The sequence below is a fragment of the Oncorhynchus keta genome, chromosome 1 (genome assembly GCF_023373465.1).
Source record: "Oncorhynchus keta strain PuntledgeMale-10-30-2019 chromosome 1, Oket_V2, whole genome shotgun sequence".
Classification (NCBI taxonomy): domain Eukaryota; kingdom Metazoa; phylum Chordata; class Actinopteri; order Salmoniformes; family Salmonidae; genus Oncorhynchus; species Oncorhynchus keta.
The window spans coordinates 20,695,658-20,839,836 of record NC_068421.1 but is presented as its reverse complement, the minus strand read 5'-3'; the positions used below and the strand labels follow the sequence as shown (position 1 = coordinate 20,839,836).

The following is a 144,179-nucleotide window of genomic DNA, read 5'->3' as shown; positions in this document are numbered from 1 at the left end:
GCGGAGCCAGGCCCCCACCCACTGCAGAGCCAGACCCCCACCCACTGAGGAGCCACGCCCCAACCCACTGCGGAACCAGGCCCCAACCCACTGCGGAGCCAGGCCCCAACCCACTGCGGAGTCAGGCCCCAACCCACTGCAGAGCCATGCCCCAACCCACTGCGGAGCCAGGCCCCCACCCACTGCGGAGCCAGGCCCCAACCCACTGAGGAGCCAGACCCCAACCCACTGCGGAGCCAGGCCCCAACCCACAGCAGAGCCAGGCCCCCACCCACTGCAGAGCCAGGCCCCCACCCACTGCAGAGCCAGGCCCAGGAAATCCGAATGAGTTTTTCCCCACAAAAAGGCTTTATTACAGACAGAAATATCCCCCCCCGGTTAGACATACTGACAAATTCTCTGAAACGACATTGTAGGTGGTTTATGGTAGAGAAATTAACATTGAATTATCTGTCAACAGCTCTGGTGGACATTCTGCAGTCAGCATGCAAATTGCACACTCCCTCAAAACTTGAGACATCTGTGGCATTTTGTTGTGTGACAAAACTGCACATTTTATTGGCCTTGTATTGTTCCCAGGTGCACCTGTGTAAAGATCATGCTATTTAATCCGCTTCTTGATATGCCACACCTGTCACGTGGATGGATTATCTTGGTGAAGGAGAAATGCTCACTAACGGGGATGTAAACACATTTATGCACAAAATTTGAGAGAAATATGGAACCAACAATTTACATGTTGCGTTTATATTTTTGTTCAGTATAGATTGGCTGTTCAGACTTTTGCCCGTCACACATTAATGCACAAACTCTTCTGTCTCTTTCTTCTCTGTCTCTGGGTGAGCTCTGAGATGCAGAGGGCGGGTAGTGGGCCCCATCTCTTTAATGTGTGCTCTGTCTCTCTCTCTCTCTGTGTGTGTGTGTGTGTGTGTGTGTGTGTGTGTGTGTGTGTGTGTGTGTGTGTGTGTGTGTGTGTGTGTGTGTGTGTGTGTGTGTGTGTGTGTGTGTGTGTGTGTGTGTGTGTGTGTGTGTGTGTGTGTGTGTGTGTGTGTGTGTGTGTGTGTGTGTGTGTGTGTGTGTGTGTGTGTGACTCGTGACTCGTGACTCGATGATGCAGTCTTTTAGCAGGCATTACCCAGGACACCCTGTGTAATTTCCTGGCTGTCAGGCACCAGCTAGGCCTGATACCCCTGACACCAAGGGAAAGATAATCACCATCATATATTTAAAGGAGTAGAGAGAGAGGGCCTCTCCTAGTGACAGGTGTTGATTAGATAGGGGGTGTTGTGCCCAAATCCCCAGAGCAATTTACTGTATGAGAGGGATTCATAAACTGGCAGTCATATTGCTGGCGGACGCAAGACGCAGCGCGAGGGGGAGAGATGTAAAAAAGTGATAAGGGGAGGGACCCGCAAAGAGGCAGCTCACTTTTCCTCTGCCATGTTTTTACATCCTATAGGATCTTGAGATGAGTTCCTTCAGCTGCTGTATAGAGAAATAGCCTTCATATCTTCCCTTCTGCGCTCTTTTATAGTTTGCATGGAATATGAATGCTTAGAGTATGTAAAAGTAGAAAACTTGTCATGCATGAGCATCCTAATGTACATCTTCTTTTAGAACCATGTTCAGTTGGAGCTGGTCAGATAGCTTGTAGAATATGTATCCATTTTCCTTATGTATATGTTTATACAAGGCTCCTCAAACAAACGGCACATTTAAAAAAGGTTCATCAATTTCTGCTTGCGTTACATTCTATTTCAACTGGGAACAAAGCATTGAGCCTAATAAGTGTATACATAAACAATGTACACTCTTCCTTCTTCCTCTCTAATGTTGTCATTTCCTGTTTGACTGTAGTGTATTGAGTTTTGTGCTTTGTGTTTTCCAGCCCAGTATTACTGTGCATGGAAAAGGCTATATGGACACTTCTGACTTGCAAACCAATATTTAATTTCAGAATTGATTAAAATTAGGTTAAAGGGAAAATCCACCCAAAACTATATTTTGGTATTTTGTGTCATCATGATAATGTGTCCGGTGACACTTTGCTTCTTGAATGTCCAACATCTTGAAATCTTGACTCCTGACATGCAAAACATTTTGGGTTTGTATCAAAAGTAGACTAATGAAAAAAATACCAAAATATAGTTTTTGAGTGGATTTTCCCTTTAAGGTAATGGTTTGGTTAAGGTAAGGGTCAAGTTAGTCGTTTTGCAGTTCACCAGTGTCCTTACAGTCTCTCGCACTGTGCATGCCAGGTCTCAGCCTCGTACACAGCTTTTATCCATCTCTGCACACCACCAGTCCTAAATATCTGCGTTGCTCATCCCAATTTTGGCTCCCCCGCTTACCTCCCTTCGTTAGGCACCAACCAGGCCCGGCCCGGAGCCTTCCCTGGCACCAACAGTCCCGGGCCCGTGGCTGACCTCTATGGCACTACAAGCCAGGACTCCGGCGTGGGCAACTACATTAGTGCTGCTAGCCCCCAGCCTGGCTCTGGCTTCGGCCACAGCATTGCTGTAAGTATGGCCTACTCCAGCAACTCGTCCACCTCCTCTAATACTGCCTTCATCTTCTCTGTGCTGTCAACCGTCATCCTTATGCTCAGAACAGGAGAATTCCAGATCTAGCCTTTGAAAGGGTCCTTGTTCAAAGTGCATTATGTAAATCAATTGTAACCCCTTGTGCGTTCAACCACTGTCGTCAGAATATTTTCTCAATGTCCTTTGAAGCCACTGACATTCATTATCCCAGTTGGCTCCTTCAGTCTGGGACCTTTGACGAGGGTATTGATGGATTTTAGCTGACCGTAGAAAAACCACAGAGGCAAACCTGCTCCAACTAAGATGGATGATTAACTTAAGGCCACACAGATAATTAATACAGTTCTCCCTGTTTGAACTCCTGTCCAAAACATGAAGGTGTTCTGAAAACAAAATCAGGCTTTTTGTATGTTTGGCCCATTGAACACCTTGTCTTCCAGTGCGTTCCTACCATGTTAGAGGAATTGCAATGGAACCATGTTGGCACATAAAGCACCACTCTGGAAACAGAGAGGACTTGCATTAGATTAGCTAACTGCTGAACCACCATTTGGAATTTCGAATCGGAATGGAATGTCAACTTCCACTTGACTTTGACAGTTTCAACCTCAAAAAGTGAAATGTAGGTTGACAAATAAGAGCTTGTCTATATTTCAGAAATGACCGGCACGTTGGCACTCAAAATCCCTAGTCCCAAATATTTCATGCTGTTGCTATATATGTCTATCCCAACCTACATAGAATGAAATGGCTCATATTTTTCTCTTCGAGCTCAGTTTTTATCATTTGTCTTATATAGCAAATATGTATTTGTTGGACATTTGTTGTTGAAGTTCAGTTCCACCTACATGTTGTGTTGGGTGACACATTCGCTTTGGAGAACTACTTACATTTACATTTCTTCCACCCTTGATATCATTGCTGAAGTTGTTTTGTGATTCTGCTGGTGATTTCATTAAAACATGTTAGCATGAATATGATTACAATATAGTTCTACTGATCCATGCAGTCTTAACAAAACCTTGTTCACACAATACATACACAGTACAGTTAGACATCTGAAGCTAACAACATTAGTCTCCTGCTTTAGCAAGCATTAGCCCCTTATCATCAAGCAAATGATCCCAATGGCTATAATGGATCCTTATTGGTGGTGAATGCAGAAAACCTTCAAAAATATTTACATGCACCATGTAGAGAACTGCTGTAGGAAGAACTGATGCCAATTACTACTGCTGTCCACTGCTGCAGAATTCAGTTGGTTTTAATCACTGCTTCTTATCAAAGAAAAAATCTATTCTTAGTATGTACCACAGCAGTACCCCAGCGGTAATATGCTCTTCGGTGTCCATGTCCACGACTCGTGGAACTCGTTTAGAAATAGGTTGATTTCATTTATGCTGCCTATAAAGAGAGCTCTGCTCTAGGACACAGACAGGTTGCCAGCACCACAATGTGACTGCCTGAGACCCACCTCTGTGGCCATTTTTCATATTCAAAATGAAAGAACCAAATTGGGACCTAAATGCAGTTCCGATGGCCAAAACGAACCTGACTTGAGGAAATTAATGAGATACATTTACATTTATGCTGGCAGCACATCCTATGACTAAAATATACTCACCATTAATAGGTTTATTTTTTGCCTTTTTCCCTGAAATGCATACTGACACAGGTACTAACTGTACACTTTTAGGGCCCCTTGATTGCAACCGCTTTTACAAATGGATACCATTGAAACCTAACAGGTGGTTGGTTGCCATCTCATTCGAGGTATTATGTCATTTATATAATATTTTATTATTTTTTTCCTATTTTATTTTCATGTTATTTCTGTCTGATTTAGTTCCTCTCCCTCAAAAAACAAGACAACACTTTTTACAGGGTTTCTACACATTGCTTACATTTCTACATTCTTATTTTGTATATTTGTATATGCATATTGAAAACCCTTTAAAAAGTGAATGTCATTTTCCATTGTGACATCATCCTGGGAGTTGCAATGTACATTTCTAACTTGTAACGCCCCGACATTATTTCCCCCAATATTGTCACTTTGTTACTCTGTTTCCAGACGGCTAAGCATGCATTCCGTTAAAATAAATTGTGAAAGTAGTCTGCAAAAGAAAAGTGTACTGGGTTTATGCAAACCTTGCTGCTGCTTTCCTCACTGTTGCTTTCTCTTATGTTGTCAATTTATATAATGTAGCTAGCTGTACACTGGAATTCAGCAATCAACCAAGAGTCATAACCAAGTCAGTCATATCTAGTGCTGTGGGTTGGCATTAGCTATTTAAGCAATAAGGCCGGAGGGGGTGTGCTATATGGCCAATATACCACGGCTGTTCTTAAGCACGATGCAACGCAGAGTACCTGGATACAGCCCTTAGCCTTGGTATATTGGCAATATATCACAAACGTGGCTATTATGAACTGGTTACCAATGTAATTAGAGCAGTAAAAATACATGTTTTGTCATACCTGTGGTATACGGTCTGATATACCACAGCTTTCAGCCAATCAGCATTCAGGGCTCGAACCACCCTGTTTATAATCTGGGAACAGACTCTGGTTTCTTTGCTGTGCTACTGTTCAGTATATGGACACTGGTCTGAGTCTGGAGCGAGGTGAGTGAGGTGGAGCTGGATCTGTGCACTCGTTCAGCTTTGGGTCATTTCCTCCGCTCGAGAACACAGCATCTCTACCCTCACAGCCGCTGTTTATCGAGTAGCTTTATGAAAACAAACTTTCAAACATACTGTAATTGTCTGACTGTGTAGAAGCCATTTAGAAGCCACATCAGCAAGAACGTGTGTGTATAAAGTGTATTTGTGAGCAGTTTGAGTACAGTATGAGAGGGACAAGTGGAGTGTGTGCGTGCTTGCGTGTGTGTACTCTGAGTGTGTCTCTCTACAGGGAGAATCTTTGCCTTAGGGCAGTGTTAGTCACTGCAGCAACCCAGCTGCAACAGTCCTCTACACCACTTCAAGTTTCAGTCTTAGGCACTCTGATTTGTGTGGAGTTAGATCAACCCAGACAGAGACACCCCAGTCCAGCTCTCCTCTGGAGTCTTATTCATAAAACCCTCTGTTGGACAGATGTTTCAGACTGGTGGAAGTGATTGCATGGTGTCACCACTGATCTAGTGACCACTATGAAGCACCCTATGTAGGACCCTATGTACCCCTGTGTAGCCCCCTGTGTAGCCTCCTATGTAGCACCCTGTGTAGCCCCTTGTGTAGCACCCTGTGTAGCCTCCTGTGTAGCCTCCTATGTAGCCCCCTGTGTAGCCTCCTGTGTATCCCCCTGTGTAGCACCCTGTGTAGCACCCTGTGTAGCACCCTGTGTAGCCTCCTGTGTAGCCTCCTGTGTAGCCCCCTGTGTAGCCTCCTGTGTATCCCCCTGTGTAGCCTCCTGTGTAGCCTCCTATGTAACACCATATGTCCTTTCGTGTATTGCTGTGAAATGGAATGATGCGACAGATGTAGTCATCAGTTTCTCTAGTTTTCACCGTATGTATTTTTGTCTGATCACCATGGGTCTGGGAGGCAGTGGGTGTACATTTGTTGTTGAAATGCACTGCTAGTGTATATAAAAGCACAGCACCACACAGCACAGTGGAAGCCATCAGAGAAAGCAACATAGTGAAGTGCAGTTTTCTGTAAAGCTGCTTTTAAAAAAACAAACCCCTCATCTAACTGGTAGCTGGGCGGTACTGCTTGTCTCTGTGCATGCTAGGAGTGATGTCCTGTCCATGCCTGCTGCACCTCTTCCATAAAGCTCTGTGTCGTGTGGTAGCAGGGATACTGCTGGTACCGTATGTTGTGTCTGGGCTGGTGTCTCGCTGCCGTGACCATCCTAGCCTGGAATCCTTTCTTGAAGTGAAGCAGAATAATTGAGTTTGGATTCCAGGCTAGTGCCATCCATCTTTCTGGCAGTGAAAAAGCTCCCATGGGATGTAGCAATCGTTCTGCTCTCTCCACAGCAGAGGCTGGGTTTGAGATGATTCAGTTTGGACCATCTGCTGCTTCAACCAATTCGAACCTCTGTAAAATTGGTTCTACCATCAATCAAATGTTTTAGAATCAAGAGAAATGTAAAATGAGGAGATACAATGGCACAGAATAAATTATTGGCAGTTGAGGGGAAAAGCTGTCAGACATGACATACTGTATCAGTGTTACAGAGAAGGGGGAGCGTTTGGTTTTAACTACTGGCTTTGAATGTCTCCGTTTCCCATTCCAGCAGAGTATTTCAGGAGGCCCGGGGAAGACCGGGCGGAGTTTTTAACTGGCTATGTGAACAGGTGATGCCATCCAAAGCACTACAGCATCAACCCACAGGAGGAGAGTGGAGGCGGCACCACGTGAAGAAGAACTGAAGAAAATGTCAAAATCATCTCAGAAAAAGAAACTACAATCTGCTGTACTATAATCCAAACCTGGTGTTCACATCCATAATATCCAACTGTAACCCAGTAACTTTGTGTAGGATTTTAGTTGTTTTTACCTTTGAATGAATGTTCCTTATTTTAAATCGATTTAGTTTATTTTCTTTCTTTTCGACGTAGTCTTCAAATTAATAAGGAAGATTCATTATATTTTTTACTTAGGATCAAAAATACACAAATATTGGATACTATCTTAAATGAGTAACTATTTATGTAAACCATTTATTTAAAAAAAATAGATTGCTATGTTGCTATGGTTGTTTGTTTTCATCCTTGGTAATGGAAATAATTTCAGGTGTCAGTTTGCACATACAGAGCATTCGGAAAGTATTCAGTCCACTTCACTTTTTGTTACATTACAGCCTTACTCTAAAATGTATTACATTGTTTTTTCCCCTCATCAATCTAAACACGTTACCCCATAATGACAAAGCAAAAACAGGTTTTTAGAAATTTTTGCAAATGTATTACAAATAAAAAACATCTATCACATTTACATAAGTATTCAGAACCTTTACTCAGTACTTTGGTGAAACACCTTTGGTAGCGATTACAACCTCGAGTCTTCTTGGGTATGGCGCAACAAACTTGGGAGTTTCTCCCAATGACACTACAAAATGGGAGTTTCTCCCATGATTCTCTGCAGATCCTCTCAAGCTCTGTCAGGTTGAATGGGGAGTGTTGCTGAACAGCTATTTTCACGTCTGGGCTCTAGCTGGGTGACTCAAGGACATTCAGCGACTTGTCCCGAAGGCTCTACTGCGTTGTCTTGGCTCTGTGCTTAGGGTCGTTGTCTGGTTGGAAGGTGAACCTTCGCCCCAGTCTGAGGTCCTGAGTGTTCTGGAGCAGGTTTTCATGATCACTCTGTACTTTGCTCCATTAATCTTTCCCTCGATTCTGACTAGTCTGTCAGAGCGACCATCAGGTTCCTCTTCACCTCCCTGACCAAGGCCCTTCTCCCCAGATTGCTCAGTTTGGCCAGGCAGCCAGCTCTAGGAAGGGTCTTGTTGGTTCCAAACTTTTTCCATTTAAGAATGATGGAGGCCACTAACCCTTGGAGACCTTCAATCTGTGCCTCGACACAATCCTGTCTCGGTGCTCTATGGACAATTCCTTCAACCTCATGACTTGGTTTTTGCTCTGACATGCACTGTCAACTGTGGTATTTTGGCCCATTCCTCCATGCAGATCTCGTCTAGAGCAGTGATGTTTTGGGGCTGTTGCTGGGCAACACGGACTTTCAACTCCCTCCAAAGATTTTCTATGGGGTTGAGATTTAGAGACTGGCTAGGCCACTCCAGGACCTTGAAATAAATGCTTCTTACGAAGCCACTCCTTCGTTGCCCGGGCGGTGTGTTTGGGATCATTGTCATGCTGAAAGACCTAGCCACGTTTCATCTTCAATGCCCTTGCTGATGGAAGGAGGTTTTCACTCAAAATCTCACGATACATGGCCCCATTCATTATTTCCTTTACACGGATCAGTCGTCCTGGTCCCTTTGCAGAAAAACAGCCCCAAAGCATGATGGTTCCACCCCCATGCTTCACAGTAGGTATGGTGTTCTTTGGATGCAACTCAGCATTCTTTGTCCTCCAAACACGACGAGTTCTATTTTGGTTTCATCTGACCATATGACATTCTCCCAATCTTCTTCTGGATCATCCAAATTCTCTCTAGCAAACTTCAGACGGGCCTGGACATGTACTGACTTAAGCAGGGGGACACATCTGGCACTGCAGGATTTGAGTCCCTGGCGGCATAGTGTGTTACTGATGGTAAGCTTTGTTACTTTGGTCCCAGCTCTCTGCAGGTCATTCACTAGGTCCCCCCCGTGTGGTTCTGGGATTTTTGCTCACCGTTCTTGTGATAATTTTGACTCCACGGGGTGAGATCTTGCATGGAGCCCCAGATCGAGGGAGATCATCAGTGGTCTTGTATGTCTTCCATTTCCTAATAATTGCTCCCACAGTTGATTTCTTCAAACCAAGCTGCTTACCTATTGCAGATTCAGTCTTCCCAGCCTGGTGCAGGTTTACAATTTTGTTTCTGGTGTCCTTTGACAGCTCTTTGCTCTTGGTCATAGTGGGTTTGGAGTGTGACTGTTTGAGGTTGTGGACAGGTGTCTTTTATACTGATAACAAGTTCAAACAGGTGCCATTAATACAGGTAACGAGTGGAGGACAGAGGAGCCTCTTAAAGAAGAAGTTACAGGTCTGTGAGAGCCAGAAGTCTTGCTTGTTTGTAGGTGACCAAATACTTATTTTCCACCATAATTTGCAAATAAATTCATTAAAAATCATACATTGTGATTTTCTGGAGAAAAAAAATTCTAATTTTGTCTGTCATAGTTGAAGTGATGATGAAATTTACAGGCCTCTCTCATCTTTTTAAGTGGGAGAACTTGCACAATTGGTGGCTGACTAAATACTTTTTTGCCCCACTGTATATAGGCAGGTGTGCCTTTCCAAATCATGTCCAATCAATTGAATTCACCACAGGTGGACTCCAATCAAGTTGTAGAAACATCTCAAGGATGATCAATGGAAACAAGATGCACTTGAGTCTCATAGCAAAGTGTCTGAATACTATTGTAAATAAGGTATTTTATTTTTTATACATTTGCAAAAATGTCTAAAAACCTGTTTTTGCTTGGTCATTATGGGGTATTTAATACATTTTAGAATAAGGCTGTTACGTAGCAGCATTTGTAAAAAAAAAAGTCAATGGGTCTGAATACTTTCTGAATGCACTGTACAAGAAAACTGACATGGACTGATGAGGCTTGAAGAAAGGTGGTGTTAATTAAATAAAAAAATAGAGTGTAACTAATAAATCTTCTAGATTTTTTTGTTTCTTTTAATGTTGTTAATTACCTATTTTGGGCAATAAGAGGACTACAATATTTTTACAGTCCTTTTTTACCATTTTTTTTGTTGTCAGGAAAAAATAACCTTTCCTTTTAATACTTAGTGAATTCAGATTTTAAGAAAAAAATATATAGCTGTAAATATTATTCAAGTCACTGCATATAATCGTTTCAGAGAGAACCATATTTTTGTGATGGTTCATCATAAAAGGCTGTACTGTGTAAGAGCGCAACTGTCAAAGACGAGGACATTTAATGCTCTTAAATCGTATCATAATCCATTTGTAGCACAAAATTCCATGATAACCCCATTGAGGACTCGATCCTACAAGAACACTGTTGGCTTGCTCTGTAAATACTGTTGTCTTTCTTACTGTGCTCATGTCATACCAGCATACTGTTGTGTCTTCTACATGGTGAGCTCAAAAGTGCACAGCTTCTAAAAGATGACACAAGGTTAACACTGGACATTGCTACACAATGTCTCTCAAAGAGGACACCGGCTCAACTTCTTCTAGACACTTGCAAGTGAAAGGCTACTTACTGTGTCTGTCACTGAGATTTTTGAAGTCAATACTATATAAAAAAAAGGACTTATTACAAACCCAAAGCACACTTTTACTTTGTATTAGTTTGAAAATACCAGATGTATATCCAGAGACAATTCATACCAATCTGCATGTGTTGATGTTACATTTTGTTGTTATGATTATCTTAATGTTTTGTTTTTCTTATTAATGCTATTTATCCATTTTGAACAGAGCACCTACTTTCAATTTGACAGGCAATATTTCAAGTCAGATACATTTTAAGTCAATTTATTGGATGTTTTCTTGAACTGATTAGGAAGGCAAATATCTATGATTACCTCAGCCCTGTGAGTTTTGTCTTAGAAGAGATTACAAAGTAATTTATTTGAGGCTTAAACAGATTGAAATTATGAATGGATTATGAGAACAAGTTGTTGCACCGTGACAAGGAAGGAAAGTGACCATATTCTATTTGCACATTTCAAGTGTTGGATATTTAAAATGGTCTTGATAAGATGATACATGAAGGATTGTTTTTTAAGAATAACTTTTTATCCCCATTAGAGATTAGACATCTTGGCTGTTGCAATTGGAAAACGTTTTTTCTGCCCAACGGGCATTTATTTTCCTAAAAATGCGAAAGAATCCATACATAATCCATAGATTGGAGCATTTCGACCTAGCCAAGTCACCCTAGTCACCACAGTAATGTCCTGTAGGGACTGGTTTGCTGAGATGGAGAAATGGTTCCTCTATAAAAGTTTCAAATTATATTTGAAGAAAGGATTGGATTAATGTATATGCTGTGCAGATTTTGTTTGTCTCACTTCACTCAACAACCAGGTGAAGCAGAATGCTGGATTCTTTTAAAATAAAATGGGGATTTGTTTAAGTAATAATAAATAAATAAAATAATAAAAAATAAAAAACATGTATATTACCAATTCAAAAAAGATAAAAAAGTATGTTCCCTTGAATGATTTACATTTTTAATCAGAAGGATTTGTATCAATATTTTTGTGGTTGTTAATGATTATATTAATAATAATTATTATACTAACAATATTAGAATGTACTGTACATCCATCCGGTTCTTTCTCCATCCCCTGTCACCTTATACAGTAATCTTATGTTGATCATCAATGTATTTCAGTAATATGTGAAAAAAGTCAACTGCAAATGACCTTGTAAGAGTGCCGTCTTTGATGCCAGTGTAGTGGTTTATACACTTATTTGTTGATCTCTCTTTCCTCCTCTCCGTCTCTCCCAATGTCTCACTCTCTCTGTCTCCCTCTTCTAGTATTAGTGGTAGGTGTTATGTAGTTAAGATGTAGATGTAGCTATTAGGAGATGTAGGACCAGTAAGGATAGAGCTTTCTCTTCTTAATTACCATATTTTTAAAAAGAAAAGCTGACATTAGTTTCAACATCATTTGTCTATTTATTTTCAGTTGTACTGATCTCACATGGTTTCAACTAACCAAAGCAATCATTGAAGACATTTAAATCAAAAATTGCTGTAAGACCGAATCGTAAACAAGGCATTGATTGGATCCCCACCCTTGAATGTTTAAAAAAAATGGGTGTGCCATACTACCTTAAAAGCTAATACTAGATATGCAAAACCGTTTTATTTGTCATTATTTCACAAGAGGGACACAAGCTATAATTATGATTGAGCATAATGGATTTTATCACATAACAGATTAATGATAATAATGGGCATAATAACAATAACTATTATAGATATAATTAATCTAAACTCATTTTGATGTTTGTACTCTTAATCTCTTATATCCCAGTGGCCCCTGGCACTACTATTTTTGGATACAGTTTATTTTATTTTCGGTGTCTACTTAATTAATTATTAATTCATATGAATTCATACTTTAGTTTGAGTTCATTATCAACGTTTGAGAATGTAGTGAATTATTTTTGTACTCTTGAACCATTGGAAGCAGATTTTTACTTTAATCAAAGCCTGGGTATCATTTACATTGTAGATTCATTCATACTCCTGCTCTCACGTGCTTAGTCTTCATTTAAAGTATTCTCATTCAAATGGCAGCCTGCTTGTTAGTATAGACATTTGCACTGTGCAATAACTTAATCTTTAAGACCCTCCTGCTAAAGGAAAACAAGACAGTGCAAAAGCTATTGATGAGTTGTTATATGAAGGGCTTATTGAAATGATACCTATAGGACATATTTAATTTAAGCTATTCATAGAACCACAGAGAGTTGAGGTAGGATAGGATGTATGCATTGTTCTCATGAAGACTGAGCCAAAATTTCGAAACCTGTTGGTAAACGTGACATTTATGCAGCAGAATGTACCCACCGAGAGCAAGTGTAAAGCTCTGTGATACATTGCAAGAAGCTATCTCTGTTTTAAATGTCCCTCTACCAATATCACTATACCTGATTTACCATTTGATTAGAGTAAAAGTTGGCTGGCTGTCCATTCAAAATAGTTGATACCATCTCTATTAGTTAATAAAAGATTTCAAATAGATTTCACAGCTTGGACTTTAAGGTAGCATGGCTCTGTAGATGCTATACTTTCCCTTCACATGGACAGCAGTTTACAGCTGATGAATGTTGCACATCTTGCTAGACTACTTAATCATTGGATAATTGTTGGTAAAAAAAAAACTAAACTAAAAATATACATATATAAAAAAGACCTGGAAGGTGTTGGATGATATATTGGGAGCGTACTACCGTAACCATTTAAAGTTGAATCTTGAGGCAAGTGCTAGGCAATGGCCAAACAAACATCCCATCACTGAATTAACAGACACACAACGCACACGTACCTACTGTAATAACAGGCATATAATGTTAGTTAAGGATATATTATTGTGTATGTCTATTTGTTGAGGCTGAACCCTAATTTCAGATGAAATTAACTCCCCGCTGTCTGAAATGTAGGCAACACTGTTTGTATTATGTTTGTGTCACACTTAACATTATTATTATGTTTTCCCATGATGCAACACGGTTGGACTGTAAAACGTGGGCTTTAGAAGCTGTGACTGATACTTTCGGGTAAAGCATAAAATACAATTATTTCAAATGGGGAATTGTCGGTTAGTGAGTAGCATGGCATGGGCCACTGCTAGAGCAGTGTGTGTGTGTGTGTGTGTGTGTGTGTGTGTGTGTGTGTGTGTGTGTGTGTGTGTGTGTGTGTGTGTGTGTGTGTGTGTGTGTGTGTGTGTGTGTGTGTGTGTGTGTGTGTGTGTGTGTGTGTGTGTAAAGGGGTTGAGGGAAGCGGTACAGTCATTAAAAGTCCTGTGCATCTCTGTGGACATTTGTCTTACTGTACATTTGACCTGACCTTAGCTTTTCTTCTCTCATGCTCCCTCTTGGGTTCAACCTCTGATTGCCTTGCCCTTTCCTAACACTTGCCCATGTTTTAATGTTAACAGACTTTTTACCGCGAGAGCTGACTGATAGGACTGACGTCTGAAAGCATCTTTCAGGTCTTCTTGTATGGCTTGCTCAAGCCCTGTTGTAAAATATAATAAAGTGGATGGGGGTCTCTCACATCTCAGATGTGGAAAGTATAATTTTATATTTGTATTTTCAAATAATTATAATAATAAAACATGTTTGTGAAAGGTTTCCATGCTCTACTGTGGTGCAGAAATCGATGTGTTTGTCTGGAAAAAATGTAAATAAACTGTTTTGAACCATTTCACTCATTGTTTTTATTTTAAATGGAATATTGTTTAAAGTTGAATTGGTGTGGGATTAAACCTTTTGAGTTATTTGAAAAAGAATGTATGCCAGAAGATGCAACAAAATAAAAATGCACAAAGTTGAATATAATGGCCTATAGTGTGTGTATTTTTATTCTGTGGTACACTTCCATTCCCATCCCGAAAAGTCAGAGATGTTCACGGAAGAAATTATAAAATAAAATAATTCATTTTTTAAAATGTTTTTTTTATCACATACTATTTTAATCATCATGTATTCTCTATACATATATTACCATTCTAAGGAAATTATGAAGTTACCATTACCAGATAGTGATAATATAATAATAATAATAATATATGCCATTTAGCAGACGCTTTTATCCAAAGCGACTTACAGTCATGTGTGCATACATTCTACGTATGGGTGGTCCCGGGAATCGAACCCACTACCCTGGCGTTACAAGCGCCATGCTCTACCAACTGAGCTACAGAAGGACCACATGATCATACTGTATGTTAAAATATGCAACAAAATGACTAAAAGTATGCTCGTCGAACATCTCATTCCAAAATCAGGGGCATTAATATGGAGTTGGTCCCACCTTTGCTGCTATAACAACTTCCACTCTTCTGGGAAGGCTTTCCACTAGATGTTGGAACATTGATGCGGGGACTTGCATTCATTTAGCCACAAGAGCATTAGTGAGGTCCGGCACTGATGTTGGGCGATAAGGCCTGGCTCGCAGTCGGCGTTCCAATTCATCCCAAAGGTGTTTCGATGGGGTTAAAGTCAGGGCTCCGTGCAGGCCAGTCAAGTTCTTCTACACCAATCTCGACAAACCATTTCTGTATGGACCTCACTTTGTTCACGGGGGCATTGCCATGCTGAAACAGGAAAGGGCTTTCGCCAAACTGTTGCCACAAAGTTGGAATCGTCTAGAATGTCGTTGTATGCTGTGGTGTTAAGATTTCCCTTCCCTTGAACTAAGGGGCCTTGCCTGAACCATGAAAAACAGCCCCAGACCATTATTCCTCCTCCACCAAACTTTACAGTTGGCACTATGCTTTGGGGCAGGTAGTGTTCTCCTGGCATCCGCCAAACCCACATTCATCTGTCAGACTGCCAGATGGTGAAGCGTGATTCATCACTACAGAGAACACGTTTCCACAGCTCCAGAGTTCAGTGGCAGCGAGCTTTACACCACTCCAGCCAACACGCGGCTGTTCGGCCATGGAAACCCATTTCATGAAGCTCCCGACGAACAATTGCTGACGTTGCTTCCAGAGGCAGTTTGGAACCGAAGACAGACGATTTTTACGCACTTCCGCACTTGCCAGTCTCGTTCTGTGTGCTTGTGTGGCCTACCACTTCGCGGCTGAGCTGTTGTTGCTCCTTGACGTTTCCACTTCACTATAATAGCACTTACAGTGGACAGCGGGAGCTCTAGCAGGGCAGCTCTAGCAGGGCAGAAATTTGACGAACTGACTTGTTGGAAAGGTGGCATCCTATGACGGTGCCACGTTGAAAGTCACTGAGCTCTTCAGTAAGGCCATTCTACCTCCAATGTTTGTCTGTGGACATCGCATGGCTGTGTGCTCGATTCTATACACCTGTTAGCAACGGGTATGGGTGAAATAACCAAATCCACTCATTTGAAGTCGTGTCCTACTTTTGTATATATAGTGTCCATAAATGGACATATGTCTGAAACCGATAGAGTTGTTATGAAACAACTGTTTGCAGTAAAGGTGTAAAATAACATACTGTACGTACTTGTACACACCTGACTCTATAGACTGTGGAGTCGAATTCCATGTAATGACACAAATCTTGAGGCACTATCAGGTAAGGGAATTAAGTCAGGCGACACTTCAAATGTTTTTTCCTCAAGTTTTATTTCAAGATATGAGCTTGAGACTTCTGTTATGGATACAATCATGAAGAGGAGAGGGATGGGCTACAGAAATAAATCAATAAATACCTCAAGTCATTGGAACCTATCTGCGGTTTGTTGGCCCTCTCATTTATCAAAACATTTCACATCATCTGTTATTGTCATTTTCTCAGGGAAACACATTTGTCTGTATGTGGATTGAGCTCAAAATGTCTGTCACTACCTTGCCTGACTGTCTGTCTGTGAAACACACAGCTAAGTCCACCAATGTCCTACCACAAGACTCAAACTCACAACTTCAAAGGTGAGTTCACAAAATGTCTGGGGAGTGGGTGCAACACATCCAGAATGGATCTCTGAGTGATACCCATCACACACAAGGAGAGTGTTTCTGTCCTCACAGGGCTTAATCAGGAACTGTTTTACCTGAAAATATAAAAAGCAATGTGTGCTGCCAGCGGAAATGTGTCATTTTTAATTTGAGCCGCTGTCCCATTTTCAAATGTGAAATTGCTTCAGAGGTGTGACAGCTATTATAAATGTCTGGAAATTCATCTTCCTCCCTCTCTTCATAGCTCAGACACTCACTCGCCCTCGTCTCTTGGCCAGGGGGAGCACTTCACGCACACACAATCGCTCTTTCTCTTTTACACACACACTCCACCGTCACGCCACCTGTCCTCCCACGCTGAACTGCAGAACTCTTACACAGACTCATGACTCACAGGGCAGGCTGGCTACCAGAAGAACAATATTCTGAGGTACAGGAGTTGGAGTTCCAGCCCTGCAGGAAAGAAGACCACTTACATTGGTGGTCACTCATGTTGGCAGGGATAATGGGCTGTGGTTTACACTTTAATCATCCAGACAAATAAAAACTATAAAGTATGATTTGAGTCTGTCCTATCATTTTTGTCCTTTCCAGCTTTTTGTCCATTCCAGCACTGTTCCAGCAACTATGGTGGATTTCTAACCAAGTCAATCAAGTACGGCTCAGTTTGCATTAGTAGTGTGGAAAGTATAGGTAATGTTCGTTTGATTACCTCCCCCCTAAAAAATGACTGTGTGCCAAAATGAGGTTCACTGTAGACCTGGACCTTTGATTCAGAGCGTTGAGCATCCAAACTCTGACACGGGGCATCAACTGACGGAGGAGAGCCAATTAAAATGTTTGAAAAATGACTGCAGGTGTCGAGGGTTGTCTCCTGAGGACTCATTTGGTGAGCCCAGAGCTCTCTGGTGTACACTTAAGACTCAACTTTTCCAGGTCTAGAGGTCTGCAGTTGTGTTTGTGTATGTGTATGAAAGCTGAAATCACTCCAGTCCTCTGGTTCTTTCTTCCTAAGGCTAAGCTGCCTCTATGATGAACAGTTGGCCTGCTTCGTCTGACACACCTTGGCTCTCATAATTGGTGAGTTTCAACACTGATATCCTCCTAAATACTACTCTTTAAAGGGATTGTTTACCCAAATTACAAAATTACATTGGTTTCCTTACCTTATAAACAGTCTATGGACAAGGTATGCCAGCAATCCATGCTTTGGTTTAATTTCCCTGGCACTTGCTCATGTGGCACAAATCCCATTTATGTCTTGTTACCTACAGTGCATTCGGAAAGTATTCAGACCCTTTGACTTTTTGCAAATGTATAAAATAAAAAAAAATGTCTCTAATCAATCTACACACAGGTGTAAAAACAGGTTTTTAGTAATGTTTGCTAATTTTTCTTCTCTACAGATCCTCTCAAGCTCTGTCAGGTTGGATGGTGAGCTTCGCTGCACAACTATTTTCAGGTCTCTCCAGAGATGATCTATCGGGTTCATTCAGAGACTTGTCCTGAAGCCATTTCTGCATTGTCTTGGCTCTGCGCTCAGGGTCGTTGTCCTGTTGGAAGGTGAACCTTTGCCCAAGTCTGAGGTCCTGAGTGCTGCGGAGCAGGTTTTCATGAAGGATCTCTCTGTACTTTGCTCCGTTTATCATTGTTTTGATCCTGACTAGTCTCTAAGTCCCTGCCCGCTCAAAACCATCCCCACAGCATGAATCTACCACCATGCTTCACCATAGGGATAGTGCCAGGTTTCCTCCAGATGTGACGCTTGGCATTCAGGCCAAAGAGATCAATCTTGGTTTCATCAGACAAGAGAATCTTGTTTCTCAAGGTCTGAGAGTCTTTTAGGTGCCTTTTGGCAAACTCCTAGCGGGCTGTCATGTGCCTTTTACTGATGGGTGGCTTCTGTCTGGCCACTCTACCATAAAGGCCTGATTGGTGGAGTGCTGCAGAGATGGTTGTCCTTCTGGAAAGTTCTCCCATCTCCACAGAGGGACTCTGGAGCTCTGTCAGTGACCACCGGGTTCTTGGTCACCTCCATGACCAAGGCCCTTCTCCTCCGATTGCTCAGTTTGTCCGGGCGGCCAGCTTTAGGAAGAGTCTTGGTGGTTCCAAACTTCTTCCAATTAAGAATGATAGAGGTCACTGTGTTCTTTGGGACCTTCAATGCTGCAGACATTTTTTGGTACCCTTCTCCAGATCTGTGCCTCGACACAATCCTGTCTTGGAGCTCTATGGACAATTCCTTCAACCTCATAGCTTGGTTTTTGCTCTGACATGCACTGTCAACTGTGGAACCTTAGACAGGTGTGTGCCTTTCCAAATCATGTCCAATCAATTTAATTTACCACGGGCAGACTCCAATCAAGTTGTAGAAACATCTCAAAGATGATCAATGGAAACAGGATTCACCTGAGCTCAATTTCGAGTGTCATAGCAAAGAGTCTGAATAATTATGTAAATACGTTTATTTTTATACATTTGCAAACATTTCTAAAAACCTGTTTTTGCTTCGTTGTTATGGGGTATTGTGTGTAGATTAATGAGGAATCAATTTTATTGAATCAATTTTAGAATAAGGCTGTAACGTAACAAAATGCACTGTATATTATCATGTTTTGCGCATGATGTTCAAACCATTTATGTGACTTGAGCTTCACAATCAATTTGAGACTTTCGGATGATTTGGACATGATGTGCGAAAAATGCTAATATCGGTGCCATGACTTGAATGGAATTTGTGCCACAAATGCCAAAATGTTAGCATTTGTAAACAGTGGCAGTGAAATAAAACCAAGGCACGGATTTCTGTTACACCTTGTCCATAGACTACTTACAGTGTAAGGAACCCAAATTGTTACTTTGTATTTTGGGTGAACTCTCTCTTTGAGTACGCATTTTACCTAGCTTAAACCTTTGTTGTCTCTGCTTCTTGACAGGTCTGCATTGGAAGGAGCGGCTCTGAAGTGATTTTGTAGTGCACTTTGCCATAAAGTATTAGGACTCGATTCAATCTGTATCGCCAAAGTTTAGCGCTATAGCGCACCTGAAAGGTAATTTCAGATTGAGCCGATTTATGCAGCGTTTACCATGAATGCATTCTCTGCGAACGTGGGAACATTGCCTTTAAATTAGCCAAAATTTTGGTGATACTTATTGAATCGAGCGCTTAGAGAATCACCCCAACCTTAAATCTATGAAATCCTTATAAATAATTTCATCAACCCCTCCTCGTAGCATAGCACCCCTCTGCTAAACCTTCATCACTTGATTGGAGGTTTTCTGCGACCGAGGCAGACCTTTCCCTGAGGCCACTCATGTTGCTCCTCACCAATTACATTTCATTTGTCACTGAAGCAACTTCACTGTCAGATGTCGCTCTGCACTGAGCAGCATTTAACTTTGAGCTGCAAGGCAGGTATTCCAATCATCTCTCCCGGGCTCGAACACTCCAATCAACTCCTCGTTAGCACCTGACACTACCTGGCATTAACAAAGCACTCTAATTAGGCCCCAATCAGCCAGCGCCGGAGCACTCCAAAACACTGAGCCTTTAACCACAAGTGGGTTGTATCATTTCAAATGACATAGCTTACACACTTTTCAATGATGAGCCTACTATTTTATGGTACCCACAGCTCAGTCATGCTGGGATACAAGGTGGTGAATTAAACCACTTGTCCTTCTATTTCGGGGTCCAACTGAGCCATTTTACCTGCTGCTGACAAATCTGTGGTTATTGAAACATTTCGAGCTAAGTGATCTTTAAATATTCATTATCTGTCTATTAGTTCTAACGGTTTGAATTTGGTTTTCAGTCCCAACTTGTATGAAGCCATTTCTGTGGGCAGATGTGAGTTTTGTAATCAAGAGCAATTTTGACTTATGATATTCTGCAAAATATAGCTAGGCTAATAAATGTCATATTGCAAGACAAGCATACCTTATAGTGGTAATCAGCAATTGAAACAATAACAAAGTGTTCTCCCCACACTTGTTTTGGTAAAAAAGCTGAGGAATCGGGCTGGGGAAATGTGATCACTCTCAAATGCACAGACAGAATGCAGGACTGACCATCGATAATATCAAAATATTTTATATTATACACTGCTCAAAAAAATAAAGGGAACACTTAAACAACACAATGTAACTCCAAGTCAATCACACTTCTGTGAAATCAAACTGTCCACTTAGGAAGCAACACTGATTGGCAATACATTTCACATGCTGTTGTGCAAATGGAATAGACAACAGGTGGAAATTATAGGCAATTAGCAAGACACCCCCAATAAAAGAGTGGTTCTGCAGGTGGTGACAGACCACTTCTCAGTTCCTATGCTTCCTGGCTGATGTTTTGGTCACTTTTGAATGCTGGCGGTGCTTTCACTCTAGTGGTAGCATGAGACGGAGTCTACAACCCACACAAGTGGCTCAGGTAGTGCAGCTCATCCAGGATGGCACATCAATGCGAGCTGTGGCAAGAAGGTTTGCTGTGTCTGTCAGCGTAGTGTCCAGAGCATGGAGGCGGTACCAGGAGACAGGCCAGTACATCAGGAGACGTGGAGGAGGCCGTAGGAGGGCAACAACCCAGCAGCAGGACCGCTATCTCCGCCTTTGTGCAAGGAGGAGCAGGAGGAGCGCTGCCAGAGCCCTGCAAAATTACCTCCAGCAGGCCACAAATGTGCATGTGTCTGCTCAAACGGTCAGAAACAGACTCCATGAGGGTGGTATGAGGGGCCCGACGTCCACATGTGGGGGTTGTGCTTACAGCTCAACACCGTGCAGGACGTTTGGCATTTGCCAGAGAACACCAAGATTGGCAAATTCGCCACTGGCTATGGACTGGCCCGCCCGTTCCCCAGACCTGAATCCAATTGAGCACATCTGGGACATCATGTCTTGCTCCATCCACCACAGACTGTCCAGGAGTTGGTGGATGCTTTAGTCCAGGTCTGGGAGGAGATCCCTCAGGAGACCATCCGCCACCTCATCATGAGCATGCCCAGGCGTTGTAGGGAGGTCATACAGGCACGTGGAGGCCACACACACTACTGAGCCTCATTTTGGCTTGTTTTAAGGACATTACATCAAAGTTGGATCAGCCTGTAGTGTGGTTTTCCACTTTAGTTTCGAGTGTGACTCCAAATCCAGACCTCCATGGGTTGATACATTTGATTTCCATTGATCATTTTTGTGTGATTTTGTTGTCAGCACATTCAACTCTGTAAAGAAAAAAGTATTTAATAAGAATATTTCATTCATTCAGATCTAGGATGTGTTATTTTAGTGTTCCCTTTGTTTTTTTGAGCAGTGTATTTTGGGTTCTGATTGGGTACGACAGTTGAACTACGCTCATGAGGCCTTAATAAGTTCTTCAAGACTCAATGGGTACATATCATTCTTTAAATTAAATAAATAAAAAATAGCAACTGCAGATTGCCCCTTTAAGGATAGCATGTATAAAGAGTTAATAATTGATTAACAAACAAAAAAAATAATTTTACCTTTACTTAACTAGGGAAGTTAGTTAAGAACAAATTATTATTTTCAATGACGGCCTAGGAACAGTGGGTTAACTGCCTGTTCAGAAGCAGAACGACAGATTTGTACCTTGTCAGCTCGGGGGTTTGAACTTGTAACCTTCCAGTTACTAGTCCAACGCTCTAACCACTAGGCTACCTGCCGCCCCAAAAATATATATAAAATATATATATATATAAAATATAAAATAATATTATCATGCAGTTAAATTACCCCACCTGAGGCATTTATTCCCCTTGGTGCCTATAGTAGGCATACTCTACCGTCCTGTATTATGGAATGAAGGTAAAATCCTTGGCTGCCTAGGGCACATTGATTTTACATTTGTCAAAATCATATCTCCCCCACTTTGTCATAATGATAGATGTAGAGATGTACACTGAAGGTAACTTATTCAACTCCAACACTGAGACCCTTCACATTTTCTTTCCTTTCAAATAATACATTCCGTCAGAAAACAGGCGTACGTCATGAGAACAGTTTAGACTTTCAAGGAGGATGAGGACAAGGTCAATAACCCTTAAACATCACGTTTAAGTAAACAGAGATGGAAGTGAGGGTGATGCTGGGAGGAGGATTTTGCTCAGAGGTAATTTCTTAATATGTGTGGTTTCATTACGCACCAAAAAGCAATCTCTCCCCTGTGACTGTGCCAAATTGACTATGTTCAGCAAAATGCACTCGTCTGCATAGCTGTCACAACGCTTCATAAGATCTGGCACCCAATAACTTTACAAATGCACAGAATTACCAGTGTCAATTTTAAGGTGACATAGCAATTTACATCACACACAGTGGGGACAAGCGCACGTTTCGAGCGGCTGCATGGTTAATAGGTGGAACGCTATTTGCATTATAATTTGGGGAGTGTGAAGAGTAATCAAGCTGCATTTGACTCAATGGGAGAGTGGTGGCACAGCGGTGGGCAACATATCAGTAACTTGGGAGCCATGCCGACTGGGTTTGCATGTGAATTGGCCCAGGCAGAGCTTCCTACCTAGTTAGCACTTTCAACCAAGGTTCGTTTGCATATTCTGGAGGATGCCATCATGCAAACTTTAGTCGCCATGGCTCCCAAGTCTTCTAGACACTCATTAACAGCAATTAAATGGCAAGGTGATGTTTTTGGCATGCTCAATTGTATAACGTTTTTCAAGTGATTCCGGCACCAGAATCAATCTCTCTTCCTTCCGAGGCATCACTCCTCATCTACAATCAGATGAGTTAATTGAACTGACATGGTAGTTAAATGGGTAAAGAAAAGTGGAAGGTGAGTTTTTTTGTTTGCATTAATTGTTTGTTTCTGGCAGCCACACAGACTTGACCTTGACAGGCTAATTGAGTTCCTTGATGGTTCTTACATGTAGAGATAAATAGACGAGTTGTGTTTATGGCCTCACTGTGTGACAGAGGTTTGACATCTAGACAGACATGCAGGAATGCTGTTTACCCACAATGCACCTGCAGCTCGGCATTCTGTTCAGATTTGGTCATTCGTGGAAAGACAATTAAAAGCCAATCTAATAAGAGGGCAAACTGGTCACCAGCCTGTCACTCACAGAGAATGCAGACAGACAACACACTGAGGGGAGGAGGCTGAATAAACCCGTTGGTTATTTATCACATCTCTTGTACATTCACACCCAGTGAATGAATGTTTTTAGGATATCGTTTTAGGATACATTTCCCTTTTGGGGAAATGCACTAACCTGTCCTCCCCCATGCAGCTCTAACCTGAACCTCTGCCTTGCTTTCGTCCACACTTGTTGCCTCCCACCTGTTGTGTTGTTTTCATGTGCATCACTGTCGTTAACCTTATTGACGTGTCTGTCGTCCCGCGCTAATGACATCATAAATGGCGCCTTGTGATAAGATTGGCTCAAGATTTTGCTTCAGGTATCAAAACAAATTAACCTTCAGATATTTCTTTGATCTCACGGTCGCCGCCACCCACTGTAATGCTTTCCACTCCTCACTAGCCCTTGTTCTCCCTTCATATGTCCAAATAAAATCTTTCACATTTCATTTACACATGCATTATTATTTATACAGGGCAGATTAAGGTGTAGGCGATGGAGGCTCAGATTGGATATTTTGTCAGAGGCCTGGGTAGGTAGAGGGCAAGCACTCAGGTGATTATACTGGAGATGAATGAGACAGGGCTGGAGACCGGATGCTGCTGCTGCTGGCAAGGATTTATTATTAAATACGGAGGCTGATGATCAGATCCAAGCTCTGGGGTTATTGACCGCTTCTGGGAAAGATCAAGGTAAGGTGGGCAGTCTGGCAGACGGATTAATTGTGTACATGTCTGATCAACGTGACATCAAGGTAGGCAGATTCACTTGAGTACACAGCATCCCACAGCATTAAAGTTTGATTAGTGTCCACTTTGCATTCTAATGGGAGATGCAGGCCAATACAAAGGCATGGGAGGGATGATGACACTCGTATGCATGGTCATATCTGCAGATCCCCAATCAGGGGAGAGGCATGACAGCTCAGCTTACAGATCCATAGCTGTATCCAGTGGCGTTAACTCGATTTCCTCTGGTGGTTAATCTTTTATCAATTCATCAACGCGGGCAAGTGAGAAAATCAATTACTCTTCCATTCACGGGAAGGACAGAGGGAATCTGGGCAGAGAGGTGCCTGCCTTCCACCGTTCATCAACGCGAGCAAGTGAGAAAATCAATTACTCTTCCATTCACGGGACTGACAGAGGGAATCTAGGCAGAGAGGTGCCTGCCTTCCACCGTTCCATGTTTGGCATGTGCAAACTGCACTGTTGACCAATATGAATCAAGGACAATCCCATGCATATTTTACTGTTAGAACCACACCTCACTCAATATGCTAACACATCTACTGATATGCATTACATATTGAACAAATTGCAAACCAAAACAGTTTTTTTTTGTTCAATTGAAATTCCATACATTTTAAAGGATGCAAGTACAGCTCCAATTTATTAAATACGTCTACATATCCTTCCATCGACAGAGCCAGAGAGGTGGTCACAATCCACTTGTATTTGACTCCTCTCTGTACACAAGAACACCTGTACAAATCTGATTGCTCTCCAAACAAACCCTTCCATAGTCTGCAAGCCAGGGGTCTGCAGTATAACTGCAGTCAGAGTGGAGTATAGCTGCAGTACACTGTAGTATAACTGTAGTTAGAATGCAGTATGCTGCAAATACTGCATCCAAAATACAACTTGTTTTATAAGGGGTGTCAAGCACTTTCATATAAACTCAGGAAAAAAATAAAGTCCTCTCACTGTCAACAGCGTTTATTTTCACCAAACTTAACATGTGTAAATATTTGTATGAACATAAGATTCAACAACTGAGACAAACTAAATAAATTCCACAGACATGTGACTAACAGAAATGGAACAATGTGTCCCTGAACAACGTGGGGGTCAAATCAAAAGTAAGAGTCAGTATCTGGTGTGGCCACCAGCTGCATTAAGTACTGCAGTGCATCTCCTCCTCATGGACTGCACCAGATGTGCCAGTTCTTGCTGTGAGATGTTACCCCACTCTTCCACCAAGGCACCTGCAAGTTCCCGGACATTTCTGGGGGGAATGTCCCTAGCCCTCACCCTCCCATCCAACAGGTGCTCAATGGGATTTGAGATCCTGGGCTCTTCGCTGGCCATGGCAGAACACTGACATTCCTGTCTTGCAGGAAATCACGCACAGAACGAGCAGTATGGCTGGTGGCATTGTCATGCTGGAGGGTCATGTCTTGATGAACCTGCAGGAAGGGTACCACATGAGTGAGGAGAATGTCTTCCCTGTAACGCACAACGTTGAGATTGCCTGCAATGACAACAAGCTCAGTCCAATGATGCTGTGACACCCCGCACCAGACCATGATGGACCCTCCACCTCCAAATTGATCCCGCTCCAGAATACAGGCCTCGGTGTAACGCTCATTCCATCGAAGATAAACGCGAATTCGACCATCACCTCTGGTGAGACAAAACCGCGTTAGTGAAGAGCAAGATATCTGGTGAGAACCTGCCTTACAACAGGTCTTACAACAGGCCTACAAGCCCTCAATCCAGCCTCTCTCAGTCTATTGCGGACAGTCTGAGCACTGATGAAGGGATTGTACGTTCCTGGTAGGGATTGCATATTCCAACTCGGGCAGTTGTTGTTGCCATCCTGTACCTGTACCGCAGGTGTGATGTTCGGATGTAGCGATCCTGTGCAGGTGTTGTTACACGTGGTCTGCCACTGCGACGACAATCAGCTGTCCGTCCTGTCTTGGGCGTCTCACAGTACGGACATTGCCATTTATTGCCCTGGCCACATCTGTAGTCCTCATGCCTCCTTGCAGCATACCTAGTGCACATTCACGCAAATGAGCAGCAACCCTGGGCATCTTTCTTTTGGTGTTTTTCAGAGTCAGTAGAAAGGCCTCTTTAGTGTCCTAAGTTATCATAACTGTAACCTTAATTGCCTACCGTCTGTAAGCTGTTAGTGTCTTAATGACCGTTCCACAGGTGCATGTTCATTAATTGTTTATGGTTCATTGAACAAGCATGGTAAATAGTGTTTAAACCCTTTACAATGACGATCTGTGAAGTTATTTGGATTTTTACAAATTATCTTTGAAAGACAGGGTCCTGAAAAGGGGACGTTTCCTTTTTTGCGGAGTTTATAACTCCCCTAAAATCTGAATCTCTTAGAGAGAGATAGGACCTCTGTTTTAAACCTGATCTTGTTAAAAGACAGCATTAAAAGTCTGGAAGATAACCAATAAGCTGTGATTCAGCCTCAGAGTCAGTGCACAGCTCCTGGGATCCAATGTCAACCAGCACATGAATTATGACAGACGGGTGGAGAGTGGACGTTCAGGTGCAGGCATGGCTCGCTGAGACAAAAGACTGAATGAGATGCGGGCTACAGCCTTACACAGTGTAGGTGGAAAGACAAGGTCAGAGGTAACACAGCTGACAGGCCTGTGGGGAGAAGAGCCTCTGATATTGTTAATGCACAGCTTCTTTCCATTGTTCTGACAACATAAAGGAAGTATGCAACACTGTATGTTGTGTCACTTGTAAACGTAACTGTGTGTGTATTGTAACTACTTGACTGTGAAAACTAGTGTAACTATTCAACAACCTCCCAACTGCTTGTTTCTCCATTTTGCACCCTCCCGGGTGGCGTAGTGGTTAAGGGCACTGTACTGCAGCGCCAGCTGTGCCATCAGAGACTCTGGGTTCGTGCCCAGGCTCTGTCGTAACTGGCTGCGACTGGGAGGTCCGTGGGGCGACGCACAATTGGCCTAGTGTCGTCCGGGTTAGGGAGGGTTTGGCCGGTAGGGATGTCCTTGTCTCATCGCGCACCAGCAACTCCTGTGGCGGGCCGGCGCAGTGAGCGCTAACCAAGGTTGCCAGGTGCACGGTGTTTCCTCCGACACATTGGTGCGGCTGGCTTCCGGGTTGGATGCGTGCTGTGTTAAGAAGCAGGTTGGGTTGTGTATCGGAGGACGCATGACTTTCAACCTTCTTCTCTCCCGAGCCCGTAAGGGAGTTGTAGCGATGAGACAAGATAGTAGCTACTAAAAACAATTGTATACCACGAAATTGGGGTGAAAAAGGGGTAAAATAACATTTTAAAACATGTAAAAAAGGGCCATGCTCAAGGGCACATCGGCAGATGATTCACCTAATTGGCTAGGGGATTAAAACCAGCGACCTTTCAGTTACTGGCCCAACGTTCTTAACCGCTAGGCCACGAAACAAATGAACAACTCTTAAACAGCTTTACTGAGCTTGTTTGACTACTAATGCCACCTCTCCACCCACCACAATGAAACCACCTCTCCACCCACCACAATGAAACCACCTCTCCACCCACCACAATGAAACCACCTCTCCACCCACCACAATGAAACCACCTCTCCACCCACCACAATGAAACCACCTCTCCACCCACCATAATGAAACCACCTCTCCATCCACCACAATGAAACCACCTCTCCACCCACCACAATGAAACCACCTCTCCACCCACCATAATGAAACCACCTCTCCACCCACCATAATGAAACCACCTCTCCACCCACCATAATGAAACCACCTCTCCACCACCATAATGAAACCACCTCTCCACCACCATAATGAAACCACCTCTCCACCCACCACAATGAAACCACCTCTCCACCCACCACAATGAAACAATTTCAAATTTCATATGACCTCTCCACCCACCACAATGAAACCACCTCTCCACCCACCATAATGAAATGAAACCACCTCTCCACCCCACCACAATGAAACCACCTCTCCACCCCACCTCTCCACAATGAAACCACCTCTCCACCCACCACAATGAAACCACCTCTCCACCCACCATAATGAAACCACCTCTCCACCCACCATAATGAAACCACCTCTCCACCACCATAATGAAACCACCTCTCCACCCACCATAATGAAACCACCTCTCCACCCACCATAATGAAACCACCTCTCCACCCACCATAATGAAACCACCTCTCCACCCACCATAATGAAACCACCTCTCCACCCACCACAATGAAACCACCTCTCCACCCACCACAATGAAACTACCTTTGTAATGTGGAGCTCAGCCCCTGAAGCGTTCAGAAGATCGCAATCAAAGAGAAATAAACACTACACTTTTTTTTCTCCCAGTAATGAGAGTTCTTCTAATTTCCTCATATACAGCTTGTAAAGGAGAAAATAAACTGACCTCCCAGTTAAGTAAATCAAAACAAGTTAATTGAGTATAAAGTCAGCAGGAAGAATAGCCTTTTCTAAAAAAAAAAAATTAAAATAGCTGATTTCTCAGGCCCTGTGCTGCAGCTGTAACAGGGTTTTCTGCAGGGCTGCACATCTCTTCTGGATCATCTATCATAGTCAGACACTAGTGACACATTAGGCACCCTATTGTGTGTTGTGTGCCAGTCAGCACAGCCGTGGTAGGCTACATACAGTATCACTGGTCAGGAGGGTGAACCTGGGAATGGGACTGGGTATGAGTAGGGCTACATACAGTATCACTGGCTTGTCTGCCTCTCTCTACTGGCCAGGAGGGTGAACCTGGGAATGGGACTTAGGGTGGGGTATGAAGTATGGGGTATTAAGCTTTGCGTCACATACGTGTGTTATTTAAAATTGTTCTCTAGCTATCGCACTCTTATCGGAAAAGCTGACCACGACTCCATTTTGTTGATCCCTGCCTACAGACAGAAACTTAAACAAGAGGCCCCCACGCTGAGGTCTGTCCAACGCTGGTCCGACCAAGCTGACTCCACACTCCAAGACTGCTTCCATCACGTGGACTGGGACATGTTTCGTATTGCGTCAGATAAAAAATATTGACGAATACGCTGATTCGGTGTGCGAGTTCATTAGAACGTGCGTTGAAGATGTCGTTCCCATAGCAACGATAAAAACATTCCCTAACCAGAAACCGTGGATTGATGGCAGCATTCGCGTGAAACTGAAAGCGCGAACCACTGCTTTTAATCAGGGCAAGGTGTCTGGTAACTTGACCGAATATAAACAATGCAGCTATTCCCTCCGCAACGCTATTAAACAAGCTAAGCGTCAGTACAGAGACAAAGTAGAATCTCAATTCAACAGCTCAGACACAAGAGGCATGTGGCAGGGTCTACAGTCAATCACGGACTACAAGAAGAAACCCAGCCCAGTCATGGACCAGGATGTCTTGCTCCCAGGCAGACTAAATAACTTTTTTGCCCGCTTTGAGGACAATACAGTGCCACTGACACGGCCTGCAACGAAAACATGCGGTCTCTCCTTCACTGCAGCCGAGGTGAGTAAGACATTTAAACGTGTTAACCCTCGCAAGGCTGCAGGCCCAGACGGCATCCCCAGCCGCGCCCCCTCAGAGCATGCGCAGACCAGCTGGCCGGTGTGTTTACGGACATATTCAATCAATTCCTATACCAGTCTGCTGTTCCCACATGCTTCAAGAGGGCCACCATTGTTCCTGTTCCCAAGAAAGCTAAGGTAACTGAGCTAAACGACCACCGCCCCGTAGCACTCACTTCCGTCATCATGAAGTGCTTTGAGAGACTAGTCAAGGACCATATCACCTCCACCCTACCTGACACCCTAGACCCACTCCAATTTGCTTACCGCCCAAATAGGTCCACAGACGACGCAATCTCAACCACACTGCACACTGCCCTAACCCACCTGGACAAGAGGAATACCTATGTGAGAATGCTGTTCATCGACTACAGCTCGGCATTCAACACCATAGTACCCTCCAAGCTCGTCATCAAGCTCGAGACCCTGGGTCTCGACCCCGCCCTGTGCAACTGGGTACTGGACTTCCTGACGGGCTGCCCCAGGTGGTGAGGGTAGGCAACAACATCTCCTCCCCGCTGATCCTCAACACGGGGCCCCACAAGGGTGTGTTCTGAGCCCTCTCCTGTACTCCCTGTTCACCCACGACTGCGTGGCCACGCACGCCTCCAACTCAATCATCAAGTTTGCGGACGACACAACATTGGTAGGCTTGATTACCAACAACGACGAGACGGCCTACAGAGAGGAGGTGAGGGCCCTCGGAGTGTGGTGTCAGGAAAATAACCTCACACTCAACGTCAACAAAACTAAGGAGATGATTGTGGACTTCAGGAAACAGCAGAGGGAACACCCCCCTATCCACATCGATGGAACAGTAGTGGAGAGGGTAGCAAGTTTTAAGTTCCTCGGCATACACTCACAGACAAACTGAATTGGTCCACTCACACTGACAGCGTCGTGAAGAAGGCGCAGCAGCGCCTCTTCAACCTCAGGAGGCTGAAGAAATTCGGCTTGTCACCAAAAGCACTCACAAACTTCTAAAGATGCACAATCGAGAGCATCCTGGCGGGCTGTATCACCGCCTGGTACGGCAACTGCTCCGCCCTCAACCGTAAGGCTCTCCAGAGGGTAGTGAGGTCTGCACAACACATCACCGGGGGCAAACTACCTGCCCTCCAGGACACCTACACCACCCGATGTTACAGGAAGGCCATAAAGATCATCAAAGACATCAACCACCCGAGCCACTGCCTGTTCACCCCGCTATCATCCAAAAGGCGAGGTCAGTACAGGTGCATCAAAGCTGGGACCGAGAGACTGAAAAACAGCTTCTATCTCAAGGCCATCAGACTGTTAAACAGCCACCACTAACATTGAGTGGCTGCTGCCAACACACTGTCATTGACACTGACCCAACTCCAGCCACTTTAATAATGGGAATTGATGGGAAATTATGTAAATATATCACTAGCCACTTTAAACAATGCTAACTTATATAATGTTACTTACCCTACATTATTCATCTCATATGCATACGTATATACTGTACTCTATATCATCGACTGCATCCTTATGTAATACATGTATCACTAGCCACTTTAACTATGCCACTTTGTTTACTTTGTCTACATACTCATCTCATATGTATATACTGTACTCGATACCATCTACTGTATGCTGCCCTGTACCATCACTCATTCATATATCCTTATGTACATATTCTTTATCCCCTTACACTGTGTATAAGACAGTAGTTTTGGAATTGTTAGTTAGATTACTTGTTGGTTGGTTATCACTGCATTGTCGGAACTAGAAGCACAAGCATTTCGCTACACTCGCATTAACATCTGCTAACCATGTGTATGTGACAAATAACATTTTATTTGATTTTGATTTGATTTGATTTGATTTAGAAAATTGAATATGCCCGTCTTGTAAAATAAAAAAGGGACATTTCTCCAAATGACACAAATACTTGCAGCCTTCCAAAATGTATTTTATATATACAGTATCTACATTAATTTCTATCTATTGTGGTCTTTATTCAGTGTTTCACTTCATTTTTATAACTCACCCTGTGTACTCATCTGGCTTTAATCCTTTAAAGTCACCTCTTAAACATTTTCTAAACCAAACCATATTCGCAGAAGGAGAGTGAATACAGTAGGAGGTTAACATTTAAATCTGGGGCCTGTCTGTCATCTGTCTCACTGAGACGTGACTATTCATCAGGCTCCTGATGGGTCTGCCTATCGCCCAGGACACATGTCATTCATCATCTTCATGGAAACCTCCTTTCTACTGGACAGCTCTGCAATCAGCAGCCCATCAGACCTCCAGCATGCCTTGGCCTCTTTTGTCCCTCTCTGCTACCCATCACAGCCAGATAAGATTATCACTGACAACCTCGACTCCGCACCCATCAGAAGGAGAAAGGACAGGGGAATAAAATAGAAGAAGGGCTGCTGCTTTTTTAGGTTTTATTCTCTGTGCCTGTGATGGGTCTTTTTCTCTCTGCTCTGGCCCTCCCCGATTTAAAGGAACCACTTTTCAAAGCTCTGTAGGATATGTCAAGTTAGGGCCCCAGCTCTGGGAGAAGGCTGTGATGAACACACACACAGGCCTGGCAACTTTATCTCACAACAAATCGGAAGATTTAAATCTCAACAGAAACACCAATGCCTGAAGGAGCATGGCACGGTTAGGAGGAAGGTGAAAGGTGAACACATGGCAAAACAGGAAGATGCATGTTAAGCAGTTTGCATCCATAAGCATTTAGGGGGAAATAGTCAATCTGGAACATGACCATTAAAGGAAATTGATCAGAGAGGCAGGAAGATGGACATACTGCCCTTACACTCTGATTGAACAACGGGTGTACAACACATTTCACACAACGGTTACGTGTCAACAGGTATTTTTTCTGAGTGTGCGTTATGTACAAAAACGTTTGTGTCCTATAGCGGAGAGCCTTTCCATCTCCACATGGAGTCCTTATTATGTTCAGAAAGCTGCATTGTTTACGTGTATGCTTTGTTATGGCTCATTACAGTTGGATATCAATGTTGAATTTATCTGTCCTGTCCAGGGCTAAGTTTGGAAGCTGCAATAATCTAATCCGAACAGTCAGACTGCCATTCATTTCCATTCTATCTTGACGTCCAACAGGCTCAAGCAAAATAAATGAAATACTTGCTAGTAATATTGTCCCAATGCTGTTCATCGAGGACAAAAGAGGAAAAAGTGATTGGGAAGAGAACTCTCTCCCACCCAGGAAACAATGCCATCAGAAAATCTCCTTGAGGAATTGATCAGTAGTCGAGGAAAGGTTGGAGCGTGGGAATGAGCGAGAGGAGGACAGGAGAGAGAAAAAGACAGGAATAACGGATCCAGGCGAGGCGGCATTATTAATTTAACACTAGAATTATTATGGGCTGCTTTATCACCGTCTTCCTTCTCTGGTGGTTTAAATGTTTCATGTTATTTATGGGGGGGGGGGGATTCTAAAAATCTTCTTCCCCTTATTACTGAGGTACGATACTGTCACATTACTTATGAGATGATTGCTGTCCCCCAACTGTACACCAACCAACACTGTATTTGGAAACACTCAGGAGAGGACCTGAAAGTGCTGGTTACCTCTCAGGAATAGACAAGCAGGCGATGGAAGACTCCTGTATCATCCCTCCAAGGTTATTATTACCAAATCCAATGAGGCAGAGGCTTCTCAACAAGGGCATAAATAACTTGTCCTTCCTCTGCCGGCCAGCCAGCATGGATGTTAAAAAATAAATAGTATTTTAGCTCATACTGGGAGTTTAGCAGGAACAATCTCATCAGCAGCCAGGTGAGACAGGCCGTATTAAAGATTCTCATTACTGGGCCCCTCAGAGTGGCCAATCCCCACCAGAGACGGCCAGCCGGATCACTCTTTACAAACATTAATATGGAATGAAAGTTGAAGGATGAAGGATGTATTCTCTGCTGTCACGTGGAGGGGGACGGTGGGCTTTACTGGGAGACCCAAGCTCATTATTGACAGCTCCTCAAGGGCGAAAAATGTTCTGGCCAGCCCAAGCTGTGAAGATGTTATCATATTAATCGGTTGGCCTCGGTTGCATCACAGAAATAGGCCACATGGCTCTTGAAAGGGAAAAGGCCATCCTAGAGATTGGTCCCTTTCTCAAATCGCACTGGCCACCCACTACATTCACTACTGCTCCCTCTCTGTACCCACTGGCCATCGACTACAGCTCCATCCCTGTACTCACTGGCCATCCACTACTGCTCCATCCCTGTACCCACTGGCCATACACTACTGCTCCATCCCTGTACCCACTGGCCATCCACTACTGCTCCATCCCTGTACCCACTGGCCATCCACTACTGCTCCATCCCTGTACCCACTGGCCATCCACTACTGCTCCATCCCTGTACCCACTGGCCATCCACTACTGCTCCATCCCTGTACCCACTGGCCATCCACTACTGCTCCATCCCTGTACCCACTGGCCATCCACTACTGCTCCATCCTTGTACCCACTGGCCACCCACTACTGCTCCATACCTGTACCCACTGGCCACCCACTACTGATCCATCCTTGTACCCACTGGCCATCCACTACTGCTCCATCCTTGTAGCCACTGGCCATCCACTACAGCTCCATCCCTGTACCCACTGGCCATCCACTACTGCTCCATCCCTGTACCCACTGGCCATCCACTACTGCTCCATCCCTGTACCCACTGGCCATCCACTACTGCTCCATCCCTGTACCCACTGGCCATCCACTACTGCTCCATCGCTGTACCCACTGACCATCCACTGCTGCTCCATCCCTGTACCCACTGGCCATCCACTACTGCTCCATCCCTGTACTCACTGGCCATCCACTACTGCTCCATCCCTGTACCCACTGGCCATCCACGACATCCCTCTACCCACTGGCCATCCACTACAGCTCCATCCCTGTACCCACTGGCCATCCACTACTGCTCCATCCCTGTAGCCACTGGCCATCCACGACATCCCTCTACCCACTGGCCATCCACTACAGCTCCATCCCTGTACCCACTGGCCATCCACTACTGCTCCATCCCTGTACCCACTGGCCATCCACGACATCCCTCTACCCACTGGCCATCCACTACTGCTCCATCCCTGTACCCACTGGCCATCCACTACTGCTCCATCCCTGTAACCACTGGCCATCCACGACATCCCTCTACCCACTGGCCATCCACATCATCCCTCTACCCACTGGCCATCCACGACATCCCTCTACCCACTGGCCATCCACTACAGCTCCATCCCTGTACCCACTGGCCATCCACTACTGCTCCATCCTTGTACCCACTGGCCATCCACTACTGCTCCATCCTTGTACCCACTGGCCATCCACGACATCCCTGTACCCACTGGCCATCCACTACAGCTCCATCCCTGTACCCACTGGCCATCCACTACAGCTCCATCCCTGTACCCACTGGCTATCCACTACAGCTCCATCCCTGTACCCACTGGCCATCCACTACAGCTCCATCCCTGTACCCACTGGCCATCCACTACAGCTCCATCCCTGTACCCACTGGCCATCCACTACAGCTCCATCCCTGTACCCACTGACCATCCACGACATCCCTGTACCCACTGGCCATCCACGACATCCCTGTACCCACTGGCCATCCACTACAGCTCCATCCCTCTACCCACTGACCATCCACGACATCCCTGTACCCACTGGCCATCCACTACAGCTCCATCCCTCTGCCCACTGACCATCCACGACATCCCTGTACCCACTGGCCATCCACGACGTCCTCTACCCACTGGCCATCCATGACATCCCTCTACCCACTGGCCATCCACGACATCCTGTACCCACTGGCCATCCACTACAGCTCCATCCCTGTACCCACTGGCCATCACAACATCCCTCTACCCACTGGCCATCCACGACATCCCTGTACCCACTGGCCATCCACTACAGCTCCATCCCTGTACCCACTGGACATCCACTACAGCTCCATCCCTCTACCCACTGACCATCCACGACATCCCTGTACCCACTGGCCATCCACGACATCCCTCTACCCATTGACCATCCACGACATCCCTCTACCCACTGGCCATCCACGACATCCCTCTACCCACTGGCCATCCACGACATCCCTGTACCCACTGGCCATCCACTACAGCTCCATCCCTGTACCCACTGGCCATCCACGACATCCCTCTACCCACTGGCCATCCACGACATCCCTGTACCCACTGGCCATTCACTACAGCTCCATCCCTGTACCCACTGGCCATCCACTACAGCTCCATCCCTGTACCCACTGGCCATCCACTACAGCTCCATCCCTGTACCCACTGGCCATCCACTACAGCTCCATCCCTGTACCCACTGGCCATCCACTACAGCTCCATCCCTGTACCCACTGGCCATCCACGACATCCCTGTACCCACTGGCCATCCACTACAGCTCCATCCCTGTACCCACTGGCCATCCACTACAGCTCCATCCCTGTACCCACTGGCCATCCACTACAGCTCCATCCCTGTACCCACTGGCCATCCACTACAGCTCCATCCCTCTACCCACTGGCCATCCACGACATCCCTGTACCCACTGGCCATCCACTACAGCTCCATCCCTGTACCCACTGACCATCCACTACTGCTCCATCCTTGTACCCACTGGCCATCCACTACTGCTCCATCCCTGTACCCACTGGCCATCCACGACATCCCTGTACCCACTGGCCATCCACTACAGCTCCATCCCTGTACCCACTGGCCATCCACTACTGCTCCATCCCTGTACCCACTGGCCATCCACTACTGCTCCATCCCTGTACCCACTGGCCATCCACTACTGCTCCATCCCTGTACCCACTGGCCATACACTACTGCTCCATCCCTGTACCCACTGGCCATCCACTACTGCTCCATCCCTGTACCCACTGGCCATCCACTACTGCTCCATCCCTGTACCCACTGGCCATCCACTACTGCTCCATCCCTGTACCCACTGGCCATCCACTACTGCTCCATCCCTGTACCCACTGGCCATCCACTACTGCTCCATCCCTGTACCCACTGGCCATCCACTACTGCTCCATCCTTGTACCCACTGGCCACCCACTACTGCTCCATACCTGTACCCACTGGCCACCCACTACTGATCCATCCTTGTACCCACTGGCCATCCACTACTGCTCCATCCCTGTACCCACTGGCCATCCACTACAGCTCCATCCCTGTGTACCCACTGGCCATCCACTACTGCTCCATCCCTGTACCCACTGACCATCCACTGCTGCTCCATCCCTGTACCCACTGGCCATCCACTACTGCCCCATCCCTGTACTCCCTGGCCATCCACTACTGCTCCATCCCTGTACCCACTGGCCATCCACGACATCCCTCTACCCACTGGCCATCCACTACAGCTCCATCCCTGTACCCACTGGCCATCCACTACTGCTCCATCCCTGTAGCCACTGGCCATCCACGACATCCCTCTACCCACTGGCCATCCACTACAGCTCCATCCCTGTACCCACTGGCCATCCACTACTGCTCCATCCCTGTACCCACTGGCCATCCACGACATCCCTCTACCCACTGGCCATCCACTACTGCTCCATCCCTGTACCCACTGGCCATCCACTACTGCTCCATCCCTGTAACCACTGGCCATCCACGACATCCCTCTACCCACTGGCCATCCACATCATCCCTCTACCCACTGGCCATCCACGACATCCCTCTACCCACTGGCCATCCACTACAGCTCCATCCCTGTACCCACTGGCCATCCACTACTGCTCCATCCTTGTACCCACTGGCCATCCACTACTGCTCCATCCTTGTACCCACTGGCCATCCACGACATCCCTGTACCCACTGGCCATCCACTACAGCTCCATCCCTGTACCCACTGGCCATCCACTACAGCTCCATCCCTGTACCCACTGGCTATCCACTACAGCTCCATCCCTGTACCCACTGGCCATCCACTCCCATCCCTGTACCCACTGGCCATCCACTACAGCTCCATCCCTGTACCCCCTGGCCATCCACTACAGCTCCATCCCCGTACCCACTGACCATCCACGACATCCCTGTTCCCCCTGGCCATCCACGACATCCCTGTACCCACTGGCCATCCACTACAGCTCCATCCCTCTACCCACTGACCATCCACGACATCCCTGTACCCACTGGCCATCCACTACAGCTCCATCCCTCTACCCACTGACCATCCACGACATCCCTGTACCCACTGGCCATCCACGACGTCCCTCTACCCACTGGCCATCCATGACATCCCTCTACCCACTGGCCATCCACGACATCCCTGTACCCACTGGCCATCCACTACAGCTCCATCCCTGTACCCACTGGCCATCCACAACATCCCTCTACCCACTGGCCATCCACGACATCCCTGTACCCACTGGCCATCCACTACAGCTCCATCCCTGTACCCACTGGACATCCACTACAGCTCCATCCCCTCTACCCACTGACCATCCACTACATCCCTGTACCCACTGGCCATCCACGACATCCCTCTACCCATTGACCATCCACGACATCCCTCTACCCACTGGCCATCCACGACATCCCTCTACCCACTGGCCATCCACGACCCCTGTACCCACTGGCCATCCACTACAGCTCCATCCCTCTACCCACTGGCCATCCACGACATCCCTGTACCCACTGGCCATCCACGACATCCCTCTACCCATTGACCATCCACGACATCCCTCTACCCACTGGCCATGGCCATCCCTCTACCCACTGGCCATCCACGACCCTCCCTGTACCCACTGGCTATCCACTACAGCTCCATCCCTGTACCCACTGGCCATCCACTACAGCTCCATCCCTGTACCCACTGGCCATCCACTACAGCTCCATCCCTGTACCCACTGGCCATCCACTACAGCTCCATCCCTGTACCCACTGACCATCCACGACATCCCTGTACCCACTGGCCATCCACGACATCCCTGTACCCACTGGCCATCCACTACAGCTCCATCCCTCTACCCACTGACCATCCACGACATCCCTGTACCCACTGGCCATCCACTACAGCTCCATCCCTCTACCCACTGACCATCCACGACATCCCTGTACCCACTGGCCATCCACGACGTCCCTCTACCCACTGGCCATCCATGACATCCCTCTACCCACTGGCCATCCACGACATCCCTGTACCCACTGGCCATCCACTACAGCTCCATCCCTGTACCCACTGGCCATCCACAACATCCCTCTACCCACTGGCCATCCACGACATCCCTGTACCCACTGGCCATCCACTACAGCTCCATCCCTGTACCCACTGGACATCCACTACAGCTCCATCCCTCTACCCACTGACCATCCACGACATCCCTGTACCCACTGGCCATCCACGACATCCCTCTACCCATTGACCATCCACGACATCCCTCTACCCACTGGCCATCCACGACATCCCTCTACCCACTGGCCATCCACGACATCCCTGTACCCACTGGCCATCCACTACAGCTCCATCCCTGTACCCACTGGCCATCCACGACATCCCTCTACCCACTGGCCATCCACGACATCCCTGTACCCACTGGCCATTCACTACAGCTCCATCCCTGTACCCACTGGCCATCCACTACAGCTCCATCCCTGTACCCACTGGCCATCCACTACAGCTCCATCCCTGTACCCACTGGCCATCCACTACAGCTCCATCCCTGTACCCACTGGCCATCCACGACATCCCTGTACCCACTGGCCATCCACGACATCCCTGTACCCACTGGCCATCCACTACAGCTCCATCCCTGTACCCACTGGCCATCCACTACAGCTCCATCCCTGTACCCACTGGCCATCCACTACAGCTCCATCCCTGTACCCACTGGCCATCCACTACAGCTCCATCCCTCTACCCACTGGCCATCCACGACATCCCTGTACCCACTGGCCATCCACTACAGCTCCATCCCTGTACCCACTGGCCATCCACTACATCCCTGTACCCACTGGCCATCCACTACTGCTCCATCCCTGTACCCACTGGCCATCCACGACATCCCTGTACCCACTGGCCATCCACTACAGCTCCATCCCTGTACCCACTGGCCATCCACTACTGCTCCATCCCTGTACCCACTGGCCATCCACCCTACTGGCCCATCCCTGTACCCACTGGCCATCCACTACTGCTCCATCCCTCTACCCACTGGCCATCCACTCCCGCTGTACCCACTGACCATCCACTGCTGCTCCATCCCTGTACCCACTGGCCATCCACTACTGCTCCATCCCTGTACCCACTGGCCACGATCCACTACTGCTCCATCCCTGTACCCACTGGCCATCCACGACATCCCCACTGGCCATCCACTACAGCTCCACCCACTGGCCATCCACTACAGCTCCATCCCTGTACCCACTGGCCATCCACTACATCCCTGTAGCCACTGGCCATCCACGACATCCTGTACCCACTGGCCATCCACTACAGCTCCATCCCTGTACCCACTGGCCATCCACTACTGCTCCATCCCTGTACCCACTGGCCATCCACTACTGCCCATCCCTGTACCCACTGGCCATCCACTACTGCTCCATCCCTGTACCCACTGGCCATCCATCCACCCACTGGCCATCCACCATCCCTGTACCCACTGGCCATCCACTGGCCACTCCATCCACTGCTCCATCCCTGTACCCACTGGCCATCCACTACTGCTCCATCCCTGTACCCACTGGCCATCCACGAGCTCATCCCTGTACCCACTGGCCATCCACTACAGCTCCATCCCTGTACCCACTGGCCATCCACTACAGCTCCATCCCTGTACCCACTGGCCATCCACTACTGCTCCATCCCTGTACCCACTGGCCATCCACTGGCCCATCCCTGTCCCACTGGCCATCCACTACAGCTCCATCCCTGTACCCACTGGCCATCCACTACTGCTCCATCCCTGTACCCACTGACCATCCCACTGGCACGACATCCATCTGTACCCACTGGCCATCCACTGCTCCATCCTGTACCCACTGGCCATCCACTCCTGTACCCACTGCTCCATCCCTGTACCCACTGGCCATCCACTCATCCATCCCTGTACCCACTGGCCATCCACTACCATCCCTGTACCCACTGACCATCCACTCCCACGACATCCCTCTACCCACTGGCCATCCACTACATCCCTCTACCCACTGGCCATCCACGACATCCCCTACTGTACCCACTGGCCATCCACTACAGCTCCATCCCTGTACCCACTGGCCATCCACGACATCCCTCTACCCACTGGCCATCCACTACAGCTCCATCCCTGTACCCACTGACCATCCACTACTGCTCCATCCCTGTACCCACTGGCCATCCACTACTGCTCCATCCCTGTACCCACTGGCCATCCACTACAGCTCCATCCCTGTACCCACTGGCCATCCACTACATCCATCCCTGTACCCACTGGCCATCCACGACATCCCTCTACCCACTGGCCATCCACGACATCCCTCTACCCACTGGCCATCCACGACTCCATCCCTGTACCCACTGGCCATCCACTACAGCTCCATCCCTGTACCCACTGGCCATCCACGACATCCCTGTACCCACTGGCCATCCACGACATCCCTGTACCCACTGGCCATCCACGACAGCTCCATCCCTGTACCCACTGGCCATCCACTACAGCTCCATCCCTGTACCCACTGGCCATCCACTACATCCCCCTCTACCCACTGGCCACTCCTCTGTACCCACTGGCCATCCACTGGCTCATCCCTGTACCCACTGGCCATCCACGACATCCCTGCCCACTCCCTGTACCACTGGCCATCCATCCACGACATCCCTGTACCCACTCCATCCACTACAGCTCCATCCCTGTACCCACTGACCATCCACGACATCCCTGTACCCACTGCTCCATCCCTGTACCCACTGGCCATCCACTACAGCTCCATCCCTGTACCCACTGGCCATCCACTACAGCTCCATCCCTGTACCCACTGGCCCTGTACCCACTGGCCATCCACTACAGCTCCATCCCTGTACCCACTGGCCATCCACTACAGCTCCATCCCTGTACCCACTGGCCATCCACTACAGCTCCATCCCTGTACCCACTGGCCATCCACGACATCCCTGTACCCACTGGCCATCCACGACATCCCTGTACCCACTGTCCTTCCCTGTATATTCAGCAGGGATGTAGAGGTATAAAAAAAAAATTAGGGAGGTAAACCCTAATACAAAAAATACGTATTAAGTGGGAAACTGCTATTCAATGTGATTAATCTGAGTTAACTTGACTTTACAGTCCACTATACCACTGATTTCCACATGGGAGTATCTTCAAGGACAGGTAGAGCCGACAGAGAGATGGATAGAGCCAGAATATAGACATACCACCTTTCTACCACCACTCAAAAATGAAATTTGCTAAAGTCACTACGACGAGGAGAATAGCAGGCATTTATCAAATCTGCACTAGCAGAAAAAGACATACATAGAATTGATATTCACTGAGCGCTGCTATTGGAGTTAATCTCAGAAATAACGAGAGGCTAGCTGCTTCTCTCCTGCTCCTCTCCCTCTTCTCTCCCTCTCCGCTGTGGCCCAACTGTATATTTGATGAAAAACCTACCAGAGCCAAGAGGTCCTTGTAGCAGTAGACGAAAAGCAGACCTGACCCGGCACTTAAACAATCTATTCCAGCACTTTAGCCTCTTTATCTGCTTGGAAGGAAGGGGTCTCTCACCACAGTATGACCACCCATGGCACAACTAAACTAGGGGCACCGAGGGAAACACACACACACACACACACACACACACACACACACACACACACACACACACACACACACACACACACACACACACACACACACACACACACACACACACACAGCGTCATTCAGCAGGACGAACCATGGCTGGCTACTGCTTTTCACTGCAGCTTTGTGGAGAGAAGTAGGTGCCTGTAGGAGCCCCTCAGTGGTAACATAAATTCCTCTCCTCCTTCCCAATCGGAGGAGACCTGGTGCAGGTTTGGGTGTACTTTTAGCTGCGGTGCCAGAGGCAGCAGGTGCACTCTTTATTTGCACCTATGGCATCAATATAAATGACAGATAATTAATTTTGTGACAATGTGCCAATTAAATCAGTCTCAGTAAAACAACATAATGGCGATTTGTTATGCTCTAGAGAGCAATAACAAACCAATCATAATCAGCAGCTATGGCTGCACAGAAATCTGCATGTTGTTCCAAACACAATTCAATTCCCCATTTAAACTTTCCGCCCACGCAAACTATATCTAACTGGTTAAACATGTTACGTCGTTAGAGAGAGGGGGGGGCTAGTTGGAACTGTGTGAATAAATGATGATGTTGTTGTGTATGAGGGGAGAGCTAGTCATTGAGAAATAAAGCAGTACATGTTAAGATCTGTATAACCTTTACCTCTCTTTATCAAGAATGAGACAGAACAAAAACTGTGCTTTTGGCTTTGAAATGGTTACAGCTCTGAACAATCAGCAATTACCTGACAAGGGAGGATGTGATATTATCCAAACTGAAAACATACACGCATAACTTTCCAAAGCCTTCCATTAAAATGAATGCCTGTGTCTCTGTATAAAGCTTGGCACACCGTACAGTCTGACAAAGAGAACAAAGAGCCCAGTGGTGTATTGTTAAAGAAATGTCAACATTGAGTCTGGCAGCAACATACTGTAACAGTTCCCTTAAAAACAATCCTTCTCTGGTGCTGCTTATTAGCTCATTACTGCATCCAGCTCCCATTCTTCCCACCACGCTGTCTCCTGCTTATAGCCTGCAGTAAGCTGCAGCTACAGTCAAAGGCTCTTGCTGCTACAGTCTGGTTTCTTGCTTATTCTTTTCCCCAAGTTTGCTGTGTGCAAATGTGGTGGCAGTTCGCTAATGGATGAACAGGGAGGGGAGTGGCTCTGGATTCTGTGGTTTTGAGAGATGTGTGTTACATCCTGACCTTAGTTCCTTTTTTATGTCTCTATTTTGGTTTGGTCGGGGCGTGAGTTGGGGTGGGCATTCTATGTTGTTTTTCTATGTTTTCTTTTCTATGTGTTTGGCCTGGTATGGTTCCAAATCAGGGGCACCTGTCTATCGTTGTCTCTGATTGAGAACCATACTTCGGTAGCCTTTTCCCACCTGGTGTTTGTGGGTAGTTGTTTCCTGTTTTGTGTTTTCACCTTTCAGGACTGTTTCGATTTTCATCTCTTGTATTTTTGTGTTCTGGAATAATAAACAATCATGGACACCACGCTGCACTGCTTACCACGCTGCGTTTTGGTCCGATCCTTCCTGCTCCTCCTCCAAAGAAGACGAAGATCATTACTGTGTGTGTGTGTGTGTGTGTGTGTGTGTGTGTGTGTGTGTGTGTGTGTGTGTGTGTGTGTGTGTGTGTGTGTGTGTGTGTGTGTGTGTGTGTGTGTGTGTGTGTGTGTGTGTGTGTGTGTGTGTACCGTGGCACTCCAGCTCTCCAGGATGTGATGATACCCCAGGTTAGAGTGTCTCAGAGCCCCAGGCATGTTGCTACACTACACTCACAGAAAAAAAGGTGCTATCAAGACCCTGAAAGGGTTCTTCGGCTGTCCCCATAGGAGAACCAATTCAATAACCCTTTTTGTATTCCCAGGTAGAACCCTTTTGAGTTGCATGTACAGTAGAACCCTTTAAACAGAGAGTTCTATATGGAATCCAAAAGAGTTCTACCTGGAACCAAAAAGGTTCTCCAATGGGGACAGCCGAATAACCCTTTTTTCCTGAGTGTATACCCAAGCTGCCCTCTCTCCACCACCAGGCATGGTGCTACAGTATATAGTGGGGCGGCCAGTAGCCTAGTGGTTAGAGCGTTGGACTAGTAACCGTTGGACTAGCGAAATAAAGGTAAAAAACAAAACAAAACAAAAAAATATACACCCACGCCGCCCTCTCTCCACCACCAGGCATGGTGCTACAGTATATATCCAAGCTGCCATCTCTCCACCACCAGGCATGGTGCTACAGTATATATCCAAGCTGCCATCTCTCCACCACCAGGCATGGTGCTACAGTATATACCCAAGCTGCCATCTCTCCACCACCAGGCATGGTGCTACAGTATATATCCAAGCTGCCATCTCTCCACCACCAGGCATGGTGCTACAGTATATATCCAAGCTGCCATCTCTCCACCACCAGGCATGGTGCTACAGTATATACCCAAGCTGCCATCTCTCCACCACCAGGCATCGTGCTACAGTATATATCCAAGCTGCCATCTCTCCACCACCAGGCATGGTGCTACAGTATATATCCAAGCTGCCATCTCTCCACCACCAGGCATGGTGCTACAGTATATACCCAAGCTGCCATCTCTCCACCACCAGGCATGGTGCTACAGTATATATCCAAGCTGCCATCTCTCCACCACCAGGCATGGTGCTACAGTATATACCCAAGCTGCCATCTCTCCACCACCAGGCATGGTGCTACAGTATATATCCAAGCTGCCATCTCTCCACCACCAGGCATGGTGCTACAGTATATACCCAAGCTGCCCTCTCTCCACCACCAGGCATGGTGCTACAGTATATACCCAAGCTGCCATCTCTCCACCACCAGGCATGGTGCTACAGTGTATACCCAAGCTGCCCTCTCTCCACCACCAGGCATGGTGCTACAGTATATACCCAAGCTGCCATCTCTCCACCACCAGGCATGGTGCTACAGTATATACCCAAGCCGCCCTCTCTCCACCACCAGGCATGGTGCTACACTGTATACCCAAGCTGCCCTCTCTCCACCACCAGGCATGGTGCTACAGTATATACCCAAGCTGCCATCTCTCCACCACCAGGCATGGTGCTACAGTGTATACCCAAGCTGCCCTCTCTCCACCACCAGGCATGGTGCTACAGTATATACCCAAGCCGCCCTCTCTCCACCACCAGGCATGGTGCTACAGTATATATCCAAGCTGCCATCCCTCCACCACCAGGCATGGTGCTACAGTATATATCCAAGCTGCCATCTCTCCACCACCAGGCATGGTGCTACAGTATATATCCAAGCTACCATCTCTTCACCACCAGTCATGTTACTAGAGTATATACCCAAGCTGCCATCTCTCCACCACCAGGCATGGTGCTACAGTATATACCCAAGCTGCCATCTCTCCACCACCAGGCATGGTGCTACAGTGTATACCCAAGCTGCCATCTCTCCACCACCAGGCATGGTGCTACAGTGTATACCCAAGCTGCCCTCTCTCCACCACCAGGCATGGTGCTACAGTGTATAACCAAGCTGCCATCTCTTCACCACCAGAAATTAACTAAAGTAAATACCCAAGCCGCCCTCTCTTCACCACCAGTCATGTTACTAGAGTATATACCCAAGCTACCATCTCTTCACCACCAGTCATGTTACTAGAGTATATACCCAAGCTACCATCTCTTCACCACCAGTCATGTTACTACAGTATATACCCAAGCTGCCATCTCTCCACCACCAGTCATGTTACTACAGTATATACCCAAGCTGCCCTCTCTTCACCACCAGGCATGCTGCTAGAGTATATACCACAAGCTGCCACCTCTTCACCACCAGGCATGTTGCTAGCGTATATATCCAAGCTGCCATCTCTTCACCACCAGGCATGCTGCTAGAGTATATACCACAAGCTGCCATCTCTTCACCACCAGGCATGTTGCTAGCGTATATATCCAAGCTGCCATCTCTTCACCACCAGGCATGCTGCTAGAGTATATACCACAAGCTGCCACCTCTTCACCACCAGGCATGTTGCTAGCGTATATATCCAAGCTGCCATCTCTTCACCACCAGGCATGCTGCTAGAGTATATACCCAAGCTGCCATCTCTTCACCACCAGGCATGCTGCTAGAGTATATACCACAAGCTGCCATCTCTTCACCACCAGGCATGTTGCTAGAGTATATACCCAAGCTGCCATCTCTTCACCACCAGGCATGCTGCTAGAGTATATACCACAAGCTGCCACCTCTTCACCACCAGGCATGTTGCTAGCGTATATATCCAAGCTGCCATCTCTTCACCACCAGGCATGTGGCTAGAGTATATACCACAAGCTGCCATCTCTTCACCACCAGGCATGTTGCTAGAGTATATACCACAAGCTGCCATCTCTTCACCACCAGGCATGTTGCTAGAGTATATACCACAAGCTGCCATCTCTTCACCACCAGGCATGTGGCTAGAGTATATACCACAAGCTGCCATCTCTTCACCACCAGGCATGTTGCTAGAGTATATACCACAAGCTGCCATCTCTTCACCACCAGGCATGTTGCTAGAGTATATACCACAAGCTGCCATCTCTTCACCACCAGGCATGTTGCTACAGTATATACCCAAGCTACCATCTCTTCACCACCAGTCATGTTACTACAGTATATACCCAAGCTGCCATCTCTCCACCACCAGTCATGTTACTACAGTATATACCCAAGCTGCCCTCTCTTCACCACCAGGCATGTTGCTAGAGTATATACCCAAGCTGCCATCTCTTCACCACCAGGCATGCTGCTAGAGTATATACCACAAGCTGCCACCTCTTCACCACCAGGCATGTTGCTAGAGTATATATCCAAGCTGCCATCTCTTCACCACCAGGCATGCTGCTAGAGTATATACCACAAGCTGCCACCTCTTCACCACCAGGCATGTTGCTAGAGTATATACCCAAGCTGCCATCTCTTCACCACCAGGCATGCTGCTAGAGTATATACCACAAGCTGCCACCTCTTCACCACCAGGCATGTTGCTAGCGTATATATCCAAGCTGCCATCTCTTCACCACCAGGCATGTGGCTAGAGTATATACCACAAGCTGCCATCTCTTCACCACCAGGCATGTTGCTAGAGTATATACCACAAGCTGCCATCTCTTCACCACCAGGCATGTTGCTAGAGTATATACCACAAGCTGCCATCTCTTCACCACCAGGCATGTGGCTAGAGTATATACCACAAGCTGCCATCTCTTCACCACCAGGCATGTTGCTAGAGTATATACCACAAGCTGCCATCTCTTCACCACCAGGCATGTTGCTAGAGTATATACCACAAGCTGCCATCTCTTCACCACCAGGCATGTTGCTACAGTATATACCCAAGCTACCATCTCTTCACCACCAGTCATGTTACTACAGTATATACCCAAGCTGCCATCTCTCCACCACCAGTCATGTTACTACAGTATATACCCAAGCTGCCCTCTCTTCACCACCAGGCATGTTGCTAGAGTATATACCCAAGCTGCCATCTCTTCACCACCAGGCATGCTGCTAGAGTATATACCACAAGCTGCCACCTCTTCACCACCAGGCATGTTGCTAGAGTATATATCCAAGCTGCCATCTCTTCACCACCAGGCATGCTGCTAGAGTATATACCACAAGCTGCCACCTCTTCACCACCAGGCATGTTGCTAGAGTATATATCCAAGCTGCCATCTCTTCACCACCAGTCATGTTACTACAGTATATACCCAAGCTGCCCTCTCTTCACCACCAGGCGTGTTGCTAGAGTATATACCACAAGCTGCCATCTCTTCACCACCAGGCGTGTTGCTAGAGTATATACCACAAGCTGCCATCTCTTCACCACCAGGCATATGGCTAGAGTATATACCACAAGCTGCCATCTCTTCACCACCAGGCATGTTGCTAGAGTATATACCCAAGCTGCCATCTCTTCACCACCAGGCATGCTGCTAGAGTATATACCACAAGCTGCCACCTCTTCACCACCAGGCATGTTGCTAGAGTATATACCACAAGCTGCCATCTCTTCACCACCAGGCATATGGCTAGAGTATATACCACAAGCTGCCATCTCTTCACCACCAGGCATGTTGCTAGAGTATATACCCAAGCTGCCATCTCTCCACCACCAGGCATGGTGCTACAGTATATACCCAAGCTGCCATCTCTCCACCACCAGGCATGGTGCTACAGTGTATACCCAAGCTGCCATCTCTCCACCACCAGGCATGGTGCTACAGTGTATACCCAAGCTGCCCTCTCTCCACCACCAGGCATGGTGCTACAGTGTATAACCAAGCTGCCATCTCTTCACCACCAGAAATTAACTAAAGTAAATACCCAAGCCGCCCTCTCTTCACCACCAGTCATGTTACTAGAGTATATACCCAAGCTACCATCTCTTCACCACCAGTCATGTTACTAGAGTATATACCCAAGCTACCATCTCTTCACCACCAGTCATGTTACTACAGTATATACCCAAGCTGCCATCTCTCCACCACCAGTCATGTTACTACAGTATATACCCAAGCTGCCCTCTCTTCACCACCAGGCATGCTGCTAGAGTATATACCACAAGCTGCCACCTCTTCACCACCAGGCATGTTGCTAGCGTATATATCCAAGCTGCCATCTCTTCACCACCAGGCATGCTGATAGAGTATATACCACAAGCTGCCATCTCTTCACCACCAGGCATGTTGCTAGCGTATATATCCAAGCTGCCATCTCTTCACCACCAGGCATGCTGCTAGAGTATATACCACAAGCTGCCACCTCTTCACCACCAGGCATGTTGCTAGCGTATATATCCAAGCTGCCATCTCTTCACCACCAGGCATGCTGCTAGAGTATATACCCAAGCTGCCATCTCTTCACCACCAGGCATGCTGCTAGAGTATATACCACAAGCTGCCATCTCTTCACCACCAGGCATGTTGCTAGAGTATATACCCAAGCTGCCATCTCTTCACCACCAGGCATGCTGCTAGAGTATATACCACAAGCTGCCACCTCTTCACCACCAGGCATGTTGCTAGCGTATATATCCAAGCTGCCATCTCTTCACCACCAGGCATGTGGCTAGAGTATATACCACAAGCTGCCATCTCTTCACCACCAGGCATGTTGCTAGAGTATATACCACAAGCTGCCATCTCTTCACCACCAGGCATGTGGCTAGAGTATATACCACAAGCTGCCATCTCTTCACCACCAGGCATGTTGCTAGAGTATATACCACAAGCTGCCATCTCTTCACCACCAGGCATGTTGCTAGAGTATATACCACAAGCTGCCATCTCTTCACCACCAGGCATGTTGCTACAGTATATACCCAAGCTACCATCTCTTCACCACCAGTCATGTTACTACAGTATATACCCAAGCTGCCATCTCTCCACCACCAGTCATGTTACTACAGTATATACCCAAGCTGCCCTCTCTTCACCACCAGGCATGTTGCTAGAGTATATACCCAAGCTGCCATCTCTTCACCACCAGGCATGCTGCTAGAGTATATACCACAAGCTGCCACCTCTTCACCACCAGGCATGTTGCTAGAGTATATATCCAAGCTGCCATCTCTTCACCACCAGGCATGCTGCTAGAGTATATACCACAAGCTGCCACCTCTTCACCACCAGGCATGTTGCTAGAGTATATACCCAAGCTGCCATCTCTTCACCACCAGGCATGCTGCTAGAGTATATACCACAAGCTGCCACCTCTTCACCACCAGGCATGTTGCTAGCGTATATATCCAAGCTGCCATCTCTTCACCACCAGGCATGTGGCTAGAGTATATACCACAAGCTGCCATCTCTTCACCACCAGGCATGTTGCTAGAGTATATACCACAAGCTGCCATCTCTTCACCACCAGGCATGTTGCTAGAGTATATACCACAAGCTGCCATCTCTTCACCACCAGGCATGTGGCTAGAGTATATACCACAAGCTGCCATCTCTTCACCACCAGGCATGTTGCTAGAGTATATACCACAAGCTGCCATCTCTTCACCACCAGGCATGTTGCTAGAGTATATACCACAAGCTGCCATCTCTTCACCACCAGGCATGTTGCTACAGTATATACCCAAGCTACCATCTCTTCACCACCAGTCATGTTACTACAGTATATACCCAAGCTGCCATCTCTCCACCACCAGTCATGTTACTACAGTATATACCCAAGCTGCCCTCTCTTCACCACCAGGCATGTTGCTAGAGTATATACCCAAGCTGCCATCTCTTCACCACCAGGCATGCTGCTAGAGTATATACCACAAGCTGCCACCTCTTCACCACCAGGCATGTTGCTAGAGTATATATCCAAGCTGCCATCTCTTCACCACCAGGCATGCTGCTAGAGTATATACCACAAGCTGCCACCTCTTCACCACCAGGCATGTTGCTAGAGTATATATCCAAGCTGCCATCTCTTCACCACCAGTCATGTTACTACAGTATATACCCAAGCTGCCCTCTCTTCACCACCAGGCGTGTTGCTAGAGTATATACCACAAGCTGCCATCTCTTCACCACCAGGCGTGTTGCTAGAGTATATACCACAAGCTGCCATCTCTTCACCACCAGGCATATGGCTAGAGTATATACCACAAGCTGCCATCTCTTCACCACCAGGCATGTTGCTAGAGTATATACCCAAGCTGCCATCTCTTCACCACCAGGCATGCTGCTAGAGTATATACCACAAGCTGCCACCTCTTCACCACCAGGCATGTTGCTAGAGTATATACCACAAGCTGCCATCTCTTCACCACCAGGCATATGGCTAGAGTATATACCACAAGCTGCCATCTCTTCACCACCAGGCATGTTGCTAGAGTATATACCCAAGCTGCCATCTCTCCACCACCAGGCATGGTGCTACAGTATATACCCAAGCTGCCATCTCTCCACCACCAGGCATGGTGCTACAGTGTATACCCAAGCTGCCATCTCTCCACCACCAGGCATGGTGCTACAGTGTATACCCAAGCTGCCCTCTCTCCACCACCAGGCATGGTGCTACAGTGTATAACCAAGCTGCCATCTCTTCACCACCAGAAATTAACTAAAGTAAATACCCAAGCCGCCCTCTCTTCACCACCAGTCATGTTACTAGAGTATATACCCAAGCTACCATCTCTTCACCACCAGTCATGTTACTAGAGTATATACCCAAGCTACCATCTCTTCACCACCAGTCATGTTACTACAGTATATACCCAAGCTGCCATCTCTCCACCACCAGTCATGTTACTACAGTATATACCCAAGCTGCCCTCTCTTCACCACCAGGCATGCTGCTAGAGTATATACCACAAGCTGCCACCTCTTCACCACCAGGCATGTTGCTAGCGTATATATCCAAGCTGCCATCTCTTCACCACCAGGCATGCTGCTAGAGTATATACCACAAGCTGCCATCTCTTCACCACCAGGCATGTTGCTAGCGTATATATCCAAGCTGCCATCTCTTCACCACCAGGCATGCTGCTAGAGTATATACCACAAGCTGCCACCTCTTCACCACCAGGCATGTTGCTAGCGTATATATCCAAGCTGCCATCTCTTCACCACCAGGCATGCTGCTAGAGTATATACCCAAGCTGCCATCTCTTCACCACCAGGCATGCTGCTAGAGTATATACCACAAGCTGCCATCTCTTCACCACCAGGCATGTTGCTAGAGTATATACCCAAGCTGCCATCTCTTCACCACCAGGCATGCTGCTAGAGTATATACCACAAGCTGCCACCTCTTCACCACCAGGCATGTTGCTAGCGTATATATCCAAGCTGCCATCTCTTCACCACCAGGCATGTGGCTAGAGTATATACCACAAGCTGCCATCTCTTCACCACCAGGCATGTTGCTATAGTATATACCACAAGCTGCCATCTCTTCACCACCAGGCATGTTGCTAGAGTATATACCACAAGCTGCCATCTCTTCACCACCAGGCATGTGGCTAGAGTATATACCACAAGCTGCCATCTCTTCACCACCAGGCATGTTGCTAGAGTATATACCACAAGCTGCCATCTCTTCACCACCAGGCATGTTGCTAGAGTATATACCACAAGCTGCCATCTCTTCACCACCAGGCATGTTGCTACAGTATATACCCAAGCTACCATCTCTTCACCACCAGTCATGTTACTACAGTATATACCCAAGCTGCCATCTCTCCACCACCAGTCATGTTACTACAGTATATACCCAAGCTGCCCTCTCTTCACCACCAGGCATGTTGCTAGAGTATATACCCAAGCTGCCATCTCTTCACCACCAGGCATGCTGCTAGAGTATATACCACAAGCTGCCACCTCTTCACCACCAGGCATGTTGCTAGAGTATATATCCAAGCTGCCATCTCTTCACCACCAGGCATGCTGCTAGAGTATATACCACAAGCTGCCACCTCTTCACCACCAGGCATGTTGCTAGAGTATATACCCAAGCTGCCATCTCTTCACCACCAGGCATGCTGCTAGAGTATATACCACAAGCTGCCACCTCTTCACCACCAGGCATGTTGCTAGCGTATATATCCAAGCTGCCATCTCTTCACCACCAGGCATGTGGCTAGAGTATATACCACAAGCTGCCATCTCTTCACCACCAGGCATGTTGCTAGAGTATATACCACAAGCTGCCATCTCTTCACCACCAGGCATGTTGCTAGAGTATATACCACAAGCTGCCATCTCTTCACCACCAGGCATGTGGCTAGAGTATATACCACAAGCTGCCATCTCTTCACCACCAGGCATGTTGCTAGAGTATATACCACAAGCTGCCATCTCTTCACCACCAGGCATGTTGCTAGAGTATATACCACAAGCTGCCATCTCTTCACCACCAGGCATGTTGCTACAGTATATACCCAAGCTACCATCTCTTCACCACCAGTCATGTTACTACAGTATATACCCAAGCTGCCATCTCTCCACCACCAGTCATGTTACTACAGTATATACCCAAGCTGCCCTCTCTTCACCACCAGGCATGTTGCTAGAGTATATACCCAAGCTGCCATCTCTTCACCACCAGGCATGCTGCTAGAGTATATACCACAAGCTGCCACCTCTTCACCACCAGGCATGTTGCTAGAGTATATATCCAAGCTGCCATCTCTTCACCACCAGGCATGCTGCTAGAGTATATACCACAAGCTGCCACCTCTTCACCACCAGGCATGTTGCTAGAGTATATATCAAGCTGCCATCTCTTCACCACCAGTCATGTTACTACAGTATATACCCAAGCTGCCCTCTCTTCACCACCAGGCGTGTTGCTAGAGTATATACCACAAGCTGCCATCTCTTCACCACCAGGCGTGTTGCTAGAGTATATACCACAAGCTGCCATCTCTTCACCACCAGGCATATGGCTAGAGTATATACCACAAGCTGCCATCTCTTCACCACCAGGCATGTTGCTAGAGTATATACCCAAGCTGCCATCTCTTCACCACCAGGCATGCTGCTAGAGTATATACCACAAGCTGCCACCTCTTCACCACCAGGCATGTTGCTAGAGTATATACCACAAGCTGCCACCTCTTCACCACCAGGCATGTTGCTAGAGTATATACCACAAGCTGCCATCTCTTCACCACCAGGCATGTTGCTAGAGTATATACCCAAGCTGCCATCTCTTCACCACCAGGCATGCTGCTAGAGTATATACCACAAGCTGCCACCTCTTCACCACCAGGCATGTTGCTAGAGTATATACCACAAGCTGCCATCTCTTCACCACCAGGCATGTTGCTAGCGTATATATCCAAGCTGCCATCTCTTCACCACCAGGCATGTGGCTAGAGTATATACCACAAGCTGCCATCTCTTCACCACCAGGCATGTTGCTAGAGTATATACCACAAGCTGCCATCTCTTCACCACCAGGCATGTTGCTAGAGTATATACCACAAGCTGCCATCTCTTCACCACCAGGCATGTGGCTAGAGTATATACCACAAGCTGCCATCTCTTCACCACCAGGCATGTTGCTAGAGTATATACCACAAGCTGCCATCTCTTCACCACCAGGCATGTTGCTACAGTATATACCCAAGCTACCATCTCTTCACCACCAGTCATGTTACTACAGTATATACCCAAGCTGCCATCTCTCCACCACCAGTCATGTTACTACAGTATATACCCAAGCTGCCATCTCTTCACCACCAGGCATGCTGCTAGAGTATATACCACAAGCTGCCACCTCTTCACCACCAGGCATGTTGCTAGAGTATATATCCAAGCTGCCATCTCTTCACCACCAGTCATGTTACTACAGTATATACCCAAGCTGCCCTCTCTTCACCACCAGGCGTGTTGCTAGAGTATATACCACAAGCTGCCATCTCTTCACCACCAGGCGTGTTGCTAGAGTATATACCACAAGCTGCCATCTCTTCACCACCAGGCATATGGCTAGAGTATATACCACAAGCTGCCATCTCTTCACCACCAGGCATGTTGCTAGAGTATATACCACAAGCTGCCATCTCTTCACCACCAGGCATGTTGCTAGAGTATATACCACAAGCTGCCATCTCTTCACCACCAGGCGTGTTGCTAGAGTATATACCACAAGCTGCCATCTCTTCACCACCAGGCGTGTTGCTAGAGTATATACCACAAGCTGCCATCTCTTCACCACCAGGCATGTGGCTAGAGTATATACCACAAGCTGCCATCTCTTCACCACCAGGCATGTTGCTAGAGTATATACCACAAGCTGCCATCTCTTCACCACCAGGCATGTTGCTAGAGTATATACCACAAGCTGCCATCTCTTCACCACCAGGCATGTGGCTAGAGTATATACCACAAGCTGCCATCTCTTCACCACCAGGCATGTTGCTAGAGTATATACCACAAGCTGCCATCTCTTCACCACCAGGCATGTTGCTAGAGTATATACCACAAGCTGCCATCTCTTCACCACCAGGCATGTTGCTAGAGTATATACCACAAGCTGCCATCTCTTCACCACCAGGCATGTTGCTAGAGTATATACCACAAGCTGCCATCTCTTCACCACCAGGCATTTTGCTAGAGTATATACCACAAGCTGCCATCTCTTCACCACCAGGCATGTTGCTAGAGTATATACCACAAGCTGCCATCTCTTCACACCAGGCTTGTTGCTAGAGTATATACCACAAGCTGCCATCTCTTCACCACCAGGCATGTTGCTAGAGTATATACCACAAGCTGCCATCTCTTCACCACCAGGCATGTTGCTAGAGTATATACCACAAGCTGCCATCTCTTCACCACCAGGCATGTTGCTAGAGTATATACCACAAGCTGCCATCTCTTCACACCAGGCTTGTTGCTAGAGTATATACCACAAGCTGCCATCTCTTCACCACCAGGCATGTTGCTAGAGTATATACCACAAGCTGCCATCTCTTCACCACCAGGCATGTTGCTAGAGTATATACCACAAGCTGCCATCTCTTCACCACCAGGCATGTTGCTAGAGTATATACCACAAGCTGCCATCTCTTCACCACCAGGCATGTTGCTAGAGTATATACCACAAGCTGCCATCTCTTCACCACCAGGCATGTTGCTAGAGTATATACCACAAGCTGCCATCTCTTCACCACCAGGCTTGTTGCTAGAGTATATACCACAAGCTTCCCTCTCTCCACCACCTCATGCCCGCTCCATCTGTCAAGAGCCCCTTTTCTATCATTATTTAGAAATAAAGATTTTGGTGGAAGTTAGGCACAGAGAGAGGCTAAATGAGAGACTTTAATGTGCTGCCTGGGCCTTGAGAGCTCTCCAGGCCAGGTCCTTTTCAAGCTTAATCGTGAGCTCTGAGATTTTAAAGATGAGATTTTGAAAAGCGAGCATAAGCCACTGTATGCAATTTACGCTCATTAGGACGCCATTTCACAAGGATTCATTATCAGGCCAATTATTTTGAATTGTATCATGTGAAAGGTTAGCTGTAGGTGACAGGGGAGAGGGAACAGCCTGGGGGGGGGAGCAGAGGGATGCAATGCAGCCCAGAGCGAGCCTGTGCATTTTAATGCCGTCTGAAATGAACTAGCCTGCAGAGCAAATTACATTGACCTGGATCACACACGTCGACAGTGAGGAGGCAGAACCCAGCAGGAAACCTTTTAACCCTTTACCCAGTCATGGACACAGTCAGCCTGCCAATTCTACTTGCAGACAGATATGAATAGAGAGACAGCCTACCAACACCACTACATGAGTTTTTAGAATAATCCGAAAATCGTGCAAAATGCATCATTAAATGTCTAGATGGCACAATGCTGCTCATTTAAGCTTCTGACGAAGTTCTCCAATGAAAAAGATGCACAAGCCACAGGGAAATAGAACTGCGGAGAGATTGTACTATAAGACCAGCAGTACAAGAAACATGACCTTATTTGTTTGGAGCTTGTCCTCGAGTTATGGAGATTTGGTCTCACGCTTAGACTCCCAGCACAGATAAATAAATAAACAATAAACAAACAGACAAGCAGGTTCCAATCAATACCCTGACCAGTACACACACTGGTCTAACAGTCTTTCTTCCAAGCCTGAGCTGCTTGCGGAGGAGTAAGACAAACACGGTTTGTGAAAAGGGCTCTAACCCCCAGAGGAGCCAACCTGCCATTGATTATGGTGATGTCCTTTACTGTCCGGGTGACAGAGACGAACCAGACCAGCGGTCCTCTTTGTTTGTCTTCAGACACTGCATGCTTGCAGAATTATATAAATAAGCGTTCAAAATTTTATTCAAGGGACACTTCACCCAAATGACAAAATGTATCTTACCATAGTTAGGGTTAGGATTATTGGTTTCAAACCACAGACGAACAACCTCCGTTACACATGTACTGTAGGCCTGGTGTTGTGAACACATACAGTACCTTCAGAAAGTATTCACACCCCTTCACACTTTCCACATTTTGTTGTGTTACAGCTTTGAATTTAGCCTGAGCTTAACAAGTCACATATAGCATTGCATGGACTCACTGTGTGTGCAATAATAGTGTTTAACAATATTTGTAAATGCCTACCTCATCTCTGTACCCCACACATACAATTATCTGTAAAGTACCTCAGTCAAGCAGTGAATTTCAAACACAAATTCAACCACAAAGACTAGGGAGTTTTTTAATGCCTCACAAAGAAGGGCACCTATTGGTAGATGGGTAAAAAAAGAAAAGAAAAGCAGACATCAACTATCCCTTTGACAATGGGGAATTATTACACTTGGGATGGTGTATCAATACAACCAGTCACTACAAAGATACAGGCGTCCTTCCTAACTCAGTTACGGGAGAGGAAGGAAACCGCTCAGGGATTTCACCATGAGGCCAATGGTGACTTTAAAACAGTTACAGAGTTTAATGGATGTGATAGGAGAAAACCTTGTAGTTACTCCACAATACTAACTTCATTGACAGAGTGAAAATAAGGAAGCCTGTACAGAATAAAAATATTCCAAACACATGCATCCTGTTTGCAATAAGGCACTAAAGTAAAACTGCAAAAAAATGTGGCAAAGAAATATGTCCTGAATACAAAGCATTATGTTTGGGGCAAATCCAACAAAACACATCACTGATTACCATTCTTCATATTTTCAATCATGGTGGTGGCTCTATCATATTATAATTGTCATCGGCAAGGACTGGAGATTTTTTTTATGATACAAAGAAATAGAATAGCACAGGCAAAATCCTAGAGGAAAACCTGGTTAAGTCTTCTTTTTTCAAATTCATCTTTCAGCAGGAAAATAACCTAAAACACAAGGCCAAATATACACTGGAGGTGCTTACCAAGATGACATTGAATGTTCCTGAGTGGCCTAGTTACAGTTTTGACTTTAAATCGGCTTGAAAATCTATGTCAAGACTTGAAAATGGCAGTCTAGCAATGATCAACCAACTTGACAGATAATTAAAAAAAAAAATTAAAATATGCAAATAATGTACAATCCTGGTGTGCAAAGCTCCACCTCCGTTACACATGCATGCTTGCAGAATGAGATTTACCCAGAAAGACTCACAGCTGTAATCTCTGCTAAAGTTAACTCAGGGGGTGTCATCTTCGTCATAAGGAGTAGACCAAGATGCAGCGTGGTATGTTTCCATCCTTTATTTTGGAATAGAAAACTTCAAAGAACAAAACAACAAAGCAAACAAACGAAACGTGCCGCTATAATAATGCTCACAGGTAAATATACATAGACAAGATCCCACAAAGCACAATGGGGAAATGGCTACCTAAATATGATCCCCAATCAGAGACAACGATAAACAGCTGCCTCTGATTGGGAACCATACCAGGCCAACATAGATATACAATTCCCCTAGATAACCCACCCTTAATCACACCCTGACCTAACCAACATAGAGAATTGTCACGTTCGTCGTAAGGATCGGACCAAGGCGCAGCGTGGTATGCGTACATTCTTTATATTATAAGAATGAACACTGAACAAACTAACCAAAATAACAAAATGACACGTGAAGCTATACAAAATTAGTGCTGACAGGCAACTACACATAGACAAGATCCCACAAACACCAAAGGGAAATGGTTACCTAAATATGATCTCCAATCAGAGACAACGATAAACAGCTGCCTCTGATTGGAAACCATATCAGACCACCATAAACATACAAATCACCCAGACCTACTAAACCTAGACATACAAAAATCATAGACAATACAAAACCCCTAGACAATACAAAAACTAGCCCCCCCACCCTAGTCACACCCTGACCTAACCAAAATATAAAGAAAACAGAGATATCTCAGGTCAGGGCGTGACAAGAATAAACAGCTCTCTATGGTCAGGGCGTGACAGGGGGTTGAATAATCAATATATATTAGTGTTTTATTTGTCATTAGCTTTTTACAAATGTTATACTTTTTCTTCCACTTTGACAGAGTATTTTGTGTAGATTGTTGTCAAAAAAAATTACAATTAAATACATTTTAATCCCACTTTGTAACATAACAAATTATGGAAAAAGTCAAGGGGTGTATATACTATCTGAAGGCACTGTAAGGTCTAACGCAAGACAGTTATAATACTTTAATTAAGGTATTTATCAATGATCAGATGGAAATATCCCAGATTGTATTTTTAATATATCAATAACCAGAGGTGTGGACTAAAGTCACATGACTTGGACTCGAATTCAGATGGAGCCCTTGGAAAGATGATACCCAAAATTATTATTTTTGGATATAAAGACTACACTGTACCCATCAAAAAACAGATTGCAACTTGCAATTACAGACTGAGGCACAACAACTTCCAACTTTGTTCGACATTTGAAGCTGCTTAAAGAACGGTCATGGCTAATATACCCGACAGCTATATATAACTTTGCTAGTGTAGCATGTAGGCTAATGTAACGTTAAATCAATGAGCCTCCACAGTCAGTCAGTGCGGGAACGTGATCATTGCACCCAAGATTGAGCTACAACTGGCACGGCAGTTGGAAACCTAAATCCTGCCTGATGTTACTGCTGTTCCTAAAACCATTGACATATGTTGGCCTAGTGTAATACACAGAGGGGTGTGTGTGTGTGTGTGTGTGTGTGTGTGTGTGCGTGCGTGCGTGCGTGTGTGCGTGCGTGCGAGAGAGAGAGAGAATGTTGGGCGATATCGTCCGATTGTGATCCTCGATAGTCAATCGCAATGGGGGGTCTTTCTCATGGCTACCCATGTATTTCCATGGAAATATAAAGTTTATTTGGAAAGTAGTAAATATATGTATTTTTAGAAGCATTCATGATTTGCGTAAATGTAATATACTAACTATTACTCTTGTTAAAAATATGAAATGGGATTACATTTGGTGAAGAGCACATAATTTTTTTTTTTTACTAGGCAAGTCAGTTAAGAACAAATTAAGTTAACTGCCTGTTCAGGGGCAGAACAACAGATTTGTACCTTGTCAGCTCGGGGGTTTGAACTTGCAACCTTCCGGTTACTAGTCCAACGCTCTAACCACTAGGCTACACTGCCTTGTTTAGGACTTGAAACTCAAAGTTTAGGACTTGAGACTTGACTTGAGTTGATTTGAGACTTGACTCGGACTTGCCAGTCTTGACTTGGGACTTGACTTGGGACTTGAGTGCTAAGAATTGAGACTTACTTGTGAGTTGAAAAACAATGGCTTGGTCCCATCTCTGTCAACAACCCAGGTGGACAATAACCCAGATGTCTAAAACTTCACCACAGCCAGCCACAGAGTTGAGGCTCTGAATTGAACATCTCAGCTCTTTGAATGGCTGGCTCTCTGGGTTGGAGTGTATGTGACTACTGTATTTGCATAATACATCCTGTGGCATTTGTCGCAGTAAATGGGGATGAAAGGAGCAGGCGGCATTTGTTCCTCTTCAGTTGTCATGGGTACTCGGCTGATGTGTTCACTCTCCCGTTTTATCTGGGTTTTGTTTGGAGGGGGCAAGACACCGCAAATCCAACCCCTTAAAATGTTCTAATTTAACCTGATCTCCCTCCTTCTTCCTCCCTCTCCCTCCCCCTCTCCCTCCTTGTCGCCCTCCCTCTCCCTCTCTTTGAGCGACCGTTCCGCTCCTCTGAATTTACTACTTTCACGCCTCTTATTGTCTGTCTGCACCTGGGCCTCGGCGATGAAGGACTTCAGCCCTGATGCTAGGATAGGATAAGTAATCCTTCCCCCCCTTTAAGATTTAGATGCACTATTGTAAAGTGACTATTCTACTGGATGCCATAAGGTGAATGCACCAATTTGTAAGTCGCTCTGGATAAGAGCGTCTGCTAAATGACTTAAATGTAAATGTAAATGCTAGCCAACCTCACACACTACCAGCAACTTAACTTTCATTCTAAGACAAGGGTCTAAATATGAGGACAGAGACATATTTACAAATGCACCCACAAACACAGACATACACAGACAGACATACACACCGGTACAGAGTTAATTGAAGTATGTCCCTCATATGTCGAATTAAAGAAAGCTGCCATTCAGACCAATTTTTCACTGGTGAAAATACACATTCATTAAATTGCATTCAACATACAATTTGTTACTCTCCACCCATTCCACTATTGGATTAGTGCTTGCTTGAACAACTAGACTGATGTGAACAAGGGTGGTATTGGACATGTCAAAGATGAATGCTTCCCAGTTGCCCAGTAGGAGATGGTTGTTGCACTCAATCAACATGATGTGTGCACATAGAACCAGGGCAGTAGCACTAAGGAAGAGTGAATGCTCTCCACACACTGAAAAAACAAGTCTTTGAACTTAATTCATATTCTTTTACATATCACATAGTGGTTTTGTCAAAAAATAACAATACAATTCAGGTGCAGGTTTAAGAGCCAGGTCAAGCAAACTGTTCAGTGTGACAGACAGGGTTGTCATCCAAGCCCACCCAGTTTCCCAGTTGGTCTAATGTAACCTAGTTAATGGAACACCGAACATTACTGTGCTAAGGGACTGTGTCGGTCTTTATTATAATTAGAAACTCAGTGGCTAATGCCAGAAGCTAGTCCTTTTGCACGTTCATATACGGTATGTGGCATCATACTGTATGTAGTCTCGTACTGTTTTGCATGTTATATTGGCATTAATACGTGTCACATATCAGTTTGCAAACAATGTAATATATATATATATCATTGAGTTAAAAAAGCTGCATACAAAAATGGTCTCTTTTCTGTTTTCTTGAGTAAGTGCTTTCTGTGGTGGGGCAAGCCAGCAGAAAACAAGGAGCGTTGTGCCATGATTGGCTCAGTGTTCTGTCACTCATGGGGACCCTACCTCACTGCCAAGTCTAAGGGTAGAAGCTCTAAAATTCTAGCACCTTGGGTGCTGCCATAGAGTTACATTACAAGTGCCCATCCAAGAAGGTTCAAGGTCATTGGCCACAGATAAAATTATGTCAAATCACATCATAAACTCAGCAAAAAAAGAAAATTCCCTTTTTCAGGACCCTGTCTTTCAAAGATAATTTGTAAAAATCCAAATAACTTCACAGATCTTCATTGTAAAGGGTTTAAACACTGTTTTCCCATGCTTGTTCAATGAACCATAAACAATTAATGAACATGCACATGTGGAACGGTCGTTAAGACACTAACAGCTTACAGACGGTAGGCAATTAAGGTCACAGTTGTGAAAACTTAGGAAAAGAGGCCTTTCTACTGACTATGAAAACATCTGCGTGAATGTGTCTTAGGCATGCTGCAAGGATGCATGAAGATTGCAGATGTGGCCAGGGCAATAAATTGCAATGTCCGTACTGTGAGACGCCTAAGAGGACACTATTCCCAAGATGGCGTAGCAGTAAGTCGTCCTGTCGTATCGTGTCCCTTGTATATATCGTTTCTTTTTTGTTTTTACATATTTTTCTTCGCATATCTTTAAAAACATTTTGCTAAACCTAAGCTTCCAAATACTCTCCTGCAACCCGCCTCACCCAATGTAGCTACTTTTTCCTAAAGTATTTATATTTACTTCGGAACCGGAACCCCTCAACTGAAGCTAGCCAGCTAACCACCAGCTATGCTAGCGGTCTTCAGCTAACCGGTCATCAGCTAACCTTTAGCTCGGAAATCTCTCGCCAGTTCGAACAACGCGACGCTAACCAGAGCATAACGGACCTATTTATTTTTTATCCCCGGATTCCCAACGCAAACGGAACATTTTTCAGCTGGATCTTCACAACTAGCTATCTAGCTAAACCGCAACCCCGGATGATTACTCCTGGCTAGCGTTTCCACCCACTTAGCTTGAAGCTAGCCCGGCCAGAGCACCTGTGCCTACCACCGTAGCATACTCCTGGGCTACAATACCCGGGCCCACGACCGGTCTATCCATGTCACCGCATGAAGAGGAATAAACAGACTCACCCCATCGCGACGTCCCCCAAAGGCTAACTCTCTAGCCCTTGCTATCTCCTTGCTTGCTAATTTGGCCTGCTAACTGCTAGCTTGTTAGCCCTGGTCCGCTAACTGCTACCTTGTTTACCCCGGCCTGATAACTGTTAGCTTGTTAGCACAGGCCTGCTAACCGTCTGCATCGCCGCGTCCCAAACACTCACTGGACCCATATGTACTTTCTATCTCTTTCCGATTTTTAATTTGTTTATACCTTCCGGAAACCTGCCTCACCCAATGTGATACGGAATCGCTATTATTTTTAATTTTTAGAACACACTCAAGAACCTCCAGAAGCTAACCAGCTAACTAGCTACAAGCTATTTAGTCATTGTTAGTTTTTTAACCTGGATAACACTCGCCAGTCCAGCTTCCCTGCCCCATCCACCGCTGCCCCCTGGACACTGATCACTTGGCTACATAGCTGATGCACGCTGGACTGTCCATTAATCACGGTACTCCATTCTGCTTGTTTGTTTTATCTGTCGGCCCCGTTGCCTAGTAAACGCCATTTTACCTGCTGTTGTTGTGCTAGCTGATTAGCTGTTGTTGTCTCACCTACTGTTTTAGCTAGCTTTCCCAATTCAACACCTGTGATTACTGTATGCCTCGCTGTATGTCTCTCTCAAATGTCAATATGCCTTGTATACTGTTGCTCAGGTTAGTTATCATTGTTTTAGTTCACAATGGAGCCCCTAGTTCCACTCTTTATACCCCTGATACCTCCTTTGTCCCACCTCCCACACATGCGGTGACCTCGCCCATTACAACCAGCATGTCCAGAGATACAACCTCTCTCATCATCACCCAGTGCCTGGGCTTACCTCCGCTGTACCCGCACCCCACCATACCCCTGTCTGCGCATTATGCCCTGAATATATTCTACCATGCCCAGAAACCTGCTCCTCTTATTCTCTGTCCCCAACGCTCTAGGCGACCAGTTTTGATAGCCTTTAGCCACACCCTCATACTACTCCTTCTCTGTTCTGCGGGTGATGTGGAGGTAAACCCAGGCCCTGCATGTCCCCAGGCACCCTCATTTGTTGACTTCTGTGATCGAAAAAGCCCTGGTTTCATGCATGTCAACATCAGAATCCTCCTCCCTAAGTTTGTTTTACTCACTGCTTTAGCACACTCTGCTAACCCTGATGTCCTTGCCGTGTCTGAATCCTGGCTCAGGAAGGCCACCAAAAATTCAGAGATTTCCATACCCAACTATAACATCTTCCGTCAAGATAGAACTGGCAAAGGGGGAGGAGTTGCCGTCTACTGCAGAGATAGCCTGCAAAGTAATGTCATACTTTCCAGGTCCATACCCAAACAGTTCGAACTACAAATTTTGAAAATCACTCTCTCCAGAAATAAGTCTCTCACTGTTGCCGCCTGCTACCGACCCCCCTCAGCTCCCAGCTGTGCCCTGGACACCATTTGTGAATTGATCGCCCCCCATCTAGCTTCAGAGTTTGTTCTGTTAGGTGACCTAAACTGGGATATGCTTAACACCCCGGCAGTCCTACAATCTAAGCTAGATGCCCTCAATCTCACACAAATCATCAAGGAACCCACCAGGTACAACCCCAACTCTGTAAGCAAGGGCACCCTCATAGACGTCATCCTGACCAATTGGCCCTCAAAATATACCTCCGCTGTCTTCAACCAGGATCTCAGCGATCACTGCCTCATTGCCTGTATCCGCTACGGAGCCGCAGTCAAACGGCCACACCTCATCACTGTCAAACGCTCCCTAAAACACTTCTGTGAGCAGGCCTTTCTAATCGACCTGGCCCGGGTATCCTGGAAGGACATTGACCTCATCCCGTCAGTTGAGGATGCCTGGTCATTCTTTAAAAGTAACTTCCTCACCATTTTAGATAAGCATGCGCCGTTCAAAAAATGCAGAACTAAGAACAGATACAGCCCTTGGTTCACTCCAGACAATGACTGCCCTCGACCAGCACAAAAACATCCTGTGGCGAACTGCAATAGCATCGAATAGTCCCCGCGATATGCAACTGTTCAGGGAAGTCAGGAACCAATACACGCAGTCAGTCAGGAAAGCTAAGGCCAGCTTCTTCAGGCAGAAGTTTGCATCCTGTAGCTCCAACTCCAAAAAGTTCTGGGACACTGTGAAGTCCATGGAGAACAAGAGCACCTCCTCCCAGCTGCCCACTGCACTGAGGCTAGGTAACACGGTCACCACCGATAAATCCATGATTATCGAAAACTTCAACAAGCATTTCTCAACGGCTGGCCATGCCTTCCGCCTGGCTACTCCAACCTCGGCCAACAGCTCCGCCCCCCCCGCAGCTCCTCGCCCAAGCCTCTCCAGGTTCTCCTTTACCCAAATCCGGATAGCAGATTTTCTGAAAGAGCTGCAAAACCTGGACCCGTATAAATCAGCTGGGCTTGACAATCTGGACCCTCTATTTCTGAAACTATCTGCCGCCATTGTCGCAACCCCTATTACCAGCCTGTTCAACCTCTCTTTCATATCGTCTGAGATCCCCAAGGATTGGAAAGCTGCCGCAGTCATCCCCCTCTTCAAACCCAAACTGTTACAGACCTATATCCATCCTGCCCTGCCTATCTAAGGTCTTCAAAAGCCAAGTCAACAAACAGGTCACTGGCCATCTCGAATCCCACCGTACCTTCTCCGCTGTGCAATCTGGTTTCCGAGCCGGTCATGGGTGCACCTCAGCCACACTCAAGGTACTAAAGGATATCATAACCGCCATCGATAAAAGACAGTACTGTGCAGCCGTCTTCATCGACCTTGCCAAGGCTTTCGACTCTGTCAATCACCATATTCTTATCGGCAGACTCAGTAGCCTCGGTTTTTCGGATGACTGCCTTGCCTGGTTCACCAGCAACAACAACTTACCAAGTTACACCAGGAACGCACAATCCCTCCATCAGTGCTCAGACTGTCCGCAATAGGCTGAGAGAGGCTGTACTGAGGGCTTGTAGGCCTGTTGTAAGGCAGGTCCTCATCAGACATCACCGGCAACAACGTCGCCTATGGGCACAAACCCACCGTTGCTGGACTGATAAGTCGCGGTTTTGTCTCACCAGGGGTGATGGTCGGTTTTGTGTTTATCTTCAAAGGAATGAGCGTTACACCAAGGCCTGTACTCTGGAGCGGGATCGATTTGGAGGTGAAGGGCCCGTCATGGTCTGGACGGTGTGTCACAGCATCATTGGACTGAGCTTGTTGTCATTGCAGGCAATCTCAATGCTTTGCGTTACAGGGAAGACATCCTCCTCCTTCATGTGGTACCCTTCCTGCAGGCTCATCCTGACATGACCCTCCAGCATGACAATGCCACCAGCCATACTGCTCGTTCTGTGCATGATTTCTTGCAAGACACGAATGTCAGTGTTCTGCCATGGCCAGCGAAGAGCCCAGATCTCAATCCCATTAAGCACGTCTGGGACCTGTTTGATCGGAGGGTGAGGGCTAGGGCCATTCCCCCCAGAAATGTCCGGGAACTTGCAGGTGCCTTGGTGGAAGAGTGGGGTAACATCTCACAGCAAGAACTGCCAAATCTGGTGCATCCAGCTGGTGGCCACACCAGATACTGACTGTTACTTTTGATTTTGCCCCCCTTTGTTCAGGGACACATTAATCCATTTCTGTTAGTCACATGTCTGTGGAACTTGTTCAGTTTATGTCTCAGTTGTTAAATCTTGTTATGTTCATACAAATATTTACACGTTAAGTTTTCTGAAAATAAACGCAGTTGACAGTGAGAGGACGTTTCTTTTTTTGTCTAGTTTATCTACAGTAGCTTTGACTGGACTGATCATGTCAACATCATACTTTCAAAATCTTAGCTAGCAGTCATCATCATGAATCAAGTTGACAATCTACTGGCAAATCCTTTTCAACCCTTGTCATATGAAGAGAAATAATGAAGAGAAAGTATAGATAAAACGTATCGGTGCTCATCATCCATTGTACATAAACATTACACAACAAGTTGGAAATCGCAAATTCAACAATGAGTGGTTCGGAAGGAATCAGTGACTAACTGCAAGCATTGCAAAGCAATCATTAGCCTGCTATTCATTGGAGTGGGTGTGTGGTCCCAAGTCAAAGATTAAGGTTCTCTTTTCCTAGTTTAAAATTATAAACATTCAACATTGGCCATGCTGTCAATGAAGCATGATTGTGCCGCGCTCAAAACAACTGTTAACTCGGATCGGCAAAATCTGACTTTCGTGAGTTCTAGGAACTTGGGGAAAACGATCTACGACTGAGAAAATACGTATTGAACTTTCATCTAACTCGGAATTGTAAATCGGGAACTCGGGCATCTTTCTAGAGCTACGACCTGAAGATCACTGACGTCATCATGATTTAAAAAATGGAGTTCCCAGTTGTCTTGAAAGCAACACAAATCCAGAGAAGACAACATTTACCCACGAAGGACCACCTCATCACCTTCCTGTTCAAGTGAGCACAGCACAAAATGGTGAGTCCAAACATGTATTGTATGCTGCTGTATAAATGATGTAATATGACAGGGAGATATGTATACTGTAGCTAAGAAAGTAATACTAAGTGTATGTTGTGTAGTAAGCTGTTAGTAGCCCTTGTGCCTCACCCTAATAATTGGGTCCATTTTCACCTTTTAATTTCCTACTGTTCTGACTTGGTGCAGCCTATAGCCTATAGCCTTTTTTTGAGAAATGTAATCATTGAATATTGAAAGAGCTTTCATTGTCTGCTTAGATGCCCCCTTTATTTATCCTACGGTTATGACATGTTGTACAGGGAGAACACTGTAAAAATGGCCCATGTTCTGAATTCTGTCGCAATACATTTCAAAAGTGCTGGACGAATAGCTATATCGACTACGTCCGTCCTAGCTCGCTCACTAATGTCTTAATCACATTTACGGATTGCCTGTTATCTGCTTGTTGTTCCCTTATGCCATAGTTTGCACATCTCAATTGTCATTAGAAACCACATTTGTTTAAGCAAGTCAGCCATATTATTTATGTTTTTTTAAAGGCAGTAAATGAGGCTGAATGAACTGTTTCGCTGCAAGACAAGGCTCCACTGATAGCCAGGTGTGGCAGTGTTATAGTGCAATTAATGTATTGTTTAGTGTTGTGTTGTGTTGTGTTGTGGCTTTGCTGGCATGCATCCCACTTTTTTTTTGTTTTTGCCCCACTAAGATTTACATACTAAAATCGCCCTGGCTGGGTGGTGCCAGGAAAATAACCTCTCCCTCAATTTCAACTAAATGAAGAAGCTGATTGTGGACTCCAGAAGACAGCAGAGAGAGCACCCCCCCATCCACATCGACGGGGCCTTAGTGGAGAGGGTGAAAAGCTTCATGTTCCTTGGTGTACACATCACTGACAACCTAAAATGGCCCCTTCACAGACAGCGTGGCAAAGAAGGCGCAACAGCGCATCTTCAAGCTCAGGAGGCTGAATAAATGTGGATTGCTTCCTAAGACAACCATGAATTTCTACAGATGCACCATTGAGAGCATCCTGTCGGGCTGTATCCCCGCATGGTATGGCAATTGCACCGTCTGCAACTTTAAGGCACTCCAGAGGGTGCTGCGGTCAGCCCAACACATCACCGGGGGTACAGTGCCTGCCCTCCAGGACAACTACAGCACCTTGTGTCACAGGAAGGCCAAGAAAATCATCAAGGACCTCAGCCACCTGAGCCACAGCCTGTTAAACCTGCTACCATCTAGAAGGTGGAGACAGTACAGGTGCATCACAGCTGGGACAGAGAAACAGCTTCTATCTCCAGGCCAACAGACTGTTAAAACAGTCACCACTAGCCGGCCTCCACCCAGTACCCTGCCCTGAACCTTAGTGAGTGCTGAGGAGATTTTTTGTCGCAAAGTTTTTTTTACTCATCTTATACATTAGTAATAAAGGCACAGTTCATTAATTTGTTGGATTTTTTATTTATTCTCAGTTTTTTTTATTGATTTATCAGGGGATGCCGTAGTACCCTCAGCAACCCTACATCCCATGGCTATGCTCTCTGGCAGAGGAGTTATGGTGCCTTGGGGAATGAAATATAGATGACTGTCTATTGATGGATGACTGGAGAAAATGACCTTAAAAAGGATGCAGCGACTGAAGTAAACTGAGAAAAGGCAGTATTTCCAAGGAGGATGTCTTAAAATGCCTGCTATACATACACAAATGACAGGCATGCTCTCCCACATTAGACATTTTGTGAACCCTTCTCCTTTGCAAAGTACTTATACTGTGAATAATGCAACAAAAGATCAATCAGGTGTCTTCATTTTTCTCATATTCATTATATATCCACTAAATCCAAACCCAGTCACAGGTAGGGGGAGGAAAACCAAGGCCTCGTAAAAAAATATTGACGAGATAATTTAAATAGAAAGTACGGTGGAACAAGCATCTGCCCTTCAATTTGCCACAGATGACAATTACTCACTGAACTGTGTTTTGTGTGTGTGTGTGTGTGTGTGTGTGTGTGTGTGTGTGTGTGTGTGTGTGTGTGTGTGTGTGTGTGTGTGTGTGTGTGTGTGTGTGTGTGTGTGTGTGTGTGTGTGTGTGTGTGTGCGTGTGTGTGTGTGTGTGTGCGTGTGTGTGTGTGTGTGTGTGTGTGTGTGTGTGTGTATATGAGGTAGACCCCAAAAACAAATAAATACTTGGGATGCCACCCAGTGGCTGAGGAGAAAGCTATCTCTCTCTCTCTCTCTCTCTCTACAGTTGGTGAAATCCTCATAACCCTGGGTTATTATTCAACAATGACACTTCTCAGCCAATCAATATCTCATCATTGGAGTCTACACAACTCGAGGGGTATACTACGAAGCAAGCTAGATCTACTGAGGGTTTTCTAACGCTAGCCAGCTCCAGGTAGTTTCCCATTCCAGCTCAGGATTCATCCGTAGCCTATTACGATGGCGGATATTGCTCATCAGCTTGCCGCTAACTCTAGCCAATAGGGTCCAGCTGCGACGTCATCTCTCAGAGCAGTCTTTCCTCTGGAAAAGTAGGGGTGTCAAAAGGAACCCTATAAGGAGAAATTGGGGTTTCAAAAGGAACCATAGGAGAAGTAGGGATTTCGAAAGGAACCGTAGGAGAAGTGGGGATTTTGAAAGGAGTCTTTTAACTTGGGGCGGCAGGTAGCCTAGTGGTTAGAGTGTTAGGCCCGTAACCGGAAGGTTGCTAGATTGACTCCCGAGCTGACAAGGTGAAAATCTGTTGTTCTGCCCCTGAACAAGGGGCACTATTCCTAGGCCGTCATTGTAAATAAGAATTTGTTCTTAAATGACTTGCCTAGTTAAAAAATACAAAAAAACACTAGAACCGCCATGACGTGATATTATTATTTGAAATTGTATTAATAAATAATACATTGTAAAATGAATGCCTTTTTTTATAAGTTATGGTAGCTAATGTTATCTACCATTTACAGTATGAAAAACTTCACAGTGAGTTAATATACTTTTTTTTTTGCATTACTGACATTTCTTGCGTTATCTTTGCATCCATGAAATTTCTTACCATGACTACTGTTCGAAAGTCTTGAATGTCTTGAATGGCACCTTTTGAAACCCCACTTCTCCTTATATGGTTCCTTTTGAAACCCCACTTCTCCTTATATGGTTCCTTTTGAAACCCCACTTCTAATTATATGGTTCCTTTTGAAACCCCACTTCTAATTATATGGTTCCTTTTGAAACCCCACTTCTCCTTATATGGTTCCTTTTGAAACCCCACTTCTCCTTATATGGTTCCTTTTGAAACCCCACTTCTCCTTATATGGTTCCTTTTGAAACCCCACTTCTCCTTATATGGTTCCTTTTGAAACCCCACTTCTCCTTATATGGTTCCTTTTGAAACCCCACTTCTCCTTATATGGTTCCTTTTGAAACCCCACTTTTGAAACCCCACTCCCTTATATGGTTCCTTTTGAAACCCCACTTCTCCTTATATGGTTCCTTTTGAAACCCCACTTCTCCTTATATGGTTCCTTTTGAAACCCCATATGGTTCCTTTTGAAACCCCACTTCTCCTTATATCTTATATGGTTCCTTTTGAAACCCCACTTCTCCTTATATGGTTCCTTTTGAAACCCCACTTCTCCTTATATGGTTCCTTTTGAAACCCCACTTCTCCTTATATGGTTCCTTTTGAAACCCCACTTCTCCTTATATGGTTCCTTTTGAAACCCCACTTCTCCTTATATGGTTCCTTTTGAAACCCCACTTCTCCTTATATGGTTCCTTTTGAAACCCCACTTCTCCTTATATGGTTCCTTTTGAAACCCCACTTCTCCTTATATGGTTCCTTTTTCTCCTTATATGAAACCCCACTTCTCCTTATATGGTTCCCTTTGAAACCCCACTTCTCCTTATATGGTTCCTTTTGAAACCCCACTTCTCCTTATATGGTTCCTTTTGAAACCCCACTTCTCCTTATATGGTTCCTTTTGAAACCCCACTTCTCCTTATATGGTTCCTTTTGAAACCCCACTTTCCTTATATGAAACCCCACTTCTCCTTATATGGTTCCTTTTGAAACCCCACTTCTCCTTATATGGTTCCTTTTGAAACCCCACTTCTCCTTATATGGTTCCTTTTGAAACCCCACTTCTCCTTATATGGTTCCTTTTGAAACCCCACTTCTCCTTATATGGTTCCTTTTGAAACCCCACTTCTCCTTATATGGTTCCTTTTGAAACCCCACTTCTCCTTATATGGTTCCTTTTGAAACCCCACTTCTCCTTATATGGTTCCTTTTGAAACCCCCACTTCTCCTTATATGGTTCCTTTTGAAACCCCACTTCTCCTTATATGGTTCCTTTTGAAACCCCACTTCTCCTTATATGGTTCCTTTTGAAACCCCACTTCTAATTATATGGTTCCTTTTGAAACCCCACTTCTCCTTATATGGTTCCTTTGAAACCCCACTTCTCCTTATATGGTTCCTTTTGAAACCCCACTTCTCCTTATATTTCCTTTTGAAACCCCACTTCTCCTTATATGGTTCCTTTTGAAACCCCACTTCTCCTTATTAAACCCCACTTCTCCTTATGGTTCCTTTTGAAACCCCACTTCTCCTTATATGGTTCCTTTTGAAACCCCACTTCTAATTTCCTTTTGATATGGTTCCTTTTGAAACCCCACTTCTCCTTATATGGTTCCTTTTGAAACCCCACTTCTCCTTATATGGTTCCTTTTGAAACCCCACTTCTCCTTATATGGTTCCTTTTGAAACCCCACTTCTCCTTATATGGTTCCTTTTGAAACCCCACTTCTCCTTATATGAAACCCCACTTCTCCTTATATGGTTCCTTTTGAAACCCCACTTCTCCTTATATGGTTCCTTTTGAAACCCCACTTCTCCTTATATGGTTCCTTTGAAACCCCACTTCTCCTTATATGGTTCCTTTTGAAACCCCACTTCTCCTTATATGGTTCCTTTTGAAACCCCACTTCTCCTTTTGATATGGTTCCTTTTGAAACCCCACTTCTCCTTATATGAAACCCCACTTCTCCTTATATGGTTCCTTTTGAAACCCCACTTCTCCTTATATGGTTCCTTTTGAAACCCCACTTCTCCTTATATGGTTCCTTTTGAAACCCCACTTCTCCTTATATGGTTCCTTTTGAAACCCCCACTTCTCCCTTTTGAAACCCCACTTCTAATGGTTCCTTTTGAAACCCCACTTCTCCTTATATGGTTCCTTTTGAAACCCCACTTCTCCTTATATGGTTCCTTTTGAAACCCCACTTCTCCTTATATGGTTCCTTTTGAAACCCCACTTCTCCTTATATGGTTCCTTTTGAAACCCCACTTCTCCTTATATGGTTCCTTTTGAAACCCCACTTCTAATTATATGGTTCCTTTTGAAACCCCACTTCTCCTTATATGGTTCCTTTTGAAACCCCTTCTCCTTATATGGTTCCTTTTGAAACTCCTTATATGGTTCCTTTTGAAACCCCACTTCTCCTTATATGGTTCCTTTTGAAACCCCACTTCTCCTTATATGGTTCCTTTTGAAACCCCACTTCTCCTTATATGGTTCCTTTTGAAACCCCACTTCTCCTTATATGGTTCCTTTTGAAACCCCACTTCTCCTTATATGGTTCCTTTTGAAACCCCACTTCTCCTTATATGGTTCCTTTTGAAACCCCACTTCTCCTTATATGGTTCCTTTTGAAACCCCACTTCTCCTTATATGGTTCCTTTTGAAACCCTTCACTTCCCCACTTCCTTATATGGTTCCTTTTGAAACCCCACTTCTCCTTATATGGTTCCTTTTGAAACCCCACTTCTTTATATGGTTCCTTTTGAAACCCCACTTATATGGTTCCTTTTGAAACCCCACTTCTAATTATATGGTTCCTTTTGAAACCCCACTTCTCCTTATATGGTTCCTTTTGAAACCCCACTTCTCCTTATATGGTTCCTTTTGAAACCCCACTTCTAATTATATGGTTCCTTTTGAAACCCCACTTCTAATTATATGGTTCCTTTTGAAACCCCACTTCTAATTATATGGTTCCTTTTGAAACCCCACTTCTCCTTATATGGTTCCTTTTGAAACCCCACTTCTCATATATGGTTCCTCCTTATATGGTTCCTTTTGAAACCCCACTTCTCCTTATAAACCCCACTTCTAATTATATGGTTCCTTTTTATATGAAACCCCACTTCTAATTATATGGTTCCTTTTGAAACCCCACTTCTCCTTATATGGTTCCTTTTGAAACCCCACTTCTCCTTATATGGTTCCTTTTGAAACCCCACTTCTCCTTATATGGTTCCTTTTGAAACCCCACTTCTCCTTATATGGTTCCTTTTGAAACCCCACTTCTCCTTATATGGTTCCTTTTGAAACCCCACTTCTCCTTATATGGTTCCTTTTGAAACCCCACTTCTCCTTATATGGTTCCTTTTGAAACCCCACTTCTCCTTATATGGTTCCTTTTGAAACCCCACTTCTCCTTATATGGTTCCTTTTGAAACCCCACTTCTCCTTATATGGTTCCTTTTGAAACCCCACTTCTAATTATATGGTTCCTTTTGAAACCCCACTTCTCCTTATATGGTTCCTTTTGAAACCCCACTTCTCCTTATATGGTTCCTTTTGAAACCCCACTTCTAATTATATGGTTCCTTTTGAAACCCCACTTCTAATTATATGGTTCCTTTTGAAACCCCACTTCTAATTATATGGTTCCTTTTGAAACCCCACTTCTCCTTATATGGTTCCTTTTGAAACCCCACTTCTCCTTATATGGTTCCTTTTGAAACCCCACTTCTCCTTATATGGTTCCTTTTGAAACCCCACTTCTCCTTATATGGTTCCTTTTGAAACCCCACTTCTAATTATATGGTTCCTTTTGAAACCCCACTTCTCCTTATATGGTTCCTTTTGAAACCCCACTTCTAATTATATGGTTCCTTTTGAAACCCCACTTCTCCTTATATGGTTCCGTTTGAAACCCCACTTCTCCTTATATGGTTCCTTTTGAAACCCCACTTCTCCTTATATGGTTCCTTTTGAAACCCCACTTCTCCTTATATGGTTCCTTTTGAAACACCACTTCTCCTTATATGGTTCCTTTTGAAACCCCACTTCTCCTTATATGGTTCCTTTTGAAACCCCACTTCTCCTTATATGGTTCCTTTTGAAACCCCACTTCTCCTTATATGGTTCCTTTTGAAACCCCACTTCTAATTATATGGTTCCTTTTGAAACCCCACTTCTAATTATATGGTTCCTTTTGAAACCCCACTTCTAATTATATGGTTCCTTTTGAAACCCCACTTCTAATTATATGGTTCCTTTTGAAACCCCACTTCTCCTTATATGGTTCCTTTTGAAACCCCATTAATTATATGGTTCCTTTTGAAACCCCACTTCTCCTTATATGGTTCCTTTTGAAACCCCACTTCTAATTATATGGTTCCTTTTGAAACCCCACTTCTCCTTATATGGTTCCTTTTGAAACCCCACTTCTAATTATATGGTTCCTTTTGAAACCCCACTTCTCCTTATATGGTTCCTTTTGAAACCCCACTTCTCCTTATATGGTTCCTTTTGAAACCCCACTTCTCCTTATATGGTTCCTTTTGAAACCCCACTTCTCCTTATATGGTTCCTTTTGAAACCCCACTTCTCCTTATATGGTTCCTTTTGAAACCCCACTTCTCCTTATATGGTTCCTTTTGAAACCCCACTTCTCCTTATATGGTTCCTTTGAAACCCCACTTCTCCTTATATGGTTCCTTTGAAACCCCACTTCTCCTTATATGGTTCCTTTTGAAACCCCACTTCTAATTATATGGTTCCTTTTGAAACCCCACTTCTAATTATATGGTTCCTTTGAAACCCCACTTCTAATTATATGGTTTCTCCCCACTTCTTATATGGTTCCTTTTGAAACCCCACTTCTCCTTATATGGTTCCTTTTGAAACCCCACTTCTAATTATATGGTTCCTTTTGAAACCCCACTTCTAATTATATGGTTCCTTTTGAAACCCCACTTCTCCTTATATGGTTCCTTTTGAAACCCCACTTCTCCTTATATGGTTCCTTTTGAAACCCCACTTCTACTTATATGGTTCCTTTTGAAACCCCACTTCTCCTTATATGGTTCCTTTTGAAACCCCACTTCTAATTATATGGTTCCTTTTGAAACCCCACTTCTCCTTATATGGTTCCTTTTGAAACCCCACTTCTAATTATATGGTTCCTTTTGAAACCCCACTTCTCCTTATATGGTTCCTTTTGAAACCCCACTTCTCCTTATATGGTTCCTTTGAAACCCCACTTCTCCTTATATGGTTCCTTTTGAAACCCCACTTCTCCTTATATGGTTCCTTTTGAAACCCCACTTCTCTCCTTATATGGTTCCTTTTGAAACCCCACTTCTCCTTATATGGTTCCTTTTGAAACCCCACTTCTCCTTATATGGTTCCTTTTGAAACCCCACTTCTCCTTATATGGTTCCTTTTGAAACACCACTTCTCCTTATATGGTTCCTTTTGAAACACCACTTCTCCTTATATGGTTCCTTTTGAAACCCCACTTCTCCTTATATGGTTCCTTTTGAAACCCCACTTCTCCTTATATGGTTCCTTTTGAAACCCCACTTCTCCTTATATGGTTCCTTTTGAAACCCCACTTCTCCTTATATGGTTCCTTTTGAAACCCCACTTCTCCTTATATGGTTCCTTTTGAAACCCCACTTCTCCTTATATGGTTCCTTTTGAAACCCCACTTCTAATTATATGGTTCCTTTTGAAACCCCACTTCTAATTATATGGTTCCTTTTGAAACCCCACTTCTAATGATATGGTTCCTTTTGAAACCCCACTTCTCCTTATATGGTTCCTTTTGAAACCCCACTTCTAATTATATGGTTCCTTTTGAAACCCCACTTCTCCTTATATGGTTCCTTTCGAAACCCCACTTCTAATTATATGGTTCCTTTTGAAACCCCACTTCTCCTTATATGGTTCCTTTTGAAACCCCACATCTAATTATATGGTTCCTTTTGAAACCCCACTTCTAATTATATGGTTCCTTTTGAAACCCCACTTCTAATTATATGGTTCCTTTTGAAACCCCACTTCTAATTATATGGTTCCTTTTGATATCCCACTTCTAATTATATGGTTCCTTTTGAAACCCCACTTCTCCTTATATGGTTCCTTTTGAAACCCCACATCTAATTATATGGTTCCTTTTGAAACCCCACTTCTAATTATATGGTTCCTTTTGATATCCCACTTCTAATTATATGGTTCCTTTTGAAACCCCACTTCTAATTATATGGTTCCTTTTGAAACCCCACATCTAATTATATGGTTCCTTTTGAAACCCCACTTCTCCTTATATGGTTCCTTTTGAAACCCCACATCTAATTATATGGTTCCTTTTGAAACCCCACTTCTAATTATATGGTTCCTTTTGATATCCCACTTCTAATTATATGGTTCCTTTTGAAACCCCACTTCTAATTATATGGTTCCTTTTGAAACCCCACTTCTAATTATATGGTTCCTTTTGAAACCCCACTTCTCCTTATATGGTTCCTTTTGAAACCCCACTTCTAATTATATGGTTCCTTTTGAAACCCCACTTCTAATTATATGGTTCCTTTTGAAACCCCACTTCTAATTATATGGTTCCTTTTGAAACCCCACTTCTAATTATATGGTTCCTTTCGAAACCCCACTTCTAATTATATGGTTCCTTTCGAAACCCCACTTCTCCTTATATGGTTCCTTTTGAAACCCCACTTCTAATTATATGGTTCCTTTTGAAACCCCACTTCTAATTATATGGTTCCTTTTGAAACCCCACTTCTAATTATATGGTTCCTTTTGAAACCCCACTTCTCCTTATATGGTTCCTTTTGAAACCCCACTTCTCCTTATATGGTTCCTTTTGAAACCCCACTTCTAATTATATGGTTCCTTTTGAAACCCCACTTCTAATTATATGGTTCCTTTTGAAACCCCACTTCTAATTATATGGTTCCTTTTGAAACCCCACTTCTAATTATATGGTTCCTTTCGAAACCCCACTTCTAATTATATGGTTCCTTTTGAAACCCCACTTCTCCTTATATGGTTCCTTTTGAAACCCCACTTCTAATTATATGGTTCCTTTTGAAACCCCACTTCTAATTATATGGTTCCTTTTGAAACCCCACTTCTAATTATATGGTTCCTTTTGAAACCCCACTTCTAATTATATGGTTCCTTTTGAAACCCCACTTCTCCTTATATGGTTCCTTTTGAAACCCCACTTCTAATTATATGGTTCCTTTTGAAACCCCACTTCTCCTTATATGGTTCCTTTCGAAACCCCACTTCTAATTATATGGTTCCTTTTGAAACCCCACTTCTCCTTATATGGTTCCTTTTGAAACCCCACTTCTAATTATATGGTTCCTTTTGAAACCCCACTTCTCCTTATATGGTTCCTTTTGAAACCCCACTTCTAATTATATGGTTCCTTTTGAAACCCCACTTCTCCTTATATGGTTCCTTTTGAAACCCCACTTCTAATTATATGGTTCCTTTTGAAACCCCACTTCTAATTATATGGTTCCTTTTGAAACCCCACTTCTAATTATATGGTTCCTTTCGAAACCCCACATCTAATTATATGGTTCCTTTTGAAACCCCACTTCTAATTATATGGTTCCTTTTGAAACCCCACTTCTAATTATATGGTTCCTTTTGAAACCCCACTTCTAATTATATGGTTCCTTTTGAAACCCCACTTCTAATTATATGGTTCCTTTTGAAACCCCACTTCTCCTTATATGGTTCCTTTTGATATCCCACTTCTAATTATATGGTTCCTTTTGAAACCCCACTTCTAATTATATGGTTCCTTTTGAAACCCCACATCTAATTATATGGTTCCTTTTGAAACCCCACTTCTCCTTATATGGTTCCTTTTGAAACCCCACTTCTAATTATATGGTTCCTTTTGAAACCCCACTTCTAATTATATGGTTCCTTTTGATACCCCACTTCTAATTATATGGTTCCTTTTGAAACCCCACTTCTAATTATATGGTTCCTTTCGAAACCCCACTTCTAATTATATGGTTCCTTTTGAAACCCCACTTCTCCTTATATGGTTCCTTTTGAAACCCCACTTCTAATTATATGGTTCCTTTTGAAACCCCACTTCTAATTATATGGTTCCTTTTGAAACCCCACTTCTCCTTATATGGTTCCTTTTGAAACCCCACTTCTAATTATATGGTTCCTTTTGAAACCCCACTTCTAATTATATGGTTCCTTTTGAAACCCCACTTCTCCTTATATGGTTCCTTTTGAAACCCCACTTCTAATTATATGGTTCCTTTTGAAACCCCACTTCTAATTATATGGTTCCTTTCGAAACCCCACTTCTAATTATATGGTTCCTTTCGAAACCCCACTTCTCCTTATATGGTTCCTTTTGAAACCCCACTTCTCCTTATATGGTTCCTTTTGAAACCCCACTTCTAATTATATGGTTCCTTTTGAAACCCCACTTCTAATTATATGGTTCCTTTTGAAACCCCACTTCTAATTATATGGTTCCTTTTGAAACCCCACTTCTAATTATATGGTTCCTTTTGAAACCCCACTTCTAATTATATGGTTCCTTTTGAAACCCCACTTCTCCTTATATGGTTCCTTTTGAAACCCCACTTCTAATTATATGGTTCCTTTTGAAACCCCACTTCTAATTATATGGTTCCTTTTGAAACCCCACATCTAATTATATGGTTCCTTTTGAAACCCCACTTCTCCTTATATGGTTCCTTTTGAAACCCCACTTCTAATTATATGGTTCCTTTTGAAACCCCACTTCTCCTTATATGGTTCCTTTTGAAACCCCACTTCTAATTATATGGTTCCTTTTGAAACCCCACTTCTAATTATATGGTTCCTTTTGAAACCCCACTTCTAATTATATGGTTCCTTTTGAAACCCCACTTCTAATTATATGGTTCCTTTTGAAACCCCACTTCTAATTATATGGTTCCTTTTGAAACCCCACTTCTAATTATATGGTTCCTTTTGAAACCCCACTTCTAATTATATGGTTCCTTTTGAAACCCCACTTCTAATTATATGGTTCCTTTTGAAACCCCACTTCTAATTATATGGTTCCTTTTGAAACCCCACTTCTAATTATATGGTTCCTTTTGAAACCCCACTTCTAATTATATGGTTCCTTTTGAAACCCCACTTCTAATTATATGGTTCCTTTCGAAACCCCACTTCTAATTATATGGTTCCTTTCGAAACCCCACTTCTAATTATATGGTTCCTTTTGAAACCCCACTTCTAATTATATGGTTCCTTTCGAAACCCCACTTCTAATTATATGGTTCCTTTTGAAACCCCACTTCTAATTATATGGTTCCTTTCGAAACCCCACTTCTAATTATATGGTTCCTTTCGAAACCCCACTTCTAATTATATGGTTCCTTTCGAAACCCCACTTCTCCTTATATGGTTCCTTTTGAAACACCACTTCTCCTTATATGGTTCCTTTTGAAACCCCACTTCTCCTTATATGGTTCCTTTTGAAACCCCACTTCTAATTATATGGTTCCTTTTGAAACCCCACTTCTAATTATATGGTTCCTTTTGAAACCCCACTTCTAATTATATGGTTCCTTTTGAAACCCCACTTCTAATTATATGGTTCCTTTTGAAACCCCACTTCTCCTTATATGGTTCCTTTTGAAACCCCACTTCTCCTTATATGGTTCCTTTTGAAACACCACTTCTCCTTATATGGTTCCTTTTGAAACCCCACTTCTCCTTATATGGTTCCTTTTGAAACCCCACTTCTCCTTATATGGTTCCTTTTGAAACCCCACTTCTAATTATATGGTTCCTTTTGAAACCCCACTTCTAATTATATGGTTCCTTTTGAAACCCCACTTCTAATTATATGGTTCCTTTTGAAACCCCACTTCTAATTATATGGTTCCTTTTGAAACCCCACTTCTCCTTATATGGTTCCTTTCGAAACCCCACTTCTGATTATATGGTTCCTTTTGAAACCCCACTTCTCCTTATATGGTTCCTTTTGAAACCCCACTTCTAATTATATGGTTCCTTTTGAAACCCCACTTCTCCTTATATGGTTCCTTTCGAAACCCCACTTCTAATTATATGGTTCCTTTTGAAACCCCACTTCTCCTTATATGGTTCCTTTTGAAACCCCACATCTAATTATATGGTTCCTTTTGAAACCCCACTTCTAATTATATGGTTCCTTTTGAAACCCCATTTCTAATTATATGGTTCCTTTCGAAACCCCACATCTAATTATATGGTTCCTTTTGAAACCCCACTTCTAATTATATGGTTCCTTTTGAAACCCCACTTCTAATTATATGGTTCCTTTTGAAACCCCACATCTAATTATATGGTTCCTTTTGAAACCCCACATCTAATTATATGGTTCCTTTTGAAACCCCACTTCTAATTATATGGTTCCTTTTGATATCCCACTTCTAATTATATGGTTCCTTTTGAAACCCCACTTCTAATTATATGGTTCCTTTCGAAACCCCACTTCTAATTATATGGTTCCTTTTGAAACCCCACTTCTCCTTATATGGTTCCTTTTGAAACCCCACTTCTAATTATATGGTTCCTTTTGAAACCCCACTTCTAATTATATGGTTCCTTTTGAAACCCCACTTCTAATTATATGGTTCCTTTTGAAACCCCACTTCTAATTATATGGTTCCTTTCGAAACCCCACTTCTAATTATATGGTTCCTTTCGAAACCCCACTTCTCCTTATATGGTTCCTTTTGAAACCCCACATCTAATTATATGGTTCCTTTTTGAAACCCCACATCTAATTATATGGTTCCTTTCGAATCCCCACTTCTAATTATATGGTTCCTTTCGAAACCCCACATCTAATTATATGGTTCCTTTTGAAACCCCACTTCTAATTATATGGTTCCTTTCGAAACCCCACTTCTAATTATATGGTTCCTTTCAAAACCCCACTTCTCCTTATATGGTTCCTTTTGAAACCCCACATCTAATTATATGGTTCCTTTTGAAACCCCACTTCTAATTATATGGTTCCTTTCGAAACCCCACTTCTAATTATATGGTTCCTTTTGAAACCCCACTTCTCCTTATATGGTTCCTTTTGAAAACCCACATCTAATTATATGGTTCCTTTTGAAACCCCACTTCTAATTATATGGTTCCTTTCGAATCCCCACTTCTAATTATATGGTTCCTTTCGAAACCCCACATCTAATTATATGGTTCCTTTTGAAACCCCACTTCTAATTATATGGTTCCTTTCGAAACCCCACTTCTAATTATATGGTTCCTTTCAAAACCCCACTTCTCCTTATATGGTTCCTTTTGAAACCCCACATCTAATTATATGGTTCCTTTTGAAACCCCACTTCTAATTATATGGTTCCTTTCGAAACCCCACTTCTAATTATATGGTTCCTTTTGAAACCCCACTTCTCCTTATATGGTTCCTTTTGAAACCCCACATCTAATTATATGGTTCCTTTTGAAACCCCACTTCTAATTATATGGTTCCTTTCGAAACCCCACTTCTAATTATATGGTTCCTTTCGAAACCCCACATCTAATTATATGGTTCCTTTTGAAACCCCATTCTAATTATATGGTTCCTTTCGAAACCCCACATCTAATTATATGGTTCCCTTTGAAACCCCACTTCTAATTATATGGTTCCTTTTGAAACCCCACTTCTAATTATATGGTTCCTTTTGAAACCCCACTTCTAATTATATGGTTCCTTTCGAAACCCCACTTCTAATTATATGGTTCCTTTTGAAACCCCACATCTAATTATATGGTTCCTTTTGAAACCCCACATCTAATTATATGGTTCCTTTTGAAACCCCACTTCTAATTATATGGTTCCTTTCGAAACCCCACTTCTAATTATATGGTTCCTTTTGAAACCCCACTTCTAATTATATGGTTCCTTTCGAAACCCCCACTTCTAATTATATGGTTCATTTCGAAACCCCACTTCTAATTATATGGTTCCTTTTGAAACCCCACTTCTAATTATATGGTTCCTTTCGAAACCCCACTTCTAATTATATGGTTCCTTTTGAAACCCCACTTCTAATTATATGGTTCCTTTCGAAACCCCACTTCTAATTATATGGTTCCTTTTGAAACCCCACTTCTAATTATATGGTTCCTTTCGAAAACCCCACTTCTAATTATATGGTTCCTTTTGAAACCCCACTTCTAATTATATGGTTCCTTTCGAAAACCCCACTTCTAATTATATGGTTCCTTTCGAAACCCCACTTCTAATTATATGGTTCCTTTTGATATCCCACTTCTAATTATATGGTTCCTTTTGAAACCCCACTTCTAATTATATGGTTCATTTCGAAACCCCACTTCTAATTATATGGTTCCTTTCGAAAACCCCACTTCTAATTATATGGTTCCTTTCGAAACCCCCACTTCTAATTATATGGTTCCTTTTGAAACCCCACTTCTAATTATATGGTTCCTTTCGAAACCCCACTTCTAATTATATGGTTCCTTTTGAAACCCCACTTCTAATTATATGGTTCCTTTCGAAAACCCCACTTCTAATTATATGGTTCCTTTTGAAACCCCACTTCTAATTATATGGTTCCTTTCGAAAACCCCACTTCTAATTATATGGTTCCTTTCGAAACCCCACTTCTAATTATATGGTTCCTTTTGATATCCCACTTCTAATTATATGGTTCCTTTTGAAACCCCACTTCTAATTATATGGTTCCTTTTGAAACCCCACTTCTAATTATATGGTTCCTTTCGAAAACCCCACTTCTAATTATATGGTTCCTTTCGAAACCCCACTTCTAATTATATGGTTCCTTTCGAAACCCCACTTCTAATTATATGGTTCCTTTTGATATCCCACTTCTAATTATATGGTTCCTTTTGAAACCCCACTTCTAATTATATGGTTCCTTTCGAAACCCCACTTCTAATTATATGGTTCCTTTCGAAACCCCACTTCTAATTATATGGTTCCTTTTGAAACCCCACTTCTAATTATATGGTTCCTTTTGAAACCCCACTTCTAATTATATGGTTCCTTTTGAAACCCCACTTCTAATTATATGGTTCCTTTTGAAACCCCACTTCTAATTATATGGTTCCTTTTGAAACCCCACTTCTAATTATATGGTTCCTTTCGAAACCCCACTTCTAATTATATGGTTCCTTTTGAAACCCCACTTCTAATTATATGGTTCCTTTCGAAAACCCCACTTCTAATTATATGGTTCCTTTTGAAACCCCACTTCTAATTATATGGTTCATTTTGAAACCCCCACTTCTCCTTATATGGTGCTGTTAACCCCCACTATTCCTGGGGGCTGATTGCTGAGAGATGATGTCGCAGCTGGACCCATCTCACTCCAAGATTGTAACTGCACATGCATGTCGCACGTGGCTAGTCGAACGCTGAACTCGTTATTGAGATGATGCTAAAATATCAATACACATGGGTAAATCAGTGCCACATTTGAATTTGTGTCTAAATCAAATTTAAATAAAAGTTATCCTGCAAATGAAGTAGACTTTAGTATTAAATAGACTTTTAAACGTGCCGTCTTTATTTTACTACTTTGATGTGGTTATCAATGCGCAAAATATTTTTTTTCCCACTCCCATTGATAAAATAATAGTATTAATACTAAAGGTTTACTGATGTAAATGTGTAATGTATTTCAACACCCAAAACATATTTGATTAATTAAGGATGTAATAAGTTATCTTCCTCAAATGAAGTGGATGATGATGCAATCTTTGCTAGAGGAAGGGAATCTGATTTAGGCTAATTGGTCCTCAACTCAAGGCTCAGACACTAAATTTAGGATAAACATATACTGAACAAAAATAATAACACCAAGATGTTACTGAGTTACAGTTGATAGAAGGAAATCAGTCAATTGAAATAAATTTGGCTCAAATTTATGGATTTTACATGACTGGGCAGGGGCACAGCCATGGGTTGGCCTGGGAGGGCAGAGGCCCACACACTGAGGAGTCAGGCCAAGCCGATCAGACTGAGTTTTTCCCCACAAAAGGACTTTATTACAGACAGAAATAGTCAGCACCCCCACCCTTCCTCAGATGATCCCACAGGTGAAGAAGCCGAATGTGGAAGTCCTGGGCTGGTGTGGTTACACATGGTCTGCGATTGTGAGGCCGATTGGACGTATTGCCAAATTCTCTAAAACAAGCCTGGTGGAGAAATTAACATTAAAATATCTGGCAACAGCTCTGTTGGACATTCCTACAGTCAGCCTGCCAATTGAATGCTCCCTCAAAAGTTGAGACATTTGTGGTATTGTGTGACAAAACTGTACATTTGAGTGTGGCCTTTTAGTGTCCCCAGCACAAGGTGCACCTTTGTAACGGTCATACGGTTTAATCAGCTTCTTGATATACCACACCTGTCAGATGGATTAATTATATTGCCAAAGGATATATGAGCACTAACAGGGATGTAAACAAATTTGTGCACAAAATTTGAGAGAAATAAGCTTTTTGTGAGTATGGAACATTTCTGGGCTCTTTTATTTCAGGTCATGAAACAAGGGACCAACACTATACATGTTGTTTATATTTTTATTCAGTATAGATAGCCCTGAGTTAACCTGTCCCGGATCAAGTTAACTCTTAAGGATTCATTGCCATAGAAATGTACCTGGCTACAAGGTGAGCCACTTTCATGCTACCGGTTATCCCAAGTTTAGCCAAAGTTACCTGCTAACTCTTCAAACTACATTCATAGTATAGGGCTCTGATTCTTGGTCCTAGAAAAAGTGAGTGTGAGCTGCCGACATGCTCCAGTGTGTTCTGTACATGCAGCTGTCAATCTGTCGGTCCACAAACAGATGCAAAGTACATGAATTACGCTTGCTGTCTGAGTCCATTTCAATTTGATGACCACTAAAATTGGTTTGCCGATTTGAATTCTGGATGTTTGTACACCTATTCTTACATGTTTACATACCCTTCATATGCAAGATGTACATATGAATGCATTATGAGTATGAACTGTTGTAGTGCTAATTGTCCAGCCCAAATCAATAGCTCTTCCAGGTAAAACTACACATCAGGTGAAAAACTGTAAAACTTTCATCCAAGCTCAAGAGTGATTTTTCCTAGCATAGGCTAGGCTGTTTAAGGTGGAAAATGATTGTATGATAAGGACATCATAATGGCTACTGGGTATGCAGGATATCAAATTGAAAAATAAAACATGACATAAAAAAAAATCAAACTCCCTCACCCACTGTGATTGACAAGCCTGGCTTTATTGTAAGCAATAGAAAGGCAAAAACAATTAAGGCTCTTTCAGACATTGACTGTGTAATGCCAAAGAGATTAGATATCTTTGTGACAGCACTGCCATAGAGCAGGAAGACAAAGACAGAGTGGGATAAAGAATTGAAGAGAAAGACATTTCCATTTCGATCCATTTATGAATATGGAAAATGTTAAATACACATTGAATGGCTTCTTGAATGTTCCATTGTATATAGGCTATGGTGCAGTATGTACATTGACTATATACATTCTACAGCCTCTTACAAACCTGAATTAAAACAGTTATATATTTTACTAATCTACACAACCTAGGTTACCCAACATTTCAAGGAGAAAATACTTTATTACATATTTAATTAATTCAGTTTTATTTTCTATCACTGACCATATTGACAACCAGCCAGGTGTACAGATACACAGAATATACAAATACACAGAACACTGCCCTAACATTTTTCACATACAGAATTCACCTTTAAATGCTGTTGCTGGCATCTAGTCTCTCCTCCACAGCCCAAAAATGGTGCTTCTTTAGAAATCTATGCCAGAAGCAGTAAAATGTTATCCACGCTCACACTCCAGTGACAGAGAGAATGGCATTTTGATCAATTAAATTCCAGCCCATGCTCAATTGGAATCATTTGTATCCAGAGATCCTTGCCAGGAGTCTGGCATGAAAAAAGTTAATTACCTGCCTGAAAATACACTTTGAAAGAAATAGAGAAATCTTGGGGGTGCTGCCAAGAAGTCATTTACGCAGACAGTGTTTCTCCAGTTTTTAAAGGCCTCCATCGTAAAGTTCATTGTATTAATTCCATATTAAAACGAAGATTGCTCTTCACATTTCTCCACCTGGAACTTACAAACGCAAGCGTGCAACACATACAAAAAGCATGTCAGAATATTCAGCAGGCTACATGCTCACCCACCCCTCTACAGAAACTATACTTAACAAACATATAAACGCAACATGTAGTGTCGGTCCCATGTTTCATGAGCTGAAATAAGATTGCAGAAAACTTTCAAACGCACAAAACATTTTTTTTTTTTTACATCCCTGTTAGTGAGCAATTCTCCTTCGCCTAAAAGAATTCATCCACCTGACAGGTGTGGCATATCAAGAAGCTGATTAAACAGCATGATCATTACAGGTGCACCTTGTACTGGGGGACAATATAAGGCCACTAAAATGTGCAGTTTTGTCACAACACAATGCCACATATGTCTCAAGTTGAGGGAGCATGCAATTGGCATGCTGACTGCAGGAATGTCCAACAGAGCTGTGGCCAGAAAATGTAAGCCTCCAACATAATTTTAGAGAATTCAGCAGTACATCCAACCTGCCTCACAAACACAGACCACGTGCAACCTCACCTGCCGAGGACCTCCACATCCGGTTTCTTCACCTACGGGATCATCTGAGGGGGTGCTGAGGAGTATTTATGTGTGTAAAAAAGCCCTTTGTGGGGAAAAACCCATTCTGATTGGCTGGGCCTGGCTCCGAAGTGGCCATTGCCCATTCATGTGAAATCCATAAATTAGGGCCTAATGAATTTATTTCAATTGATTTTTCTTTCTATGAACTTTAACAGTAAAACATTTTAAATAGTTTACATTTTTGTTCAGTATATATGATTTAACACTTAAAATAAGAAAGGAAAACAGTGGAAAATCACCACCTTTAAGGATTGCGTCAAGCCACAGGTTTTGCCAACACACCCCTCAGACTGTGGACACGGCAGACAAAGATTGTTTGTCTCATTCCAAACTTGACTCTCTCCCTCCTCCCCGATTCTTTCCCTCCTCTACATCTCTCCCCAATTCTATCCCTCCCTCCTGTTCATTAGGCCCTCAGACAGTCTTGCCATCCATCCACCAAAGAATTGCTTTCGCTTTGACTGTGTGCAATCACCCATTCCATTATGGTGTTGATATCATTTCTCCTCTCTGTGTGAGCGCAGAATAGACTGCGAGACGGACAGTTTTCCCTTTCGATAAACAGAAAGACAGCTGATAATGAGAAACACCGCCAAGGTCATCTTTTTGAAAAGACGATGGAGGAAAGAGAAGGGGGAGCTGTGGTACTGTGAAAATGCTCATGGATGCTAGCTTTTTCCAGAGCAAATAACCCCAACCAGTGCTGTTCCACATCAAAGCCAAGGCTCTAGATATAAGCCCTCTTTAGATTTATTTTCAAATGGCAGTTGAACTGCAGGGCTGCTAGGTCATATAGTGGAGCAAGGCCTCTACAAGTGGTGAGAACAGGAAGAATGATGATTATCCTGATTAGAGAGAAAAGAAAGGGTAACCTGCAGAAGTTATAATAACTGGTTACTGTTTAATGTTATTCTGGTAGTTTGAGATACATATTGAAAAATACATATATATGCCAAGATTATGTTCAGAACAGGATGCAATGTTGGTGCGGTGCTTATTTGAATTGTGGCAGTAGACACTAACATAAAATATAGTTTTGTACAGTTGAATTATTAATCATTCAGTGTATAGGTGTTGATGTCAAACCTTTCCTATCTGGTGGAATACCTTCCACAGATGTTACCCTGCATTTCTTTTAATATGGCACCTGTGATGCTTCTTTACTCACATTCTCATCTCCAGTCGGCTGATGTGGTTATGTGATCAGTGGTATTTCTCTGTGAAGCAATACGCCATTAATATCTCCATTTCATCCCAGATGCTCAGGCAAGCAGGCACTACCGAATTACACTGTCACAGCAGCAAATGGAGAATGCAATATCAACTTTCACTCACAGCCTGCTTGTCTTGCATGAATGTTCTGCAGCGTGATGGAAACATAACAGAAGATGAGCAGCAGAGGAAAAAAGGAAAAGAGGCCTCATTCTAGAATATAGAGTTACTTTACCTATCACTCACAATGCTAATTGATCATATCATATCAACAGGGATGGCCTGTCGTAAGTCTGAAAACAGACTGCAACGTAACCAGTTGGATATACAGTGCATGTATGTACACACACAATATACATTTACAGCCTTATGCAGAACACCAATCTTAGAAGTTTCCAGCTCAAAAATGTACAATAACTTGGACTCCTACACACCACCACACAAAACCCTGCAGTCAAGACGGACGGTCGTGAAAGCTGCCCAGGCACACCCATAACAAGTAGTCTTTCTTGTTAATCCACATTGTTCAGAAAGTCTGGACTGAGGAGTATGTCTTGTGTTGGACAGATACTGAAAGTCCCCTTTTTAGTCAGTGGAGGTGGATGATTGGTTCCATCTAGGTGAAGAGTGTGGTTGAAGCCATGCTGCAGAGGCCTACTGTGTATTCAATGGTGCTTGTGTTGGCTTCTCTTTTCCTGGTGCCCGTGTTCCGCCAGGTGCATCTGCCTGCTGTTCTGCCAGCATGTCTGTCAGCTTCATGCCCAACACTGGATTCCTGGTCTATGACGCCACCTGCAGGTCAAGCGGCAAAAGTGCAGCCAGTCAGTTTAACAGAAGGTCCCATGATTGTAAGTGATTAGTACATATGTCTATACAGTATTTGGGAAAAGGGCAGCCAGCATTACAATTAATAAGTTGTATCATTTAAACATTCTACTCACCGCAGGAATAACCCTCCTCCTCAACCCCTCAGCAAGGAGAGCCTTCCCAGTCTCCTCAAACAGGGACCGTTTCTCCAGCTCTCCCTGGCTCTCGAACTCTGTGTACTTCTCCACAAACCTACAAAATGGAAGAAAAAAAAGAGAAACAAAAACCCACATACTTGTGTGTATTATATATATATAAATATATATAATTTTCACAAGTAATCACATTGTTAGTTTGTTAAGTTTTGGGATTCCACATGTCTGTAATGCTGGATCCTAACTACTGCAATTCTATTCTTATGAATAGGATCCAGCATTACAGACATGTGGAATCCCCAAAACTTAACAAACCAACAATGTGATTACTTGTGAAAATTTGCCCATACCTTTGGCATGTTGAAACAAAGCTGGATTTGGAGAGATCAAAAGCTCTGGGCCCTGTTCCATACACCTCATAAAATTTCCTGGAAGAGAGACTGGTGCTGATCAACAAATTGACATTTCCATTCCTAACAGCTTTTGAATGACAGTAAAAAGTTTAAGGCAAACCGTTTAATTAGCTTACGCTCTGATTTCATCCTCTCTGTAGAAGATGTCTGGCACAGCCTCTTCTTTCTTCCCATATCTCTTGGCCACTGGTCTGACATAAAGTGGGTCCTTCATGGGTGGAAAGGTATTGTATACATCATACCAAATGGGCTTGTCAGACTGTTTGACAACTCCAGATCGCATAAGATCTCTGACTCTGAAAAAAAAAACAGTGAGCAATTTGCAAAAATGTAAACAATAGAGCAAATGCATCCCATGCACTCTTAATGTCTCAATTGCAAAGAGCTAGCTAACGTTAGCATTCATTTATATTATGCGGAACCATAGGCTAGATAACATTGGCTACAAGTTGCAGAAAAGTCACTCAACCAAAGAAAATGGTTTCTACCGAACATTAGCTAGATAGCAAACTCTAAAGGGTCTACAAAACTAGATAGTATCCTCCAGTAATCTTAACAACAAAATGATGCTAGCTAACATTAGCAACATGACATTTGAACCTACCGCGTGAACACGGTCCCGAATTTTTCAAGTCGACTTCCAGCCATAATGGACTTGAATTTAACTACACTATGCGTGTAAAATACAGCTAGGTATTTATACAGTAAACTCAAAGATCATAGTCAGCAACCACCAACAACAGAGCCTATTTTCACCAGTATGGACGACCACCACTTCCGCATGTAATTTCTGCAGGGACAAACTGCACCGAAAGCGCACTGTAATAACATGGGCCGGGTTCCAGATCGTCTGCATTTTAAGCGCTGCGGTCACTGACACTGAACAAGAGGCTTTCAATAAGGCATCAACGACAATCCGTGGCGACCCGTCATTCAGGGCAGGTGGAGCCCCACCTGTTTAGCAAAATTATTATGCCCGTTTTGCATGTTATTTTGGCATTAATAGGTGTCACATATCAGTTTGCAAAAAAAACATGTTTATAAAGTCGCATTGAAACAGGTTCTCTTTTTTGCTTTCTTGAGTAAGACAGATCCAAAATGCAGGTGTTTTAGAGACAGCGTAATCCAACGACATCGCCCCGCTATTATTTAGAATGGATTGGTCTTTCAATTTAACCTAAACAAGCTATTAAAACATTCCGTTTCTATCCTAAACAAACACTAACTAACCGTATCTCTCCCGGCAAAACATATCAGCATTTGAATTATAATCAGAATACATTTTAGTCTATCGGTGCCGTGGCTGAGAAACGAACCCTAGTCTCCCGAGTTGTAGGCAAAAGTTTTACTGCTGAACCACCAACGCTATTGAAATGATTGAGAAAAAAATAGCCCGTTATTTAACCCTCGACCTGCTGTTTTCCTTGACTATCTACACCTTTCTTTTGACTGTCTCTATACACTTTTCTCGACTTTCTCCCTTTCTCTACCTCTATTCACTTTCTCAATAAGTTTGCTAAATCCTGTCCTAGTTTCGATTAAATCTTTCCTGACTTTCCCTAGGGCAGCTAGCCCTATCCTTTCCTCCTCCTGCGGCTTGCTACTTACATCTTCCTTCTTTTTGACTTCCCTTTTCTTTCTCTCTGCTCTTTATCTACAGCCCACTGTAAAACAACCGCTGCCCCCTGTCCTGGGGTTCCCCTTTTCCTTTTACAGCCGCCAAATCCTTTTTCTGTCTCATCTTATTCTATGTGTATGTGCTTTTTACCTTCTATGTATGTGTTCTTTTCTACCGCTATCCAATTACTATAGTTATCTTCTACAGTATATTTTTACAATCTAGGTGTATGTATTTCTATGATCTATATATGTGCTGTTTACCATTACCTAATTACTATAGTTGCTCTCCTGACTGACTGTGTGTGTCTCTTTAATGCTCACAATCTATGGGTATCTCTTTAACCTATGTGTATCTATAGTTCTGTTCTAGGGTATATTTACACAATCTATGTGTATGTGATGTTTAACTTTTTATGGCTTCAGGGGCAGTATTGAGTACCTTGGATGAAAAGGTCCCCGTTGTAAACGGCCAGCTCCTCAGTTGCTAATATATGCATATTATTAGTAGTATTGGATAGAAAACACTTTAAAGTTTACAAAACTGTCAAAATATTGTCTGTGAGTATAACAGAACTGATATTGCAGGCAAAACCCTGAGGAAAATCAAAACAGGAAGTGGCCTCTATTTTGAAAACTTCATGTTCCATAACCTCCCTTTGTTGGATTTAAAGGCATATGAACCAGATTCCTTTTCCTATCGCTTCCTCAAGGCGTCACCAGTCTTCAGACATAGTTTCAGGCTTTTATTTTGAAAAATGAGCCAGAACGATAACATCGCGTCAAGTGGTCACATGAGTTTTGCTCGCGCAACAGACTGGATAGTTATTGCTTTTCGCTCTCCTACTGTGAAAGACATTTGCGGTTTATATATTAGTGATTATATATTTTTAAAACAACCTGAGGATTGATTATAAAAAAAGTTTGACATGTTTCTGTGGACATTATGGAAACTATTTGGAATTTTCGTCTGCGTTGTCGTGACCGCTTTTTCCTGTGGATTTCCGAACATAACGCGGCAAAGAAACAAAGGTATTTTGGATATAAATATAATCTTTATGTAACAAAAGGAACATTTGTTGTGTAACTTGGAGTCTTGTGAGTGAAAACATCTGAAGATCATCAAAGGTAAATGATTAATTGGATTGCTTTTCTGATTTTCGTGACCAAGCTACCTGATGCTAAGTGTACTTAATGTTTTATCATGCGATCGATAAATTTACACAAACGCTTGGATTGCTTTCGCTCTAAAGCATAATTTCAAACAACAAAAGGCTAAGCTGTGTTTTCCTATATTGCACTTGTGATTTCATGAATATAAATATTTATAGTAATATTTATTGAATGTAGCGCTATGCTATTCAGCGATTGTTGATGACACTTATCCCGTTAGTGGGATTGCAGCCATAACAAGTTAATGTGTGTTTCTCCTTTCTGGAAACGTTATCTATAGAGTTGAATGTCAATCGGACATTAGGTCTCACCCAGACAACTATAAGCTATTACCCAGGGGTCGTAAATCCCTAGTTAACCTCCTATTTCATGTTGTGTCAGAGGACTTTTAAAGTTAACATCTCGTATCTCAATCCGCTATATTAGGCTTCCCTCTCCTCCTTTTTGGACACTGTCCATGTGTTGAATAGGTTTAAGTTATCCTGTCACTTACTGTTTGTACAAAATGACCGTCCTATCTAACAACACCTATTTAGTATCCCTGCTTACTCTCGGGTATTCGGACCTCTGTTATTAAGTTTAGTTTTATTTATGACAGTGCACCTTACCTCAGGTCATCGGGGACCTGCTTGCCTGTCTACAAAGTAGAATTCCTGTGTGAATCTGTTTGGAATACTCAAGCTCCTATTATTGAGCAATTCTAAGCATTTTAGAACATCAAATCAAAGATATCTTCAATTATTCCCCCCAAATCCGAGAATAAAGACTACTGACCATGTCTTGCAGACTGGGAAAATCAATGTAGGTTGGATCTCGTCATCTCTGTCATGTACCAGTTCACCACTGGCCTGAAATAAACCCTCAATTCAGAGGTCAGGTCTTTGTCTTACGGATCCTAGATCGCCCGTGCACGGTTTTCAGCAGTTCCTTGGGACGACAGAGGCAGATTTTGAGATCCGGCTCGAAGGACCAATTGTCAAGAGAATTTTGTTCTCATGTTCATTTTCCAATGCAATTAATACACTCTGTCTGTTTCTAATCATTTGTAAGGTTCTTATTTAAATGAAACGGACAGAGATCAGTCAGTTTAGCCAATAGCGTTTATTCTCGAGAGCTCAGCTCATAATACCATGTACATTGGTTTATATACCTCACATTTCGTCAAAAATGTCCCTCCTCCTCTCAGATACAATGGCAATATAGTTCACAAGCCTTCTCACATTGTCTGCCACCTGTTAAACAATCTACTACAAGCCCAAGGTCTCTCCCCTCCCAGGGTGGGGACAGAATGTCCTGTAAGGAACACAGTATTCTAGCCGGTCTGACGATAGCTCCATTCGTTTCTAACAAGGAACAGAAAGTCCTTGTTCTAATTCTTGACTAAAACTACACACATTATATTCAGTGTTTTGATTATAATAAGATTCATACATTCATACAGCGACAGGGTAGTATTCTGTTTAGTAATAGTTCTACGTTAAATGTATACATCATTTAGTCATTATTCATAACAATGGGGAGCTTTGCGGCACAGCTATTTTCAGGTCTCACCAGAGACGTTTGATCGGGTTCAGGCTCTGGCTGGGCCACTCAAGGACATTCAGAGACTTGTCCCGAAGCCAACTCTTGCCTTGTCTTGGCTGTGTGCTTAGGGTTGTTGTCCTGTTGCAAGGTGAACCTTCGCCCCAGCCTGAGGTCCTGAACACTCTGGAGCAGGTTTTCATCATGGATCGCTCTGTACTTTGCTCCGTTCTTTGCCTCTATCCTGACTAGTCTCTCAGTCCATGCCGCTGAAAAACATCCTCACAACATGATGCTGCCTCCACCATGTTTCACCGTAGTGATGGTGCCAGATTTCCTGCAGATGTGATGCTTGGCATTCATGAAAAACAGTTCAATCTTGGTTTCATTAGACCAGAGAATCTTGATTCTCATGGTCTGAGAGTCTTTATGGGACTTTTGTCAAACTCCAAGTGGGCTGTCGTGCTTTTTACTGAGAAGTGGATTTCGTCTGGCCACTCTACCATAAATGCCTGATTGGTGGGATTGTGTCGAGGCACAGATCTGGGGAAGGGTCCCAAAGCATTTCTGCAGCATTGAAAGTCCCCAAGAACACAGTGGCCTGGTCTCCATCATTCTTAAATGGAAGAATTTGGAACCACCAATACTCTTCCTAGAGCTGGCCGCCTGGCTAAACTGATCAATCAGGAGAGAAGGGCTTTGGCAAGGCTGGTTTCCAAGATTCCGATGGTCACTCTCCCAGAGCTCTATAGTTACTCTGTGGAAATGGGAGAACCTGCCAGAAGGACAACAATCTCTGCAACCCTGTCTCGGAGCACTACGGACACTTCCTTCGACCCCATGGCCTGGTTTTTGCTCTAATATGAACTGTCAACTGTGGGACCTTAGACAGGTGAGTGCTTTTCAAATCATATCCAATCAATTGAAACATCTCAAGGATGATCAATGGAAACAGGATGCACCTGAGCTCAATCTCAAGTCTCATAGAAAGGGTCTGAATACTTATGTAAATAAGGTATTTCTGTTTTTTATTTTGCATAAATTTGCAAACATTTCTAAAAGCCTGTTTTACTTTGTCATTATGGGGTATTGTGTGTGCTGTAGATTGCTGAGGAGTTTTATTATTTAATACATTTTGGAATAAGGCTGTAATGTAACTGTTAGATTAATTTAGTAACTATGTGTTCATTAACCAATTCAATTAAACTTCTCCGTCTGCTATATCAGAATTTGTAGGATACTGATAGAAATGAAGACAGACAGAGGCCCAGTCTACAATAGTACAATAGTGAAATGTTTATTCTCAGGAACGTTGCGGTCATAATACTATGTACATTGGTTTATATACCTCACATTTCGTCAAAAATGTCCCTCCTCCTCTCAGATACAATGGCAATATAGTTCACAAGCCTTCTCACATTGTCTGCCACCTGTTAAACAATCTACTACAAGCCAAAGGTCTCTCCCCTCCCTGGGTGGGGACAGAATGTCCTGTAAGGAACACAGTATTCCAGCCGGTCTGACGATAGCTTCATTCGTTTCTAACAAGGAACAGAAAGTTCTTGTTCTAATTCTTGACTAAAACTACACCTTATTTTCAGTATTATGATTATAATAAGATTCATACATTCATACAGTAACAGAGTAATATTCTGTTTAGTTATAATTCTAAGCTAAATGTATACATAATTTAGTCATTATTCATAAAAATCCCATAACAGTAAAAAAATGTGGAAAAGTGAAGGAGTACATGCTAAAATCACCTCTGACTACAATGATTATGTAATGTGATTTTTTAAAATTAATGTTCACAACATGTAAAATACATTCTGATTACAAGCATATTAAACATTTTCATAATACAGATTCAACAATCCCACATTCCGTTATATTGTACAAACACTACCTAGACTTAAAACCTATGCATCTGTAATCAATCTTTAATATCATCATGTGAATATAAATGTTATAATCATCTCTTTGAAATATACTTAAAGTGACATTTTTCAGGCAGAGGGCCATAGGATGGCTAGGTGGTATGCTTGGGACCACCAACAGCTACAAACATTTTCCAAAGTGACAATCCTAATCTATCACCAAAAACAAAAACAGGGCATCACAAGAATAGCGATAAATCCATGTTATGTCTAGATCTTTCTCTGTCCATTGAGTTTATTCCCACAAGCCAGCAGAGCCCGACCACCTCACTTCTGAAACTGGGCTCCGAAAATGTCCTCATGGTACCTCTTCTGGATCTGCAAATAAAGAAACAAACAAACCATAAAAGCTTGGTAAAACACTGTCCACTTACTACAGTATTGGAACTAGATTAAGAGGCATCATGGCATTCATATTAGTTTTCATATTAATGATTGAGAGGAAAGTGAACTAACCTTTAGTTGGGTCAGGTATTCTCCTGCCTGGGTGAGGGTGATGCCAAGCTGGCTGCTCAGAATCTCCTGTACTGCTAGAGTAACTCCCTGGGCCATGTTCACTCCCCCACACACATAGAAGTGACCCTCCTTCTGGTGCAACACACTCAGCACCTCCTCTGCCATCCTCTCCCTCAGGACATCCTGGACATAGACCTGCTCACACACAGAGACTAAAAGTTAGGAATAGGAGGCACAGTACAGGGAAATAGAAACAATTTTAAGCTTAAATCTTCCATTGAATCTCAAGCCAATCTGATTCAATCAAGCTTTTCAAACGATCACTCAGTACATGATTTGTTTCAAAATGATGCAACAGTACCTTTGGGAGACCTGGCTGGCGGGAATATGCGTTGGTAACGCTCTTCAGGACCCCTCGCCTTCTCATCTCCAGTGTCTCCTCTTTGTATAAATGGTCGGTCTCCGAACTCTGGCAGCCAAACACCAGGCTCATAGGACTTCCAGAGAACTCTGTCAAGACAAAACCATAGCCCTTAAGGTTAGAGAGCTTGTATCAACAGACACAGACAGGCACACAGACAGGCACACACACACTACCTGGGTGTTTCATGTCGTGTAGCCGTTGTTGCCAGAAGCTTCGGAAGGGCGCGATGCCACTGCCAGCCCCCACCAGAATGACTGGAGTGCTGGGCTCTGCTGGGAGGTGGAACCCACCTGAACTGTAAACAATAACACATAATCAGTTAGCTTCACTTTAAATAATAATCTCAATTAATTTGACTGGGGATAGGCTACAACCTAGCATTTTGTGCAATTGAAGAGTGTACCAGCCTAGTGACATACAGTATGTTACAATATGTTCTATACCTGTAGATAAAACATGGTACCAGGTCTCCTTTCTTAATGGTATCCAGCCAGGTGCTGCAGACCCCGTGGTGAAGAGGACCCTGTCCATCTAGTGTAAGACCATTACAGAAAAATACAGTACAGTTACTTTCCCAGCCAAGAGATAGCAGTTCAAATTCCTTTCAAAGCATTTGATAAGTTTTCTAAGTTGATTTGCCCTGTCCTGTACCTTGGATGAGAGTGTTTACTGAATGTAAAAAAATGTCAAATCTAATGTTCTGTACCTTGTGTGTGATAGTTGAGCACTGTCAGAGTGAGATGTAGCTCGTTGGGGTGGAGCTGAGGGGAGGAGCTAATGGAGTAGAGGCGGGGCTTGAGCAGAGGCAGCTGGCTGAGGAGGAAGGCTGCAGAGGGTTCTAAAGACGGGAACTCCTCCAGGACTTCCAGGAAGTTGGGAACACGGAACATCTTCCAGGTCGTGTACTCCTGAGAGTCCTGACGGCAAATGAAGACAGAAGCTAAATAACTTGCAAAATATCTGTTGATATAATTTTTTTGGAAAGAGCATAGGCTTACACAATGATTTTTACATTTTCTTCAATTCCAATAGGTGGTACGTCAAAACCTCTTCTTTCATGATATATTTCATTTTTATTTCAAAGACAATAATGAACACCAGTCCTGGAGACAAACAGAAGTTACCTTTGCCAAGGTCAGTAGACGCTGTCGGTGCTCTTCCTGTTTCGCCAACTGAGAGAGCTTGTGGAGGAGGTTCTGAGAGGGGGGCGTGGTCACATCCAGGAAGTAGGTGAGTGCCTGAGACAAAGGGCATGCTGGGATGCGTCCAACAGTCTGCCAGTTTTTCTCATCATCTTTTGGGAAATAGAAATGCAGAGTAATCTTAATAGCAGCAATCTTTCGAAGACGTGTCTTCCTCACAAAAATCAGATTTTACCGTGGTTACCTCAATCAGCACCATTATTAATGAATAGTGTTGTACCTTGGCAGGTGTCAGAACGGTATTCCAGTCGTAGGCACTGGTTTGTTGGGGGCATATGGGGAAGGAACTTTAGGATGCCAGCCACCAGTTGAGGGAGATTCCCTGGGAAAACCCCAACATGGTCTCCTGGAGCAAAGTTCATGACCTCTGCACTTCTCTCCCTCTCCAACTCCACCAAAATGGTGGACCGGCTAGAAACAAGAATGACAATGCTGAATTAAACCCTGTCAAAATTGAGTCCTGTCAAAAACATTGAAAGAATTGCAATAATAACATGCTAGATGACAAGAACTGAACCTTGAATGGGGGCTCTGTAGATTATGTTTGCTCTTCAGTTTCATAGGGAAGACCGTTTTAGAGTGAATGGCTGAAAGTGCTGTGAAAGAGACAATGAAAATCATCACATACAACTGGCTGACTGAAATACAAGACAAGTTTATAATGCTTTATATTGCTACACCAGTCCCTTGTCAAATGTCCATCCCCTGGTTCATGTGTAGTACCTGTGATGCGGTCCTGGGGGCAGCTCTCCACTGCTACACGGTGTCTCAGTGGGTCCCAGGCCTCGCAGAATTGCTCTGCCCCAGGGAGCTGAAGACTCAGCTGTCCCTGGATGTTGAACTCCTTATAAGCATCCTGGAAGCAGAGAAAGGGTCCTTAGGCTCAATGATTTAAAACACTACGTAGATCAATATGATATGCAAATGCTTGTGAGAGTAAAGATCATAACAGGTCTTTTTTGTAATGATACTTGAGCATATACTGTAGTAGACATACCAGGAGTATGTTAATATGTATGCTATAAAATATACTGCAAACAGGATCGTTGACACGTAGCTAAGATCCACTTTTAAGAGTGTGACATCCTCCCTTTTCCGCCTACCTTGAGAGCGGTGAGAGCCCAGGCAGAGAAGGCCTCCTCCTGTCCGTTCAGTTCATCCCCCTCTCCAGTGGGCGTTACCCGCCTCGCCCCCAGCTCCTCCAGCTTGGCATCCACGGCATGGGCGAATGCACAAAACTGTGGGTACATCCTCGAGCCCAGCCCAAACACACAGTACCTGGGGGAGGAGAGGGGACATAAGACCAGTTTCAAAACTAAAGAGGTGTCTGAGAAACTGCAACTTCATCAAATGAGTATATCTTAAAGATATGTACGTGCCTTCGGAAAGTATTCGGTCCCCTTAACTTTTTCCACATTTTGTTAAGTTACAGCCTTATTCTAAAATGATTCAATTGTTTTTTCCCCCCCTCTATCTACACGCAATACTCCATAATGACAAAGCAAAAACGGTTGATTTTTTTTGTGCTAATTTATACAAAATTTTAAAACAGAATTATCACATTTACACAAGTATTCAGACCCTTTACTCAGTACATTGTTGAAGCACCTTTGGTAGCAATTACAACCTTGAGTCTTCTTGGGTATGATGCTACAAGCTTGGCACACCTGTATTTGGGGAGTTTCTCCCATTCTTCTCTGTAGATCCTTCCAAGCTCTGTCAGGTTGGATGGGTCGCGTTGCTGCATAGCTGTTTTCAGGTCTCTCCAGAGATGTTCTATCAGGTTCTAACTCTGGCTGGGCCACTCAAGAACATTCAGAGACTTGTCCCGAAGCCAGTCCTGCGTTGTCTTGGCTGTGTGCTTAGGGTCATTGTACTATTGGAAGGTGAATCTTTTCCCCAGTCTGAGGTCTTGAGCGCTCTGGAGCAGGTTTTCATCAAGGATCTTTCTGTTCTTTGCTCTGTTCATCTTTCCCTTGATCCTGACTAGTCTCCCAGTTCCTGCCGCTGAAAAACACCCATACAGCATGATGCTGCCACCACCATACTTCACCGTAGGAATGGTGCCAGGTTTCCTTCTGACGTGATGCTTGGCATTCAGGCCAAAGAGTTGAATGTTGGTTTCATTAGACCAGATAATCTTGTTTCACATGATCTGAGAGTCTTTAGCTGCAGAGATGGTTGTCCTTCTGGAAGGTTCTCCCATCTCCACAGAGGAATTCTAGAGCTCTGTCAGAGTGACCATCGGGTTCTTAGTCACCACCCTGACCAAGGCCCTTCTCCCCTGATTGATCAGTTCAGCCGGGCGGCCAGCTCTAGGAAGAGTATTGGTGGTTCCAAACTTCTTCCATTTAAGAATGATGGAGGCCACTGTGTTTTTGGGGACCGTCAATGCTGCTAAAATGTTTTGGTACCCTTCCCCAGAACTGTGCCTCGACACAATCCTGTCTCGGAGCTCTATGGACAATTCCTCTGACCTCATGGCTTGGTTTTTGCTTTGACATGCACTGTCAACTGTGGGACCTTATATTGACATGTGTGTGCCTTTCCAAATCATGTCCAAACAATTGATTTTACCACAGGTGAACTCCATGGATGATCAATGGAAACAGGATGCACATGACCTCAATTTCAAGACAAAGGGTCTGAATACTTATGTAAACAAGTTATTTCTGCATTTATTTTTTTGTTGTTGCAAAAAAGTCTTAAAACGTGTTTTTTCTTAGTCATTATTGGGTATTGTACGTAGATTGCTGAGGGTTAAAAAATACACAAATAATTTAGAATAAGGCTAGAACGTATCAAAATGTGGAAAAAGTCAAAGGGGTCTGATTCCAAAGGCACTCTACATGTACAGCCCAATACGGAGAGGACAATGCAGAGAGAAATGCTCGAGATACTACTTACCTTAACTTGTTCCTGAGATACTGCAAGGAGAAAAGCTGTTTCTTAAAACTCTAGAGAAAGAAATATTAACATGTGTTGAATATTGAGACATTACATTTTATAAATGTGGGGGGAAATACTTGTTAACATCTTCAAAATACAGAAACACAAAAACACACCTCTCCATTTCCAGGGGAGTCTCCATTCCCAAAGGTGCTAGCTACCACAACCAGAAGGCTCTCCTGTTCCATGTCACTGAAGTTATAGTCCTCCATACAGAGCAACTTTAAAGATATACAGAGCAGCTTTAGTTAACTTTGTAAACATTCCGGGCAATTTTGAGGACATTAGTGACTTAAGACATCATATTGTACATTATACAAGCATTATACATTATACAAGCACATCTACTTGCTAACTCCCCGTTATGTGTTCTGTAAATTAACTCTTACTGAGCTCAATAGTCCTCACATACATATAGATTCCAATTAAACTAGAGTTTTACATTTATTCACAGTGGTTAACACACACAAATGCCCTGAAGCACATTAGACTGAGGCAGTAAGCCCTGTATCAGCCTTAATAGAGATGAGATAGATCTCCTACCCTGGAGTTGAAGGCACCGTTTAGCATGGAGTTCAGTCTCTGGGCCAATGTCTGTGATTTCCCTGTTTCAGTAGCGTACAGAACAGTGCAACGCACCCTTTTAGCCAGCACTCTGCTCATGAGGGTGGAAGAAAAGAGCGCCGCCCTATAGGAAGGAACCAGACATGAATGATAATACTTTGTAATATATTATGAGCATAGCTTAGCTCAACCTCAACCATTATATGCATTTACAATGGCTGGCGAAAGTTCACCTCCCTTGGCATTTTTCATTTTTTGTTGCCTTTACAACCTGGATTTAAAATAGATTTTTGGGGGGTTTGTATCATTTGATTTACACAACATGCCCACCTATTTGAAGATGCAAAATATTTATTGTGAAACAAACAAGAAATAAGTCAATACTCTGTAGAGTCACCTTTTGCAGCAATTACATTTGCAAGTCTCTTGAGGTATGTCTCTATAAGCTTGGCATATCTAGCCACTGGGATTTTTGCCCATTCTTCAAGGCATAACTGCTCCAGCTCCTCCAAGTTGGATGGGTTCCGCTGGTGTACAGCAATCTTTAAGTCATTCCACAGCTTTTCAATTGGATTGAGGTCTGGGCTTTGACTGGGCCATTCCAAGACATTTAAATGTTTCCCCTTAAACCACTCGAGTGTTGCTTTAGCAGTGTGCTTAGGGTCATTGTCCTGCTGGAAGGTGAACCTACATCCCAGTCTCAAATCTCTGGAAGACTGAAACAGGTTTCCCTCGAGAATTTCCCTGTATTTAGCGCCATCCATCATTCCTTCAATTCTGACCCATTTTCCAGTCCCTGCCGATGAAAAACATCCCCACAGCATGATGCTGACTCCACCATGGGTTTGTGCCAGACATAGCGTTTTCCTTGATGGCCAAAAAGATCCATTTTAGTCTCATCTGACCAGAGTACCTTCCATATGTTTAGGGAGTCTCCCACATGCCTTTTGGTGAACGCCAAACGTGTTTGCTTATTTTTTCTTTAAGCAATGGCTTTTTTCTGGCCACTCTTCCGTAAAGCCCAGCTCTGTGGAGTGTACAGCTTAAAGTGGTCCTATGGACAGATACTCCAATCTCCACTGTGGAGCATTGCAGCTCCTTCAGGGTTATCGTTGGTCTCTTTGTTGCCTCTCTGATTAATGCTCTCCTTGCCTGGTTCGTGAGTTTTGGTGGGTGGCCCTCTCTTGGCAGGTTTGTTGTGGTGCCATATTCTTTCCATTTTTTAATAATGGATTTAATGGTGCTCGATGTGATGTTCAAAGTTTTGGCTATTGTTTTATAACCCAACCCTGATCTGTACTACCCAACCCTGATCTGCCCACAATATTGTCCCTGACCTGTTTGGAGAGCGCCTTGGTCTTCATGGTGCCGCTTGCTTAGTGGTGTTGCAGACTCTGGGGCCTTTTAGAACAGGTGTATGTATACTGAGATCATCTGACAGATCATGACACTTAGATTACACACAGGTGGACTTTATTTAAGTAATTATGTGACTTCTGAAGGTAATTGGTTGCACCAGATGTTATTTAGGGGCTTCATAGCAAAGGGGGGGGAATACATATGCACGCACCACTTTTCAAACATTTATTTATTTTTTGCATTTTTGAAAAAGTAATTTTTTCATTTCGCCAATTTTGACTATTTTGTGTTTGTCCATTACATGAAATACAAAATAAAAAAGAAATTGAAATTACAGGTTCAATGCAACAAAATAGGAAAAATGCCAAGGGGGATGAATACTTTTGCAAGGCACTGTATAGCTATGTCAATGATATGATTAGGACTGCATTATAATTTATAACTCGTCATGAATGTGATTATAAATCATTACAGATATGGTTGTCATAGTCCATGGAAGATTACCTGGCCACCGCTTTGAAGCTGACCTGTTGCTTCTTCAGGCACATCTCCCCATTTCTCCAGACATGGCTCATCCAGGCGTCAGGCTTTGAACAACAACAACAGTCACAGACAATCCTATAGCAACTGCCCTGTAATTCTGTAAGGTGGACCTTAACCAGATGATTTATATAGCCTATATATTATGCACAATACCGGATGGTGTCTCGGAACCTACCTGGTAGTAGAAGAAGGGAGAGAGGATGTAATTGACCATCTCCTGGTGGAAGATGGGGGTGAGAGAGCCAGACATGGGAGGAACCAGCCAGGCCCAGTCTGCAGGGCAGCCGCCGCGCAGCCGGAACTCTGTCTCCAAGTGCTTCATGAAGGACTCGGCTGCAGAGTGGTGGTCTGTGATGGTTACCTTGTTTTTCTGCAGTGTACAGTAATGAGACAAAAGGAGTGCATTTATCTCAAGGAAAACTCCAGATGACGGCTGAACCATTGTCATTGTAGTGTAGCATCCTTTGGCAAAATAGCATTAATACTTTAATGCAGGGAAACTTAAATCAGTTTTACGTAATTTCTCCCAGCATGTTACATGTGCAACCAGAGAGAAAAAAATTCTAGACCACCTTTACTCCACACACAGAGACGTGTACAAAGCTCTCCCTCACCCTCCATTAGCAAGTCTGACCAGAACTCTATCTTCCTGATTCCTGCTTACAAGCAAAAACTAAAGCAGGTAGTACCAGTGACTTGCAAACTATTACGGACTACAATGGAAAGCACAACCATGAGCTGCCCAGTGACGCAAGCCTACCAGATGAGCTGAAGGACTTTGTTTCGCAATTCGAGGCAAGCAACACTGAAGCATTCATGAGAGCAACAGCTGTTCCGGACGCCTTTCTGATCACGCTCTCTGTTGCCGATGTAAGACCTCTAAAAAGGTCAACATTCACAAGGCCGCAATGTCAGACGGATTACCAGGACGTGTACTCTGTGCATGTGTTAAACCAGCTGGTAAGTGTCTTCACTGACATTTTCAACCTGTCCCTGACCGAGTCTGTAATACCAACATGTTTCAAAGAGACCACCATAGTCCCTGTGCCCAAGAACACCAAGGTAACCAGCCTAAATGACTACTGACCCGCAGCACTCACGTCTATAGTCATGAAGTGATTTCAAAGGCTGGTCATGGCTCACATCAACACCATTATCCCAGACACCCTAGACCCACTCCAATTTGCATACTTCCCCAACAGATCCACAGATGACGCAATCTCTATTGCAATTCACACTGCCCTTCCCACCTGGACAAAAGGAAGACCTACGTGAGAATGCTGTTCATTGACTACAGCTCAGCGTTCAAAAACATAGTGCCTACAAAGCTCATCACTAAGCTAAGGACCCTGGGACTAAACACTTCCCTTTGCAACTGGATCCTGGACTTCCTGATGGGCTGCCCACACACAGGTGGTAAGGGTAGGTAACACCACATCTTCCACGCTGATCCTCAACACGGGGGCCTCTCAGGGGTGCGTGCTCAGTCCCCTCCTGTACTCCCTGTTCACCCATGACTGCATGGCCATGCACGACCCCAAAGCCATCATTAAGTTTGCTGACGACACAACAGTGGTTGTTATCCTGGACGTGTGGTGCCAGGATAACAACCTCTCCCTCAACATGATCAAGACAATGGAGATGATAATAATAATAATATGGAGATGATTGTGCACTATAGGAAAAGGAGGACCGATCACACCCCATTCTCACCGACGGGGCTGTAGGAGAGCAGGTTGAGAGCTTCAAGTTCCTTGGCGTCCACATCACCAATGAACTGTCATAGTCCAAACACACCAAGACAGTCATGAAGAGGGCACTACAATGCCTATTGCCCCTCAGGAGACTGAAATGATTTGGCATAGGTCCTCAGATCCTCAAAAAGTTATACAGCTGCACCATCGAGAGCATCCTGAATGGTTGCATCACTACCTGGTATGGCAACTGTTCCGTCTCCGACCGCAAGGCACTACAGAGGGTAGTGCGTATGGCCCAGAACATAACTGAGGCCAAGCGTCCTGCCATCCAGGAACTCTATACCAGGCGGTGTCAGAGGAAGGTCCTAAACATTTCCAAAGACTCCAGCCACTCTAGTCGTAAAATGTTCTCTGCTACCGCACGGCAAGCGGAACCGGAGCGCAAAGTCTAGGTCCAAACTGCTTCTTATCAGCTTCTACCCCAAGCCATAAGATTCCTGAACAGATAATCAAATGACAACCCGGACTATTTGCATTGACCCCCCGATTTTTACACTGCTGCTACTCTGTTTAATTATCTATGCATAGTCACTTTACCTCTACCTACATGTACATATTACCTAAATTACTTCAACAAACCTGTGCCCCGCACTTTCAGTCTGTACCAGTACCCCTGTATATTGTCTCGCTACTCATATTTTAGTTTTGCTCTTTAATTATTTGTTATTTTTCTATTTTTGTCTATTTTTCATTTTTATTTGTATTTATTTATTGATTACTTCAGTTTATCTAGGAAATACTTTCTTAAAACGTATTTTTTTCTTAAAACTGCATTGTTGTTTAAGGGCTTGTAAGTAAGCGTTTCACTGTAAGGTCTACAATTGTACCTGTTGTATTCGGCGCATGTGACTAATTAAAATGGATTTGATTCGAAAATTGTAGGTATTTAGGTAAAAAAAATGTAACAAAACAGCAACAACAAGAACATAACTTGGGATTTCTACTGGGAATAACATCATTCAAAAGACACTCGTACATCTGAGCTATCTTTTTTTGCAGGCAGGCGCATGGTAACAGTTGAATAGGATGAGAAAAAAGAATAACCCTGCATATGTGAAGGTTACCTGGAAACTGTATATGACTGCAACATTGATGGTCACCAAGGCCTGGTCCTTCCACAGTGAGGACAGCTTGTGTGTCTCCAGGCCCATCCTGCGAGCCACTTCCTGTACGGACAGGAAGCCAAAACATTTTCATCCATTGCATCATTGTCAAGTCAGCCAGAATTGTGTTGCAGAAGCGTGAAACAAGTAAACATTTTTAAACAGAAAATTTGATTTTTGGTTATTGCTGATGAAGTTTCCTCCTCCATTTCAAAACATATGCTAATCCTGATGAGCACAACCCTGTGCTGTAGCCATGGAAAAGCCTATGAAAGTGAGTCTTACCTCCAAGATGTTATAACGCTGATAGTCACAGAAATCCCTCACGCCAATCTCAGTGCCCATGTACCAGCCATTAAAGGGACAGGCTGGGAATTCAAGTCCACCAATCTCCATCAGCATGTTGGACACCGCAGGCAGAGCATACCACTTCAGTCCTAGGTCTTGGAACCACTTATGCCTAATGACAAAAGATCAACACAATATATCTGATAATAATATATAAAAGAACATGCCCAAAAACACCACCACTAGGATAGATGTGGTTAGTTACTGTAGTGAATCATTCAGTCCTCAATGTGACATCTTTTTCATACACAATGAGTTACATACACACAGTTGTGCTCACTCTACCAAAGGTGCTTGAGACACTTCACTCAATTCAGTATTGTGTCCAGTGAAACGCATGAAGGACCACTTTGGAGTGGTTAGACATTTAAATAAAAGAAAATGGTACAGTTCATTGGGCCCTCCTAGACCTGGCTTTGGGAAACTATTTGGATAAAGGAATGTTGCCTTGCAGACAAGTTCTATAGAGCTCTTCACTCTCTCCCATTCAGCTCCGTTCCTCAAGAGCTCCAGACGGCTGATTTAAAAACAACTATTTTATAATTCAAGCTCTTGAGCAACTGTGGGCAATGGTTTAAATTTACCCAGGCAGCTACATAACACATTGACTTAATTAGATAACTTCTACTTAAAAACATTACAATGGCTATGGAGGCGTGATGGTCTGAATCCTATGTATCTCTGATGAATGCAATCAATGGCATATCTAGTATGGAATCAAACAGATTTGCATACACGCGTGTCATAACATAACTGTTATGTAGTGGTATCGTAACCAAGCAACATCTCTTTGCCAATGAAAGTCATTGTATGTAGTGGAATAGCTATGATAACTCTGCAGACTTGACCTTGTATTTGTTCTCAAAAGTGTGTTTAGATAACCATCCAATAGAAACCAAACAAGTCACTCACTGGGGGTGTTCCATGGAAACCTCCAGGATCAGGTGTGGAGGGATTTCATAAAGGTCTGGGTCCTCCCCATTGACCTGCAGGACTAGTGGCAACACATCGAAGAGGCCGTATTGAGGTTTCCATCCAAGCTGGATACAGATCTTTAAGAACACAGGACAAAAGTAACTAACTTTTAAAAATGTATGTTTTCAAATGAACACATACAGTATCTGAGCTCTATCTTAGATGTTTGAATGGACGTTATTGAAATAGCTGGGGTAGAGCATGGTGGCTATAGCTACTAGATATAGTACCGTAGTGAATTCTACACTGGATGGGTCTCCCTGGATACTGCCATCAGGCATCTGGTAACCTGCATACTTCAACAACTGGCTGTTCCACACCCGGAAATCATGCCCGTCTTCCTTTCTCGGAGGAAAGACGGTAATCGCAGACCTGAAATAAATAAGACACAAGAAGAAGATCTGTAATAACATATGGACAAATTAAAATACTCATGGAAGGACCTTGAAAAACTGTCCTTTAACAAAGTGAATGACCTATAGCAGGGTTCTGTAACGCTTGTCGTCTGGGGAAGGAGAGGAGGACCAAGGTGCAGCGTGGTAAGTGTTCATATTTTAAATATTTTAATGAACACTGAAAACAAAACAATAAACAACCAACGAACAGTCCTGTAAGGTGCAACACAACACTAAACAGAAAATAACCACCCACAAAACACAATGGAAAACAGGCTACCTAGATATGGTTCTCAATCAGGGACAACGAATGACAGCTGCCTCTGATTGAGAACCATACCAGGCCAAACACAGAAATAGAAAATCATAGACAAATTAACATAGACAACCCACCCAACTCACGCCCTGACCATACTAAAACAAAAGACAAAACAAAGGAACTAAGGTCAGAATGTGACAGGTTCCCCAATATGCAGCCCATGGGCAATTTGATTTGTTTTCTGAGGAAGAAATGTATAAATAGCCTAATCATTTTTGTTGTTGACATAAAAGACTAATACAGTCACTAGGAAATCAGCTCAAATCAGCTTAATGCATAAATAGAGAGGCATATGTGATCGTATCCCAAATAATCAAGGTTTGAAATGATTCTGTTTTTCTCAAATACTATATCTGTTTGGGATTCTTACAGTCAATATGCAGCGTACAAATGATTTATAACTATGTTCTGGCCCCCCGACCATCCGCTCAAGGGAAAATCAGCCTATGGCTGAATGTAATTGGGGACCCCTGACCTACAGTATTGCCCTCACGGAGTAAAGGGTTGAAGGTTCAAGTCAAGGGCAAGAAATAACATGTGATACAGGTGTATTAGCAGAATGTATTTTACAATTGTACATTTACATTTTTGTATTTTAGCAGACACTCTTATCCAGAGCAACTTACATTTAGTGAATGATTTACAGTTAGTGGAACAAACCTGTAGTTTACATTTTACACATTTCTAACTTCACACAAAGTCAGCAGTGTAAAGTACTTAAGTAAAAAATAATACGTAAATACTTAAGTTGCTTATGGGGGTATCTGAGCTTTACTATTTATATTTTTGGCAATTTATACTTTTATTTCACTACATTCCTAAAGAAAATAATGTACTTTTTACTCCATACATTTTCCCTGACACCCAAAAGTACTTGCTACATTTTGACAGGAAAACTTATCGAGAGGACATCCCTGGTCATCCCTACTGCCTCTGATCTGGCAGACTCACTAAACACAAATGCTTCTTCATAAATTATGTCTGAGTATTGTCAATAAAAAATACAAAATAAAATTGTGTCACCTGGTTTGATTAATATAAGAAAGTTGAAATTATTTATAATTTTACTTTTGATACTTAAGTAACGTTACATTTGAGTAATTCCATTTACTTTTGATACTTAAGTATATTTGAAACCAAATACTTTTACACTTTTACTCAAGTAGTATTTTACTTGGTGACTTTCACTTTTACTTGAGTCATTTTATATCAAGTCATCTTAACTTTTACTCAAGTAAGACAATTGAGTACCTTTTCCACCACTGCACCGAGTTGAGAGTTTTCCTTTGAAGAGATTATCTTGGTGTTTTCTGCCCTCTGCCTATGACCTCATACTTCCAATCCTTTCACGTTTTACGAGGAATGCTGCATTAGTTAGGCTACCTCAGAAAGTAGGGCTGTCGGTCACCTAGGACTAGATTCAATCCGTGCGTCTAAAATGCACGCTATAGCCCGATTTAAATTGAAAGCCAATGTTGCTGTGTTCGCTGAGACTTCATTCACGCTAACGCTGCATATGATGGCTCAATAGAAAATGACCTTTAATTTACAATCGCGCTATAATGCGGATGTTCCACGCAGCGGATTTAATTTGGCCCCTTTTCTTTCTGTTTACCTTAGGTTTCCTCCATTTGTGGCAAACTGTAAGTGTTCGCACAGAAACAGGAACATTTCCTGAGTAGTCTTGCACTTTCTGGCATCAAACAGCTGCAGAACAATCCAAGAAACATGTATCATTAATTAGGTGAACCTACACATAGAACACACACGCCCATGTGCATGCATGACAAACACAAACAACAATAGATGCTGAGATTGATACCCAATAGATAATCAGAAATATAAATGTATCTCTTCTGCCTTGTATGTTTACTTACTTGTAAATTGGACCACTGAATCCTGCCGATGCATCTTGGGGCGTTCCTCCATGCTTGCCGAGCACCAAACGCTAATTCCTCAACAGTCAATTGATAGGTTCCTGTGGAATCTATCTCCATAGTAATTTCCTCCAATCTGGCGAGGTGGTGTTCAATTTTGGGGCTATGCATTTGGGATTAAATTAGGATATGTGTAAATCATGGAAAACAAACAAATAGTACAATATAGAGGGGATAAAATATCTTTCCATTACAAACCTTTTGTAAGGCCCACATAGGTGCTTCATAAATAATCTATAAACAAATTCGTACAATAGGCTATAAAGGCTAACTGGAGTAAATATTTTCCCATACAGTCATAATTTATGAAGCATCTACGAAGGCGTTGTACAATAAAGGGTTTATAAAGGCTCTTAAATGAGCGACAGAAAATATAGGCTACAAACTATAAATGCCTATAAGGCATTAAACAATATTGCATTATTTGACAGATGCTACACTTAGTGGTGTCAGGCAATGGGTTGAACATATTTGGAATAATAATAATAATCGTCATCGTCTTTAGAGAAGAATTACACATTACTTACATTTTGAAGGACTTGTAGTATTGGTTGATTAGGTCGATAGCCTGAGGTAGGATTTCAAGTGTAGAAACTTTGGGACCGCGCACTAGAGCCTTCGGAGTCATGACAGAACCTTCACAAACTTTTGATGTGCATGGTTGGTTCTGTATATGAAATTAAATAAGAGCGTTTCAATTAAAAGCCATTGCTTTATTTTATAGTGTTCAATATTTTATGAAATAGAAAACACTACAATTCAGGCGCAGCTTCATATTATGAGCAAAAGAGCTAAACAAATAAAATGCGGTACAATACCACGCCACACACAAAGCATCATAAACTGTAAACGCACCTTGACTGCCTGGTGGTGCAGCATGTCTTTGAGACTTGAGCCATCCTTCACGTTACGCACGGGTATAGAAAACGGACACCTGTTGGCTCTCGTTTCCCACTATATGATGAACATACAGGAGAAACGGGTTAAACTTATGTCGCTTGCTTTAAGCACATTTTCTACATTTATTTCGTCTGTAATCTCAATTCTTACCTTATTTGGTTTAGTCTGTTGAGACAGTTTGGTTTCATCATCCTGAAGCAGCTTCATCTTCATAATTGTAAAATAAATGCAGTTCATTATCATATTTGGAAATGCCATTTATCTAAATGATTCAAAATGTAAGTGCTTATAGGTTATTTTAGTTTGAGTTAAATCATTTTAAGTTCATTGAGTAACAAACAAATATTAATATTTTGTTTGATTAAAGTAAAAAGCAAATGTTAAAGTTAAAATGTGCTCAATAGCTTTCAGTGTTGTGGCATAAACTCTTAAAAACGTTTGAATTTAAATTATATAGTAATCCCGGTATGTATTCTTACCTTGAACTCAAGGTGAGGTGAGCATCAATTCCTCTCTGAAATTTTTCCTCCTGAGTTTTTTCCATTTATACCTGCCTGTAACGAAACTTGGGCAGGCTTATAGGGACCTGCCCCTGTTGTGTTACAGGCAGGTAGACTATCATGATTTACAAATAACATTTTTGTGGCCAGTTTGTTTTTGAGGTAGGTCTAATTGAATCTGGCTTGGTTTCAACACATTGTTTGGCAAACCCCATTAGAAATGAAAGACTGTAACAAACAGGTGGGAAAAATCCCTTTAGAAATACAATATTGAATTCCCACAGATCTGTTGAGGCATTCATTAAATATGCAGTACATTCATTACATGACAAGACACAGCAGATGGATCAACGGAAATGCTGTGTTTTTGCAATAAACAGCATTTTTGTAAGACATTTCTCACACAATTTCACGTTTTCTAGTTTTGGATGACAACTGCAAAGCGTAGACATCAAATCCAAATCAAATGTTATTTGTCACATACGCCGAATACAAGCCCTTAACCAACAATGCAGTTCAATAAATAGAGTTAAGAAAGTATTTACTAAATAAACTAAAGGAAAAAGGAAAATAAAAAAAGAGCACAATAAAATAATAAGAGTCTATATGCAGGGGGTACCAGTACTGAGTCAATGTGGTCCTTCTGTAGCTCAGTTGGTAGAGCATGGCGCTTGTAACGCCAGGGTAGTGGGTTCGATCCCCGGGACCACCCATACGTAGAATGTATGCACACATGACTGTAAGTCGCTTTGGATAAAAGCGTCTGCTAAATGGCATATATTATTATTATTATATTAATGTGCTGGGTTACAGGCAATGTAAATAGGCCACTATGTAACAGAATATAACAACATAAAAAGGGTAAATCCACATGAATTCAATCACTTTTTGAAAGCATCCTTTCATTACAAGTTTGCCCTGTAATCAGGCCAGGGATGATGTCCAGATGTATGGTTGTTTCCCGGAGCATCGGGGAAATAGAGTTATGCGTTTGATGTTATGGAAAACAAGACAGCTTCCTGGGTTGCATCACCTACACGTACATCACCATCACGTACAAGGTACCAGGAAAGGGAGGGTGTATTTGAGAATAGTATTTCCTTCTGATTTGGAGCCAGGCTTGTACAAGGAAGCACTTGGGTGTCAAGTGCTTCTCTCACATTGGTTGCTAATTGCCTTACACAATATTTAACTTTGTGGCGTGAATACATTTTTGGAAAGGAATCAAGGAAGTTGGACAACATCCCATATCTCCATTCCTGAACTCTGAGAGTTATTCTGATACAACCTGATCACCTGCATCGTGTTGGTGTGTGAGTCAAGACTGAAGCATCTCCAGATGAGATATACCTGAAGGAAGACAAGAGAGCGAGAAAAAAGCTTCCTTCTTATTGGAAATATACTTTACAGTCATCATGCTCCACAGAACAACGTAGCGGTGGTATTTTATATATTGAAACTAGCTCAACCCCAATCGGTCTGTCAAAAGTTATACTCCTCTGAACTGTATTGTACCTAAAAAGTCAGACAAGTTGCACCCAAGTGCCTTTATTTATTTACTACTGTGTGCTTTGTTTTGCTGTAATTATACATCTATACCAGTAAATAAAATGGTTGTTGCTGGAATATTCAGGTTTATTGTATTCAGGTTTAAGTTATCTGTATGTGTAATGCTCTGGGTGTCGTGGGTGTGAAGTCAAATGCAGGAGACAGAGTTCAATGCTGTGCGTCTTTTAATAGCACCAACGCACCGCACCACAGGGTGCTCACAAAAGTTAATGTTCCCAAAACACAGGGAATCAAAAAATACAATGGAAAAATACACGACCAGGCACTAACACGTACCTTTACAATAGAGCCGAAGGTTACAATAAAATAATCCCGCACAACAACCAGGCGGGCCGGCTGACTAATAAAGACAAACTAATTAACATAAACAGGTGCTACCACAAAACATACAATGAGGGGAAGGAAAAACAATCAGTGGCAGCTAATAGGCCGGTGACGACGACCGCCGAGCTCCACCCGCCCGGGAAGGGGAAACACCCTCGGTCGAACTCGTGACAGTATGTATGGGTTGGCCTAAAAGATGTTACCATTGTACTGTATATCCACACTTTGTATAGGGTACCCAAGAACTGTTAGGATTCTTATTATAGTTTTGTGATTTAATTCATTTTTATTTGTATTAGTTTAAAATAGTTTTATTTAGTTTCATTTTGATAAAAACATGTTTACTTTTTAAAATATTTTTTTTAGTGTTAGGGACAGAAAGTATCCTATGCGTGGGAGTTTAGGGGGGTGGGGGGGGGCGTCGTCACTTCTTGCCACTGAGGGAAAGTGATAAATATATAAGGTGATGGGCCAGGACAAAAGTTTGGTTCATTTTAAATTATCAATCAATCAATCCTAATGTGACTTGGATTTAAAAGCGCCTAGACTGGTGGAAGGAAACTCTCGTTCATGTTTATTTTAATGTAATTTTTATTTTACCTTTATTTAACCAGGTAGGCTAGTTGAGAACAAGTTCTCATTTACAACTGCGACCTGGCCAAGATAAAGCATAGCAATTCGATACATACAACAACACAGAGTTACACATGGAATAAACAAAACATAGTCAATAAAACAGTAGAACAAAAGAAGACAAAAAGTCTATATACAGTGAGTGCAAATGAGGTAAGATAAGGGAGGTAGGCAATAAATAGGCCATGGTGGCGAAGTAATTACAATATAGCAATTAAACACTGGAATGGTAGATGTGCAGACGATGAATATGCAAGTAGAGATACTGGGGTGCAAAGGAGCAAGATAAATGAATAAATAAATAAATACTGTATGGGGATGAGGTAGGTAGATAGATGGGCTGTTTACAGATGGGCTATGACAGCTGGTGCTTAAAGCCAGTGAGGGAGATATGAGTCTCCAGCTTCAGAGATTTTTGCAGTTCGTTCCAGTCATTGGCAGCAGAGAACTGGAAGGAAAGACGACCACAGGAGGAATTGGCTTTGGGGGTGACCAGACAGATATACCTGCTGGAGTGCGTGCTACTATGGTGACCAGTGAGCTGAGATAAGGCAGGGCTTTACCTAGCAGAGACTTGTAGATAACCTGTAGCCAGTGGGTTTGGCAACGAGTATGAAGCGAAGGCCAAATGGTGGGTAGTGTATGGGGCTTTGGTGACAAAACGGATGGCACTGTGATAGACTGCATCCAGTTTGTTGAATAGAGTGTTGGAGGCTATTTTATAGATGACATCACCGAAGTCGAGGATCGGCAGCATGAGTGAAGGATGCTTTGTTGCGATATAGGAAGCCAATTCTAGATTTAATTTTGGATTGGAGATGCTTAATGTGAGTCTGGAATGAGAGTTTACAGTCTAACCAGACACCTAGGTATTTGTAGTTGTCCACGTATTCTAAGTCAGAGCCGTCCAGAGTAGTGATTCTGGACGGGCGAGCAGGTGCGGGCAGTGATCGGTTGAATAGCATGCATTTAGTTTTACTTGCGTTTACGAGCAGTTGGAGGCCACGGAAGGAGAGTTGTATGGCATTGAAGCTCGTCTGGAGGTTAGTTAACACTGTGTCCAAGGAGGAGCCAGAAGTATACAGAATGGTGTCGTCTGCGTAGAGGTGTACCAGAGAATCACCAGCAGCAAGAGCAACATCATTGATGTATACAGAGAAGAGAGTTGGCCCGAGGGTTGAACCCTGTGGCACCCCCATAGAGACCGCCAGAGGTCCGGACAACAGGCCCCTCCGATTTGACACACTGAACTCTATCAGAGAAGTAGTTGGTAAACCAGGCGAGGCAATCATTTGAGAAACCAAGGCTGCCGAGTCTGCTAATAAGAATGTAGTGATTGACAGAGTCGAAAGCCTTGGCCAGGTCAATGAATATGGCTGCACAGTAATGTCTCTTATCGATGGCGGTTATGATATCTTTTAGGACCTTAAGAGTGGCTGAGGTGCACCCATGACCAGCTCTGAAACCAGATTGCATAGCGGAGAAGGTACGGTGGGATTCGAAATGGTCGGTAATCTGTTTGTTAACTTGGCTTTCGAAGACCTTAGAAAGACAGGATAGGATAGATATAGGTCTGTAGCAGTTTGGGTCTAGAGTGTCACCCGCTTTGAAGAGGGGGATGACCGTGGCAGCTTTCCAATCTATGGGAATCTCAGACGATACGAAAGAGAGGTTGAACAGGCTAGTAATAGGGGTTGCAACGATTTCGGCAGATCATTTTAGAAAGAGAGGGTCCAGATTGTCTAGCCCGGCTGATTTGTAGGGGTCCAGATTTTGCAGCTCTTTCAGAACATCAGCTATCTGGATTTGGGTAAAGGATAAATGGTGTGGGCTTTGGCGTGTTGCTGTGGAGGGTGTCAGGCTGTTGACAGGGGTAGAGGCAGCCAGGTGGAAAGCATGGCCAGCCGTAGAGAAATGCTTATTGAAATTCTCAATTATAGTGGATTTATCGGTGGTGACAGTGTTTCCTAGCCTCAGAGCAGTGAGCAGCTGGGAGGAGGTGCTCTTATTCTCCATGGACTTCAGTGTCCCAGAACCTTTTTCAGTTAGTACTACAGGATGCACATTTCTCTTTGAAAAAGCTAGCCTTAGCTTTCCTAAATGCCTGTATATATTTGTTCCTAACTTCCCTGAAAAGTTGCATGTCACGGGGGCTATTTGATGTTAATGCAGAATGCCACAGGATGTTTTTGTGCTGGTCAGGGGGAGACAGGTCTGGAGTGAACCAAGGACTATATTTATTCCTAGTTCTACATTTTTTGAATGGGGCATGCTTATTTAAGATGGTGAGGAAGGCACTTTTAAAGAATAGCCAGCCATCATCTACTGATGGGATGAGGTCAATGTCATTCCAGGATACCCCAGCCAGGTCAATTAGAAAGGCCTGCTCGCAGAAGTGTTTTAGGGAGCGTTTGACAGTGATGAGGGGTGGTCGTTTGATCGCAGACCCATTACGGATGCAGGCAATGAGGCAGTGATCGCTGAGATCTTGATTGAAAACAGCAGGAGTGTATTTGGAGGGCGAGTTAGTTAGGATGACATCTATGAGGGTGCCCGTGTTTACGGATTTGGAGTTGAACCTAGTCGGTTCATTGATCATTTGTGTGAGATTGAGAGCATCAAGCATGGAGTGTAGGATGGATGGGGTGTTAAGCATGTCCCAGTTTAGGTCACCTTGTAGCATGAGCTCAGAAGATTGATGGGGGGAAATCAATTCACATATGGTATCGAGGGCATAGCTGGGGGCAGAGGGAGGTCTATAGCAAGTGGCAACAGTGAGAGACTTGTTTCTAGAAAGGTTCATTTTTAGAAGTAGAAGCTTGAATTGTTTGGGTACAGACTTTGATAGTAATACAGAACTCTGCAGGCTATCTTTGCAGTAGATTGCAACACTGCCCCCTTTGGCAGTTCTATCTTGGCGGAAAATGTTATAGTTAGTGATGGAGATTTCAAGGTTTTTGCTGTTTTTTCTAAGCCAGGATTCAGACACGACTAAGACATTCGGGTTGGCAGAGTGTGCTAAAGCAGTGAGTAAAACAAACTTAGGGAGTAGGCTTCTAATGTTAACATGCATGAAACCAAGGCTTTTACAGTTACAGAAGTCAACAAATGAGAGCACCTGGGGAGTGGAGCTAGGCACTGCAGGACCTGGATTAACCTCTACATCGCCAGAGGAACAGAGGAGAAGTAGGATAAGAGTATGTCTAAATGCTATACGAACTGGCTGTTTAGCACGTTCGTAACAGAGAGTAAAAGGAGCAGGTTTCTGGGCACGATAGCATAGATTCAAGGCATAGTGTACAGACAAAGGTATGGTAGGATGTGAGTACATTGGAGTTAAACCTAGGCATTGAGTAATGACGAGAGAGATATAGTCTCTAGAGACGTTTAAACCAGGTGATGTCACCACATATGTAGGAGGTGGAACAACATGGTTGGTTAAGGCATATTGAGCAGGGCTAGAGGCTCTACAGTGAAATAAGACAATAATCACTAACCAGGACAGTAATGGACGAGGCATATTGATATTAGAGAGAGGCATGCGTAGCCAAGTGAACATATGGGTCCAGTAAGTGGTTGGGCTGACTGGGAACACGGCGATTCAGATAGTTAGCAGGCCGATGCTAACACGCTAACAGTTAGTAGGCCGGGGCTAAACAAGCTAGCAGTTAGCAGACCGGGGCTGGCAAGCAAGCAGTTAGCAGGGGCTAGTAGTTAGCAGACCAGGGCAGGCAAGCTAGCAATTAGTAGACCGGGGCTAGCAAGTTAGCCTTTGGGGGACGTCGCGATGGGGGTAAGTCTATTTTTGCCTCTTCGTGCGGGGGAGTCGATAGACCAGTCGTGGAGTTAGTAGGGTTCCAAGTAGCTCTTGGTAGCTAGCAGGCCTAGCAGGTTAGCAGAATGGGCCTTCAGCGGGCTTCGCACCTGAGGGGCCTGTTGGAATCCTCGGGCAGATATTGTCGGTATTCCAGTCTTAGAGGATCGGCGGGGTTCCGTGCCCCATACCGGCAGTAGAAGGAGTCCGGATATTGTAGCCCAGGAGTGGGCTTCGGTGGTAGCACAGGAGCCCTGACTGGGCTAGCTTCAGGCTAGTTGGTGCTTCCTCCGGGATGGAAACGCTAGCCAGGAGTAGTCACCCAGGATTGCGGTTAGCTAGTTGCGAAGATCCAGATGAAAATGTTCAGAGTTTGCGATAGGAATCCGGGGATATGGAGAGAAATAGGTCCGTTATGCTCTGGTTTGAGTCACGTTGTTCGAACTGGCGAGAGCTTTCCGAGCTCAAGGTTAGCTGATGACCGCTAGCAATGGTTTGCTAACTGATAGCTGGTAGGTAGTTAGCTGGCTAGCTTCAGTTGAGGGAGTCAAGATCCATAGTAAATAGAAATACTTTAGAAAAAAGCAGATCCACGCCACATTGGGTGATGGAATTTATGACCTCTGACCACAGCAGCCTGGTTGAAGGAGGCAAGGGGGAGGCAGGGAGAGGGGGATGGGGTTGCTATATCCAAAGAGGCCGACGTCATGACACAGGTATGCTAGATTAGGGTTGGAGTGAAAACCTACAGGACAGCAACCCTCCAGGAACAGGGTTGGAGAGCCCTGAATTATAAGGTTCTAGGATCCTGGGCCACACCAACACAGACATCAGAGGGTCAGAGGAAAGTAGAAAATTACAATGTTTATTTTAAATGATAATAATAAAATCTCTTTTAACATAGAACCCAGTCTAGTCCATTATGAGCTGTTCCAGGGTTTGCGACCGAATCTGCTGGGGTGTGGGAACTAAAAACTCAGTCCAGTCATTTGGGAGCGGCTAGAGAATATTTCATTTGTTTTTTTCTCCAGTCACAAGCTTCCTCGAGCCCTCACTGCATGCAGATACTGAAATCAAAAAAGAGGAGGAAACCTCCAGTGAATTACGTTTCTTGGAATTCTGTTGACTAATCACAAAAATGTTTAGTTGTCATACAAAGGCAGAGCGTTGAATGTTAATTACCTGTTCAGGTGCTCTTTGAAAGATCCGTCCTTCAGAGATGTCTCATCACCTAAGTCTTGCCTCAATCCCCTCTCGGTCTCCGGTGTCACCTTCCAAATCACCAACAAGTACACCACCCAGTCTAGGGAACAATCTGTACAGGTCAGGGATACAGACAGGGCTCCTCAGTACCACCCTCTTAATCAATCGTTGGATCACATTCATACCAACTTGTGTGATTATTTTTACTTCCCTTTTCATAAAAGAAGACAAGCCCATCACAATCAGAAGAGTCGGACTTCCAGAGTTGTTGGTTGTCTGGACCTGTCGGACTGACTGTAGAAGATGACGCGCTGCTGCAGGTGGTTGCCTGCCAGGAAGGAGGCGGTCGACAGGGTTTCCACCCCCAAATCCAAGAGCCCTCGGGTGTGTCTGATAGTCTCTTTTTATAGGGCTGTAGGAACGGCGTTAGCAAATGGCTTTGGAGGTAGTTAATGCAGTGAGGGGTCATCAGGAAACAGTTCAATGTCCAAAGAAAGTTCATGCAAACAAATAGCCATCACACACAATCATGTAATACAATAGAAATAATCAACCTCATAGAAAGCACATGCAATATACAATAAATATGAAAATACTGTTCACGCCGTTACTCTTCTCCCCCCTTTGTTTTTGGTGTCGTCCTGATTAGCCATGTTAAAGACGAGTATTTATTCCTTAGTGGCCTCTCACCTCTAGTTTGTTTTGCAGAGCGTCTAACTGGGGCTTGTTTCTCCTCTACCTCATCTGCTTCTTGGGCTAACCCTGGTGCTGCGGGCTGCTCAGCTGCCAGCTCAATTGGCTCTAGGGCTGTGGGCAAAAGACATACCGGAAACCACATAGGTCTACTCATCCCTCCCAATTCTTTCTACCTTCCCTGTGTCATGACGTTGGCCTCTTTGGGTATAGCAAGCCCATCCCCCTCTCCCTGCCTCCCCCTTGTCTCCTTCAACTAGGCTGCTGTGGTCAGAGGTCGTAAATTCCTGAGAAGACCTCATGGACACATAGTTATAGAGAGTAGTTTTTCATGGAGAACAAAGGAAATCCTTCCACCTCACAGAACTTGAGGTACGAACAAATTTCATGTTCCGGAGAAAGTATAAAAGATCGGTGAAGAATCCAGCTACGAACTGGTCCGTTTGTCACAACTTGGGAAGCTCATGGGAGACGGTGTGGCCACATTACCATAACACTGTTTATATAATAGCCTCAGATATGAGGTTTACATCTAATTGTTGTACAAGATGAATGAGTGAGTATGATACTGTTTACACAATTTTACAATGTGATTTTGGACTGTTTAATGAAGGAAAACTCAAAAAGGGAATTGGATTTGAACTAAATCAGAGGACCACCTCTGAGCCAGACATCCTGGGACAGCCCATTTCTGCCATTCTGAATAAAATCCAACTGTGAAACATTATCACCAGACCATGTTTCTCTCAATCACGGGAGTACAAAGGTTGTAAACCATTGTTGAATATTTTAACCATACCACGTGGTTAAACTCTTAGACTATCGATACCGACAGAATGAGAACAAGTCTTTGATATTAATTACTAGTCTGCAGCTAGGAATTCGGCATCATTGAACGCGAAGAACGACAACCGCCGAAACGTCCATTCTATAACGAATGTCACTTTGAACTATCCCCTCTAACCAAGACAGAGAGGGAGAGAGAGAGACGGACAATTCTACGAAAGACACAAATTTTCACCAGTGGTCAAGACGACACACTGAGCGTAAATATATATATTGATTGCAATTGTTCCCGAATGAGTGAGCATTCATGTGTAAAGGATTAGCATTTCAATTGTTATAGTTATCACTTTGTAGTGACTTCTTAGTCGACCCCCACTTCCCCTTTTTTTCTAACAAGCCGCCATGCCGGTTTAGCCGACTAGGGCGCATTTTCCTATCATTACATTTATCTTGTTTGTTTGTTTGTTTATGCATTTCTGTGAATTACTTAGTTAGTAATAAATAAATTATTTAAGACAATTGATGTATCAATGACTCATAGTGAAGACTAGGTTCGTGCAGATAACCAACAATTTACGACGTTTGGAATGAGACTAACGTGAGGTAAAGTAAATCATTCATTCATTCGAAGACTAATTGATCAGATAAAATCATTTGTAATCTGAATATTTTTCCTTGGTGCCCCGAATTCCTAGTTAATTAGTTACGTGATTAATCAGTTGATCGTGTAATAACTAATTACAGTGAATATTTGATAAAAACTATCAGTCTTCAGTTAATGATAGTAAAGACAAAACATTTATGACACCCCGTTGCGAGGAATCTAATATAGAATTAGACCTTGCTGTGGAATTCTATATATCAATTGTGCAAACAGAAGTGTACGAACAGACTGCTTTGTATACATTCAAATTGGTTGTATGTGTTTTCCCATTTGAAGAGGCTACAGTGCGCCTCCGGTAGTATTCTTTAGCATAAGAGCGATGAGTGATAAATTCCAGATTAATTCCGTTAGGCCAAACGGTACTATTTTCTGCCGGTCAATATTAAGTTCTAGAGCCAGAAAGGTTAGAAATTAGAGGATAGATCTTCGGCATTCGAGCCAAAGTATTTCTGTCCACCTACCACAGTAAACCAGTGTGGACTGACTAGAGGCATACCCGTATTATGTACCGTGTCGCTCTGGTCAACATAACGCTAGCAAAGTATGCCGAATGGGTTAATGTGAGACGTCACTAGTAAACCCACCCTTTCCATAGATAAAGGGACCCTATTTTGTACTTAGAACGTGATATAGCTGGCACGAGAGGCTAAGCTAACAGAGAGGGAACATTTTTCACTTCCTGTGTTCCGTTTAAATGATTTCAGCATTCAGCATCACTGGTGGTGAAGAATCGCAAGTACATCTCTTTTAAAAAAGTGTTGGAAATCCAAACTTGGATCACGTTAAAATAATCCAGCAATCTCAATTGCTTGGGTATTATCGTCTCATTCAATTTATTTATTTAAATTGTCAGACATACCTTTCTAGGTTCTTCCAATTAAATGAGACACCTTAAACTTTGCAATAGTAACCTAGATGAACCAACTTCCCAGGTTAATTTAAAGTTTAATTCCCAGATAGCCTATCCAGGTATGATTAATCATTATCATTGATTAAATCAATTTGCTTTTGCAAATTCATTCACGTCCAACTTCCACAGTACTGTCCAGTACTGATGGTTAATTAACGTCTATAAATAGATTAAAATCATCTTTGCAGCTCCCAATATATTCTAAAACCAAACTTTGGAAAATTAGGAAAAACATTTTTTCCTTTCAAAATGTTCTAATAATGGGCAAGCTATCAGAGGGGGTAGTCCCCACTCGCCTGCTAATTAGTGAACCTCCACCCGCAAATCGATTGATCTCTGACTTCAGCAGCGATACCAACACTAATTATACCATTAGTGGAAAAGCAGACAACGCTTTCCAAAATCAACCATCGGGCGCAGGCCTCGTAAAGCTTCTCTCCAGTCTAGCCCTGATGTCTTGCCACCCAAGATTGGCATCTGTCCAATACCGCAGTGCACAGCTGAAGCATGAGTAGGTAATGGGAGACATAAAGGGACAGAGGGAGAGAACTGGGAAAGCAATGACAAATGCAGAAAAGGGAAAAATTCTGCTAGCTATGGAACTGCTCTTGAAAACTGAACAATTAAATGTAATTGCAAAAATGTAGGATGATGAACAAGCACAAGCTCTTCAACAAAATTGTCTTCTACAGGAACAAAATCATATGGCGAGTGTAGAGAGTATAGAGATATTGTTATCCACGTCGGCACCAACGATGTTAGGATGAAACAGTCAGAGGTCACCAAGTGCAACATAGCTTCAGCGTGTAAATTAGCTAGAAAGATGTGTCGGCATCGAGTAATTGTCTCTGGCCCCCTCCCAGTTAGGAGGAGTGATGAGCTCTACAGCAGTGTCTCACAACTCAATCGCTGGTTGAAAACTGTTTTCTGCCCCTCCCAAAAGATAGAATTTGTAGATAATTGGCCCTCTTTCTGGGACTCACCCACAAACAGGACCAAGCCTGGCCTGCTGAGGAGTGACAGACTCCGTACTAGCTGGAGGGGGTGCTCTCATCTTATCTACCAACATAGACAGGGCTCGAACTCCTCAAGTTCCACAATGAAATAGGGTGCAGGCCAGGCAGCAGGCTGTTAGCCAGCCTGCCAGCTTAGTGGAGTCTGCCACTAGCACAGTCAGTGTAGTCAGCTCAGACCATGTGTGTACCTCGACCTGGGTTGGGCAAAACTAAACATGGCGGTGTTCGCCTTCGCAATCTCACTAGGATAAAGACCTCCTCCATTCCTGTCATTATTGAAAGAGATCGTGATACCTCACATCTCAAAATAGGGATATTTAATGTTAGATCCCTTACTTCAAAGGCAATTATAGTCAATGAACTAATTGCTGATCATAATCTTGATGTGATTGGCCTGACTGAAACATGGCCTAAGCCTGATGAATTTACTGTGTTAAATGAAGCACGACTTTTGATGCTTAGAAACCTCTTGGCGCAGAATCCGATCCAAGGAGATATTACAATATCTCGACACATTCCATCAGCCAACTTGATTGATCATTATTTTCATGATAACGAGCCAGCTGTCTCTGTGAATAGCAACTTCCCTCCTCCTTGCAGTCGTGCAATACGGTAGTTGAGATTAACTCGCTTCGGACACTTCCGCAAGCACTGCTGCCATATCAACAAGAAAAACATTGATGCGCAGAGTATACTCTGCTTCCGATGATACACCTTCCTCTTTGTTGGGGACTGTCACCCCTTACAATGACACTAATGGCGTCAGTCCAGCAACTGACCCGATGACTCCCACTGGTGAAACACTTTGCGATATCACAGACCGATATCAGTTCGCAGGTACTGAAGAGGTTGCCACACCCGGATGCAGTGGTGATCGAAATGCCTCTACAGCCACTGAGCGTTTTGAAGCACAAACAGCAGGAGAGTTGGTTGAAAGGTTACAGCCATTCTCATAACAACGCGGCCTCTGACAACTCGTACATAGGGTCCGACCTTTTCGTTTGCGCCTCAGACACCAACACCACCGGCTGGTGGGGGGGTCCGAAGACACAAAGGGGGTGAATAGTAGCCCAGACCCATGATGAGCCTCATCGAGGCCGGTGGGGGGGTTGAGACTACGGACAACACCATATGAGTCCGCCAGAGCATAAGTCAAATCGAGTTGTAAACTCCCTTATGAGAACAGTGAGGAGCAGACAGGCCCCTAGACGGGGATTATTTTAGAACACATCTAAGATAGTACTGAGGTGTACCACACTGGTCGTAAAGGAAGTCCAGTGGACTTGTCCACCTCAAAACAAATGGCAACAATAATCATTCCTTGCCATGTGTAGGTTCAACTACAAGACAACTAGTAAAATGCTCCAATCATGTGTTCCGGCAGTATAATATTTCAGATTAAATCGGTTGGATAACTGGTCCCTTTGAGCACCAGTACCAATACCAGTGACAGTCAGTCTAGCTACAATCAGTAAGAAGGTTAGAGACCTAACCAATCAAATTACCCTTGACAATAGCGACATTGGAGTCACTCAGAGTGCAACACGTGGAAGGGAATCTCCAGTACACTCTTCCAATGGTTAACACACATGTTACTAATAAATAGAATCCTCCATTCAGGAGGAAAATTATTAGAGTCATTAACCACGATCACACCATGTATGACTGGTTCAAAACTTAAAGAGTACTTCCGTCGTGAGGTTAGCTCCTCCGTGGAAAACATAGCTATGAACTGGTCCGTCAACTAGTTAGTTGATCCATCATCAGTTTTTCCTCCTATCATAGCCATTAAACTCTGTAACTGTTTTAAAGTCAACATTGGCCTCATGGTGAATCCCTGTATCTTTCTAGTGACTGGGTGTATTGAAACATCATCCAATGTGTAATTAATAACTTCATCATGCTCAAAGTGATATTCAATGTCTGTTTTTCTTTTCATTTTGTACTCATCTACCAATAGGTGCCCTTCTTTGCGATGCATTGGAAAACATTTCTGGTCTTTGTGGTTGAATCTGTGTTTGAAATTCACTGCTCAACTGAGGGATCTTACAGATAATTGTGTGTGTGTGTGTGTGTGTGTGTGTGTGTGTGTGTGTGTGTGTGTGTGTGTGTGTGTGTGTGTGTGTGTGTGTGTGTGTCTGTGTGTGTGTGTGTGTGTGTACAAGGATGAGGTAGTCCTTCAAAAATCATGTTCAACACTATTATTAAACACAGAGACCATGCAACTTATGTGACTTGTTAAGCACCCTTGTACTACTTATTGAGTCAAGACATTCCAGCTTCTCATTTTTAATTAATTTGTAAAAGTTTTGAAAATTATAACTCCATTTTGACATTATGGGGTATTGTGTGTAGGCCAGTGACAAATCTCAATTTAAAACATTTTTAATTCAGGCTGTAACACAACAAAATGAGGAAAAAGTCAAAAGGGTGATTGAAAGATGAACTTAGGTCCACACTGGTCGGTTGTAGTAATTCTGTAAAGTTGGTTGCCAATCACAAAATAAAGTCCAAAGAAGAAAAAGAAGCCTGAAGGAAGGAGGAGGGATGACGAGTAACGAATTTGGTTTACCGTTTTATCTGTGGATTAATTGTCGAAGTAGAGGACCTTGTGCATTTCAGGTAAAATAGCAACTCAATGTTTTTATCCCAGGACAAATTAGCTAGCAATAGCAAGCTAGCTAAATTGCCATAAATGTTTATATACAGTGCATTCGGAAATTATTCAGACGACTTTACTTTTTCTACATTTTGTTTTGTTACAGCCTTATTCTAAAAAAAATGTATCAACAAAATCTACACACAATACCCCATAATGACAAAGTGAAAACAGGTTTTTAGACATTTTTGAAAAATGTATAAAAAAAATCTAAACAGAAATACCTTATTTATTCAGACGCTTTGCTATGAGACTCGAAATTGAGCTCAGGTGCATCCTGTTTCCATTGATCATCCTTGAGATGATTCTACAACTTGATTGGAGTCCACCTGTGGTAAATTCAATTCATTGGACATGATTTGGAAAGGCACACACCTGTCCATATAAGGTACCACAGTTGATAGTGCATGTCAGAGCAAAAACCAATTGTCTGTAGATCTCCGAGACAGGATAGTGCCGAGGCACAGATCTGGGAAATGGTACCAAAAATGTCAGCAGCATTGAAGATACCCAAGAACACAGTGGCTTCCATCATTCTTAAACGGAAGAAGTTTGGAACCACCAAGACTCTTCCAAGAGCTAGCCGCCCGGCCAAACTGAGCAATCGGAGGAGTAGGGACTTAGTCAGGGAGGTGACCAAGAACCCGATGGTCACTCTGACCCATTCAAAGCTTTAAATAACTCTACCTTTGCAGGCTGTTCTGGGATTGATTTTCACTTTTTGCACCAAAGTACATTCATTTCTAGGAGACAGAACGTGACTCCTTCCTGAGCGGTATGGAGGCTGCGTGGTCCCATGGTGTTTATACTTGCGTACTATTATTTGTACAGATGAACGAGGTACCTTCAGGCATTGGGAAATTGGTCCCAAGGATGAACCAGACTTGTGGAGGTCTAAAAAAATAATTCCGAGGTTGGAGAAAGTTGCATTCATAGTTTCTGTGTTTGGGCTCCGTGTTTTAAAAGCATTTGAAAATGAGGTGGACATCTAACGCTTGGTCACTGTTCTTTCGGCTTCATACTGCAACGTGGGTAATAACCACTACAGTTACGGTTACGTCAGAGTTAAAACAGGAGTTGAAACAGTTGTGTGAAGACTAACTTGAGCTAGTCGGGGCAGACCTTCAGTACTTTTCTCAGTAGTCCGTCTGGACCCGGGGCTCTGTGTGGCTTGAAATTTCACAAACATTATGTGGCCACCTCATTCTCTGTTACCTGGACAGGAGAGGATTTGGGGATGCTGTCACAGATTTGTTCACATTCGTCTTTAAATTGAAGGTGTCAAATCTTTCAGAAATCAGTTAAGGTAATTTACAAAGGATGAACAGTCGGTAATTTTAGTGTTGTCTCTTTTCCTTTCTCTTCCCATCATTTCATTAAGCCCTTCCCATGCTCATCTTGGATTGCCTGTACAGAACCTCTGTTCCACTGTAAGAGGTGTGTGACTGGCTGCAGGGAAGTCAGGCGCAGGAGAGCAGAAATGGGTAACAACCGGAGCAGTTGAATTTAGGCTAAACAAACTGCACCCAGAAACAACAAAATAAGGGTTTAAATAACCAGTCGAAACCCAGTTAGAAATGCACAACCCTTTACAACAAACAATTCCACACACGGACATGGGGGGAACAGAGGGTTATATACACATCAAATAATGAGGGAATGTAAACCAGGTATGTGGGAAAACAAGACAAAACAAATAGAAAATGAAAGGTGGATCGGCGATGGCTAGAAAACCGGTGACATCGACCCCCGAACGTCGCCCTAACAAGGAGAGGAACCGACTTTGGCGGAAGACATGACATCCACTTTATCCTTGATGTCCTTTTTAGCTTTCCAAACTTTTGACCTGAATTAATTTTCTTTCTCCTTTACAGCATCTCCTTTCAGGAAAAATCTAACTTTCTTTAATTGAAGCACATTTTCAAGTCCTTAGACACCCAGGGATTTTTGTTGGGAAATACACTGACAGTTTTTGTGTCAATAACAGTATACTCATAGAACTGGATGTATGATGTGAAGCTGTCTGTCAACTTGTGGGGATCCCTGCATGAGTCAAAGAACACCTCAGAGTGTGTCACATCAAAGCAGACCTTGAGCTCCTCTCTGCTTTTTGTCCATACCTGAATGGATTTCTCTTCAGGTTTTTCACGTTTCACCTTCTGCCTGTATCTCGGTAGGAGATGGATAACATTATAGTCTGATTTCCCGATGGGTGCTCTGCACACTTCCTTGTATGCATCATCTACATTGCCATAACACTGGTTCAGGATGCGAATTGAGAAAGTCGGACAGGTAACGTACTGTTGCAGAGTGTAGAGGTGGAAGGGGAGGGAGAGCATATTAAAATCCCCAAGCACAAATACTGGCTGGTCATACAATCATTGAAATCGTCTGTAATCCTGTCAGCAGCTTCCTTAATGTTAGGTTCAGGCACATAGACCAGAATAATGGTAATCTGTACAAACTCGCATGGTAGATGTGCAGCGCGGCCTCATGCAGAGCTACACATCTCCTTCGCATAGAGGTGATCAGACTGTTAATTGTGGCCTGTGGAATGTTGTCCCACTCCCTTCAATGGCTGTGTGAAGTTGCTGGATAGTGGGGGGAACTGGAACACATACATGTCAATCCAGAGCATCCCAAACATGCTCGATGGGTGACATGTCCGGTGAGTATGCAGGCCATGGAAGAACTGGGACATATTCAGCTTCCAGTAATTGTGTACATATCCTTGCGAGATAGGGCTGTGCATTATCCGCCACCATGATAATGCTGAAATGAGGTGATGGCGGCGGATGAATGGCATGACAATGGACCTCAGGATCGCACCATGGTATCTCGGTGCATTCAAATTGCCATAGATAAAAATGGAATTGTGTTTGTTGTCCGTAGCTTATGCCTGCCCATACCATAACCCCACTGCCAACATGGGGCACTCTGTTTACATTGACATCAGCAAACCGCTTGCCCACACAACGCCATACATGTTGTCTGCGGTTGTGAGACCGGTTGGCCGTACTGCCAAATGACAAAGGCGGCTTAAGGTAGAGAAATTAACATTCTATTCTCTGGCAACAGCTCTGTTGGACATTCCTGCAGTCAGCATGCCTATTGTAAACTCCATTAAAAATGTAGACATCTGTGGCATTGTGTGACAAAACGCCACATTTTAGAGTGCACTTTTAGTGTCCCCAGCACAAGGTGGACCTGTGTAATGATCATACTGTTTAATCAGCTTCTTGATATGCCACACCTGTCCCGTGGATCTTGGAAAAGGAGAAATGCTCACTAACAGGGATATAAACAAATCTGTGTTTATGGAACATTTCTGGGATCTTTTATTTCAGCTATTTCAGCTTATATTTTTGTTAAGTGTACATAGCCCCCCACCTATTGATTTATGTGATGTTGTTTTTTCTCGATCTGCTCTAATAACGGTGTATCCATCAATGTTCACATCAATATTGTCCTGCTTGAGCCACATTTCTGTAAAGCAGATTAGATTGGATCTCCTCCTCTTCAAATGTAGCCTTTGCCGGTAACTCATCCAGTTTATTATTACATGACCGCACATTTGACAGGGTGATCATCAGGTGCGGGGGACGGCTTCCCCGCCTCCACCTCCGTAGTCTGTTCATAACACCACCTCGAGGCTTGTTTCTGCTTAGTTTCCCTTTTTGACTTTGTAGAACAACCCTCAGGCAAGGCAATGCTGTTTTGGAGAGTGTGAGCTTTATCTCAGAAAGAGAGATACAGCAGTACGTGATGGTGGTTCATTTACTCACTGACTCCATATATCCTCCGGTTGTGATTGTAATTTTTTTGTTGCATATTACAGAAGTTAGGATTAAGAGAGTCACACATGCCACATACAATACACTTGGATTTAGACAAAACAAAACAAACTTGAGTGATATAACTATCAACAAACAAATAATGCAGGTAAGATCAGGGTCTGGCAGCAGTGCCGCGCCCCTAGTGTTTCCTCTCATGAGATGTTAATGCACAGTAAAGAAGTGTGACAAAAAAACTGGCAGTTTGACACTAAAAAGTATTACTATGCAGAGAAGCATGGAAAGAAGAGCCCAGGAGAGCAGTGCGAAACCAAAGAAGTACAAACATACATGGACTTCTCTTAAATTTGTCACAGACTATTTTCTTTGTCTCCCCTATCCATCAATGCTAATGTGGGCTGTAATCTCTATAGTACAGAGCTTTATCTTAGCTGTATGTTTTTGTACCAGCAATGCAATGAAGGTGAAAGTGAGCTAATTAACAGCATGTGTTGCTATGTTTGAGGTAAGGACTAAAATAAATGACCATTCTATCAGCTATAAGAATGAAATGAATGATGACTCAAATATATGACCTTTTTCATATTTCAGAATGGAAGGCTAGGAACTCCATAAGAACAGTGGAGACGTAGTGAAGTCCAGAGTTAGGGATGTTAATCGAAATGGAATCTAAGGGAACAACAGGGAGGGGAAGAAACAGGGAGGGGAAGGAATAGGAACAGGGAGGGGAAGGAATAGGAACAGGGAGGGGAAGAAACAGGGAGGGGAAGGAATAGGAACAGGGAGGGAAGAAACAGGGAGGGGAAGGAATAGGAACAGGGAGGGAAGAAACAGGAACAGGGAGGGGAAGAAACAGGGAGGGGGAGGAATAGGAACAGGGAGGGGAAGAAACAGGGAGGGAAGAAACAGGGAGGGGAAGAAACAGGGAGGGGAAGAAACAGGGAGGGGAAGGAATAGGAACAGGGAGGGAAGAAACAGGGAGGGGAAGGAATAGGAACAGGGAGGGAAGAAACAGGGAGGGGAAGGAATAGGAACAGGGAGGGAAGAAACAGGGAGGGGAAGGAATAGGAACAGGGAGGGAAGAAACAGGGAGGGGAAGGAATAGGAAGGGAAGAAACAGGGAGGGGAAGGAATAGGAAGGGAAGAAACAGGGAGGGAAAGAAACAGGAGGGGAAGGAATAGGAACAGGGAGGGAAGAAACAGGGAGGGGAAGGAATAGGAACAGGGAGGGAAGAAACAGGGAGGGGAAGGAATAGGAACAGGGAGGGAAGAAACAGGAACAGGGAGGGGAAGAAACAGGGAGGGGAAGGAATAGGAACAGGGAGGGAAGAAACAGGGAGGGGAAGAAACAGGGAGGGGAAGGAATAGGAACAGGGAGGGAAGAAACAGGGAGAGGAAGGAATAGGAACAGGGAGGAAGAAACAGGGAGGGGAAGGAATAGGAACAGGGAGGGAAGAAACAGGAACAGGGAGGGAAGAAACAGGGAGGGGAAGGAATAGGAACAGGGAGGGAAGAAACAGGGAGGGGAAGGAATAGGAACAGGGAGGGAAGAAACAGGGAGGGGAAGGAATAGGAACAGGGAGGGAAGAAACAGGGAGGGGAAGGAATAGGAAGGGAAGAAACAGGGAGGGAAGGAATAGGAAGGGAAGAAACAGGGAGGGGAAGGAATAGGAAGGGAAGAAACAGGGAGGGGAAGGAATAGGAAGGGAAGAAACAGGGAGGGAAAGAAACAGGGAGGGGAAGGAATAGGAACAGGGAGGGAAGAAACAGGGAGGGGAAGGAATAGGAACAGGGAGGGAAGAAACAGGGAGGGGAAGGAATAGGAACAGGGAGGGAAGAAACAGGGAGGGGAAGAAACAGGGAGGGGAAGGAATAGGAACAGGGAGGGAAGAAACAGGGAGGGGAAGAAACAGGGAGGGGAAGGAATAGGAACAGGGAGGGAAGAAACAGGGAGGGGAAGGAATAGGAACAGGGAGGGAAGAAACAGGGAGAGGAAGGAATAGGAACAGGGAGGGAAGAAACAGGGAGGGGAAGGAATAGGAACAGGGAGGGAAGAAACAGGGAGGAGAAGGAATAGGAACAGGGAGGGAAGAAACAGGGAGGGGAAGGAATAGGAACAGGGAGGGAAGAAACAGGGAGGGGAAGGAATAGGAACAGGGAGGGAAGAAACAGGGAGGGGAAGAAACAGGGAGGGGAAGGAATAGGAACAGGGAGGGAAGAAACAGGGAGGGGAAGGAATAGGAACAGGGAGGGAAGAAACAGGGAGGGGAAGGAATAGGAACAGGGAGGGAAGAAACAGGGAGGGGAAGGAATAGGAACAGGGAGGGAAGAAACAGGGAGGGGAAGGAATAGGAACAGGGAGGGAAGAAACAGGGAGAGGAAGGAATAGGAACAGGGAGGGAAGAAACAGGGAGGGGAAGGAATAGGAACAGGGAGGGAAGAAACAGGGAGGAGAAGGAATAGGAACAGGGAGGGAAGAAACAGGGAGGGGAAGGAATAGGAACAGGGAGGGAAGAAACAGGGAGGGGAAGGAATAGGAACAGGGAGGGGAAGGAATAGGAACAGGGAGGGGAAGGAATAGGAACAGGGAGGGGAAGGAATAGGAACAGGGAGGGGAAGAAACAGGGAGGGGAAGGAATAGGAACAGGGAGGGAAGAAACAGGGAGGGGAAGGAATAGGAACAGGGAGGGAAGAAACAGGGAGGGGAAGGAATAGGAACAGGGAGGGGAAGGAATAGGAACAGGGAGGGGAAGGAATAGGAACAGGGAGGGGAAGAAACAGGGAGGGGAAGAAACAGGGAGGGGAAGAAACAGGGAGGGAAGAAACAGGGAGGGGAAGGAATAGGAACAGGGAGGGAAGAAACAGGGAGGGGAAGAAACAGGGAGGGGAAGGAATAGGAACAGGGAGGGAAGAAACAGGGAGGGGAAGGAATAGGAACAGGGAGGGGAAGAAACAGGGAGGGGAAGGAATAGGAACAGGGAGGGAAGAAACAGGGAGGGGAAGGAATAGGAACAGGGAGGGAAGAAACAGGGAGGGGGAATAAACAGGAATAGGAAACAGGGAGGGGAAGGAATAGGAACAGGGAGGGAAGAAACAGGGAGGGGAAGGAATAGGAACAGGGAGGGGAAGGAATAGGAACAGGGAGGGAAGAAACAGGGAGGGGAAGGAATAGGAACAGGGAGGGAAGAAACAGGGAGGGGAAGGAATAGGAACAGGGAGGGAAGAAACAGGGAGGGGAAGGAATAGGAACAGGGAGGGAAGAAACAGGGAGGGGAAGGAATAGGAACAGGGAGGGGATGGAATAGGAACAGGGAGGGAAGAAACAGGGAGGAGAAGGAATAGGAACAGGGAGGGAAGAAACAGGGAGGGGAAGGAATAGGAACAGGGAGGGGAAGGAATAGGAACAGGGAGGGGAAGGAATAGGAACAGGGAGGGGAAGAAACAGGGAGGGGAAGGAATAGGAACAGGGAGGGGAAGAAACAGGGAGGGGAAGAAACAGGGAGGGGAAGGAATAGGAACAGGGAGGGAAGAAACAGGGAGGGGAAGAAACAGGGAGGGGAAGGAATAGGAACAGGGAGGGAAGAAACAGGGAGGGGAAGGAATAGGAACAGGGAGGGGAAGAAACAGGGAGGGGAAGGAATAGGAACAGGGAGGGAAGAAACAGGGAGGGGAAGGAATAGGAACAGGGAGGGAAGAAACAGGGAGGGGAAGGAATAGGAACAGGGAGGGGAAGGAATAGGAACAGGGAGGGAAGAAACAGGGAGGGGAAGGAATAGGAACAGGGAGGGGAAGGAATAGGAACAGGGAGGGAAGAAACAGGGAGGAGAAGGAATAGGAACAGGGAGGGAAGAAACAGGGAGGGGAAGGAATAGGAACAGGGAGGGAAGAAACAGGGAGGGGAAGGAATAGGAACAGGGAGGGAAGAAACAGGGAGGGGAAGGAATAGGAACAGGGAGGGAAGAAACAGGGAGGGGAAGGAATAGGAACAGGGAGGGGATGGAATAGGAACAGGGAGGGAAGAAACAGGGAGGAGAAGGAATAGGAACAGGGAGGGAAGAAACAGGGAGGGGAAGGAATAGGAACAGGGAGGGAAGAAACAGGGATGGGAAGGAATAGGAACAGGGAGGGAAGAAACAGGGAGGGGAAGGAATAGGAACAGGGAGGGAAGAAACAGGGAGGGGAAGGAATAGGAACAGGGAGGGAAGAAACAGGGAGGGGAAGGAATAGGAACAGGGAGGGAAGAAACAGGGAGGGGAAGGAATAGGAACAGGGAGGGAAGAAACAGGGAGGGGAAGGAATAGGAACAGGGAGGGAAGAAACAGGGAGGGGAAGGAATAGGAACAGGGAGGGAAGAAACAGGGAGGGGAAGGAATAGGAACAGGGAGGGAAGAAACAGGGAGGGGAAGGAATAGGAACAGGGAGTATACATCTCCCTCAAATGTTGATATTTGGTTTGCAACCAAACAATTCAATATTACTTTTGCAATACAGTAAATAGCCTAAAGTGAATGTAATCTTCCAAACATCCATGGCCACATTTTTGGGGTTACTGTAACTACAAATGTCTTCTTATGTGATCATAGAACACGTGCATGTTCAAGATAGCATGCAAATGTTGCACGTCTGTGGAGATATTCACAATTTCTATAATAATCTGTGCAGAATCTAGAACAGTATTCTGCCCTTGAGTTGCGTTCCCATGCAAAACTAGACAGATAGCTAACAACTAAGTCTTCAATAAAACTCCCAAGGCGTGACTTTTCTTGAATGAATATATTGAAACGTTTATGTTGTGAAACTGCAAAATACAGAAAAGAATATACTTTAGTGTTCAATTCACACCGACATACTGTAGATGTACATTAAACATTTGAAGTTGCATGAATACAAAGCACGCGCTAAGGTACCGTGCATCTGGCATGATGCCAAACCATATAGCTAATTGTTAACCATATGGTAATTGCTCCTTTCATTACTCTAATAATGTATAACCATCTATGTAGAATAACAAAGCATATTACACTAAAAACAGTAACAAAACTACAGTATTGTATATTTTACAATTCGTTTGCATGACGCATGAGCAAAGTAATACAGCTAACGACATACACAAAAGGCATTGCAATTTGTGAGTAAATGCAACCAACATTGATATGTAAGAAACTCTATCAATAACAAGATTATCATCATTAGCTAAATGCTTGAATCGAACTTACAAACAAATATTTTTCCAAGGCTGAAGCGTGACAAGAAATAACTACATTGAAAGACCTGCACCGTAGCGTTGTTTGTAGCTGCTTCTATGCGAAAACAAATTCTGAACTTCCGTTTGCGTTGACTTTCTAAGTACCAGAAATCGCCACTAGGGGGCAAATAACGCCATTGAACACAATGAAAATCCAATTTAACCATTGTAATAAAATAATCTGTTATCTTCTAACAGGATGGCAGCACACTCCCCGCCTGGTATAATGAAATTGTGCCACTATGAAATAAAACATATCAAGAAACAAATAATGTCCTTTCTATTTTTATCTTTTGTCTCTAGGATGCTTCAGAAAGAAAAACAACAATCTCTGAGATTGGTCTCAGAAACACCTTAGCAGCTCCTTGAGGACAATTTTTAGTTCTACTTTCCTAACCTTTTTGTCAGTACTGGGCTGACTGGCCAGTCATTTCTGTGTGCCTGACTGTCTTTCAATAAGACAACATCTCCCACTTTTACATACATATATTATTACATTTGGCTTTTCTGCTGTCCATTTTCTGCGTCTCTGCAGCGTTGTCAGGAACTCCTGTCTCCACCTTTTCCAAAAGGTGTCAGCGAGACACTGGACTTGCTTCCACTGTTTCCATTTCTCTTCTTTTTCTGTTGGAAGAGGGACATCCCACTCACTCTGAACAGAAGAGAGTTCTCTGATTAAGGCTTTACCTTGCATTGTTATTGGAGCCACGAACCCAAGGGGGTCATAAAGACTATTCACTGTGGACAGGATGCCTCTCCGCGTAAAAGGCTTCTCATTGTGGGACACCTGGAATGAGAAGCTGTCTGTTTCAGGTTCCAGGAAAGTCCCAGACTCCGTTGAAAGGGGAGAGGATCCACTCCTAGGTCCAGATCTTTTAAGTGTTTCGCACGGTCCTCCATAGGGAAGGCTTCCATAACTGTTTTGCTATTGGATGCAATCTTGGGTTTCATGTTGGACTCCGCCAACATTGCTTGTGTTTTTCTTAGAATATTGACAGCTTCTTCTGTAGTAGCTACTGATGTCAGACCATCATCGACGTAGAAGTTCCTCACTACATATTGCTTGGGTTCTGACCCGTGTTCCTTCTCACCCTGTAGCGCTGCTCGTCTCATGCAGTAGATGGCTACGGCTGGTGAAGGGCTGTTCCCAAATACATGGACTTTCATCCTGTACTCAGTTATGTTTCTATCTGGGTTGTTGTCTTCATACCAGAGAAACCTTAAGTAATCTCTGTGATCCTCACGTACACCAAAACAGTAAAACATTTGTTGCACATCTGCTGTTAGTGCAATGCAATCCTTGCGGAAACGCATTAGGACACCCAAGAGTGTGTTGTTTAAGTCTGGACCACTGAGCAGAACATCGTTAAGTGACACGCCTTGACACTTAGCACTGGAGTCAAATACTACTCGTATTTGTTCAGGCTTTTGTGGATGGTAAACACCAAATATGGGCAGATACCAACGTTCTTTGTCTCCCTCTAGTGGCTGTGAAGGTTCGGCTTGGTCGTTATCCAGCATCTTTTGCATGAAGTCAATAAAATGACGCTTCATGTCAGGCTTTTGTCTAAAGTCCTGCGAAGTGATGTGAGACGGTTCATGGCCTGCTCCCTGTTAGGAAGGCGACGTCTATTGGGGCGAAAGGGTAGTGGAGCCACCCAGTTGTTTCCATCATCCTGGAAAACCTGTTTGTCCATAATGTCCAAGAAGGCTTTGTCCTCCACTGATGGTGCTGGTTTATCATCGTCTTGTGTTTTGTCGAACACGGAACATCCCAGGCTGTCTGTGTTCACAGTTGTGATTGGATCTCTCGAGTGCACTGTAGAGGGAGAGATGTGTTTCTGAGCTACGCTGTTGTAGTTCTCTTTACCTGGATGATGTCAGGGCAAGGGCTCAGATAGGATGTGCGACCATTTTGAAGTATGTTTGTCCTGAACACGTTAACATTGGCTGGTCGGTGAGCCGTTCCCAGACAGACCTCACCCACAATGACCCACCCGAGGTCGAGTCGCTGTGCATAAGGAGTGTCGTGGGCCCATTGATTTGCTCTCGTACCTTGTGTACCCTTAAGATGTCTCGTCCTAAGAGCAGGAGGATGGGAGCGTCTGGGTCCACAGCTGGAATTCTGTCCATAACTGGTTGCAGATGGGGATGATGATACGCAATGTCGGGGAGGGAATCTCAATCCTATCGTCTGGCATCATATCACACTCTATCAGAGTAGGGAGAGTGAGCTGCATGTGTCCATCTATAGACTCCACCATAAAGTTGACAGCTCTCCTGCCTGAAGTCTCTGTTACCCCAGAACACGTCTTCATGGTGTATGGAGCAGAGTTGTCATTGATGTTGAAGAGACTGAAAAACTCTGTCTTGGCCAGAGATTTGTTACTTTGTTCATCAAGCTCTACATACATTTTGACAGCTTTCTCTCTTTTCCCAGCCGGATAAGCTTTGACTAAGCATATTTTTGAATATGATCTTGGATTGACTGCCTCACCACAGATCTCTGTACACTTTGAGGTGACAGATAGAAGAGCATCGTCACCTTGCTCCCCGCCATTATCTGTCTCTGCTGTAGCGGTGTATGTATTTGTAGGGGCTGGGCCTGGATGCAGAGCAGCAAGATGCCTGTCGCTGTTGCACTCAGAGCACTTGATTGAAACCTTACAGTCTTTAGCTCTGTGCTGAGTTGACCCACAACATCGGAAACAAATGCCATTGTCTTTGAGATATGATTTGCACTCATCTAGAGTTTTGTATCTAAACCCACGACACTTTTTAAGAGGATGAGGCTTGTTATGTATTGGGCAGTGACGGTCAGGGTTTTCAACCTTTGTCTTACTGGGTTTGGTTTGGTGGTCTGAAGCCTCAGATGACACATCTGTCTTGTATACAGTCACAGGTGTCTTGCTGCTGTACCTGGCAGGTTTCTCACTTTTCATGGACACCTGGTTAGTTGAGGTGTAGAGGATGAAGCTGGGGTCATTTCTAATTTTCGCCTGGTTCCTGATGAATCTCGAGAAGAACGAGAATGGTGGGAATGCTACCCGATAGTCCTCCTTATATTTGGATCCCTGTGCTATCCATTTTTCTTGTAAACTGAATGGAAGTTTCTCTACAATAGGGTTTACCCCCCGAGATGTGTCCAGATAAGCGAGGCCTGGAAGGTACCCTTCTACTTTAGCACACTCCAGTTCGAGAAGAATGTCACCTAGTTCTCTTAGTTTGTGATTGTCTTTGTTAGTCAGTTCAGGAAAATCATCAATTTTCTTCAACAGTGCATTCTCGATCACTTCGGGTGTACCATAGCACTCTTCTAGTCGTTGCCAGACCATGTTAAGCCCTGCTGTTGCGTTGAAAATATGGACAGATCTAATTCTGTTTGCTTGCTCAGACGACTCTGCCCCTAGCCACTTGGTAATTAGATCTAACTCTTCCCTGGCTGATAAATTCAAGTCTCTGGTCGCATTGAGAAAGGATGCTTTCCATGCCCAATAATTTTCAGGGCGATCATCAAACTTCAGGAGTCCTGAACTCACCATCTCACGTCGAGGAGGTACTTGATGAGGTCTGGTGCCACTTGTGACTCAGGGAAGTTGTGTGTGTGTGACTGGAAGTGGGCTTGCTTTCCATTTCCACCATGCTGCTGTTCATTTCTTTTGAACGGAGAGTCTCTGCTCGTGTTCTGTTGTTTGCTACTTACTGGATTATGGCATGTAGCTGGGTCAACACTAAGCTCTTGTTTCTCCACTTCAAATGGAAGTTCAGCAAAGTAGGGCCTAGCATGTTGTTGCACATACTCACATGTACGTTGGACTGGACTTAAGGGCTGTGTCCCTGTGTCTAGTTCTTTGGAAGCTCTCTGCGTTCTGATTCTACAGCTTCTTCAAAGGCTGCAGCTTCAGCCAACGCAGCAGCAGCTGCTCTCTCAACTTGGAGAACATATAAAGTTGCCTCGAGGTCAGCTTTTTGCTTCTCTATTTCTGCCTTTTGTTTCATCACAGAAGCTTCCTTCTCAGCATAAGAGACTTGTGCGCATGCCGCCTTGGCACGTGCTTTGACGGCTGCAGAACTCGCCGTTGAGGATCTGCTTGACTGTTTTGATGACCTTGATCTTGTAGATTGAGACTTGATCCCAATGTGCTGAAGAGGCTCTTCCATCTCTCTCTGCTGAACACCTGGCTCTGGTTGTTGCATCGTAGACTGCTGGTCTTCCCTAGGATAAGAGGCTTTGTTGGCTGATGAACGTAGAAACATAACCACCGTGTGCAGTTATTCTTGTGCTTGAGCCCGCTGTGATGATGTTTTTTCACTATTCTGCCCTTGAGTTGCGTTCCCATGCAAAACTAGACAGATAGCTAACAACTAAGTCTTCAATAAAACTCCCAAGGCGTGACTTTTCTTGAATGAATATATTGAAACGTTTATGTTGTGAAACTGCAAAATACAGAAAAGAATATACTTTAGTGTTCAATTCACACCGACATACTGTAGATGTACATTAAACATTTGAAGTTGCATAAATACAAAGCACGCGCTAAGGTACCGTGCATCTGGCATGATGCCAAACCATATAGCTAATTGTTAACCATATGGTAATTGCTCCTTTCATTACTCTAATAATGTATAACCATCTATGTAGAATAACAAAGCATATTACACTAAAAACAGTAACAAAACTACAGTATTGTATATTTTACAATTCGTTTGCATGACGCATGAGCAAAGTAATACAGCTAACGACATACACAAAAGGCATTGCAATTTGTGAGTAAATGCAACCAACCAATCTTACATTGACATGTAAGAAACTCTATCAATAACAAGATTATCATCATTAGCTCAATGCTTGAATCGAACTTACAAACAAATATTTTTCCAAGGCTGAAGCGTGACAAGAAATAACTACATTGAAAGACCTGCACCGTAGCGTTGTTTGTAGCTGCTTCTATGCAAAACAAATTCTGAACTTCCGTTTGCGTTGACTTTCTAAGTACCAGAAATCGCCACTAGGGGGCAAATAACACCATTGAACACAATGAAAATCCAATTTAACCATTGTAATAAAATAATCTGTTATCTTCTAACAGGATGGCAGCACAAACAGCATTGAAACAAATGAAACTTTATTTGTCACATGCACTGAATACGACTGAATACGATAAGTGTAGAGCTTACCTTGAAATGCTTACTGACAAGCCCTAAACCAACAGTGCAGTTCAAGAAGAGTTAAGAAAATATTTACCAAATAAACTAAAGTAAAAAATAATAAAAAACAACACAATAATGAGGCTATTTACAGGGGGTACCGGTCCCGAGTTAGTGTGCGGGGGTACAGGTTAGTTGAGGTAATTTGTACATGTAGGTAGGGGTGAAGTGACTTTGCATAGACAATAAACAGCTAGTAGCAGCAGTGTACAAAACAAATGGAAGGAGGGGATCAATGTAATAGTCCGGTGGCCATTTGATTAATTGTTCAGCAGTCTTTTGGCTTGAGGGTAGAAACTCTTAAGATGCCTTTTGGTCACCATCAAATCAAAGTTTATTTGTCACGTGCGTCGAATACAACATGTAGACCTTACAGTTAAATGCTAATTTACAGGCTCTAACCAATAGTGCGAAAATAATGTGTGTGTGTGTCTGTAGGTAAGTAAAAAAATAAAATATAGAAAACAACATAGAAAAAAGAACAGACTACCCACCCCAACTCACGCCCTGACCAAACTAACACAAAGGCATAATAAAGGAACTAACGTCAGAACGTGACAATAACAGTAGCAAGGCTATATACAGACACTGGTTAGTCAGGCTTATTGAGGTAGTATGTACATGTAGGTATGGTTAAAGTGACTATGCATATATGATGAACAGAGAGTAGCAGTAACGTAAAAAGAGGGTTTGCAGGTGGTGGGACACAATACAGATAGCCGGTTAGCCAATGTGCAGGTTGGCCCGACTGGTTGGTCGGGCCAATTGAGGTAGAATGTACGTGAATCTATAGTTAAAGTGACTATGCATATATGATAAACAGAGAGTTGCAGCAGCGTAAAAGAGGGGTTGGGGGGTGGCACAGAATGTAAATAGTTCAGGTAACCATTTGGTTACCTGTTCAGGAGTCTTTTGGCTTGGGGATAAAAACTGTTGAGAAGCCTTTTTGTCCTAGACTTGGCGCTCCGGTACAGCTTGCCGTGCGGTAGCATTGAAAATGACTAGGGTGACTGGAGTCTGACAATTTTATGGGCTTTCCTCTGACACTGCCTATTATATAGGGTCTGGATTGCAGGAAGCTTGGCCCCAGTGATGTACTGGGCCGTACGGATTACCCTCTGTAGCACCTTACTGTCAGATGCCGATCAGTTGCCATACCAGGCGGTGGTGCAACCGGTCAGGATGCTCTCGATGGTGCAGCTGTATAACTTTTTGAGGACCTGGGGACCCATGCCAAATCTTTTCAGTTTCCCGAGGGGAAAAGGTTTTGTCGTACCCTCTTCAAGACTGTCTTGGTATGTTTGGACCATGATAGATCGTTGGTGATGTGGACTCCAAGGAACTTGAAGCTCTCAACCTGCTCTACTACAGCCCCGTTGATATTAATTAGGGTCTGTCGTCCAAAATCAGCTCCTTTGTCTTGATCACATTGAGGGAGAGGTTGTTGTCCTGGCACCACACTGCTTGTTCTCTGACCTCCTCCCTATAGGCTGTCTTATCGTTGTCGGTGATCAGGCCTACCACTGTTGTGTCGTCAGCAAACTTAATGATGATGTCGGAGTCGTGTTTGGCCACAGTCGTGGGTCAACAGGGAGTATAGGAGGGGACGAAGTACACACCCCTGAGGGGCAAGAGTCAGCGTGGCAGACATATTGTTGCCTACCCTTACCACCTGGGGGCAGCCCATCAGGAAGTCCAGGATCCAGTTGCAGAGGGAAGTGTTTAGTCCCATGGTCCTTAGCTTAGTGATGAGCTTTGTGGGCACTATGGTGTTGAACGCTGAGCTGTAGTCAATGAACAGCATCCTTTTGTCCAGGTGGGAAAGGGCAGTGTGGAGTGCGATTGAGATTGCGTCATCTGTGGATCTGTTGGGGCAGTATGCGAATTGGAGTGGGTCTAGGGTATCCGGGGGGATGCTGGTGATGTAAGCCATGACCAGCCTTTCAAAGCACTTCATGGCTACCGACGTGAGTTCTACGGGGTGTTTTTCATTTAGGCAGGTTACCTTTGCTTTCTTGGGCACAGGGACTATAGTGGTCTGCTTGAAACATGTAGGCATTACAGACTCAGTCAGGGAGAGGTTGAAAATGTCAGTGAAGTCACTTGCCAGTTGGTCCGCACATGCTTTGAGTACACGTCCTGGTAATCCATCTGGCCCCGCGGCTTTGTGAATGTTGACCTGTTTAAAAGTATTGCTCACATCGGCTACCGAGAGCGTTATCACATACAGCTGGTGCTCTTCTGCATGCGTCAGTGTTGCTTGCCTCGAAGTGAGCATAAAAGGCATTTAGCTCATCTGGTAGGCTCGCGTCACTGGGCAGCTTGCGTCTGGGCTTCCCGTTGTAGTCCGTAATAGTTTTCAAGCCCTGCCACATCCGACAAGCTTCAGAGCCGGTGTAGTAGGATTCAATCTTAATCCTGTATTGACGCTTTGCTTGTTTGATGGTTCGTCTGAGGGCATAGCGGGATCTCTTATAGGCGTCCAGATTAGTGTCCCGCTTTTTGAAAGCGGCAGCTCAAGCCTTTAGCTCGATGCGGATGTTGCCTGTAATCCATGACTTCCGGTTGGGATATGTACGTACGGTCACTGTGGGGACGTCGTCATCGATGCACTTATTGATGAAGCCGATGACTGAGGTGGTATACTCCTCAATGCCATTGGATGAATACCGGAACATATTTCAGTCTGTAGTGTAGCATCCATGCGATCTGAGCACTTCCGAGTCACTGGTACTTCCTGCTTTAGTTTTTGCTTGTTAGCAGGAATCAGGAGGATAGAATTATGGGCGGATATGCCAAATGGAGGGCTGGGGAGAGCTTTCTATGCATCTCTGTGTGGAGTTAATGTGGTCTAGAGTTTTTTTTCTCCATTTGCACCTGTGTTTGCACATGTGACATGCTGTTAAAAATTTAAGTTTGCCTGTATTAAAGTCCCCGGGCCACTAGGAGTGCCACTTGGTTGAGCATTTTCTTGTTTGCTTATGGCCATAGAGTTGGTTGAGTGCGCTCTTAGTGCCGAGTCATTGGTCGGTGGTGGTAAATAGACGGCTACGAATAATATAGATGAGAACTCTCTTGGTAGATAGCGTGGTCTACAGCTTATCATAAGGTATTCTACCTCAGGCGAGCTATACCTCAAGACTTCTTTAATATTGGACATTGTGCATCAGCTGTTATTGACAAAAAGACACACACACCCACCCCTCGTCTTCCCAGACGTAGCTTCTCTGTTTTGCCAGTGAACATCCCTGCAGC

General features: G+C 43.9%; 2 protein-coding genes and 1 pseudogene across 3 annotated transcripts in view; 1 reads left to right on the top strand and 2 right to left on the bottom strand.

Annotated features, from left to right (window-relative positions):
* The window catches only part of LOC118394753 (RNA-binding protein Musashi homolog 2-like), a 413,238-nt gene extending 399,148 nt beyond the window's left edge, over positions 1-14,090 (top strand). Inside the window, exons 13-15 of the mRNA XM_052518448.1 lie at positions 2,365-2,519; positions 4,240-4,316; positions 6,789-14,090. Coding sequence (XP_052374408.1) covers positions 2,365-2,519; positions 4,240-4,281 — 197 coding nt within the window. The 3' untranslated portion in view covers positions 4,282-4,316; positions 6,789-14,090. The remainder of the gene's footprint in view (positions 1-2,364; positions 2,520-4,239; positions 4,317-6,788) is intronic.
* A 72,279-nt stretch (positions 14,091-86,369) lies between these two features.
* LOC118394630 (28S ribosomal protein S23, mitochondrial-like) lies at positions 86,370-91,336 on the bottom strand (annotated as a pseudogene).
* A 4,675-nt stretch (positions 91,337-96,011) lies between these two features.
* Positions 96,012-112,501, bottom strand: nos2b (nitric oxide synthase 2b, inducible). 2 transcript variants are annotated; one of them, XM_035787944.2, is made up of 26 exons: positions 112,386-112,501; positions 112,057-112,113; positions 111,862-111,960; positions 111,534-111,673; positions 110,947-111,109; positions 110,685-110,776; positions 108,586-108,727; positions 108,293-108,432; positions 107,318-107,492; positions 106,994-107,095; positions 104,348-104,542; positions 104,134-104,216; positions 102,250-102,394; positions 101,823-101,927; positions 101,665-101,714; positions 99,861-100,035; positions 99,481-99,613; positions 99,275-99,353; positions 98,978-99,168; positions 98,680-98,849; positions 98,262-98,472; positions 97,999-98,086; positions 97,729-97,850; positions 97,493-97,641; positions 97,132-97,326; positions 96,012-96,993 (listed from the first exon to the last, which is right to left on the bottom strand). In XM_035787944.2, exons 2-26 carry the CDS (start codon positions 112,111-112,113, stop codon positions 96,943-96,945), a joined length of 3,252 nt encoding a protein of 1,083 aa, XP_035643837.1. In that variant the 5' UTR covers positions 112,386-112,501; the 3' UTR covers positions 96,012-96,942. The 2 variants fall into 2 exon arrangements, with proteins under 2 accessions (XP_035643837.1, XP_035643747.1); XM_035787854.2 differs by lacking the exon at positions 112,386-112,501 and having other exon boundaries at positions 112,057-112,164.
* Positions 112,502-144,179: the final 31,678 nt, after the last annotated feature.

Bases quoted from the DNA above. Each gene is read 5' to 3' on its own strand.
- nos2b (XM_035787854.2), bottom strand. From the start codon at position 112,164: ATGGCATTTCCAAATATGATAATGAACTGCATTTATTTTACAATTATG. The intron at 108,433-108,585 runs GTACTATATCTA...GTGTTCTTAAAG, and splicing joins CCAGTGTAGAATTCACTACG to ATCTGTATCCAGCTTGGATG. The intron at 101,928-102,249 runs GTAGGAGATCTA...ATATCTTTAAAG, and splicing joins ACGGTGCCTTCAACTCCAGG to TTGCTCTGTATGGAGGACTA.